Source organism: Callorhinchus milii, unplaced genomic scaffold (genome assembly GCF_018977255.1).
Source record: "Callorhinchus milii isolate IMCB2004 unplaced genomic scaffold, IMCB_Cmil_1.0 Scaffold29, whole genome shotgun sequence".
NCBI lineage: Eukaryota > Metazoa > Chordata > Chondrichthyes > Chimaeriformes > Callorhinchidae > Callorhinchus > Callorhinchus milii.
The window spans coordinates 3,920,279-4,064,457 of record NW_024704770.1 but is presented as its reverse complement, the minus strand read 5'-3'; the positions used below and the strand labels follow the sequence as shown (position 1 = coordinate 4,064,457).

Sequence of the window (144,179 nt, the reverse complement as noted above, 5' to 3'; positions counted from 1 at the left end):
CCCTGAAGCTCTTAGCCCTGAAGCTCTTAGCCCTGAAGCTCTTAGCCCTGAAGCTCTTAGCCCTGAAGCTCTTAGCCCTGAAGCTCTTAGCCCTGAAGCTCTTAGCCCTGAAGCTCTTAGCCCTGAAGCTCTTAGCCCTGAAGCTCTTAGCCCTGAAGCTCTTAGCCCTGAAGCTCTTAGCCCTGAAGCTCTTAGCCCTGAAGCTCTTAGCCCTGAAGCTCTTAGCCCTGAAGCTCTTAGCCCTGAAGCTCTTAGCCCTGAAGCTCTTAGCCCTGAAGCTCTTAGCCCTGAAGCTCTTAGCCCTGAAGCTCTTAGCCCTGAAGCTCTTAGCCCTGAAGCTCTTAGCCCTGAAGCTCTTAGCCCTGAAGCTCTTAGCCCTGAAGCTCTTAGCCCTGAAGCTCTTAGCCCTGAAGCTCTTAGCCCTGAAGCTCTTAGCCCTGAAGCTCTTAGCCCTGAAGCTCTTAGCCCTGAAGCTCTTAGCCCTGAAGCTCTTAGCCCTGAAGCTCTTAGCCCTGAAGCTCTTAGCCCTGAAGCTCTTAGCCCTGAAGCTCTTAGCCCTGAAGCTCTTAGCCCTGAAGCTCCCTGAAGCTCTTAGCCCTGAAGCTCTTAGCCCTGAAGCTCTTAGCCCTGAAGCTCTTAGCCCTGAAGCTCTTAGCCCTGAAGCTCTTAGCCCTGAAGCTCTTAGCCCTGAAGCTCTTAGCCCTGAAGCTCTTAGCCCTGAAGCTCTTAGCCCTGAAGCTCTTAGCCCTGAAGCTCTTAGCCCTGAAGCTCTTAGCCCTGAAGCTCTTAGCCCTGAAGCTCTTAGCCCTGAAGCTCTTAGCCCTGAAGCTCTTAGCCCTGAAGCTCTTAGCCCTGAAGCTCTTAGCCCTGAAGCTCTTAGCCCTGAAGCTCTTAGCCCTGAAGCTCTTAGCCCTGAAGCTCTTAGCCCTGAAGCTCTTAGCCCTGAAGCTCTTAGCCCTGAAGCTCTTAGCCCTGAAGCTCTTAGCCCTGAAGCTCTTAGCCCTGAAGCTCTTAGCCCTGAAGCTCTTAGCCCTGAAGCTCTTAGCCCTGAAGCTCTTAGCCCTGAAGCTCTTAGCCCTGAAGCTCTTAGCCCTGAAGCTCTTAGCCCTGAAGCTCTTAGCCCTGAAGCTCTTAGCCCTGAAGCTCTTAGCCCTGAAGCTCTTAGCCCTGAAGCTCTTAGCCCTGAAGCTCTTAGCCCTGAAGCTCTTAGCCCTGAAGCTCTTAGCCCTGAAGCTCTTAGCCCTGAAGCTCTTAGCCCTGAAGCTCTTAGCCCTGAAGCTCTTAGCCCTGAAGCTCTTAGCCCTGAAGCTCTTAGCCCTGAAGCTCTTAGCCCTGAAGCTCTTAGCCCTGAAGCTCTTAGCCCTGAAGCTCTTAGCCCTGAAGCTCTTAGCCCTGAAGCTCTTAGCCCTGAAGCTCTTAGCCCTGAAGCTCTTAGCCCTGAAGCTCTTAGCCCTGAAGCTCTTAGCCCTGAAGCTCTTAGCCCTGAAGCTCTTAGCCCTGAAGCTCTTAGCCCTGAAGCTCTTAGCCCTGAAGCTCTTAGCCCTGAAGCTCTTAGCCCTGAAGCTCTTAGCCCTGAAGCTCTTAGCCCTGAAGCTCTTAGCCCTGAAGCTCTTAGCCCTGAAGCTCTTAGCCCTGAAGCTCTTAGCCCTGAAGCTCTTAGCCCTGAAGCTCTTAGCCCTGAAGCTCTTAGCCCTGAAGCTCTTAGCCCTGAAGCTCTTAGCCCTGAAGCTCTTAGCCCTGAAGCTCTTAGCCCTGAAGCTCTTAGCCCTGAAGCTCTTAGCCCTGAAGCTCTTAGCCCTGAAGCTCTTAGCCCTGAAGCTCTTAGCCCTGAAGCTCTTAGCCCTGAAGCTCTTAGCCCTGAAGCTCTTAGCCCTGAAGCTCTTAGCCCTGAAGCTCTTAGCCCTGAAGCTCTTAGCCCTGAAGCTCTTAGCCCTGAAGCTCTTAGCCCTGAAGCTCTTAGCCCTGAAGCTCTTAGCCCTGAAGCTCTTAGCCCTGAAGCTCTTAGCCCTGAAGCTCTTAGCCCTGAAGCTCTTAGCCCTGAAGCTCTTAGCCCTGAAGCTCTTAGCCCTGAAGCTCTTAGCCCTGAAGCTCTTAGCCCTGAAGCTCTTAGCCCTGAAGCTCTTAGCCCTGAAGCTCTTAGCCCTGAAGCTCTTAGCCCTGAAGCTCTTAGCCCTGAAGCTCTTAGCCCTGAAGCTCTTAGCCCTGAAGCTCTTAGCCCTGAAGCTCTTAGCCCTGAAGCTCTTAGCCCTGAAGCTCTTAGCCCTGAAGCTCTTAGCCCTGAAGCTCTTAGCCCTGAAGCTCTTAGCCCTGAAGCTCTTAGCCCTGAAGCTCTTAGCCCTGAAGCTCTTAGCCCTGAAGCTCTTAGCCCTGAAGCTCTTAGCCCTGAAGCTCTTAGCCCTGAAGCTCTTAGCCCTGAAGCTCTTAGCCCTGAAGCTCTTAGCCCTGAAGCTCTTAGCCCTGAAGCTCTTAGCCCTGAAGCTCTTAGCCCTGAAGCTCTTAGCCCTGAAGCTCTTAGCCCTGAAGCTCTTAGCCCTGAAGCTCTTAGCCCTGAAGCTCTTAGCCCTGAAGCTCTTAGCCCTGAAGCTCTTAGCCCTGAAGCTCTTAGCCCTGAAGCTCTTAGCCCTGAAGCTCTTAGCCCTGAAGCTCTTAGCCCTGAAGCTCTTAGCCCTGAAGCTCTTAGCCCTGAAGCTCTTAGCCCTGAAGCTCTTAGCCCTGAAGCTCTTAGCCCTGAAGCTCTTAGCCCTGAAGCTCTTAGCCCTGAAGCTCTTAGCCCTGAAGCTCTTAGCCCTGAAGCTCTTAGCCCTGAAGCTCTTAGCCCTGAAGCTCTTAGCCCTGAAGCTCTTAGCCCTGAAGCTCTTAGCCCTGAAGCTCTTAGCCCTGAAGCTCTTAGCCCTGAAGCTCTTAGCCCTGAAGCTCTTAGCCCTGAAGCTCTTAGCCCTGAAGCTCTTAGCCCTGAAGCTCTTAGCCCTGAAGCTCTTAGCCCTGAAGCTCTTAGCCCTGAAGCTCTTAGCCCTGAAGCTCTTAGCCCTGAAGCTCTTAGCCCTGAAGCTCTTAGCCCTGAAGCTCTTAGCCCTGAAGCTCTTAGCCCTGAAGCTCTTAGCCCTGAAGCTCTTAGCCCTGAAGCTCTTAGCCCTGAAGCTCTTAGCCCTGAAGCTCTTAGCCCTGAAGCTCTTAGCCCTGAAGCTCTTAGCCCTGAAGCTCTTAGCCCTGAAGCTCTTAGCCCTGAAGCTCTTAGCCCTGAAGCTCTTAGCCCTGAAGCTCTTAGCCCTGAAGCTCTTAGCCCTGAAGCTCTTAGCCCTGAAGCTCTTAGCCCTGAAGCTCTTAGCCCTGAAGCTCTTAGCCCTGAAGCTCTTAGCCCTGAAGCTCTTAGCCCTGAAGCTCTTAGCCCTGAAGCTCTTAGCCCTGAAGCTCTTAGCCCTGAAGCTCTTAGCCCTGAAGCTCTTAGCCCTGAAGCTCTTAGCCCTGAAGCTCTTAGCCCTGAAGCTCTTAGCCCTGAAGCTCTTAGCCCTGAAGCTCTTAGCCCTGAAGCTCTTAGCCCTGAAGCTCTTAGCCCTGAAGCTCTTAGCCCTGAAGCTCTTAGCCCTGAAGCTCTTAGCCCTGAAGCTCTTAGCCCTGAAGCTCTTAGCCCTGAAGCTCTTAGCCCTGAAGCTCTTAGCCCTGAAGCTCTTAGCCCTGAAGCTCTTAGCCCTGAAGCTCTTAGCCCTGAAGCTCTTAGCCCTGAAGCTCTTAGCCCTGAAGCTCTTAGCCCTGAAGCTCTTAGCCCTGAAGCTCTTAGCCCTGAAGCTCTTAGCCCTGAAGCTCTTAGCCCTGAAGCTCTTAGCCCTGAAGCTCTTAGCCCTGAAGCTCTTAGCCCTGAAGCTCTTAGCCCTGAAGCTCTTAGCCCTGAAGCTCTTAGCCCTGAAGCTCTTAGCCCTGAAGCTCTTAGCCCTGAAGCTCTTAGCCCTGAAGCTCTTAGCCCTGAAGCTCTTAGCCCTGAAGCTCTTAGCCCTGAAGCTCTTAGCCCTGAAGCTCTTAGCCCTGAAGCTCTTAGCCCTGAAGCTCTTAGCCCTGAAGCTCTTAGCCCTGAAGCTCTTAGCCCTGAAGCTCTTAGCCCTGAAGCTCTTAGCCCTGAAGCTCTTAGCCCTGAAGCTCTTAGCCCTGAAGCTCTTAGCCCTGAAGCTCTTAGCCCTGAAGCTCTTAGCCCTGAAGCTCTTAGCCCTGAAGCTCTTAGCCCTGAAGCTCTTAGCCCTGAAGCTCTTAGCCCTGAAGCTCTTAGCCCTGAAGCTCTTAGCCCTGAAGCTCTTAGCCCTGAAGCTCTTAGCCCTGAAGCTCTTAGCCCTGAAGCTCTTAGCCCTGAAGCTCTTAGCCCTGAAGCTCTTAGCCCTGAAGCTCTTAGCCCTGAAGCTCTTAGCCCTGAAGCTCTTAGCCCTGAAGCTCTTAGCCCTGAAGCTCTTAGCCCTGAAGCTCTTAGCCCTGAAGCTCTTAGCCCTGAAGCTCTTAGCCCTGAAGCTCTTAGCCCTGAAGCTCTTAGCCCTGAAGCTCTTAGCCCTGAAGCTCTTAGCCCTGAAGCTCTTAGCCCTGAAGCTCTTAGCCCTGAAGCTCTTAGCCCTGAAGCTCTTAGCCCTGAAGCTCTTAGCCCTGAAGCTCTTAGCCCTGAAGCTCTTAGCCCTGAAGCTCTTAGCCCTGAAGCTCTTAGCCCTGAAGCTCTTAGCCCTGAAGCTCTTAGCCCTGAAGCTCTTAGCCCTGAAGCTCTTAGCCCTGAAGCTCTTAGCCCTGAAGCTCTTAGCCCTGAAGCTCTTAGCCCTGAAGCTCTTAGCCCTGAAGCTCTTAGCCCTGAAGCTCTTAGCCCTGAAGCTCTTAGCCCTGAAGCTCTTAGCCCTGAAGCTCTTAGCCCTGAAGCTCTTAGCCCTGAAGCTCTTAGCCCTGAAGCTCTTAGCCCTGAAGCTCTTAGCCCTGAAGCTCTTAGCCCTGAAGCTCTTAGCCCTGAAGCTCTTAGCCCTGAAGCTCTTAGCCCTGAAGCTCTTAGCCCTGAAGCTCTTAGCCCTGAAGCTCTTAGCCCTGAAGCTCTTAGCCCTGAAGCTCTTAGCCCTGAAGCTCTTAGCCCTGAAGCTCTTAGCCCTGAAGCTCTTAGCCCTGAAGCTCTTAGCCCTGAAGCTCTTAGCCCTGAAGCTCTTAGCCCTGAAGCTCTTAGCCCTGAAGCTCTTAGCCCTGAAGCTCTTAGCCCTGAAGCTCTTAGCCCTGAAGCTCTTAGCCCTGAAGCTCTTAGCCCTGAAGCTCTTAGCCCTGAAGCTCTTAGCCCTGAAGCTCTTAGCCCTGAAGCTCTTAGCCCTGAAGCTCTTAGCCCTGAAGCTCTTAGCCCTGAAGCTCTTAGCCCTGAAGCTCTTAGCCCTGAAGCTCTTAGCCCTGAAGCTCTTAGCCCTGAAGCTCTTAGCCCTGAAGCTCTTAGCCCTGAAGCTCTTAGCCCTGAAGCTCTTAGCCCTGAAGCTCTTAGCCCTGAAGCTCTTAGCCCTGAAGCTCTTAGCCCTGAAGCTCTTAGCCCTGAAGCTCTTAGCCCTGAAGCTCTTAGCCCTGAAGCTCTTAGCCCTGAAGCTCTTAGCCCTGAAGCTCTTAGCCCTGAAGCTCTTAGCCCTGAAGCTCTTAGCCCTGAAGCTCTTAGCCCTGAAGCTCTTAGCCCTGAAGCTCTTAGCCCTGAAGCTCTTAGCCCTGAAGCTCTTAGCCCTGAAGCTCTTAGCCCTGAAGCTCTTAGCCCTGAAGCTCTTAGCCCTGAAGCTCTTAGCCCTGAAGCTCTTAGCCCTGAAGCTCTTAGCCCTGAAGCTCTTAGCCCTGAAGCTCTTAGCCCTGAAGCTCTTAGCCCTGAAGCTCTTAGCCCTGAAGCTCTTAGCCCTGAAGCTCTTAGCCCTGAAGCTCTTAGCCCTGAAGCTCTTAGCCCTGAAGCTCTTAGCCCTGAAGCTCTTAGCCCTGAAGCTCTTAGCCCTGAAGCTCTTAGCCCTGAAGCTCTTAGCCCTGAAGCTCTTAGCCCTGAAGCTCTTAGCCCTGAAGCTCTTAGCCCTGAAGCTCTTAGCCCTGAAGCTCTTAGCCCTGAAGCTCTTAGCCCTGAAGCTCTTAGCCCTGAAGCTCTTAGCCCTGAAGCTCTTAGCCCTGAAGCTCTTAGCCCTGAAGCTCTTAGCCCTGAAGCTCTTAGCCCTGAAGCTCTTAGCCCTGAAGCTCTTAGCCCTGAAGCTCTTAGCCCTGAAGCTCTTAGCCCTGAAGCTCTTAGCCCTGAAGCTCTTAGCCCTGAAGCTCTTAGCCCTGAAGCTCTTAGCCCTGAAGCTCTTAGCCCTGAAGCTCTTAGCCCTGAAGCTCTTAGCCCTGAAGCTCTTAGCCCTGAAGCTCTTAGCCCTGAAGCTCTTAGCCCTGAAGCTCTTAGCCCTGAAGCTCTTAGCCCTGAAGCTCTTAGCCCTGAAGCTCTTAGCCCTGAAGCTCTTAGCCCTGAAGCTCTTAGCCCTGAAGCTCTTAGCCCTGAAGCTCTTAGCCCTGAAGCTCTTAGCCCTGAAGCTCTTAGCCCTGAAGCTCTTAGCCCTGAAGCTCTTAGCCCTGAAGCTCTTAGCCCTGAAGCTCTTAGCCCTGAAGCTCTTAGCCCTGAAGCTCTTAGCCCTGAAGCTCTTAGCCCTGAAGCTCTTAGCCCTGAAGCTCTTAGCCCTGAAGCTCTTAGCCCTGAAGCTCTTAGCCCTGAAGCTCTTAGCCCTGAAGCTCTTAGCCCTGAAGCTCTTAGCCCTGAAGCTCTTAGCCCTGAAGCTCTTAGCCCTGAAGCTCTTAGCCCTGAAGCTCTTAGCCCTGAAGCTCTTAGCCCTGAAGCTCTTAGCCCTGAAGCTCTTAGCCCTGAAGCTCTTAGCCCTGAAGCTCTTAGCCCTGAAGCTCTTAGCCCTGAAGCTCTTAGCCCTGAAGCTCTTAGCCCTGAAGCTCTTAGCCCTGAAGCTCTTAGCCCTGAAGCTCTTAGCCCTGAAGCTCTTAGCCCTGAAGCTCTTAGCCCTGAAGCTCTTAGCCCTGAAGCTCTTAGCCCTGAAGCTCTTAGCCCTGAAGCTCTTAGCCCTGAAGCTCTTAGCCCTGAAGCTCTTAGCCCTGAAGCTCTTAGCCCTGAAGCTCTTAGCCCTGAAGCTCTTAGCCCTGAAGCTCTTAGCCCTGAAGCTCTTAGCCCTGAAGCTCTTAGCCCTGAAGCTCTTAGCCCTGAAGCTCTTAGCCCTGAAGCTCTTAGCCCTGAAGCTCTTAGCCCTGAAGCTCTTAGCCCTGAAGCTCTTAGCCCTGAAGCTCTTAGCCCTGAAGCTCTTAGCCCTGAAGCTCTTAGCCCTGAAGCTCTTAGCCCTGAAGCTCTTAGCCCTGAAGCTCTTAGCCCTGAAGCTCTTAGCCCTGAAGCTCTTAGCCCTGAAGCTCTTAGCCCTGAAGCTCTTAGCCCTGAAGCTCTTAGCCCTGAAGCTCTTAGCCCTGAAGCTCTTAGCCCTGAAGCTCTTAGCCCTGAAGCTCTTAGCCCTGAAGCTCTTAGCCCTGAAGCTCTTAGCCCTGAAGCTCTTAGCCCTGAAGCTCTTAGCCCTGAAGCTCTTAGCCCTGAAGCTCTTAGCCCTGAAGCTCTTAGCCCTGAAGCTCTTAGCCCTGAAGCTCTTAGCCCTGAAGCTCTTAGCCCTGAAGCTCTTAGCCCTGAAGCTCTTAGCCCTGAAGCTCTTAGCCCTGAAGCTCTTAGCCCTGAAGCTCTTAGCCCTGAAGCTCTTAGCCCTGAAGCTCTTAGCCCTGAAGCTCTTAGCCCTGAAGCTCTTAGCCCTGAAGCTCTTAGCCCTGAAGCTCTTAGCCCTGAAGCTCTTAGCCCTGAAGCTCTTAGCCCTGAAGCTCTTAGCCCTGAAGCTCTTAGCCCTGAAGCTCTTAGCCCTGAAGCTCTTAGCCCTGAAGCTCTTAGCCCTGAAGCTCTTAGCCCTGAAGCTCTTAGCCCTGAAGCTCTTAGCCCTGAAGCTCTTAGCCCTGAAGCTCTTAGCCCTGAAGCTCTTAGCCCTGAAGCTCTTAGCCCTGAAGCTCTTAGCCCTGAAGCTCTTAGCCCTGAAGCTCTTAGCCCTGAAGCTCTTAGCCCTGAAGCTCTTAGCCCTGAAGCTCTTAGCCCTGAAGCTCTTAGCCCTGAAGCTCTTAGCCCTGAAGCTCTTAGCCCTGAAGCTCTTAGCCCTGAAGCTCTTAGCCCTGAAGCTCTTAGCCCTGAAGCTCTTAGCCCTGAAGCTCTTAGCCCTGAAGCTCTTAGCCCTGAAGCTCTTAGCCCTGAAGCTCTTAGCCCTGAAGCTCTTAGCCCTGAAGCTCTTAGCCCTGAAGCTCTTAGCCCTGAAGCTCTTAGCCCTGAAGCTCTTAGCCCTGAAGCTCTTAGCCCTGAAGCTCTTAGCCCTGAAGCTCTTAGCCCTGAAGCTCTTAGCCCTGAAGCTCTTAGCCCTGAAGCTCTTAGCCCTGAAGCTCTTAGCCCTGAAGCTCTTAGCCCTGAAGCTCTTAGCCCTGAAGCTCTTAGCCCTGAAGCTCTTAGCCCTGAAGCTCTTAGCCCTGAATCTACTCTACTCACTCTGACACAAACCAAACTCAGCCTCGAATCAACTCAACACAAACTGAACCCTCAAACAACGCTGACAGGAACTGAATCTCAGCAGATACACAAAGCCAGTCGCTAGTAAACGGACTTTGAGACCCCGCTTCAAAGCAGCCCTGACAGAAACCAACTCTGGGCCCTGAATCTACTCTACTCACTCTGACACAAACCAAACTCAGCCTCGAATCAACTCAACACAAACTGAACCCTCAAACAACGCTGACAGGAACTGAATCTCAGCAGATACACAAAGCCAGTCGCTAGTAAACGGACTTTGAGACCCCGCTTCAAAGCAGCCCTGACAGAAACCAACTCTGGGCCCTGAATCTACTCTACTCACTCTGACACAAACCAAACTCAGCCTCGAATCAACTCAACACAAACTGAACCCTCAAACAACGCTGACAGGAACTGAATCTCAGCAGATACACAAAGCCAGTCGCTAGTAAACGGACTTTGAGACCCCGCTTCAAAGCAGCCCTGACAGAAACCAACTCTGGGCCCTGAATCTACTCTACTCACTCTGACACAAACCAAACTCAGCCTCGAATCAACTCAACACAAACTGAACCCTCAAACAACGCTGACAGGAACTGAATCTCAGCAGATACACAAAGCCAGTCGCTAGTAAACGGACTTTGAGACCCCGCTTCAAAGCAGCCCTGACAGAAACCAACTCTGGGCCCTGAATCTACTCTACTCACTCTGACACAAACCAAACTCAGCCTCGAATCAACTCAACACAAACTGAACCCTCAAACAACGCTGACAGGAACTGAATCTCAGCAGATACACAAAGCCAGTCGCTAGTAAACGGACTTTGAGACCCCGCTTCAAAGCAGCCCTGACAGAAACCAACTCTGGGCCCTGAATCTACTCTACTCACTCTGACACAAACCAAACTCAGCCTCGAATCAACTCAACACAAACTGAACCCTCAAACAACGCTGACAGGAACTGAATCTCAGCAGATACACAAAGCCAGTCGCTAGTAAACGGACTTTGAGACCCCGCTTCAAAGCAGCCCTGACAGAAACCAACTCTGGGCCCTGAATCTACTCTACTCACTCTGACACAAACCAAACTCAGCCTCGAATCAACTCAACACAAACTGAACCCTCAAACAACGCTGACAGGAACTGAATCTCAGCAGATACACAAAGCCAGTCGCTAGTAAACGGACTTTGAGACCCCGCTTCAAAGCAGCCCTGACAGAAACCAACTCTGGGCCCTGAATCTACTCAACTAATTAAACCCTCAACCTGCACTGACAGAAACCAACTCTCAAATCTACACTTAAACAAACTTCAAACATCAGCTCTTAACATCACTGTATCACCCACAAGCAAAAATATTTTCTCTAATCAGAAGATAAACTGATAATATCAAATCTGAATATACATCTGATCTTACACCATCTGACCGACAACTTCTCATTTGAACCTACAATGTAAACTAGAGTTATAGCTCATATGTGTTCAGATGTTAGACATCCTGCATGAAGTCCACATAATGTTGCCAAACTTCTAGAGTATAGAAAGGTGTGAGAGAGAAAGAGTGTAATAGCTTTAGTTGCCACCGTAAGGTTTCCACTATTACACTTACCTTATCTTCCACGAATTCCAACTTGCTGGAAAGAAAGAGGATACAAATATACTAAGGTTTCCACAAACGCACACTTACCGTATAGTCCAAAAGCACAACCAGCCCGATCCAAGCTCTGCTGTAAATAAATTGGTTGTGTTCCTACACTGAACCATTCCTGCCACTGACCAACTCGCATCAAATACACTGAACCAATCTCAACATGAACTACATCGATAACTACACAGAGGATTCTCTGACAAACCAACTCAGCAACGCAAAGGCAATTCCATCTCACAACACCTCAACTTCACTAAACCAGCTCTGACACTGACCAACTCCCCTGAGCTTCACTGATCAAATCCACAGAAACCCATTCTCAAGAATTCTACTAATCCAACCTTGGCCCCACTCACTCAACTACACTGCGTAACTGCCCTGAAACAAGCCAACTCTCAATCACCCTCTCAACTAAACCCAACTCTCAACATCTAGACTGACTGGCCCTGACAAACCGAACTGTGAACCAATCTCAGCATAAACTGACTCAACAATTACACTAAACCAGTCTGAACAGAACCTGACTCGTGGCAGCCACACTGACCCAGACCCGGCAGCGACTGACCCTCGGCAGCTACACATTGCCAGTTACTAGCAAACCAGCTGTGCAAACTGCTCCGACCCAGCCCTGGCAGCGACTGACCCGAGGCAACTGCACTGAGCCAGGCCTGAAAGACTCTAACCCTCAACAACTGCCCTCGACCGACCTCAGACAGGCACCGACTCTACACCTGCCCTGAACCAACTCGCACACAAACTGATGCTCGACAACACAAACTGACTCTCAGCCATTCAACCCAACTAACCTCGACAGACACCGGCTCTGGGCAAATAAACCAACCTTCACACAAAGACTCTATATTACGCAACACAAAAAATCCATCTGATCTCAGACCAAACTCTTGTAATAGATGTTATCAAATCAAACCTTACACCATCCAATTACAGTGTCTGACATGAATCGCCACGATTCATACAATCTGTACCAATTAATTCTATCCTCAACCCAAACTATCACCTCACCATATTAACTCAGCAACATCTCCCCATCTTGTCCCTCTCAAACCCCAGTCTTTGCTACTAACAACTTCTAATCTCAACCTCCAGTGTGAACCAGAGTTTGGCTCACAAGTCAAACATCCAACATGATGTCCACATAGTGTTACCAAACCTCTGGAGTGTGGAAAGGTGCAAGAGAGAAAGAGTGTAATAGCTTTAGTTGCCAACAGTTTTCTGCTATTACACTTACCTTATCTACCATGAATTCCAACTTGCTGGAAAGAAAGAGGATACAAATATACTAACGTTTCCACAAAACCACACTTACCGTATAGTCCAAATGCACAACCAGCCCGATCCAAGCTCTGCTGTAAATAAATTGGTTGTGTTCCTACACTGAACTATTCCTGACACTGACCAACTCCTATCAAATTCACTTAACCAATCTCAACATTAACTGCATCAATAACTACAGAAGATTCTCTAACAAACCAACTCAGCAACACAAAGGCAATTCCCTCACAACACCTCAACTTCACTAAACCAGCTCTGACACCTACCAACTCCCCTGAGCTTCACTGATCAAATCTATTCTCAACAACTTCACTGATGCCCTGACTCAGACAGATTCTAGTAACTAACCCTGGCCCCATTCATTGAACTGTAACTGCACTGAACCTGCCCTGACACAAGCCAACTCTCAATCACCCTCTTGACTAAACCCAACTCTCAACAACTAGACTGACTCACCCTGACAAACCGAACTGTGAACCAATCTCAGCATAAACTGACTCAACAATTACACTAAACCAGTCTGAACAGAACCTGACACGTGGCAGCCACACTGACCCAGACCCGGCAGCGACTGACCCTCGGCAGCTACACATTGCCGGTTACTAGCAAACCAGCTGTGCAAACTGCTCCGACCCAGCCCTGGCAGCGACTGACCCGAGGCAACTGCACTGAGCCAGGCCTGAAAGACTCTAACCCTCAACAACTGCCCTCGACCGACCTCAGACAGGCACCGACTCTACACCTGCCCTGAACCAACTCGCACACAAACTGATGCTCGACAACACAAACCGACTCTCAGCCATTCAACCCAACTAACCTCGACAGACACCGGCTCTGGGCAAATAAACCAACCTTCACACAAAGACTCTATATTACGCAACACAAAAATCCATCTGATCTCAGACCAAACTCTTGTAATAGATGTTATCAAATCAAACCTTACACCATCCAATTACAGTGTCTGACATGAATCGCCACGATTCATACAATCTGTACCAATTAATTCTATCCTCAACCCAAACTATCACCTCACCATATTAACTCAGCAACATCTCCCCATCTTGTCCCTCTCAAACCCCAGTCTTTGCTACTAACAACTTCTAATCTCAACCTCCAGTGTGAACCAGAGTTTGGCTCACAAGTCAAACATCCAACATGATGTCCACATAGTGTTACCAAACCTCTGGAGTGTGGAAAGGTGCAAGAGAGAAAGAGTGTAATAGCTTTAGTTGCCAACAGTTTTCTGCTATTACACTTACCTTATCTACCATGAATTCCAACTTGCTGGAAAGAAAGAGGATACAAATATACTAACGTTTCCACAAAACCACACTTACCGTATAGTCCAAATGCACAACCAGCCCGATCCAAGCTCTGCTGTAAATAAATTGGTTGTGTTCCTACACTGAACTATTCCTGACACTGACCAACTCCTATCAAATTCACTTAACCAATCTCAACATTAACTGCATCAATAACTACAGAAGATTCTCTAACAAACCAACTCAGCAACACAAAGGCAATTCCCTCACAACACCTCAACTTCACTAAACCAGCTCTGACACCTACCAACTCCCCTGAGCTTCACTGATCAAATCTATTCTCAACAACTTCACTGATGCCCTGACTCAGACAGATTCTAGTAACTAACCCTGGCCCCATTCATTGAACTGTAACTGCACTGAACCTGCCCTGACACAAGCCAACTCTCAATCACCCTCTTGACTAAACCCAACTCTCAACAACTAGACTGACTCACCCTGACAAACCGAACTGTGAACCAATCTCAGCATAAACTGACTCAACAATTACACTAAACCAGTCTGAACAGAACCTGACTCGTGGCAGCCACACTGACCCAGACCCGGCAGCGACTGACCCTCGGCAGCTACACATTGCCGGTTACTAGCAAACCAGCCGTGCAAACTGCTCCGACCCAGCCCTGGCAGCGACTGACCCGAGGCAACTGCACTGAGCCAGGCCTGAAAGACTCTAACCCTCAACAACTGCCCTCGACCGACCTCAGACAGGCACAGACTCTACACCTGCCCTGAACCAACTTGCACACAAACTGATGCTCCACAACCAGCCCCAATACAAACCAACTCTCAGCCACTCACCCCAACCAACCTCGACAGACACTGGCTCTGGGCAAATAAACCAACCTTCACACAAAGACTCTATATTACCCAACACACAAACTCACTCTGATCAAACTCTTGTACTAGATGTTACCAAATCTAATCTTACATCATCTAACTACAGTGTCTGACTTGAATCTCCACGATTCATACAATCTGTACCAATTAATTCTACCCTCAACCCAAACTATCACCTCACCATATTAACTCAGCAACATCTCCCCATCTTGTCCCTCTCAAACCCCAGTCTTTGCTACTAACGACTTCTAATCTCAACCTCCAGTGTGAACCAGAGTTTGGCTCACATGTGTTCGGATGTCAGACATCCAGCATGATGTCCACATAGTGTTACCAAACCTCTGGAGTGTGGAAAGGTGCAAGAGAGAAAGAGTGTAATAGCTTTAGTTGCCAACATAGTTTTCTGCTATTACACTTACCTACCACGAATTCCAACTTGCTGGAAAGAAAGAGGATACAAATATACTAAGGTTTCCACAAAACCACACTTACCGTATAGTCCAAATGCACAACCAGCCCGATCCAAGCTCTGCTGTAAATAAATTGGTTGTGTTCCTACACTGAACCATTCCTGACACTGACCAACTCCCATCAAATTCACTTAACCAATCTCAACATTAACTACATCAATAACTACAGAGGATTCTCTGACAAACCAACTCAGCAACACAAAGGCAATCCCGTCTCACAACACCTCAACTTCACTAAACACTGACCAACTCCCCTGAGCTTCACTGATCAAATCCACAAAAACTCACTCAACAATTTTACTAATACAACCTTCGCCCCACTCACTCAACTGCACTGTAACTGCACTGAACCTGCCCTGACACAAGCCAACTCTCAAACACCCTCCCAACTAAACCCAACTCAACAACGAGTGACTGACCCTGACAAACCGAACTGTGAAGCAATCTCAGCATAAACTGACTCAACAACTACACTAAACCAGTCTGAACAGAACCTGACTCGTGGCAGCCACACTGACCCAGACCCGGCAGCGACTGACCCTCGGCAGCTACACATTGCCGGTTACTAGCAAACCAGCCGTGCAAACTGCTCCGACCCAGCCCTGGCAGCGACTGACCCGAGGCAACTGCACTGAGCCAGGCCTGAAAGACTCTAACCCTCAACAACTGCCCTCGACCGACCTCAGACAGGCACCGACTCTACACCTGCCCTGAACCAACTCGCACACAAACTGATGTTCTACAACCAGCCCCAACACAAACCGACTCTCAGCCACTCACCCCAACTAACCTCGACAGACACTGGCTCTGGGCAAATAAACCAACCTTCACACAGCGACTATATTACCCAACACACAAACTCACTCTGATCAAACTCTTGTTATCAAATCTAATCTTACACCACGTAACTAGTGTCTGACTTGAATCTCCACGATTCATACAATCTGTACCAATTAATTCTACCCTCAACCCAAACTCTCACCTCACCATATTAACTCAGCAACATCTCCCCATCTTGTCCCTCTCAAACCCCAGTCTTTGCTACTAACAACTTCTAATCTCAACCTCCAGTGTGAACCAGAGTTTGGCTCACATGTGTTCGGATGTCAGACATCCAGCATGATGTCCACATAGTGTTACCAAACCTCTGGAGTGTGGAAAGGTGTAAGAGAGAAAGAGTGTAATAGCTTTAGTTGCCAACATAGTTTTCCGCTGTTACACTTACCTGATCTACAACGAATTCCAACTTGCTGGAAAGAAAGAGGATACAAATGTACAACAACAACAAGATTCCATTTATAAAGCGCCTTTCACGTCAGGAGGACGTCCCAAGGCGCTGCACAGTTGGGTCATGACCCGAGAAGGGGGGAAATGGTCAGGGTGAGGGGAGGGAAGGGAGGGAGCGAGGAGGGGGGAAATGGTCAGGGTGAGGGGAGGGAAGGGAGGGAGCAAGGAGGGGGGAAATGGTCAGGGTGAGGGGAGGGAAGGGAGGGAGCGAGGAGGGGGAAGAGAGTCGAGAGGGGAGCTGAAGGCTCGGTCAAAGAGAAAGGTTTTGAGACCGGCCTTGAAGGAGGAGAGGGAGGAAGCAAGGCGAAGGCACTGGGGGATAGAGTTCCAGAGCCTCGGGGCTGAGAGCCCGACCACCGATGGTAGGGCGATTGGGGCGGGGGACATGGAGCAGACCGGAGCCGGAGGAACGGAGGGTACTGGCAGGTAGATGGGGGATAGTAGGTTGGAGAGGTAGGTAGTACAAATGTACTAAGGTTTCCACAAAACCACACTTACCGTATATTCCAAACGCACAACCAGCCCGATCCAAGCTCTGCTGTAAATAAATTGGTTGTGCTCCTACACTGAACCATTCCTGACACTGACCAACTCCCCTGAGCTTCACTGATCAAAGCCACAGAAATCCATTTTCAACAATTCTACTAATCCAACCTTCGCCCCACTCACTCAACTGCACTGAACCTGCCCTGACACAAGCCAACTCTCAAACACCCTCTCAACTAAACCCAACTCTCAACGACACTAAGTAAACACTGACAGAAGCCAACTCAACAACTTGACCGACTGATCCCGACAAACTGAACTGTGAACCAATCTCAGCATAAACTGACTCAACAATTACACTAAACCAGTCTGAACAGAACCTGACTCATGGCAGCCACACTGACCCAGACCCGGCAGCGACTGACCCTCAGCAGCTACACATTGCCGGTTACTAGCAAACCAGCCGTGCAAACTGCTCCGACCCAGCCCTGGCAGCGACTGACCCGAGGCAACTGCACTGAGCCAGGCCTGAAAGACTCTAACCCTCAACAACTGCCCTCGACCGACCTCAGACAGGCACCCACTCTACACCTGCCCTGAACCAACTCGCACACAAACTGATGCTCCACAACCAGCCCCGACAAACCGACTCTCAGCCACTCAACCCAACTAACCTCGACAGACACTGGCTCTGGGCAAATAAACCAACCTTCACACAAAGACTATATTACACAACACAAAAAATCCATCTGATCTCAGATCAAACTCTTGTAATAAATGTTATCAAATCAAACCTTACATCATCTAACTACAGTGTCTGACTTGAATCTCCGCGATTCATACAATCTGTACCAATTAATTCTACCCTCAACCCAAACTATCACCTCACCATATTAACTCAGCAACATCTCCCCATCTTGTCCCTCTCAAACCCCAGTCTTTGCTACTAACGACTTCTAATCTCAACCTCCAGTGTGAACCAGAGTTTGGCTCACATGTGTACGGATGTCAGACATCCAGCATGATGTCCACATAGTGTTACCAAACCTCTGGAGTGTGGAAAGGTGCAAGAGAGAAAGAGTGTAATAGCTTTAGTTGCCAACATAGTTTTCTGCTATTACACTTACCTTATCTACCATGAATTCCAACTTGCTGGAAAGAGAGGATACAAATATACTAACGTTCCCACAAAACCACACTTACCGTATATTCCAAACGCACAACCAGCCCGATCCAAGCTCTGCTGTAAATAAATTGGTTGTGCTCCTACACTGAACCATTCCTGACACTGACCAACTCCCATCAAATACACTGAACCAATCTGAACATGAACTACATCGATAACTACACAGAGGATTCTCTAACAAACCAACTCAGCAACACAAAGGCAATTCCATCTCACAACACCTCAACTTCACTAAACACTGACCAACTCCCCTGAGCTTCACTGATCAAATCCACAGAAATCCATTCTCAACAATTCTACTAATCCAACCTTCGCCCCACTCACTCAACTGCACTGAACCTGCCCTGACACAAGCCAACTCTCAAACACCCTCTCAACTAAACCCAACTCTCAACTACACTAAGTAAACACTGACAGAAGCCAACTCAACAACTTGACCGACTGATCCCGACAAACCGAACTGTGAACCAATCTCAGCATAAACTGACTCAACAATTACACTAAACCAGTCTGAACAGAACCTGACTCGTGGCAGCCACACTGACCCAGACCCGGCAGCGACTGACCCTCGGCAGCTACACATTGCCGATTACTAGCAAACCAGCCGTGCAAACTGCTCCGACCCAGCCCTGGCAGCGACTGACCCGAGGCAACTGCACTGAGCCAGGCCTGAAAGACTCTAACCCTCAACAACTGCCCTCGACTGACCTCAGACACGCACCTCTACACACCTGCCCTGAACCAACTCGCACACAAACTGATGCTCCACAACCAGCCCCGACACAAACCGACTCTCAGCCACTTAACCCAACCAACCTCGACAGACACTGGCTCTGGGCAAATAAACCAACCTTCACACAGCGACTCTATATTACCCAACACACAAACTCACTCTGATCAAACTCTTGTACTAGATGTTATCAAATCTAATCTTACACCATCTAACTACAGTGCCTGACTTCAATCTCTGCAATTCCTACAATCTGTGCCAATTAATTCTATCCACAATCCAAAATGTCACCTCAACACATTAACCCAGCAACACCTCCCCATCTTGTCCCTCTCAAACCTCAGTCTGTTACTAACAACTTCTAATCTCAACCTCTAGTGTGAACCAGAGTTTGGCTCATATGTGTTCAGATGTCAGACATCCTGCATGAAGTCCACATAGTGTTGCCAAACCTCTAGAGTGTGGAAAGGTGTAAGAGAGAAAGATATACAACCTTTGCCATCATCATTGGGTTGGTTCGCACACATACAGACTTAACTTATCCTCCACGAGTCCCAAGGAGCTAGAGAGAGAGAGAGAAACAGGGCATGAGCTTCAGTCACCCCCCTAAGGTTTCCAGGAATCTTCACTTACCATCTAGTCCAACGTAATGCAACACATCCAAATCAGACACCGCTCTAAACTAATAGGCTGTTTACCTGTATTGAATCAGCCCCAACACAAACCAACTCTACACTGAACCAATCTCAGGATAAAAAGCATCAATAACAGAGGATCCTCTGACATACACTAACTCTCTACAACTGCCCTGAACCAACCTTGACAGACACTTGTCACGTTATCTTATCACTGGCTGAGAATTACATGCTGTTTAAGTGCACTCTTGAAGGAGACATCCCTCTCTTCACAATTTTGCAGGTTGTGAGGCAGTAACCAATAGAGTAACCTTACCCCAGACTTAAATCTCTTACAAGTTCCTGAAATTCAGAGTTTGTATAATTAGTAATGTTAGAGTCAAGTGTCAGTGAAAACTCCAAACCTCAAGAACTCTGGTTCATCTCCACTTCCTCCCTTATATACCTCAAATGTGCCAAAGACACTTTTACCCAATCAATCCTGAGCACCTGGGACCCCTCTCTGTGATCCCAAATATTCACCTTATTTTGATTAGTCCTTTACTACCTCACAACCTGCACTGAACCAACTTGGACACAAACTGATGATCGACAAGTGCTCCAAACCATCTGTCGCATAAACTGACGCTCAACCAGTAAACTGAACCTACCTGGACAGACACTGGGTCTGGGCAAACAAAACCAACCTTCACACAGCTATTCGAGATTACCCAAAACCAAGCAAATTCACTGTCTAATCCAAAGATTATAATAGATACCATCAAATCTGATTTTACACCATCTAACAAAAGTGTGTAACTTCAATCTCTGATATTCCTACAATCTATGTAGATGAATTAAACCCTTGACCCAAACTGTGAGCTCAACACATTAATCCAGCAAGATCTCCTCCATCCTGTCCCTCTCAAACCCCAGTCTCTTTTATTAACGACTTCTAATCTCAACCTCCACTGCGAACCAGAGTTAAGACTCATATGTTTGGATGTCAGACATCCTGCATGAAGTCCACACAGTGTTGCCAAACCTCTGGAGTGTGGAATGGTGCAGGAAAGAACGATATACAACCTTTGCCATCATTACAGGGTTCCCACTAGTACAGACTTAACTTACTTACCCTCCTTGAATCCCAAGGTGCTAGAGAGAGAAACAGGGCATTGGTTTCAGTCGACAGTTTTTGGTTCTCATTAGTACAGACTTGGCTTCCTGTGACAATAATCATAGCCTTGCATTTGATATAGCGCTTATCATGTCTGACGTCTCAAAGCACTTCACAGAATGGACCATAAAGCGAATCGACTATTTATTTGTGGGGAAACGCAGCAGCCAATTGCGCACAGCAGCGTCCCATAAACAGTCGTGGATAGAAAATGACCAATTTATTATTGTTTTGTTTTTTGGAATGATTATTATTAGGCGTGTGGAGTAAGGAAACTTATCCAAGATTTCACCCTGCTTGGAATTGAACCCAGGTGTCTCACTTGCAAGTCGAGCGCTCTAACCACTGAACTACAGGATTCCACCGAGCAACTGAGCTCAGCCCATTAATTACTTACATCTCCCACGGTTTTTAGCTGCATCTCATCTCCAAACAGTTCCTAGTTGGACATCTTTGACCAAAATCTAGATGATGATTTAAACACTAACACTGCAAAATAATAATTCTACATAACGATTCTGTCATCATCATCATCTCTGAGACGAGTTAGACAATAAAAAGAAAAGCCAGACTGTTCAAGAGTTGTTTACAATCTCCATTAATTAGATGGATGGCAACAAGGTCTTTAAAGTTCAAAGGTGAGAAAACAAAAAAGTGATAAATAACTGAGTTTCTCCAGAAAGATAAACAGTTTAAGAAAAAAAAACAAAAAAGCCAACAAAAACACCATTGGGCATATAGGCAAGTGAGGAGAGTTACCCCAATAAGTGTCTGTGATAAATACACATAATATAAAAATAAAACAAGTTAAAAACAAAGTCATCTTAAAGGGTCTAATGTAGTAGTCATTACAGAGACCTGTCTACAAGCCAGAAATTACTGGGAGCTAAATATTCCAGGCTGTGAGATCTTCAGAAAGGATAAGGAAATTGGGAAAGGAGGAAGAGCAATATGGATAATACTCAAGTACACCAGTAGATAGAAAGGACTTTAGTAAAGGTGATCAGGCTGTGGAAACACTATGGGTAGAATTAAGGAACAGCAAAGGAGGGAAGACTCTGGTAGGAGTTGTCTACAGACTAGACAGAAACAAAACTGCAATTGGTTTTGAGATAAATTACACAATAAAAGGAGAAGCCAAACTGGCCAAGAGTTGCTCACAATTGACATGGAGAGCAGGTGGACAGTGGTAATGTCTCTGAAGCTCACAGGACTGACAACACCCAAGGTTTGGACAACTTCCCTTCACAAACATTACTGACAATTTACAGCCCACCAGAAGGATTCTCACAAATACAGACTTACCTGATATAGTCCATAGAGAGACCGGCCTGAGCCAAGCTCCACCACACGCAAACTGACCATGTCACTGTTCTGAACCACAAGCCTCCAACAACTCATCTGCTCTCTCTAAGCTAATAAGGTGACTCCTTCCTCCAATGGTTTGACTGAGCTCAGCCTCTAGGTTAAATACCCAAAGGTTCAGGTTTGACATGTGGCCAATGAGCGAATCACATTCCTCACGAGGTCCAGTTGAAGGGAACGTCCTCCCTTCACAGCTGGAAACAGTCAGTATCATCACATGGGCTGTTGGCTTTTGGATGGTCCAGAGAATTCACAGGGTTTATATTCATTACTTTACAGCATTCACACTTTCCTAGAATTTCCTATTGAATACTTCAATAGGATAATCCTGGAGGCGAAGAACAACCCCAGGCTACTGTTTTCCACCACAACCCGACTCCTCCGTCCCCCCCGCCACCCCGCGCAGGTCATCTCCTCCAATCTTCACTGCGAGGAGATGCTGGATTTCCTTGAATCCAAGATCAAGGGAATCCGCTCCGCGGTCACTTCCCCTCCAACTTCCACCCACCACCCACCCCTTCCCTCCCACACTCCGACTCCTACCCATCCTCCCCTACACACCTTCGTACCCGTTTCCCCACCCTCTGTCACTGAACTCATCCTATCCCTAAAACCAACCACCTGCTCCCTTGACCCCATCCCCACTCCACTCCTTATCTCCCAGCTCCACTTTCTTGTCCCACATATCACTGACATCATCAACCTGTCCCTCTCCTCTGGCTCTGTCCCCATTCCATTAAAAACTGCCATCATCACGCCCACCCTGAAAAAATCCTCCCTTGATGCGTCGCAGCTATCAAGCTACCGGCCCATCTCCAACCTCCCCTTTCTCTCCAAGGTCTTGGAAAGAGTTGTCGCCTCCCAACTGCGCTCTTTCCTTTCCACCCATTCACTTTTCGAACCCCTTCAGTCAGGTTTCCGTGCTGCCCATAGCACAGAAACTGCCCTGGTCAAGGTCACCAATGATATCCTGACCATCTGTGACCAGGGCTCCCTCTGTCTCCTCGTCCTCCTTGACCTATCGGCAGCATTCGATACGGTCGACCACGCTATCCTACTCCACCGCTTGTCCTCCCACCTCAACCTTCAAGGCACTGTCCTTGAATGGTTTAGGTCGTACCTTTCTCACCGTCTTCACTTTGTCTCGACGAATGGCTTCTCCTCCACCCCCCGTACTGTCTCATGTAGTGTCCCTCAGGGCTCTGTCCTTGGTCCCCTCCTCTTCACCCTCTATATGCTCACCCTTGGTGACATCATCCGCAGACATGGAGTTAACTTCCACATGTATGCGGATGACACCCAACTCTACCTTTCCTCCTCTACTCTCAACTCCACGACCACTGATGTCCTGACAGCTGTCTGTCCGACATCGAGTCCTGGACGAGAGACAACTTTCTTCAGCTCAACGTGCGAAAAACCGAGGCCCTCCTGATTGGCTCACGTCAGCGCCTCCGCACCTCAGGCGCTGACACCATCAGCATCCAAGGCTGCACTCTCCACCTCTCAAAGCCAGTCAGGAACCTCGGCGTTTTGTTCGACCCTGAGCTGTCCTTTCTCCCTCACATCCGCACCACAACTGGCACCGCCTTCCATCACCTCCGGAACATCGCCAGACTACGGCACTACCTCACCCCTCACGCGGCTGAAACCCTGGTTCACGCCTTTGTCACCTCAAGGCTGGACTACGGGAACTCTCTCCTCGCCGGCCTTCCCGCCACCTCCCTCCACACTGCAGGTCATTCAGAACTCTGCAGCTCGTGTACTGTCCCGCACCAGGCTTCGGGACCACATCACTCCCACCCTCGCTCGCCTCCACTGGCTCCCCATCCCCCAGAGGATTGATTTCAAGATCCTCATCCTCACCTACAAGGCCATTCACGGCCTTGCTCCCTCCTACCTCTCCAACCTACTATCCCCCTACCTACCTGCCCGTACCCTCCGTTCCTCTGGCTCCGGTCTGCTCCACGTCCCCCGCCCCAACCGCCCTACCATCGGTGGTCGGGCCTTCAGCCTCTCAGCCCCCAGGCTCTGGAACTCCATCCCCCAGTGCCTTCGCCGCTTCCTCCCTTTCCTCCTTCAAGGCCGGTCTCAAAACCTTTCTCTTTGACCGAGCCTTCAGCTCCCCTCTCGACTCTCTTCCCCCTCCTCGCTCCCTCCCTTCCCTCCCCTCACCCTGACCATTTCCCCCCTCCTCGCTCCCTCCCTTCCCTCCCCTCACCCTGACCATTTCCCCGCTGCTCGGGTCATGACCCAACTGTGCAGCGCCTTGGGACGTCCTCCTGACGTGAAAGGCGCTTTATAAATGGAATCTTGTTGTTGTTGTTGTTCAGAGACACCATCAAACACACCATCAAATCAGATCACAAACACTAATAGGTGTGAGAGAGAAGGAGAAAGATTGCAATAGAGAGGTGTGATAGAGAGGAGAAAGTTTGTGATCGAGAGAAGCAATATTCTGATAGAAAGTGTGATAGAGAGGAGAAAGATTGCGATAGAGGAGCCCCCGGAGCTCTTGGAGGGGGCGTCTGTGTGTGTGTGGGGGGGAGGAGGGACTGTGTGTGTGTGTCTGTGTGGGGGGGCTGTGCGTGTGTGTGAGGGGGGTGAGGAGGTCTGTGTGTGTGGGGGGGGGCTGTGCATGTGAGTGGGGCGGTCTACAACCCACATGCCCCATACACCTTCGCTCCTGCCTTTAAGAGGGCGACGACCTCGCTTTACAACAACAACAAGATTCCATTTATAAAGCGCCTTTCACGTCAGGAGGACGTCCCAAGGCGCTGCACAGTTGGGTCATGACCCGAGCAGGGGGGAAATGGTCAGGGTGAGGGGAGGGAAGGGAGGGAGCGAGGAGGGGGGAAATGGTCAGGGTGAGGGGAGGGAAAGGAGGGAGCGAGGAGGGGGGAAATGGTCAGGGTGAGGGGAGGGAAGGGAGGGAGCGAGGAGGGGGGAAATGGTCAGGGTGAGGGGAGGGAAGGGAGGGAGCGAGGAGGGGGGAAATGGTCAGGGTGAGGGGAGGGAAGGGAGGGAGCGAGGAGGAGGAAGAGAGTCGAGAGTGGAGCTGAAGGCTCGGTCAAAGAGAAAGGTTTTGAGACCGGCCTTGAAGGAGGAAAGGGAGGAAGAGGCGAAGACAATGGGGGATGGAGTTCCAGAGCCTCGGGGCTGAGAGGCTGAAGGCCCGACCACCGATGGTAGGGCGATTGGGGCGGGGGACGTGGAGCAGACCGGAGCCAGAGGAACGGAGGGTACGGGCAGGTAGGTAGGGGGATCGTAGGTTGGAGAGGTAGGAGGGAGCAAGGCCGTGAATGGCCTTGTAGGTGAGGATGAGGATCTTGAAATCAATCCTCTGGGGGATGGGGAGCCAGTGGAGGCGAGCGAGGGTGGGAGTGATGTGGTCCCGAAGCCTGGTGCGGGACAGTACATGAGCTGCAGAGTTCTGAATGACCTGCAGCTTGTGGAGGGAGGTGGCGGGAAGGCCGGCGAGGAGAGAGTTCCCATAGTCCAGTTAAAAATCAAAACCCAAAGTTAATGCAAAACTGTATTCATATCATCGATAAAAATGCAAACATTGGAGTTTAATAAATTATTGCACTTTAAACCCCAGGGGATTTAGGGCTTTTAAACCCGTTTCCCGTGTTTTACCCGGAGAGCGGGTTATTAATTAAACACAAAGTCAATGGCAAAGCCGATGGATATGATTGGGATTAATGTAGAATTAGGAACATTTTGCACCGGTTTTCGGGGTCAATTTACGGCCTTTCCTCAATTTTTTTTGACACGTATCAAGATTTCAAAAATGTAATAATTTCACGCTGACGCGAGAGGTGTTTTTTTTTAACCGCAAAAAATAATTTAAACGAAGATGTTTTATTATTGTGTTTTTATTCTTACCGGAGGATGAGGCGTCACCGGGGAAGGCGCGAGGCCTCGAACCCCGGCCCCGAGTCTGGGTGGGGCCGGGTAGGGGGGGGAGCGTCTGCACATGCGCGCCGGGGCGGCTGAGCAACAACTTTATTCCACTCCGATTTATAAACGCCTGAAGCAGTTCAGAAGCCCCGGCCACCCCGAGCCGGCCCCGGCCACCCTGACAACCCCGAGGCAACCCCGACCACCCCGAGCCGGCCCCGGCCACCCCGAGCCGGCCCCGGCCACCCCGAGCCGGCACCGGCCACCCCGAACGCAACTAAAAGCAATTTAGTGTCTTTGGAAAGAGGAAACTGGGTCACAGTGCATGTAATATGGAAACAGGTTCACGATGTTAGAAGCATCCTGTTTGCACTGGTGAGAATTAATGGTGCAGTTTGGGTTCTGTTCCACCTTCTCGCTGACTGGCAGCTGTTCATGATGGATAGTGGAGGAATGTGCTACAGTTAGCAGAATTAAACTGGACAATTAAAGCAGCCTTAGGGAATATGGCAGGGAAGGTTCTGCTTGTTCTGACAGTGATGGTTATGCTTCTTCTGGCAGTGTCGAGCACTGGTCGTTACATTAACCCGTGGATGACTGAGGGGTGTCTAACATGTGGATTAAATTTAGAAATGTGTAATATATTAAGTGGGAGTTGGCCACAATTGTTGACAGTCTCTGCTGACATACAATATACACAGTCAATTCACTATACTGGACATCAACAACAATTACGAAAATCAGTATATCACAAGCAGTCGCAAATTGAGTGACTACATTTTTTTGGGATGGATTTTTGAAAGCGACCAATTGACGGTCCCACAGGCTAAGACGATGTGGAATTTTCGACTCCAGTGTACGGTGAGTTAATTGGCTGGCGTTCGGGAGTTTGGAATTTATATCTTCGGATGCAAATGTGGGTTAGCTGTTGTCTCTTTAATGAAGTCAAGCTGCCAGTTTGTGACTCCCATCTCGTTTCAGGAATTGGATTCTCTGTTAGTCAGTTTGAGAGCAGCAGCCCACATCTGCCTTTTTCTTAGGAAAACTCACACTGCATTGTTGTGGGAATAGGTGATAAATATGGATGAGGCAGGAAATAGCACTGTGTGATATATGAAATGACAGGCTGCCTCTCTCAACTACGTGCACTAACCACTTTGGGTAAAGGTAGGGATGGCTGAAAAGGTGTCAATTTGGTACAGTTTGATTCAGTGATGGTAACATCATGTTACACCCATTGCATTTGCAAATTTAGCTGAATTACAAGACGGTTGTCGAGTCTTTTGCCGCTGAATCTTTCTGTTTTTTTTCTCAACTATTCTCACAGGCTGCCATTAAACAAGAACAAAGCAATTTAAGTTTATACTTTTGGAAGGTTGTGGGTTCAAGCCCCACGTCAGGACTTAGAAACACAAAGTCTAAGATAATCCTCCAGTTCCTCTGACTCTCTTTCTCTCAGTGTCCTGGTTATTCACTCTGTTTGTGGGACATTGCTGTGCGCAAATTGGCTTCAGCGTTCACACACAAAGTATCCAATCACTTTGCAATATATCCTGTGAAGCACTGTGGGACACCTTAACAAGAAAAGTCTTGTCCAGCCTGTGCCTAGCAAGCTGAGGAAGCAGGGCTCATCCCTTAGGATGCGGGAGAGTGCACATTCCATTCCAATACTTGGGCAATTTCCATGTGTAGGTTGGATGCTTTAGTGCCACTTTAGTACCACCTGAATAGGCAGATGGAAGATCAGTTTAGTTTGGATTATTTTTGGTCGGTCAAGCACAGTGATCGCTGACCAAAAATATGATTATGTAGCATTTGTTAAACTCTCATTAAGGCGTAACCCTCAACCTCACCCGCCCTGCCAACCCCCCACCCACACACACTCTCTCTCCATCTGTCTGTAAATCAAACCTATAAAGCCTTCCTGTCATCTCCCTTTACTCTCTCGGCTGCTCAACCCCACCCTGTGAACCTCCGGTGGGTTACCTTATGTGAAGGGATATCTTTAACATCCACTTGAACAGGGCACAGGGTGGGGAGTTCTGCAGGGCCCTGTATCCCTATGCTGTTATTATTCTTTGATAAACTGAGCTCTCTGTCTGTGCCTATTCCTGGAAGCAGAGTTTCTCTCTCCGTGTCCAATCCCCCAGATAAAATTAGTCACTCATTCTATGGCTGTTCATGGCGATGTTGCTGTGTGCAAATTGGTTTCTACATTCACATACAAAACACAGTTGCAGAAACCCTGTGAATTGCTTTCAGTTGTGAAAGGCTCCTCATCAAATGCATGGTTTGTTATTATTTTTATTGTTATTTCACTCACACACGTCAAGCCTTCAGTGAGATCAAATGCCTTGAACGTGGGGCTTTGTGTCGGTCACATCTTTGACAGCGAGTGATCCCGGCAGAGAGGGCCCCACCTGCAGTCTCCGGCTGACAATAGCTCTAGGAAGACGAGAGCCAGGGCAGTGAATGGAGAGGAAGCAAATCGCAGTGACTTGCAGCCCTTTAATATGCTGTGGGTATGTTAGCCAGGTCAGTGCAGTTTATACTGACCCTTGCTCTCTGTGTGGATGTGCTTTTGACTGGCAGCCCTTTAACATTCAGGATTGTTGCCTCTGCCGCCCGTGATTGTTGCCGCGATCGTTGCCTTAGTCAGTGAACTGGTGACCAGCGGATTGCGAGCTTTACCAGGGCCAATAGAAATTGGGGAAATATTTGCCAAAAAAAGTACCTTATCACATCGTTGAGACGTCTCAAAGTGCTTCACAGAATATACTGTAAAGTGTAGTAACTGCGTTTCGTGGGAAAATGTAGCAGCCAATTTTCACGATTGACATCATGGGAAACTCAAGATTGATAACATCAATTTGACACGGTCCCTTCATGTCGTGAGGATGTTTCAAACTGATTCACGGGGTCCTAATGTAAGATCCTAGTGTGGTGACTGTGTGTTTTGTGGGTGGACAAGGGCAGCTAATTTGCGCAAAGTGGCCCACAAACAGTTGTGAATTGAGTGACCAGAATTGAGTGACCAAATTATTATACCATTATCTTATTGTGTCGTCCATTAATATTCAAAAAACACATGAAAACATTTTTCAAAGACTTTTCGATGGGTCTTATTACAAGAGAAGAACAATATTGGAGAGATGTTCATTAATTTCAAGGACACGTTATGTTTGCTGAAAATTAACATAGAAATAGAGACATAAGGATTTTCACACAGGAGGTAATTAAGCCCATCGTGTCTGTGTTGATGTTTCTTTCTTCTGTTTGATATAAAATTAGTTTTTTAAGCTAATCTCCTCTCCTCACACTTTATGCCATCAAGCATTTGACACAGCCACTTTCACATCGGGAGGATGTCTCAAAACATTTCATAGGATCCTACTGTAAAGTGCAGTGACTGTGTGTATTGTGGGCCAATGTTGGCAGCTAATTTGCTCACAGCGACGTACCACAAATAGCCATGAAGTGAGTGACTGATTTTATCTAGGGGATTGTCGGCCAGGGAGAGAAAAACTCACTTCTCTTTTTGAATAGCATTGCGGGATTTTAGCATACATCTGAACAGGGCACAGACGAGGAACTTAGTTTAACATCTCATCCGAAGGACGGCATCTCCAATAATCCAGTGCTCTCTCCCTCCAGCACTACACTGGAGCATCAGCTTAGACTTGTGAGTCCAGAGTCCCTAATGTGGGGTCTTCAACCCACTACTTGTGCACCGACATTATTCCTCAACTAAAACAAGGAACTCTGTAAAGCTACCGCAAATGTTACCCCATCTTTGTAATACAATCAGGATTTAGTTTAAATCAATTTGATGAGCCCTAGTATGACCATTTCAATGGAGTATTTATAGTGCAGAAGTGCCACAGCTAAAATTAACTCTGGGCTACAATGCTGTGGAATTCACCCTGTTTCCACTTTGAGTTGCATTCACATGCAGTTGTTTGAAAGTACCATCTGGGTTTATTCTGACCTCCAGACATTAGCAATCTAGAAGATCAGGAATGTATAACTTGTATTGCTGGTCTGTATGAATAGAATGAACCCTTAGCCCACCCACAGTCTGAGAAATTGGTGCGTGGGGCAACCAGAGTGGTTTTAAAGCACTACCTTTGTGGAGTCCTGTAGCTCAGTGGTTAGAGCACTCGCTTTTGCAAGTGAGAGACCTGAGTTCAATTCCAGGCAGAGGGCGAAACCTTGGGCAAGTTTCCTTACTCCACACAGAGCCTAATAATAATCCCTCCAAAAACCAAAAACAATAATAAATTGGTCATTTTCAATCTACGACTGTTTGTGGGATATTGCTATGCGCAATTGGCTGCCGCGTTCGCCCACAAATATACCGTCAATTCACTTTACAGTGTGTTCTGTGAAGCGCTTTGGGATGTCCTCCCGACGTGAAAAGCGCTATATCAAATGCAAGGATTATTATTATTATTATTACAATCCGCTATCAGGATTATTTACCTCTGCATTCGGGATGTCGTGGGTGTAAGTTTGTCGCTGCATTTGCCTCACTAATCGACCTTGTTTGAAAAGGAATTAGTTTAAATGAAAGGCACCAGATAAACGTAAATTACAATGTCTCTGTTACATATAATCCTTAGTCAGATTCACCTTCAACTGATCATACACACAGTCAACACACCCATAAACACACAGTCAACAAACACACACACAACAAAGCACAACTCACCCATAAACATACATACTGTCAAGACCACACCCAAAAACACATACCCAAACACGCGCACACTCATATACACACACAGTCAACACATAGATACCACATATTCACGCAGAACTCACATGCACAAAACACATACACATGCTCACACACAGAAGCACACAGTTCCCAGAACTCTCTCTGACATACACATTCAGACAATTCCCAGATAATTCAACGGAGGTTTAATTGGCACTATTGCTAACGTGTCTAAGAACAAGAAGAGAGTGTGGGGTGGAAACAGGACGTATCAGGCTGTGAAGCGGAGACCAGCCCGGATGATTGGGACATGAGGGACTCTTGACACGTCTGCGGGTGGATGTGATTTGATGGATCGGATCAATAAGAAGCAGCAATCGCTGTCATTCACTTGCTCTGCACAGAGAGCACAGGGACTCTTTACAGTACATTCCCAGCCACATGTTAGGCCAGAGAATGTGAGAGGCCGTGAAGTCTGAGCTTCCGCTCAGTGCCTTCTCCACTCACACTGCGCACATCACCATCACCCTGAACTCTCAGCAATTCACCCGTCGCTGTTTGGTAAAAAGACCAATTTGTTACATTTTGTGAAAGATCCAAGCAAGAAAAACAATCCTAACTATAACCCCCTCTTCTCTCATCAAAGTGGAACGCCATGTCTACATCGTTTAACATTGTTTTGCTGTTAATGACCTAACACGTTGTTCAAGCCACCCCCACCCTCCAATACCATGTCAGGACTTTGAGCTTACAGTCTAGGCTGACACTCCAGCACAACGCTGGGGGAAGCAACACATTGTCAGAGACGCATTATCTCGTCCTTTGGATGAGACATGAAAACTGAACTCACCATCTGTGCCCTGTTCTGGTGAACTTTAAAGATCCTGCGTTGCTTTGGAAAGCAGCAGAGAATTTCACTCTCTTCCCTGGTGTCCTGCCCAACAATACCGTGGAATAAAATCAGTTGCTCACTTCACAGCTGTTTGTCGGATGATGCTGTGGGCAAATTAGCTGCCACCTTCACTTACAAGACACAGTCACTACACTTTACAGTGAGGTTCAGTGAAGCACTTTGAGACTTCCTCCCAAAGTGAAAGATGCTGTATTAAATACAAGGATTATTATTAAGATTATATTTTCTCTGTCTTTTTCTCTCTCCCCCTATTTCTTTCTCTCACTCTCCTATTTTCTTTCCCTCTCTCGTTCTTTCAAACACAGTGAAAGGGTTAACAGCGCCAGGCTCCTCAGTGAGCAGTCTTCAATCTGTTTATTATGGAATTATTTGCTCAAAATAATCCGGTGACCTGCCAGGTTTTATTTTGCCTTGCAGATTGGGAGGATATAATGAGATTCAATGAGCATAATAAATAAGATTATCTGGGGTTCGATATCAGTGAAAATCTGCCTCGTCTCAAGCTCCTCGGCTGACAGCTCCAGGGCTCCACACGTTATCTCTAACTTCACTACATTCCTTCAGCCCAATACATGAAAGATCTCAAACCGCCAGTGAGTTCCTCTATCCTAACCCACGTTCCCACCATCAGCATGCTGCCTTTAACCGCCAACGCCCTGAACCACTGGAACTTGCTGCCTCTACCCGTCCGCCTCACCCTTATCTATCTCCTCCTCTCCCAGTACATCCTCTTCCTCTCTCGGGGTCTGACCCCCTGCTGTGCTGGCTTCTGAAACGCGATTCTGCGTGATGGGCATTGTGTAAATGTCAGGCTCCTCCATTTACTCCATTGTATCTGAATCATTGACAAATCTACAATGGTGCCAGCGGTGTGTGTGTGTGTAGGTGTGTGCGTATGTCTATGGGTCCCTGCGTGAAATGGTAGATAAGGAGTGAGGTTTAACGTCTCATCCAAAGGATAGCGCCTCTGACAATGCAGCGCTCCCCCAACACTGCATTCGAGCATCAACCTGGGCTGCGAGCTCAAAGCCCTGATATGTGGGATCGAACCCATAGCCTTTCTGACACTGAGCCAAGAGAGAAAGAGAGAGATAAATTAGATGAAAGAGGACTTGTGGAGTCCTGTAGCTCAGTGGTTAGAGCACTCGCTTTGCAAGCGAGAGACCTGAGTTCAATTCCAGGCAGAGGGCGAAACCTTGGGTAAATTTCCTTACTCCACACAGAGCCTAATAATAATCCCTCCAAAACCAAAAACAATAATAAATTGGTCATTTTCAATCCACGACTGTTTGTGGGACATTGCTGTGTGCAATTGGCTGCCGCGTTCGCCCACAAATATACAGTCAATTCACTTTACAGTGTGTTCTGTGAAGCGCTTTGGGACGTCCTCCCGACGTGAAAAGCGCTATATCAAATGCAAGGATTATTATTATTATTATTATAAAGGAAGGGGAGGAGGAATATATCAGGCAGAGGAGAATGGAATGAGCGGTGTTAAGAAACGCAGATAAAAATAAATTAGTGGCTGGGAGCAGAGATTAGAATAATTATAAAATGTTTTACGCTAATATAAGCGTAAGGAACAAGTGTGAACTTTGTGAATGGAATACACAGGTGGATTTAATCAGCTTTATACAGACGAGGTGAAAGCTGGCGCCTGGGATCTGAGTTTGTACGTGGAAGGCTTCAGATGTTAGGAAGCTAGGACAGAGAAATGGGGAAAAGTAGAAACACGCAGTCACTACTCTTCATAGCAATAATCCTGGGAAGTGCTTCACAGGATATATTGTAAAGTGTAATGATTGTGCGTTTTTTGTGGATGAAGCACGACACCTGATTTGCGCACAACGACGTCCCACAAACAGCCATGGAGTGAGTGATCTATTTTATTTAAAGGGATTGTCGGCCAGGACACTGGTTAGAGAGAGAAACTTACTTCTCTTTTCCAACAGTCCCGCGGGTGAAATGGGGAGCTCGGGATTAACGTCTGGAACAAAGCCATTTAGAACACTATAAAATAGGCATCCCCAAGCAGAGTCAATAATCGGTAATCGATATGAAGTTAGAGAGAGGAAAGAATTGAGCCAGGTCTAACACGCACATTTGAGGAGACAGAAAATGACAATTAGCTCAAGTTTAATAACCTTAAAGCTTTTCTGACAGCAGATAAGAAATCCCGTCCGTCTATTGAAAAGCTCTATGTGTCATCTCAAGGAGCCTGGATTTACTCTTCATATCTCGCAGCATACTACTCTATGGATTAAAGCACTCACTCCTGTCAATTGTGTGTCAGCCTGGCTCGGTCGGTAGCGCTCTCATCTCTGAGAAGGAAGGTTGTGGGTTCAACCCTCACATTGGAAGGCTGATGCTCCATTGCTGTGCCGGGGGTCGGGGGGGAACGCTTTGTTGTCAGAAGCCCCGTCCTTTGGATGGGATGTTAAACCGAGGTCCTGACTGCCTGTTCAGGTGGATGTTAAACATCCTGCAACGCTATTGGAAAAGAGGAGAGAGTTTCTCTCTCCCGGTGTCCTGGCCAACAATCCACTAAATAAAATCACCCACTCATTTCATGGCTATTTGCTGGATGTTGCTGTGCACAAATTAGCTGCCAGGTTTGTATTTTGTCTGTGTGTGAGGGCGAAGGCCTCAGGGGTGAGGAGGGAAAAGGAAGAAACCAAACTAAATCTAATGGCTGTAGGATGGTGAATGAGATAATAACCCTTACAAATCCCTCACCATGTTTAAGCGTATCCAAACCAAACTGAGAATTCCTTGCATTCCACCTACACATGGAATTGTTGGAATGGAATGTGCTCTCTCTCTCTCCTTCCCTGGAGGGACGCATCCTGCTTACCTAATTCCAGAAAATATTAGGCTCAGGTTGGCAAGAGCCAAAGCTCGGGGGTTCCAGATTGTGTGTTGGGGTAACTGATGGGAGTCTAACCAGTTAAACTTGCTTAGCTTGCCATTGAGAGTGTTGTCAGGCAAGCTTTCCCGCTGCTTGCCCAGCTAGGACCATCCTACCCGTTAAGACTGGCTTGAAGGGTAAACAGGAAATGTGAGAAAGAGTGCTGGTCTGACCCTGGCTGGTGACACTGCCCACAGCGAGCAGGGTGGGGGGGGGGGTAGGGTGAGAGAGGGTTAAGAGCAGCTCAATTGAAGCAGGTGCCCTCTCGGTCGAGACCCCAGAGCGTGAAGTTGCTGGGATAAAAATATCTTATATTTAATTTTTCATTACAGCAATGCGTAAATGAGTCTTGTAGCCAGTGGGACATGATTTTCTATAAATTTATATAGAGCGATTTTTCCAGTTATTACAAAAATCCTGACAGTCTCCACATTGCCCTGCGGGAGCACCATTAACATCTAAATCAGAAATTCTGTTGAGCTGCAAAAACCTGCTTATAGTGCAGCGAGCTGCAGGGGGTGGTGGGGGGGCGTATCAATGACGTAACACAGTACAAAATTACACTTGTAGAGCGCTTTTTACTTCGGGAGGTGGTGGTGGTGGTGTGTGGGGGGCGGGTTGGGATCAGGAAGGGTGGAGGCCAGAGAGGCTAGAAGGTGGCCAAAGGCCTGGTCGAAGAGGAGGGTCTTGAGGAGTCCCTTGAAGGAGGTAAGGGAGGGAGCAAAGGGAATGTGGGATGGAGGTCCAGAGGGTGGGGGCAGAGAGGCTGAAGGTCCGACTGCCGATGGTGGAGTGGTCCGGGACATTGAGCAGGGCGGCGCCTGCTGAGTGGAGGGAGCTGACAGGCTGTTGGATAGGTAGGAGGGGGGAAGGCCATGGAGGGCCTTAAAGGTGAGGCCAAGGATTTTGAACTCGATCCTCTGAGGGATGGGGAGCCAGTGGAGTCGGGCGAAAGAAGGTGTGATGGTTCACAGAGCCTGGTGCAGGAGAGAACACGAGTTGCAGAGTCTGGATGATCTGCAGCTTGTGGAGAGATGAGAAGGCCGACAAGGAGGGTATTGGCATAGTCGAGCCTGGATGTAATGAAGGCATGTATGAGAGTTTCGGCAGCCTGAGTGTTGAGGCAGTGGCAGAGCTGGGCGATGTTGTGAAGGTGGGGGAAGGCAGGGCAGATTATGGCACGGATACGGGGGAGAAAGGATGGTTGAGGGTCGAACAAAACGCCTAGGTTCCTGACTCGCTTGGTGAGGTAGAGTGCGCATCCATGGATGCTGATGCTGCCAGTGCCTGAGGTGTGAAGACGCTGGCGTGAACCAATCAATCTTGATGACGTTCAACTGTAGAAAACTGGCTCTCATCCAGGACTTGATGTCTGTCGGGACATCAGTGGTCCTGGAGTCGAGGGTGGAGGCAGAGGCACTATACCAAATGCAAATATTATTATTATGATTGTTACTATACACATTAGCCACCAGGTGGCACTATTGCTTCACAGCTCACCAGAATTGGAGACAGAGCGATATAAGATTTCTGATGTGTCCCTCTCCCCTTCCCCCCGCACTATAAGAAGCGGTTCAGTTTGAGGGATGCTGAGACCTGTAATCCTGAAAAATCTGCGGCAAAACAGCCATGAAGTGAATAACCAATTTTACTCTGGGAGTTGTTGGCCAGGCTCATCTCCTATGTTAGTGATTTTGAGCTCAGTCCAGGCTGATGCTCCAATGCAGTGCTGGGGGTTGTCAGAGACGCCGTCCTTTGGACGAAAGGTTTAGCTGAGCTCCCCATCTGTGCCCCGTTCAGGCGTATGTTAAAGACCCTGCGGTGCTAATCAAAAAAGAGAAGGGAGTTTGTCTCTCGTGTCCTGGCCGACAATCTCCCAGATAAAATTGCTCGTTCACTTCACGGCTATTTGTGGGGACGTTGCTGTGTGCAAATCGCCCTGAATGACGTACAAAACACACAGTCACTACACCTTACAGTAAATTCTGTGAAGCGCTTTGAGGCGTCCTCCTGATCTGAAAAGTGAGGTATCAGATGTTGGCGATTGTGATTATTAATAGAGACAGAGAGTGCAAAGGGTTAAAATAATCAGAAATTTCCTCAAGACATAACCCAGTGCGAGGCGAGGGATTCACTGAATGAAAAGTGAGTGGGCGATAATCACAAACTAATCTCTGGCTGCTCTGAGGATCTGTGTGTATCCTGCATCACAGGAGGCTGAGAGCCAGAGGCAGGCAACATGCAACACAATGTTAACAAGGGAGCTGACAGCATTGGCACAGGTTTCATTCTTTCTGAAAATATTCCAGCCCAGGCCCCAGCCCAACCCCGCTGCCGCGTTTTGGCTACAAAATACAGTCACTCCACTTTATAATGTATACTGCAAAGCATTTTGAGACGTCTCAACAATGTAATAAGGTGCTACATCAAATGCAAGGGTTGTTATTATTATATGATGTTGTGCACAAATGTGCCTCCGTGTTTCACCCACAAAAAATAGTCACTAAACTTTGCGCTAATATCTGTGAAGTACTTTGGGACATCTTCCTGATGTGAAAGGTGATGTGTCAAATAAATTAATTATAATTTATTATTGTTAATAAGTGAGTCACTTTGTCCAGGATTTCACTGTGAAGTGTAGTGACTGTGTGCTTTTTGACATCCAAACAGACAGATTACATTTACACAGCGCCTTTCACGTCGGGATTTGGACCCGAGCTGCAGGTCAGTATCAGGAGGGGGTGGAGGGCAGGGAGGGTAGGGGTAGGAGGGTGATCGAAGGCGCGGTGAAAGAGGAGGTTTTGAGACATGCCTTGAAGGAGGCAATGGAGAGGGCGAGGCAACGGGGCTGTGGGATGGAGCTCCAGAGGGTGGGGGCAGAGAGGCTGAAAGCCTGACTACCAGCGGTGGTAGTGGTGGGGGGCAGAGCAGGGAACATGAAGACAACAACTTGCTCAGTTGTTCTCTGTATCCAGTACATAGTTTGGGCTTGACATATGCAAGCGACTGGCAGGATGGTGGAAGGTGAACTGGAATGACCTTCGAGTTCTTTCGTCTAGAAATTCTTGTTCTCTAAATCTCATGTCAAAATTTGCTTTTAAATGCCTACATTCAGCGCCTCTGCCCTACTTCCTCAGCAAATCATTTCTCAGCCTGAAAACCTACCAAAAGAAGACATTCCTCCAAACCTCTTCGGGACAAGTTTCACCTCGGCTCCAGCTGCCGGCTCCGCTCGCGGGGATTAAATCATTTATGGCCGAATGTCAATTGCATTTCTGTTCCCGCAGTGGAAACACACGCTGAGGTTTGTACGTTGGCTGGGCTGTGAGAGAGTGGAGAGAGACAGTGCCTGGTGAGTGGCTCAGTCTCTTGCACTCACTCTCCCCTTGGAGTCAGAAATGCTAAACCTCACTCGCTGTCTGTGCCCTGTTCAGGTGGATGTTAAAGATCCCACGGTGCTGTTGAAAAAGAGAAGTTTCTCATGTTTAGTTTTTATCAATAAAGTGAAAAAAATGTAGGTTGGCTGTAAAATGTACCTCAATAGCACCAATCAACTCCCTGCAATCAGCTGCATAATTTTCAAATTGCCCTGCAAATTTTGGCAAATATTTCCACTTTTCTATCGGCCCAAGTCCTTACACACAGATAACTGTGTCCTGACGGGACAGTAGTTGAATGTCGGTGAGCATTGCAATCACATTAGAGGAGACAGACAGATCCTCATTAACCTTTGTGTCTGAAAGGTCAATGCTGTGTCGTGTGACTAGAAATGGAATAGCCAATAGAAAGTCCAATTCAGACAATTACAATTTCTGTCTTGTTTCGCTCTGACCAGAAATCAAACCCAGGTCCTCTTGTTTGCGAGGCGAGTGCTTTAACCACTACACGACAGGATTCATTGGCTTGCCTCTTGCCTCTCCTCCCCATGAAACCCCCTTAATGCAGTCAAACATGTTCAATCAACCACCTCTATTAAGCAACCCACCTGTTAACAACCGGCCTGGACACATATAGCAAAAATAAACGTGGTCAAAGAGGGGTTGAATTTAAATAGAGAAGGGACGAGACGGAGGGGCATAGAGTCAGGGAATTCCGGGGGTTAGGGGTGAAGTCACTGATTTGTGGCATGGGGCGGGGGAAGGGTATTGGTGCTACACAGCAGGCCTGAGCCAGCAAAGCAAATGGGAGGCAGGGTACAGGAGGGGTGACCACAAGCACGGTCCAAAATAAAGGTTAATGCAGAGAATGCTGGTTCCAATTTTTTTTAATGAAAGTTATACATTGTGATGAGAGGGCTGTCTGTCCTCCAACAGGTCACATTCAGTTACCAGGTTAAAGCTGCAGTTTAACACACCTTGGAGATTGGTAACATAGGGAACAATGAGGTATTCCCAGCGATCTACATAGGGCCAGGGTGAAACTATCTCAGTATCTGCTGTGGTGCCAGGTGCCTCCTTGACAGGACTTCTACATGACTGGGGAGAAATGGGGAAGAGCAAAAAAGGGATATAGGAAGTAGAGGAAGCTCATGATGATTAACAATGATCACACTGCTTGATTTACATTAAAACAGCGAGGGTTTGGGATATGGGGAGCGAGTGAGATGGAAAAGGGGAAGTTAATGGATTACAATGGGGCAAGAATGGTAAAGAGATAGTTACAATGAACTGGAAATGGGAAGAGCAAGTCTCAGGAATCAATGAAACCATCTACAGATTAGAGCCTGAAAATCGGGATGAATTCACCGCTCACATACACAATCTATTCCTGACCCACTGAGGCAATTGGCCAGTTTAGCGATGGGAATCTTTTGTCTCTTCACTGATCGAGTCATGATCAACCATGATATTATTTTTTTACAGTAATCATGGCCATAGAGAGGGAGTGAGTGCTTGCTGGCTTCAAGCTGAATTTTTGCTTCGAGATGGAAACCCTCATGTTGAGATTCAGGAAAACTCACGAACCAGAAACTATCCTCATTGGGGAGAGGTGGTGGGCGAGGGGGGTGGGGGGTAAGCAGGGTCTTCTTGGAGCTGAACCTACCGCAAAGGTGTCATGTCTGGGAACGGAATGTCAGAATTGAGCCAGCCTTCTGTGACAGTCTCTTGTCTTGTTCCTGAGCCAGGTAGGTCCACAGTACTCCAGGACACTGATGATGACAGCACACCGCAGAGTTGGAGGGACTGACCAGCCACTGGGGGCAGGGAATCCTCCCACTCAGCTCCTGTTAACTCTGGAGGCAAAAGCCCTGATGGGTAGCGTTAGCTCAGCTGGACAAGCAGTGGGAAAGCTTGCCGTACACCAAAGCAGATACTAAGCCCTGCTGGGAGAAAACCACTCAGTCTCTTAAACCTAACCGACATCAAACAAAACCTATCTCCAGGGTGTGTTACAGGTTGGCCTGGCTTGGAAACACTTCCATTGTACAGGAGGCACCCACTCTCACCTCAGATAAGAATGCACGGAAAGCAGATTTTNAAAAAAATTGCATCTTATATTCTGATCAAATATGATTAATACCAGACTGTAATCACACGTACACGACAATCAATATTTTCATTTTATATATANTTTTTTGTAGAATAGATAATAAACAGAAAATATTTTAAGCAACCTAACCTCGACTCTGGTTGATTAATCCGAAGATAGTAGCCATTCTATCCAAATCACATTCAATATACATTAAATGTAATATAATATAAAAAAATCGGGTTTTAAGCCAATGTTTAAAATATCACCCTGGCTTTCTGTCACTCTGTCTCCCACTTTTTGTGTTTTTTTCTACTTTTACACTAAGATTTAAAGACAAGAACCCATTTGGAAATCAAATTTGCCACTTTCAGGTTTGTCAAAACCAATGGATTGTTTGCCTATTTTTACCAATTTGAAGATGGAAGATTTCAGCGAATCTTCCATACTTTCCCCCATTTGACTCTTTGACTCGGGATGGATTGCCCAGATGTGGGCTGTGGTGAGATGTGCCTATCTCTGGACTGAGGTTCCTGTTAAGACTGGACCTTCCAATGGATTGGAGATGGACTGAAATGACTCAGAACGGAACGGCTGAGGTGCTCGGTTTATTCCATCTGCATATTATATGTTGTCCCCACCCGCACACACAACTGTGTACGCACCAGCGCCCCCTGGCAGTGTGACTGCCAGTGCTGCCCATGTGTACAGACCAGCATGAGTATAAGGTGGAATGAGTGTGCTCATTTCCACGTGTGAGTGTGCAGGCTGCTTGGGGCAGAAGGTGGGTGACTTGTTCTGGGACCAAAATTAGCTGGGACGACCCAACTGGGAAGCTTTCTCTTTGCAATTTGCTACGTGTCATTCCCCATCCCACTCGTGCCTGTTGTCTGCCCAAACCTCTGCTCTTCAATAACATCTGATACAATTCCCACTGTTCGGTGTCAGATATACAGAGACAAGCTCACTGAGTGAGGATAAGGTCCATTTCCTCCGCTTGATGCGTGAGGGGCAATAGATGGAATTGAGCCAAACCTGCCCCTTCTCATTCACTTTTCCCTTAAATTGTGGGGAGGGATGGGATTTTAATCTCCGTTTATTAATTAACCACTGATGAGCCAGAAGCCCCCCCACCCCCAACACTGAACAAAAGGGAAGATGGTAAACAGAGGCCAGTCTCTTACCTCAGCTTTACCCAGGACAATGAGACACGTGGATGGTTCATGTGGCATTAACATTGAGTTCAGATAATGGGAATCAACCCAATGCCCTCTTTACTCCCATTTAAGGTTCCAAACTGCCCCCCCCCACCATAGTTTAACTTCAAGCTGGTGCTGGGGGTGGGGGGGAGAGTTAGTTGCAACACACGGCTCGCAAAACCCAAACATCCTATCTTCCTAATAATGTGCCATATTTTGCCCATCTGAAATGTTGAACTGTGTGTGTATATGTGTGGGTGTGCATGTGCGGGTGTATGGGTTCATGTGTAATGTGCAGGAAAAAGAGCACTCAAAGGGTTAAACGGGGGATGAATTCTAATCCACATTTACAAGTGAATAGATGGGGTGGGGAGGAAATCAAACCTCAATGTGTGTTTGCAAACCTTTCTTTTCCACCATTTAAAAAATTTACCAGAGAGCAAAAAAATGTTTTGGTTTCAAACACCTACCCTTAGTTCCTGTCTTTCGGCAAAAGATGTCTCAGAATTCTGCACGGAAAGTGCTTCCTGTTCAGAACAGCAAGGTTGAAGGTCACCGATAGTGGGGTAAGGGGGGAGGAATGGGGATCAAAGGTCTTCAAATTTCAGCCTTTCTCGTATATAATACATTTACATGTGCCTAAGAAATGAATAACGTTTGTGCGGCCCCCCTTCTCCCCCATCCCCGCCATGATCATAGGCGAACAGCCAGGGTGGGGAGGTGGGGAGTGGGGGGGGGGAAGCTTTCCTGTCAGTCAGTATCACGGGGGGGAAGGGCAGGAAGAGTAAATGTCTTCCTGACCACAATTAATTTTTATTTACACAAGTCTGATGCCTTGGGGCATGTGATTCAGCCTCCCGGTTCTGTATGCGAATGCTACAGTTTAGGGGGCGAAAGGGGGTAGTGGCTCCACCTGTGGCTGTGTGCTCTGCCCCACCACCCCCTCTCCGGAGGGTAAGAGCCAGGTTGTTGGGCAAGTCTGTCCGTGAGTTGGGTATTGCCCCCCCGCCACCTCGGTTACCGTACAAAGCAGGGTCTTGGGCTAAAAGTTGGCAGTGTGCTCAGTGCGTGCTTGTTACGAGCAGGGGAACCCCCCCCCCCACCAGCTCTCCCCACCACCGCTTCCCATTCACTCCCTTTTACCCTGCCCCCCCACCCCCCTCCCTGCACCTCTCCCGCTCTCCACACTCGGTCACACCACCCAATCCAAACTCCTTGCATTCCACTTTCATCGCAGACAAAATGGAGCAGTTGTGGTGGGAAGACAAGGTGGGTGAGACTTAGCAGCTTGAAGTGTTCTTGTGCATCCTGGCTCCGTAACTCACGTTCTTCGGTGGGGGGGGGGGGGGGGTGAGGTGGGGGAGAGAAAGAGTCCCAACAAGTGGAAAAGGCTTAATGTCTCCGGGCTCCATTAAGGACGCTGCAGGGGGCCACAGACAGTAATAATCAGACAAGGTTCTGAGAGTGTTTCCTATATTGCTGTGTGCCTCCCCCACTCTCAGAGTCTACCGGCCTCCCCCCTTCTCTACCCCCCAATAACGGGGCATGTTGGTGGGCGTGGTCTCGATGGCTTGTTTAGTTATAACAACTTGTTGAGGCTCCTTAGAGGAAGAAAAAAAATTGGAAGCCGACTTATATCTTCAGCAATGTTGTTTGTCTCTGAGGATTTTGTGTTAGCACCAGTCTAATCGCTGAGATATTGAAACGCGCCCCAACCCACCATCTCGCTCTCTCTCCATAACTGAATTTCGGAGCATTTTTCGACCACCTGTTGGGAGCGTGGAGTCCGTCATCATCACAACAACAACTTGCATTTATATAGCGCCCTTCACGCAGGGCAGCGTCCCAGACAGTTGTGGTTGAGGAGAGTGTGCGGGGTTTCGCTCTCGCTCTTTTCCTGTTGCGATTACAAATGATTTTTAGCATATGGGCAGAGCTGGGATGGTGTGGGGAGAGAGCAGGAAAGTTGGGGGAAGGAAGGGGGGAAAAAATCCCAACCAAACAAATAGTGCGGAGGTAGTCATTTAAGCAGCAGACTGCCCAACTTGTCTGCCCTACACACATAAAAATAATAATAATCCTTGCATTTGATATAGCGCCTTATCAAGTCGTCGAGACGTCTCAAAGCGCTTCACAGGAGAGACTGTTTTGTGGGCGAAACGAATATTAATAAGACAAGGAAAAATGGAAAGGAAATAAGAAATTGCAAGCCCCCCCTGCTCAAACAAAACAAAGTGGGTCCTCTGTACAAGCCAGTCACGGCCCCTTGTTTTTCTGGCTTTAAAATCCCGTAAACTGCGGTCCTGGCTTTGTGGCCTCGGCGTCTCTCACAGGCTTGTCACCAACTGCATTTGTCCATCACCCTCGGCTGGTGCTGAGGCCTCACTGACCGACACCACAAAGCCCTGGTGTGTGTCACTGCTGCTGCCCCTGCGTGGGGCCTGGTGGTAATAAGCTTGTAGCTGGTTCCTGAACACGGGCAGGTTGGGCCTGTTGGTGTAGAAGACTTCCGGGTGAGGCTGGGAGTGGGGCAGGTTCTCTCCCACCCCCTCGGGGCTGCTGTCAGGGTAGGACGTGTCTCTGAGGTTGGACATGCTGTTGTACATGGAGTCTCTGTGTGGGGACTGCAGGGGGCGCTCCAGGCTCTCGGCCTCTGCCATGTCCCCTGTGTAGCTGCCGGCCTCCTCCAACTCGGGGTCGCTGTGATACAGCAGTGACTGTGCTCTCTGCAGCAGCAGCGGCTCCTCCAGCGCTTTGTACATCAGCTCCATCTCCATGTTCTCGTCGTGGGAGGGGGCGTCCGTCACAATGGGGTCGTCCTCACTGCTGCCAACGGCTGTGCCCACGCCAGCGCCCCCCCCCGGCTCCACCCCCAGGGCCTTGCCCCCCGAGCGCAGGTTGTTGTGGACCAGCTCAGAGATGATCATCTTCTCGAAGGCGGCGTCGCTCAGGTTCAGGTTCAGGTTTCGCCGGCACTCAGCTAGTGGCGCCCCATCAGCCCCGAACTCCCCGTTGCGGAACGAGTAGCTGTTGTTGAAGTTGCCGTTGAGCGGGAGCGTGTCCATTGGGCACACGTCCCGCCCGCTGCCTGCCAGGTGCTCTGTGGAGAGCGTGAGAGAGAGACAGAGAGAGACTTAGAGTGCAAGAGAGAGTGAGACAGAGAGAGAGAGAGAGCGTGAGACAGAGAGAGAGAGAGAAAACGTGAGAGTTAGAGAGTGAGAGAGTGTTCGAGAGACAGAGTGGGAGTGAATGGATGAGTGTGAGAGCGAGTTATTGAAGGAACGCAAGAGAAAGAGTGCGAGAGAGAGAGCGTGAGAAAGAGCATAAGAGAGCGCGAGCAAAAGAGTGAGAGAAGGAGAGAGAGGCTGAGAGTGAGAGGGATCAGGCAGAGTGAAAAAGCGAGTAAGAACGAGTGAGAAAGACTATGAGAAAGAGTGAGAGAGCCTCCTAAACATTGGATCTCCCTCCCTCTAATCTTTAATAATAATGTTTCCTTTAGATACAGCAGCTTTCCCATAAAGTGTTTCACATAGCAGCAACTGATTTTATCTGAGGATTGTTGGCCAGGACATTGGGAGAGAGAGAAACAGTGCAATCAATGTGAAGTGCTTTGAGACCATGTGAAAGGCGCAGTATCAAATGCAAGTATTATTATTAAAAATGACCCCATATCATCCACACTGTTAAAATATACTCAAAGGTAAGCTAAAATGTGGCTTTCTTACTTGTCTCTCTGTAAGTTCCTACGCCGTAGCATTTAGGGAGGGAGAGGTGGGGAAGAGAGAGAGAGAGAGAGGGTAAAGAGAGGGATAGGGGGGAAAATAAACAGTAGCATAATTAAGATCACAAAGTTCATCTCAGTCACCCTCAATCGAGTTGCGAGTTAAACATACCAAACAGTGCCCCAAAATACAAACATAACACAGTCTACACTGACACCACCCACCAGAGCATGGCTGAGTTTCACATCACACCTGGATACCCGAGTAATGGGGATAGGAGCCGATAAAGGGGGAAGCACAGTCAAAGAGATCCTATAACTGCAGTCTTACAACCCCAGTACTGGAGTTATAGGATCTCATGGTCGAGGCTGGGAAGGTGAGGATGTATAAGGTCAAGGTGTATATGGTCAGAGTGTACAGGGTGAGAGTGTACAAGGTGAGAGTTACAGAGTGAGAGTGCATAAGCTCAGGGGGTATAGGGTTAGGGTATATAGGGTCAGTGTGTATAGGGTCAGGGTGTATAGAGCTGTGTACCTGGGGAGCTGAAGACGGTGGGGGAGGGAGCAGTGAAGCCCACAGACTCTGCAAGCAGCGTGTTGTACGGACTGGCCCCCGAGCGAGGCTGGAGCACCGGATTCGTCAGCAGGTGGTTCCCCATCGTCCCTGGAGAGAAAGCACTGCTCATTATAATATATAACTTGTATTGTATGTCAGCCCGGCTCAGTCGCTGTGTCTGTGTGTCAGCCCGGCTCAGTCGATGTATGTCAGCCTGGCTCAGTGGTAGCACTATTGCCTCTCAGTCAGGAGGTTGTGGGTTCAAGCCACATGTCAAAACTTGGAATCACATAGTCTAAGTTGACGCTTCAATCAGTGCTGGGGGAGTGTTGTATTGTCAGAGACGCCGTCCTTTTGGATGAGACGTTAAACCTAAACTGCCTGTTTAGGTGGACATTAACGATCCCGCGGCGCTAGTCAAAAAGTAAAGGGAGATTTTCCCTTCCGGTGTACTGGTCAACAATTCTCCAAATAAAATTGGTCATTTGCACCATGGCTGTTTGTGGGAAGCTGCTGTGCTGTGCTGGCTGCCGCATTTCACCCAAAAAATACATAGTCACTACACTTGACAGTATACCTATTTATAGTTACAGATAATAATTAAAATAGTATAATTCTAAAATATGATACATTATTTATTATTTAATTATAGGAGTTCCTTATTTAATAATATCTAACTACATATAATTGTAATAATAATCCTTGCATCTGATATAGCGCCTTATTATGTTCTTTGAGACGTCTCAAAGCACTTCACAGAATATACTGTAAAGTGCAGTGACTGTGCTTTGAGGGAGAAACATGGCAGCCAATTGCACACAGCAGTGTCCCACAAACAGCCGTGGAGCGAGTGACCACGTTATTATTATTTTTTAAATATTTTTTGAAAGGATTATTACCAAACAGCACAAATTTTAAATAAACCCAAAAGACAAAAATTAGATTAAAGTTTATTTAGATTAAAGGACAGTTACGCATGCGCCAACAGCACAGTATAAAAGCGGGAAATGCAGCGCTGTTAGTTAATACGTGACTGGTCCTGAGAGAGCGACTCCTCACACTGTACACCGATTCCTCACACTGTAGCTGCTGTGAATAGCTGAAGGTGGAAAACCGGTAAGAGAAGCAGCGCTAAGGCTGACAAGCTCCGCGGGAGCAGCTCCACACAGCGTTACAGTAACAGGACTTCAGGGATTGTGAAGGTAGGCTTCACATTTATAATAAAGAATTAATAAGCTTAAACTGTGGTGTTGGGGACAGTGTAAAGCTGGGGTGAATGGCTCTGACATGGCAGTGTCGAGTGTCAGGCTGGACACTGAGCTGAACACTCCCTAGGCTGGACCCACAACCTCCTGATTGTGGCCGCTCAGACACTGACCTCGGTTCAGGCTCGGGGAGCTGTTCATGTCACCAGCCATGAAAGACGACTCGGATTGTTTCCTCACGGTATCGTTCCACATCCTCCTGATACGACTCTGTCGATGGAGAGAGACTGACGGTGAGGTTAACACAGGGAACAGATCATCCATTCGGTACGTGGGGGGAGGAGCACGGAGATTGGCTGGAGTAGGGGGCATGGCCTGGGATTGGAGTGGTGGGGAGTGGGAGGGCTTGGCTGGGCTAGTGGGAGGGGCTTGTTCAGGTAGTGGGAGGGGCTTGTTAGGGAGTGGGAGGGGCTTGTTCAGGTAGTGGGGGGGCTTGTTAGGGAGTGGGAGGGGCTTGTTCAGGTAGTGGGAGGGGCTTGGCTGGGCTGTGTTCAGGGTGATGAGATATTGGTGTGTAACACACACTTGGTGTCAGAGAACAGCTCTTCCATCGCGTCTCCTCACGGGTCATGTGCGTAAAGCCCCCCCACCACCCGTGGTAACCAAATACTGTGGCCCACCTTATCCCGGACCTTGTGAGCGGATGTGTGAGTGCCTGTGTGTGTGGAGGGTTGTGTGAGGCAGATGAATTGATGTTGTGTCGATATGTGCAGCACATGTGTTGATACAGAGATGAGGCTGAAATGTGGTGTAACAGGCAGGAGGGGGAGGGGAGGCCGAAAGCTCCTCAGTGTTGCGTTGGTGTGAACCAAACCTTCATAAAAGGAAATCAGTAAAAAGACGCAAGAGGCACAGGACTGACACAGTGAAGCGGACACTGGACACGGCACAAGGTCCTCAGAAGAGCGCTCCATATGGCAGAACTTACTGCATGGAAACCAGTTTGTTTTGACCCCTCTATTCCCCTCTCCCTAAAGTAGGGATTGAGTTTCCTTTTAAATTGGGAAGGGTGTAAAGATAACCCAGGTCTGGTTACAGATGGCCATGCAGCGTAAATCATCTAATTCCTCCTTGCCTTTCTCGTTTCTCCTTTCCTCGCCAAACCAGCAATCGTCTGAGGATATGCACACATAAACACATGAACCCACAGGGACCCTGTGTAAAATAACCTTTTCGGACATCCTCCGGCTTGCTGCCGTGCTCTGTACCTGAGTACCAGTGTAGTATCGGCTGCTGTTCCTGATGCTGGATGCTTTCATGGAGCTGTGAGAGACGCCGGTGGCAGGCCGGCTACAGCAGTGTGCATGTCGCAGGCATTTACTGTACTCCTTGTGCACCTAACGGGGCAACACATCGGGTTACAGCATAGACATTAATCATAGTAATAATAATGACAATAATAGTAGTAATAATTATTGATCTGGCCATCCTAAGTGATTAGAGTAAATTAAATAAGGAACTTAAGAAAATCAGGAAATATATTGATCTACAAATTGAAAGCGGACGCATGTGGCAACACAAACATGCAGAGTTCCTATAATCATTGGTGCAACTGGGACAGTTACTAAACTATTTACACATTTGTACAGCCAGCACCTGGAATCTACCTCGATTGGCTTGCAGACAGGCTGCTTAAACTCTGACATCTTTGAAGGGCAGACCAGACACTGGGAGCACTCTTCCCACTCACCTCCTGTTAACCCTGCAAGTCAAAGCCCTGGATGGGTAGGGTGGTCCTAGTTGGACACGCAATAGGAAAGCTTGGCAGGCAGAGCTCTCAATGACAAGCTATGCGGGTTTAGCTGATTAGACTCCAGAAGTTACACCCAAGTGTAACTCTTTTGATGCTTGCACCTAATACTTTCCGACATTAGGTAAGCAGTTTGTGTCCCTCCAGAGAGAGAGAGCGAGAGAAAAAGGAGAGAGAGCGTTCCATTCCAGACACAAGAAATTCCCTATATCGGTGGGATGTATGGAACTCTCAGTCTAGTTTGAATGCTCTTAAGCACAGTGATGTTTCTGCATGTGTCAGACACTTGTCTGACCATAGGGTAAAGTGGAAATTCCTTACTTTTTTTTGGAGAGCACAATGAAAAATAAAGATGAACATTCCCTGGAAAGCATTGAAGGTGGTGAAGAGATAAGCCATGACAATGGATTCCTCAATGATAAACATCAAGCCGAAAGCCCAGGTCAGACCCAGGAGAAAAAGGAGGGTGATGGCACCCAAGGCCCAGGATCTGAAACAAGAAACAGAGATCACAGATTGTAGGATATTACAAATCAATCACAAGATCTTCACATTATCACAAGATCAGTGAAGTGTACAGGCTTCTACTGATTACAACTGAGCCAGGCTGGATAATACGCCATGTATGCAGCATATATAAAACATAAAGACAGGGACACCAAGGATGTGTAGAATAACACAAAGGGGTCAGTGTATAAAAAGTGTATTGAATGGTTACCCATTGTGTGTTGTTTGCTGTACTATTCAGGGTGATGGGCATCGAAGGTGGATTTGAAGACCTTACAGTGTGAGGGCATTGACACTGAATATCTCCTTTTACAGCAGTCTTAGATTGCTCATTCTTCACATCCTAGTGAATAAGCTAAACTACAAGGCTGAACGCATTTATGCTCATCCCCTCTCAAAACTTCTACTTCTCCATTGTCTACACATCACCTTCTCTCCCAAGCACATCATATCCCAAGGCTACAATCATAGGAACATATCCATTAATCCCTTTGGTATCCCCACAAAACATACAGTTGCTACACTTTACAATAAATCCCTCTGAAGTACTTTGAGATGTCCTTCCGGTATGAAACATGCTGAATCAGATGCTAGAATTATTATGACAATGTCAAACTAATGCCTCAAAACCACTGAACATAACAAGGAACCCAACACAAGGACAAGGGTGTACTTGATTCATTGATCGATTATAAAAGTAATAATAATAATAATCCTTGCATTTGATTTGGCATTAATATACTGTAAAGTGAATTGACTGTATATTTTATGGGCGAAAAGCGGAAGCCGATTGTCCGCAACAGTGTACCACAAACAGTCGTAGACTGAGTGATCAAATTATTATTTATTTACTTTTAAAACAAATTTGAAAGGATTATTACTGGTGTCACTGCTGAGCCAGTAAATAATAATAATATTTCCTTTGGTACAGCACCTTTCATGTCCTAAAGTGCTTCACAGGATTTACTGTAAAGCGGTGTGACTGTTTGATTTGTGGTTGAATGCAACCAATTTACACCCAGCAATGTCATGCAAACAGGCATGAAGTGAGTCACCAATTTTATCTGGAGTATTGTTGGCCAGGATACTGGGAGAGAGAAACTTTTCTCTTTTACAATAGCTATTGGATCTTTTAACATCCACCTGAATAGGGCACAGATGGGGAGCTCGGTTTAATGTCTCATCTGAAGGACGGGACCGCCAATAATGCACTGCATCGACTTAGGTATCTCTGAACTTCCAACACTGAGGCCACGCCCCATCCTCAACCAGCCGACCAGAGAATCAGCTGTGGATGCGCATTCCCAAAGCTTTCAAATACTCAAGACTGACAGAAGCAATTCACAAGAGGCACCGAATGACACGGCAAATCGTTCCTATCTCCATTCTCAAAGGTAAACACTCCATCCATTGTCTGATGGAGACCCGATCAGATGATTAGACCAGCTAGTGAGATGGACACAATGGAGAGGCCAGGCTGGGATGGGTTAATTGATCACCAAAGTTTATGCTTTGATTATTAATAATAATAATAGCATTTGATACAGTAACTTATCACATCATCAAGACCTTTCAAAAGTCTCGACAGGATTTACTGGTAAATGTAGACTTTGTAGGCAAATTTACACAAACACAACACCCCACTAACAACCACAAAGTGGATGACCAATTTTATCTGGGGGGAATGTCAGCCAGTTCACCCCTACATTTTTCCAAAGCCGCTGGATCTTTAACATTCACCAGAAGAACAGTCAAATAGGACCTTGGTTTAACACATCTTATCTGATGGGTTCCATTCACTACAGTAATAATCCTCCTATCTTGGTATAGCGCCTTATCACATTGGAAGGACATCCCAAAGTGCTTCTCAGGATTTACTGTGAAGTGGAGTGACTGTGTATTTATAAGCGAATATGGCAGCCAATTGCACACAGTAATGTCTCACAAACTGCTATGGAGTGACTGACCAATTTTATTTGGAGCATTTTTGGCCAGGACACCAGGAGGGGACAGCTGATGTTAACAGTGAACACTTTTATATAGTCTGTATTGACTTTTTTGAGCTGCCCCCATCACCTTTGTTCAACAAACACAGGCCCCCAGCTCTCCACCCTTCTTGCTGCCACCACTCCCCACACAACTGCAGCCACTCTGCTGCTAACTTTGGAAACAACAATAAATTACACTTGTATAGCGCTCTTCACATCGGAAAGACGTCCCACAGTGCAGAAACTGCTTGACTCTCGTCTGATTAAGACTGACACCTCTCAATAATAAAATAATAATAATAAACCTTGTATTTGGTATAGCATCTTAACATGTTGGAAAGATATATCTAAGCGCTTTACAGGAGATACTGTAAAGTGCAGTGACCGTATTTTGTAGGAAAACCATGGCAGCCAATTGTGCCCAGCAAAAGCCCAGAAACAGCAAGTGACCAATGATTTGGGGGATTGTTGGCCAGGACACGGGAGAGAGAACCTCCCTTCTCTTTTCGAATAGCACCGCGGGATCTTTTAATATCTATTTGAACACGCAGACGGGACCCTGATTTAATGTCTTGTCCGAAGGACAGTGTCTCCAACAGTACAACAAACTCCAGCACTGCATTGGAGAGTCAGCTTGGACTATGAGCTTCTTCAGATGAGGCTCCAAAATCAGGCCACAGGAGTAGTGACGCTATCGGAAGAGGGAAGTTTCCTGGCCAACAATCCTCCAGATAAACCAGTCATTTTACTTAACTCGGTTCGTGGGACGTTGCTTCACAGCTCAAAATTGGTTATTGCACTTTCCTACAAAATACACAGTCACTAAAGTTGACAGCCATTCCCAGCGAAGCCCATTGGCATGTTTCAAGGTGATAGGGGCTATATGGAACACGAGGGTTGTTTGTTTGTTTATAATAAATTAATACGTTTTGCATTCAGTGCAGTGGATGGTTGTTTATGAAACATCGCTGTACACAAACTGGCTGCCACGTTCCTCACAAAAAATACAGTCGCTGTCACTTTACAGTCTGTCCTGTGAAGCGCTTTGAGATGTCCTCCTGACGTTAAAAGCCCCGTTTCAAATGTAATAATAATAATAATCCTTGCATTTGATATAGCGCTTTTCACGTCTGGAGGACGTCCCAAAGTGCTTCACAGAACACACTGTAAAGTGAATTGATTGTATATTTGTGGGCGAACGCGGCAGCCAATTGCGCACAGCAATGTCCCACAAACAGTCGTGGATTGAAAATGAACAATTTATTATTGTTTTTGTTTTTTGGAGGTATTATTATTAGGCGTGTGGAGTAAGGAAACTTGCCCAAGGTTTCGCCCTGCCTGGAATTGAACTCGGGTCTCTCACTTGCAAAGCGACTGCTCTTACCACTGTAATGTAAGGAGAATTATTATTATTGTCAACAAAGTAAGCCCAGGATAATGTAACCCAAGTGCTCAGTTTGATATTGTAACACTAGACTCTTACTTGAGAAATGGTTTGTAGTCCTCATATCTACAGAAGCAAAGAAAAGGATTCCATTAGATAAAGCCTCAGTGGGCATAAGCCACAGGGTTCTCAGCAGCTCTGTGTAACTCAAATCCTGTTACATCACGGCAAAAGGCCCTCCCTCCAATTGGAAAGGGCAACAGCGTCAGCCTGGCTCAGCCACTGTGCGTTCACCCAGCTCAGTCGATCGCACTTTCGTCTCTGAGTCAGATGGTCGTGGGTTCTAAACTCCCCACATCAGGATTCCATGTAGTCCAGGCTGACATTCCAATATATTTTAGCGGGGGGGGCGAAAAAGCACTGCATGGTTGGAAGTGTTGTCCTTCAGATGAGATTAACCTGAGCTACTACCTGAGCTAGGTGGACATTAAAGATCCCTACCCAGTGTCCTGGAGTAGGAGAGGTCTTGCCAAGGCACCCAGCAGTGAGATTTAATTGTATGCAATATGAGAGATTAAAGCTGTACATTTAGAGAAGATGAATCGTCCAGACAGGTAGCTGTGCACTGCCATTGCTAACGTCTTTATGCCTCTCGCATGTGGCAAGAGAAGGGAAACATCACCAAGCGGGAGGTTAGTTAACGATGCGCGGAATTGCCAGCTATTAACTCCTCGTCAGAAGCTGCGAGTCCATACTCTGCCCACATCTCCCACAATAGCACAGACGGGAACCTCTAACGTGCGATATAATAATAATAATCCTTGCATTTGATATAGCGCCTTATCATGTCTTCGAGACGTCTCAAAGCACTTTGCAGTATATACTGCAAAGTGAATTGACTATATTTTTGGAGCTGCCCCTACCTACTGGCTTTTGCCTTCTGCTCTGTGCTTTAGGGCTGAGTGATGGCACTAACAAGGCACCAAGCCAACGGGGTGGAGAGTGACAAGCCATTATTTGAAAAAGGTGATGCAGACACAATATTGCCCTGGACAATCACTTAGAAATCATTCCACCTTCAAAGATGTGAGCTGCTTCAATCATCACCCTTTGTTGCAGCTCACAGATGGGCTTCAGAGACTTCAGTTCACAATCCCCGCCTAACAACGCAGCCGCTGTCAGAGAACTGACAGGCACTTTGTGGCTAATGTAAGGTCCAGTGAACATAACTTTACATGGTATGTCTGTCACATTCTTACACACACACAAGGCTTGGCAAATAAAAACTGAATAAAATTGGTCCCTCACTCCATGGCTGTTTGTGGGATATTTCTGTGCGCAAACTGGCTACCATGTTTTGCCCACAAAATTCACAGTGAAAACCATTTTTATAGTAAATACACTAAGGCGCTTTGAAACATTTTGACATTGTGATGCGGAGCTATATCAAATGCAAGGATCATTAATTACTGTAAATACTGTAAGTATTTTGATATGCACTACTGACTTGAAAGGTGCTGTATTTGACCCAAGGATAATTATTGTTTATTTGGGATTATTTATTAAGCTCTTGTATGTGTATTAATGGCACCCACTGTCAGTGTACAGAACCCTCATTCCTCTCACAGTGAATGCAGTTACTTCCTTCTCTCTCTCTGGAATGAACTGTATTACGCACCACTAGGTAATAGCGCTTCCAAATAAATGGTAATGTCTTCCTTTTTACAAGATCACAATACAATTTACATTTATCAAGTTGCTTTTTAAATGAATCCCAGCGTCCTGGTCTCAACTCCACTTCCTGGAATCCTGTTCCAGGTGTTAATTAATGTCTAGGTAAAGAAAAACTTCCTTGTGTCTGGCCTGAAATTACCCCTTTGCAACTCTAAACCTGTGTCCCCTTGTTCTACTGTCTTGGTGCAGCCAAAGGGATTGTTCTGGGATCTTTGTCTTACTGAACCACCTTTCTTTTTAAAATTGCTAAATTTATGATAGTTTAATGTCAGCGCAGTGTGCTATCCTGGTACAGTGTGTGTCAGCCTGATACAGTGGTAGCTCTCTCTCGTCTCTGAGTCAGAAGGTTGTGGGTTGAAGTCCCACATTGGGACTTGGAATCACATAGTCTAAGCTGATGCTCCAATGAAGCGCTGGGGGGGTGTTGCATTGTTGGAGACACCATCCTTCGGACGTGACACTAAACTGAGCTTCCTGTCTGTGTCCTGTTGGGTGGATGTTAAAGATCCTGTGGCGCTATTCAAAAAGAAAAGGGAGTTTCTCTCTTCCAGTGTCCTGGCCAACAATCCCCTAGCTAAAATTGGCCACTCACTCCATGGCTGGCTGTGGGATATTGCTGTGTTCAATTGGGCTGCCATGTTTGCCTACAATTACACAATCACTACACTGCACGGCACATAATAGAGGCTAAGACTAGGTGGAGTTTCAGAATTCTTAAGACTCAATCTGACAATGACAAGTAACTCCCTCAACGCATTCCTTCCAGGAACATTGTCCAACCCATCAACATAACGCTTCAAGCCAATGACAGGTTAGGTCAGTAACAGCCACGAGATGGCATTGCCCTTCAGTAATAACCAATAGATGACATTGCCCATCAGTAACAGGCAATAGATGGCATTGCCCATCAGAAACAAGCAATAGGCCATCCATGGCCTTGCCCCCTCCTACCTCTCTGACCTGACGACTCCCTACCAACCTGCCCGCTCCCTCTGTTCATTAGGCTCCTGCCTGCTTCATGTCTCCCGTCCGACCCGCCCTACCATCAGTGGCCGGGCTTTCAGCCTCTCTGCCCCCACCCTCTGGAACTCCATCCCACAGTCCCTTTGCCTCGCTTCCTCCCTTGCCTCCTTCAAGGCCAGTCTCAAAACCCTTCTCTTCGACCGTGCCTTTGGTCTCCCTACCACCTCTCTGCCTTCCCTCACCCCTACACCACCCTTCCCCCATGCTCGGGCCCCGACATCTGACTGTTCAGCGCTTTGGGACGTCCTCCCGACGTGAAAGGCGCTCTATAAATATAATTTTGTTGTTGTTGTAACAAGCAATAAATGGCATTGCCCATCAGAAACAAGCAATAGATGGCATTGCCCATCAAAAACAAGCAATAGATGGCATTGCCCATCAAAAACAAGCAATAGATGGCATTGCCCATCAGAAACAAGCAATAGATGGCAATGCCCATCAGAAACAAGCAATAGATGCCATTGCCCATCAGAATACCATAGCAATCAGCTCTTGGCAGATCCTAAAGTGAGGAGAAAGCTGAGAGCACTTTCGCAGGCGCACAACTTGTTGCATTTTCTTAATTTACTTCTTCAAAGCTGTGGGAGAGGGTGGGAGAGCCAGATCATCGAGTCACAGTTCTTCAATGCTCCCGACATTGCAGTGACACCCCCTCCCCCACACCCTGCTAGACTCGCATGTAGAACAAAAACAAATTGCATTTACAAAGCCCATTCACTTTGAGAGGACGTCTCAAGGTGCTGGAGATTGAAGGGTTTGTACCCGAGCTGGGGGTTGGGATCAGAGAGGGTGGAGGGGAAGGCGATTGTGTAGGAGGGAAGATGACCGAAGGCGCGGTCGAAGAAAAAAGTCTTGAGGCGAACATTCACTTACTTGATATTTTCCAGGCGGCTGGAATCAGGTTTCAGGGTGTTTGTGTTACGAATCATCCGTTGGAGAGTGATCATCAGGAAAACTAGGTTAATCTGACAGTGAGAGACAAGAATCAATGATTCACAGAGAGTACAGCTCAGAAACAGACCATTCAACCATACAGTCTGGCTGGTGTTTATAATAGTGATAATAATAATCCTTGCATTTACCTTATCATGTTGTTGAGACGCACCTTCACAGGATATATTGTAAAGTGGAGTGACTGTATTTTGTGGGCGAAACACAGTAGCTATTTGCGCATTGACAGTCGTTGAATGAGTGACCAAATTATTATTATTATCTTTTTGAAGGGATTATTAACCCCTGAAAGCGATCCGCCATTCGACTAACAAGCGGGTTCCTACTTACTGCTGGGTAAATAGATGTGTGTGTGTGGAGTAAGGAAACGAGTTAACCGTGCTCGGGAATGGAACCCAGTCCTCTCGCTTGCGTGACGAGCGCGCTTACTACTATGCTACAGGACTCTTATTTAGAGCCACGCGACTGCCCATCCCTAGTTCGATATCCCGGCTTTTGCCCCCCATCCCTCAAGTTGATTCTCTCTTAACCCTGTGTACAGTCTGGTTTTGAACCAGACTCGTGTACTCTCGCCCACCAGGCTCTGTGACCCCATCATTCCCACCCTCGCCTGACTCCACTGGCTCCCCATCCCTCAGAGGATCGAGTTCAAGATCCTCGTCCTCACTTTCAAGGCCATCGATGGCCTTGACCCCTCCTACCTCTCTGACCTACTGACTCCCTACCAACCTGTCCGCTCCCTCTATTCAGTGGGCTCCGGCTGCTCCATGTCTCCTGCCCGACCCGCCCTACCATCGGTCGCCGGGCTTTCAGCCTCTCTGCCCCCATACTCTGGTATTCCATTCAACAGTCCCTTCGCCTCGCTTCCTCCCTTGCCTCCTTCAAGGCTGGTGTCAAAACCCTCCTCTTCGATCGTGCCTTCGGTCGCCCTCCCACCTCTCTGCCTTCCCTCACCCCTCCCCCATGTCCTGACCTCTGACTGTACAGCGTCTTGGGACGTCCTCCCAACATGAAAGGCACTCTATAAATGTAATTTTCTTGTTGTTCTGTTGTTGTTGAATGTGCACCTAACTGCCGCCTCCCACACCCGACAGAGAGAATCCCACATCCCAGCTCGCTCTGTCAATAACATCCTCAGATTTTAAAACTGTGCCTTCACATCTTTCCCTGTGCACCCCAAGTTAGCCTCCAGCATCTAATACACCTCTGTCTTATCCCCTCTCAGCCTCACGAGCTCCATACAAATAAGCCCCAGATCACAAGAGATGTTTGGTTGAAGACTCCCCTGGTCTATTTGATCTCAATCTTCCATTATATTATATTGTGTTATCATTGCGAGGGAGGATTGTTAAGGGCATTGGGGGGATGTCCTTGCACTGCTATATAAATGTAAATTTGCACTGCATATGAACCCTAACATCCTACCATAGAACCCCAGAAATCTAGAAGATCTTTCAAGCCTCTTGTGTCTGTAAATGGCTCTTTAAAATAGCGATCCTTTCATCTTAATTTTCCCGCCCTTTCCCCATTCCACATCCTGTAGTTGATTCCTTTTTGGGTATGTGTCTAGTTCCCTTTTGAAGCCAATATAGATTCTGTCTCAACCACCGCTCTCAGCAGGCGTTCCACTTTCTAACCACTCTGAAAATTTGCTCCATATGTACACACCCATGATCGGGCACACACGCAACCAATCACACGTCAAGTACACATACATGCATATGATACACACCTGCCAAAGCACAAAGGAAACAAAGGAATTTGCATTGCATTGCACCTACCATAATAACAAAGGACACAGGCCCGATGAAACTCCAGATAAAGTAGCTGTCCATCCGTAACCAGCATCTGTGTGTGTGTGTGTAGGGGGGAGGGGGTGGGGGGCAGAAAGATAGAGAGAGAGATAACAGGAGGTGAAAGAATGAAACATTGACTAGAAAGTCAACAGGGAATTGGAAAAATGGGACCGATTTATTGACAAAAAGGGAGCACAGTCAACAGCAACTTGCATTTACACAGCTCCCCTCACGCAGGGTAGCGTCCCAGAGCGCTTGATAGTGGCGGAACACGACACTGAGCTGGGGAGATTAGGGAGGTGACCGCAGGCACAGTCGAAGAGGAAGGTCAGTCACGATCTGAAGATTGGGAAGATGGCGGAGGGATAGATTGAGAGAGTGACAGAGTTTCGGGGCAGATAGCAAAGGGTAGGGTTAGACCTGGTGAGAGGCGGGGCCTGACTCACGCCTTCTCGGTGCCGTAGCTCCTGTAGTCCACGGCGGCCGAGATGCCGACCACGAGAGCCGGGAAGCAGTAGCCACACAGGTAATAGTACTTCTTCCTGGAGAACTCGCTCTCAAACACCTCCACCAGCATTAGGTACAGGTGCACCCCCTCCAGACACATCCAGGAGAAGGCGGCCAGGAAGAAGAAATGTAGGAAGCCAGCGATGATCGGGCAGATAATCTGACAGGAGACGACAGTGTGTGAGTGTAGTCCACAGCCCAATAAAAATCCCGCGGTGCTGTTGTTGGGGGGGGGGGGGGAGGGAATGCGGCCAACAATTCGCCCCCCACCCACCCATGAAAATTGTTCATTAACTTTATGGTTGTTTGCAGGAACTTGCTGTGATCAAATGGATGACATGTTTGTCTACAACCAGTCACTATTGACCTATGAATTAATATTTCTGTGTGATAAGGTGTTATAAACAAGAAAGTTGGTGACCCTTAACCCAAAAATTGAAACCCATTTACTCGCCCTTGACGTCCATCTATTAGCCCTTGACACCGATATATTTAACCCCCAGTTCTCACCCCTCTGACCCGGCCCGGCACACACCTGGTACTGTGTCTTATTGATGCCGATCAAGAAGATGAGTTCTGCGATGAAGAGGTTGATACAGAGGTTCTTGTGAATGGTGTTGCGGTCGGTCTGTAGTCCTCGCAGGAAGCAGAAAGTGGAGATACAGATGGCCAGGCAGACGAGGGAAATCACGATGCCCACCCAGGTGATGACAGACAGCAGCAGGCGGTGCATATGGTCCTTATACTGAAGAGGGAGATATCACAGTGAGGATCCTATAGAGCACTCTCCTCGCACGCGAGAGGACCCGGATTCGATTCATGGGCGGGTCAGGGTAAAACCTTAGACAAGTTTTGTTACTCCACACACACCCTCTGTTAACTATCAGTAAGTAGGAACCTGGATGTTAGTTGTTTGATGGATCGCTTTCCGGGGGTAATAAACCTTACAAAAAAAAATTGGGTTACTCAATCCACAACTGTTTGTGGGGACAATGATGTGAGCAATTGGCTGTTGCATTGGCCTCCAAATACAGTCACCGCACTTTACAGCAAATCCTGTGAAGCATTTTGATATGACACATGCACAGGCGCTGTATCAATTATCTATATTATTGGTTGAACCGACAACCTTCTGAGTCAGAGGCGATAGCGCTATCCATTGAGCCAGGCTGACACAAGGTGGGTTTGGATGAAGAAGACCCTTCGGCCATCTGATCTCATCACCTACAGAACCCCCGCCCAAAGATCCCCCCATCACTGCATTGAGCTGCTTTTTAAATCATGGCTGATCTGTACCTCAACTCAATTTACCTGCCTTTGCCCCGTATCCCTTGATCCCCTGATCTAACAAACATCTATCCACCTCAGTCTTGACAATGTGAATAGATCCAGCAACAATCCACAGCCTTTTGGGATAGAGATCCAGATTTCCGCTAGCCTTTGGGTGAAAACTGCTTTTGATTTCACTCCTAAATGGCCTGGCTCTAATTTTAAGTTGATGCCCCCTTGTTCCGGATTTTCCCACCAGAGGAAACAGTTTCTTTGTAGCTAGACTATCAAATCCCTTTATCATTTTAAACACCTCAATCAGATCACCTTCTAAACTCAAGGGAATACAGACCAAGTTTATTTTACCAATATGTTCTCATCCTTTAACCCTTTAAGCCCTGGTATCATTCTGGTGATCATCCTTCTGAGCTTCAGCAGTAACATAGAAGCAAACACAACACTTAAAAACCCTGGGTCTCTTGCTTCTGTACCCCCACCCAATCTTATTTATCCCATTTATTAATAAATCATGAATTACATTTTATATATTATTTAAACCTTTTGGAACCCAAGTGGAAGGATTAAGCATTGTAATTTATTCCTGGGGTGTGAATTATTCATTATGAATAGATGGCTGACACTAGAATGCAGAACCTCAGAAGATGGTCTCTCACTTCAGGTTTAAAAGGCACATGGAAAGAGACAACCCACCCCCACGGCCAGCGATCCTCTGCTCTACACATCAACAATAAAAATCCTTGCATTTGGTACAGTACCTTATCACGTCTTCTAAATGTCTCAAAGCGGTTCACAGAATATACTGAAGTGAATTGACTATATTTTGCGGCTGAAATGCGTCAGTCAATTGTGCACAGCAGTGTCTACAATCAGTCGTGGATTGGTGGGGGAGGGGTGGGGGGGCAAGACAGGACGGACAGGACGCCTCTCCCCGCCCTGCTAATCCACGACTTTAGGGCACTGCTGCAGGATGGACACCGTGACAGACTTACGGCAATCTCCTTGTGAGCCATGAGAACAGCGAAATTGGTGAGGTGTCTGCAGGAACACTTGGTGTGGGTTTTGTTGGTTTCTATCCGTTTGCAGCCTTGTGTGGACCAAAAGCCCATCATGGAACGTTCCGAATAATTCCAGAAGGAACAGTTAGCGTTGAAATTATTTTCTGGCTGAAAGAGAAACAGATGTTTTTTTGAATGAGTGTATCTACTCCCCTCCCCATTCCCTCCCATTAACCCCAATACATCAACCCCTTCCCAATCACAGTATATTCTGTGAAGTGTTTTGAGACGTCTTAATAACACGATAAGGCGCTATATCAAATGCAAGGATTATTATTACATATTATTATTGTACACAATGAAATTCATCGTACCCCTTCCCATTGTACAGGAACCCAATTGAGTCCTCGCTCCTGGCATAGGCCGGGGTGAGGGGAGACTTACATTGAGGTGCCTGAGAGTGAAGTTGACAGGATCCTGCAGGTACACACGGCTGGACTCCTTGTTGATGGAGGCGGCGATGATCTGGGAGTTGACGATGACCGAGGTGCCCTGGCCAGTGACCGCTCCGCTCATCTTCACTGTGGCATTCTCCGTCGAGAGGAACTGGCCCAGGTTTTTGTATAGGACAAATACCACCTTCACAACTCCTACAAGATAAACACAGCCCGAATTAGGGAGACAGCAAGGACAGTTCATTTCATTGGTGTCAGCTTGGCTCAGTGAGTAGCACTCTCACGTCTGAGTCAGAAGGTTGTTGGTTTCAACCCCATGTCAGAACTTTGACCTCATATAGTCCTGGGCCGGCTGACACTGCAGTGCAGAGCTGAGGGGAGTGCTGCATTGTCAGAGGCACCTCCTTCAGCTGCGACGTAAACCGAGCTCCCGCTTGTTCCCTGTTCAGATGATGTTAAAGATCTTGCGGCGCTTTTGGAAAAGAGAAGGGAGTTTCTCTCTCTCTCCCGGTGTCCTGGCCGACATTCCCCCAGATAAAATTGGACACTCACTCCATGGCTGTTTGTGAGATACTGCTGTGCGCAAATTGGCTGCCTTTTGCCCATAACGCACACAGTCACTGCACTGTACAATATATTCTATGAAGCGCTTTGACATGTCCTCCTGATGTGAAAGGCTCTGTGTCAGATGCAAGGATTTTTATTATTATTATAGTTGTGGTTGCCTGCAGGATGTTTTTACGAGGAGTTGGACTATGAATTATGCAGCATTTTGTTTTTGGGGATTTGCAGAGCCATGTCCTTAAATAAGTAGGCCGTGACTGGTGGAAAGCTATTTCTTGTGGGACTTTGCAGCTGTGTGAACACTGACTACTACATGGTTTGCACTCTAAAAATAACAGTTTGCACAATGAGTGTCTCACTGGTGCTGCCTCTCCTCTCATCTCCACACATTGCCAGTGCTCGCTCAGTCTTGGTAATTTACTGGGAGAATGAGCAAACTGCTGATCTGTTCAGAGCCGCACACTGTACTCACTGCAAATGAATAACTTGCAAAAAGCACTTAAACTACACTGGTCAAACAGGGAACCATCACCCAATCTACAGCCTGACTCAGTCTCTTGCCTCTGGGTCACGAGTTTGTTGGCGATCCCTCCTCCATGCCTGTGACTGACTCACCATTGCGGCTGTTCTGTTTGATGGTGTTGGGTGAAATCTGGATGAAATTCTCTGTCACATAGTTGTGTGGGAATGTCAGCTCGGTCACCTTCCCTTCAGTGCTCAGCACAGACACCTCCAACTCTGAGAGGGAGTGAGAGAGAGGGAATGGGGGGGAGATGGGGAGGGTAGAGAAAGAGAATAAAAGAGAAGTGATTAGCATTTATTTCGTATTTGCTAAGTACAGTGCAGCATATACACACAGCACAGACACACAGCATATATACACACAGCACATATACACACAGCACATACACACACATAGGTCACACACACACCCAGCACATATACACAGCACACACACATAGCACAGACATACACAGATACACCCACACAGCACACAAACACAGGGTACCCGCTGCTGATACTCACCCACATTCTGGGTGCTGGTGTTGACCCGGGCTGGCTCTTTGAGGTTGTCGGCCAGCAGGAACGCCCCCTCCTCCAGGATATCTACCAACATGGTGGCCGTGTGAACCTGCTCCGTCAGATTCATGTCCTGCCACGACTCCAGTGCCTCCGGCCGCAGCAGGTTGTTGACAGTGTGCACAACAGCCTGCGGACACAGGCCAGGGTCAGGGCAGCCCATCACCATCATCAACAATAACTTCACCATCATCAACAACAACAGTAAACCCTTTGAAGCGCTTTGCGATGTCCTCTTGATGTGAAAGGCACTTTGTCAAATATCAGGATTATTATTATGAATTACAGTAAATAGATAAGTCCTATAAATTGGGACCAGACATTTAATATGACTTATGCAAAGTATGAGTTAAGTGAAATCTGCAGAGAATATAAACTCTTGAACAGCACTTGGGCAGATGTACGACTCATCTGCCCAAGACGATTATACGAATTGTACAATCAGACTTATGCAAGTTTTACTGTATTTTTATGACTCTTATTATGATACACAGATCAGAGAATAAGAGGAAAGCCCAATTACCTCAATATACATCCTGCACGTTCTCTCTCTCTTCTGAATCTGGGCGTATTGGTGAGCAGGAAACAGAATAAAAACACCCTTACTTTAGACTCGTCAAATACACATTAGATACAACCAGTAAACAAGCAATGCTTGTTACAGCCACACGATGACGGCAGCAAAATCATTCTCCTGTCTGAGCAGTGAGGGTGCCAATCCTTATTCACTCGGGGGGCGGGGGGGGGGGGGGAGGACAGGGGTGTTAAACTCTGAAACATTGTCCCAGCTGTGGCTGAGTTGGTCACTCTCTCGCCCAGAGTCATAATGTGGTGGGTTCACAAGCTTCCACAGCAAGACCTTGGGAGTTTAGTGTCTGTGTTGGGCCACATGGTGTGTGTTGCTGAAGATGTTGTTGTGTGTTGTGTGTCGCTGTGTTTCACTGTGTGCGACACAGTGTGACTGTGTATCGCTGTGTGAGTGACACTATGACTGTTATGTATCGCTGTGTGTGACACTGTGTGACTGTGTATCGCTGTGTGTGTCGCTGTGTGTGTGACACTGTGACTGTGTGTATTGCTGTGCGTGTGACACTGTGAGTATCGCTGTGTGTGTGACATGTTGACTGTGTGTATCGCTGTGTGTGTGACACGGTGTATCGCTGTGTGTGATACTGTGTGAATCGCTGTGTGTGTGACACTGTGTGAATCGCTGTGTGTGTGACACTGTGTGAATCGCTGTGTATGTGTGCGAAAATGTGTGACTGTGTATTGCTGTGTGTGTGACACTCTGACTGTGTGTCATTGTGTCTTGCTGTGTGAGTTGCAGGGCTTGTTGTGTGTCACTGTGAGCCGCCCCCACCTTGTTATAGCTCCTGCCCGCTGACTCCTTCTCGCTGGGCCTGAGGGCCTGCAGTTGGGCGTCCAGAATGTCCAGCAGCTGCTCCAGCAGTTTGACAGAGGAGCTGACGTCTCCGGCATAGATGGGCCCCCGGGTGTGACGCGAGAGCTCGCTGGCTATATTTGCCGCATTCTCCCCGCTCTTGATCTGCCGGGGGAAGGGTTTACACATTACACGAGGGCCGAGGGCAGGTGACACAGAGAGTGGCCAGATTGGTTTGGATGAAGAAATCTCTTCGGCCCATATGATCTCCTCCCTCCCCTCCCTCCCTCATGTCAATTCTTGCAAGCGTGCCGACATCACTTCCTGCAGCAGCTGACATGTGCTACGTGGCATCACTTTCTGTGGGCTGCGTGTGTGCAAGAAGTGGCACTGACTGTGTACACGTGCAACTCGCAGGAAGCTGACTGGTATCTGCTGGGAACTATAACGCAGTGTGACAGGAGTCCGTGTCATAGCCCGCGGTCGGCCTGGACTCCATTCCCCTCTCTTACCTTCTGTGCCACCTGGTTGACCCAGGGAGAGGTGCAGTTGCTGAGGTCAGGGCCTCTCGTGCTCCATATCCCCAGTGACACCAGGCAGAGATACGAGGCAATCCCTGGGTAGAGAGAGAGAGAGAGAGAACTTCATTGTGATCATGTGTCTCTGACCTGCTCATACCCCACTACTCTACCCGGCCCATTCCCTTGTGCCCTCCACTACACCGTTGGCAGCTGTGCTTTCAGCCACTACATCCTCTGTCACTCTCTGTCTTGACCCCACTGTCCAGCCCACTCTCTGCCTGTCTTCAGATCGCACCTGAGCACTTTCCTCTTCCACTTTGGTCACCTCCTCTCTCCCTGGCTTGGCGTCAGGCTCCGTCACTGTTAAGCGCTCCGATACGCTCCCCCATGTGAGGGGCACTGTGTTAAGTTGTTGTTTGACTTTGTATTTCAGATCTTTGTTTCAAGACTTTATATTTTGATACCTTCTGTTCTTTATGGGCGTAAGGAAGTCACTGAAGGTCTTAATATACCAAACATATTCAGCACGAGGTCAGTGACTAATGTCACTAGGTCAGTTACTGTATCACTCGGTCAGTCAGTTACTGTGTCACTAGGTCAGTCAGTTGCTGTGTCAGTAACTAGGTTAGGGGGTTAAGGTGTCACTGTTAAGCACCCCGGCCACGGTGTAAATACCTCGGGTGCCCTTGGGGCAAGGCCTCTCCACGAGGACGCCCTGCTGTGTAGACGGCCACTTGACACCCCTGGCCTCGGTGGCTCCGCACTGGCGCTGGGAGGGCTGCAGGTTGGAGAGGGGGGGCCGCTTGGTGGTGGGAAGTTTGGGGGTGACCGGATGCAGCTCTGGCACCAGCTGGTTGATGGCTCCCACAGCGACGGTGGTCAAGGGGGGTTTCCTGGTGGTGGGCTTGGTGACAGGGGTGGGCCTCAGGGTGGTGGTGCTGCTCACTGAAGCCACGGTCACTTGTGCTGTAAAATAATAATAATAATCCTTGTGGAGTCCCGTAGCTCAGTGGGTAGAGCGCTCGCCTCGCAAGTGAGAGTACCGGGTTCGATGCCCGGGCGGGTCAGGGAGAAACCTTAGGTAAGTTTCCTTACTCCACACACCTGCCTCTCGTTATCTAACAGGAAGTAGGAACCCGGGGTTGTTAGTTGATTGCCAGATTGCTCTGTGTGGGTAATAATCCCACCCCCCCCATATAAAAATAATAATTTGGTCACTCAATCCACGACTGTCTGTGGGACACCGCTGTGCACAATTGACTGCCGCGGTTCTTCCACAAAATATAGAGTGAATTCACTTTACACTATATTCAGAAACAAGACCTGACAAAACCCTTGTGGAGTGAGGCTGTAGAGAGGGGGAGGGATTTAGAGGGCCGAGAGTGGGGGGAGAGAGAGGGTGTAGAGAGGGGGAGTTAAGCCCTACCTGTGGTGGGGTCGGGCGGCCCGAACTCCAGGGAGTATCTCAGAACAAAGTAATTATTCCACACGTAGAGCTGGTTGTCACGGGGATTGTAATCGATGGAGGAGACGTACTGATACGGGTTGGGGAAGGTGATGGACACGCTCTCCTCTTGCTGTAGGTTGGTGTTGTAGGCGTAGTCAATCTTGTTGCCCACCACCTCGCTGTCATCGTCTTTGTAGACTGATCGCACGGCGTAGAGGACCCCACATACCATGAAGGCGTTGGAGGCCGAGCGCTTGTCGTAGGCTGTATCCCACGTGCCCTCGAAGCGCAGGGTGTAGGGGTTCAGTTGACTGACCACAAGTCGCCCGTTGTTCTGCTCCGTGGCGTAAATGACCCACAGCCCGTTCTCGTCCACCGCGAGGTCAATGTCGGTCTTGCCGCCCCAGCGATAGGGCGATGTATCGTGATAGTTAGCGTTGGCGATGATGGCTTCCCCGCTCTTGATCCGCGTCCTCAGGTCGTACTTGACGATGTTCCTCGTCCGTTCCTTGTTGTAAAACACGGCTCCGTCATACACCACAAAGCCGGTCCCATCCACGCGGTGAGGCAGCCGATAAGAGGTGGTGGGGCGGGCGGTGACATAATCCTCCCAGGAGGCAAACTCGGTCAGTGTGTCTGTCCTGTAAGGAATCCAGGGCATGTAATAGATCCTATCTCCGGCTTGTAACGGGTCCTTGCACCAGGCTCCGGACTCGTGCTCCGATTCAAAAACATTGGTCGGGTCAAAGACTTTCTGCAGCGTCCCGGGACAGACGAAAACTGAGCAGCGATTAGGATAAAAGAGAAGAACAAATTGATAATTTTGTATATAAATGTCTATCTATTTACATGTGTATATTGTAAAGAAACACGCACACACTTATACAGGCCATATCAGCAGAGCCAATCCGAGATCCACTCATGACGATATTCTAACCACGTTTACCCCCCTGATGTTGTGTGATTTGCACACTTGTTGGACTTCTGGCGGGATCTCGAGTGTGAGTTTGGTAATTGTGAGTTCTTGGTGCATGTGCAAGAAGAGGGTCTGAGTGAGGAGTGGGGGTGAGTGACTTGGCCACACACACACACACGTGCACATGCACACAAGAACACGCACGGGAACACACCCACACACAAACACACCCAGGAACAAATACACACAAACACACATGTACATAAAAAACACACACACAAGAACACACAGAGGAACATACACAATAATTACTTCCATTTACATAGAACCCCTCACGCAGGGTAGCTGCCAGAGCGCTTGAAATCCCCCTCCCATACACACACACACACACACATATATATATATCTATATATAAGAACACACACAGACACAAAGCCCCCGACAATGCTGCACTCCCCCTAGCACTGCGCTGAACGGTCAGCTTAGTCTATGTGATTCCAAGTCTTGATGTGGGGGCTAAATGAAGAGAGAAACATCTTACCTTCAATGTGATGGGATAGACATGCACAATCCTTAGGGTTTGTGCGAAAATATAGAAGCGTGAAGCAAGTTTCCTCTCCACAAAACAAAGCGATCAACAAAATTAGACAAGTTTAGTAAATAATAAAATATAATCCTTGCATTTGATACAGGGCGATTCATAATGTGAGGACGAACAAAGCGCTTCGCATGGAATTACTACAAAGTGAAGAAGGTCTCAAGGTATAATTTGTTTTGGTCTACCAGGTGTTTAGCACATGGGGAAACTCATCACTGTGGTTAACCATATCTAAAGTAACTTTTTTTTCACCCAGTGAGTTGTTGGGATCTGGAATGCACTGCCTTTAAAGGCTGGTGGAAGCTGATTCGATAACAACTTTTAAGAGAGAGGTAGATAATTATTTGGGGAGGACAAGTTTGCAGGGCTATGGGGAGACCACAGGGGAGTGAGATTGAATTTGAATTGAATTTTCAAAGAGCCGACACAAACACAATGGGCTGAATGGCCTCCTTCTGTGCTGTATAATTCTACCATTAACCAATCTGAGAATTCCATCCCACTAACATGGAAATCCCAGAGATAGATTGTTGGAATAGACTGCGTTCTCTCAAGGTATAAATGGGAAGGAAGCACAAACACGGACAGAATTCGAAGCAAGAGAATTTGAGGTCTGCAATATAAATGCTGTAAACCAAGGAATGTTCTATAAAGAAGCTAATTTTAATGACGCCAGACAGTTTCCAGTGGACAACAGTTCAGTTAACCACAGCTGGAGCACATCTACTATAGCGGCACACAAGCAAAGGTGATGGGACACGCACACATAATCTCACACACATACTCACACTCAAGTGCACACAAGTACACTCACACAGAGTGGGGACATCGGAAGGTAAATGGTCAAACCAAACCAGTCGCTATCTCAGCTTTCCGGGGTACAGCTTTCAACTAAGGAGCTCACTGGGGGGGGGGCAGTTACAGACCAAAACGACAATGACTTCCTGGAATGTATTCATGAGCGAAAAAACAGAACAACAACGATCACCATCAAAGTCACGTCCGCGCTGTTAAACGGAGAGTGGGGCTGAGCTGAGTTAACCCCTTCAGGACAGGATTCGAAGAGCATCAGAATAACACCCGCACCTCGTGAGGCCGTCTCTCACCTCCATTACCGCACTCACACCCGCTGACCTCGGCATAAATCCAACCGCACTCGCGGCTCAGCGCTCAACGAGCAATAACGGGAGCGAACTTGACAGACACAGGAGCTCGACTTGGAGAAGCGCAGAGGATCCAATGCCTCGAGGATGTGGATCTCGCAGCCAATTACCAGACTCGGGAAAAGTGGTGAGAATATCACATCACAAATGCAACTCCAAATTTTACACTGTTCAAGAACACTTTTTTAACATAGATACGTAACTATATGTATATATATAGATAAAACATACACACGAGTCAGCAGAAATACAGTGTATTTGGACCACGGAGAGCATTAAAGCCTTAAATTACACAAATTCAAATCCAATTCTTTTCCGGCTGCCTCGTTTTTTTTGAACGAAGGAAGGAAATTAAAATAGCCATAAAATCATATCATAACGGAAGTTACAGGCGTGGAAAAAAACGAAGATCGGGAAAAAAAGCAAGAGAGAGAGAGATTGAGAGAGAGAGAGAGAGAGAGAGAGAGGAAGAGAAAAGGTGAGGAATATACCCCCGAGAAAACCCGGTTGCTATGGGGAAACATGGAGAAAGTTTCAGAAAAAATCAAGCAGATGGCATTTACGGACACAGTGGGACATCCAATGGGTGAGGTAATAGCCTTAAGGAGGTAAAAACATAGAGCCCCAATAAATATCGCTATCATCAATGATTGATATCCCTAAGGATCTCCATGTGACACGAGCTAATGACGATTATTAACACGTAGAGTTAGAATTTGAAATCGTGTTCTCGACTTACAGAAGGCCCTGGTTTTTTATACCAGAGAAAAAAATCAAAAAGTCAATAAAAGGGAATAAACAATTCTTATGGATACAAAAAAAACAAAGTTTTGGGGGGATTGGAACTATAGCTTGTTTTTTTACCTTTTTGTTCCACTTCTATTTAAGCATCGGAAGAGAAAGAGTGAAAAAAAGGTGCAAGAAAAAAGAGAAGAAGATTAACACACTTTTGAGCAGAGCAATGTAGGCCGTCAAATTTTACTCTAAACGCTGACGAGTCAACAAACCTGTCACAGAATATAATAAGTTGTTTAATTTTTTTTGATCTCCTTGTTGGCTCTTCACCAATCTTTGCAGATACCAACAGCGCCTGGGGTTCGGGCTAGTAAAGCTAACAGGACTCCTCCCCAGCCCGTGACGTGCGAGAGAAGGGAGGGTTAGTTTAGGTTAGACTCCATCGCAAGCCTCAACACGAGTGGCCTTGGGAAAAATGAGCGCCCCAGTTATTCCATTAAAACCATTCACAAATGGAACCTGCTGAGCTTCAGTCAGCTCTAAACCAAACCTATGTTCGTTGGATGAAAGGAAAGGATGTGTTAATTGAGTGCAGCCCAGCGGTACCAGGTATCTGAAAGCTCACAATCCCATGCCGGTGAAGAGAATCTTGGTTGAAAACTCCCTGCCTCAATCCTTCCACCTCGCTTGCCTCTTTATCTATCCTCAACTCCTAACTCAAGACCTAACTCTTCAAACGTGCCTATGGTCACCTCCCCCTCTCGCCCGCCCACCTGCAGGGCTCCCATACGCTGTCCTAGTGAAGGACACAATGTCAATCTTGTTGTTGTTGTATGGCTGGACTGTAATGTATTAATAATAATAATGTACAATCTCAGGCTCTGAGATCTCAGAGATGTGGACAATTTCTATTTTCCTTTAAACCTACATCCTCATTGGCTGGATATTCACTTTGTGAATGAGGTTCCAACTCATACTTTCATTGGTTGGATTTCAACTATTACTCAACCCCATCCCAGCCCCTCATTGGCCCCATTGTCAGCCCTTACAAAAGCTCCTGTCCTCATTGGGTGGATCTGAACCTTTGCTAATGCTCACGTCCTCATTGGACTCTGCTTCTTATTCCTCGGGTCCTCCAGTCCTGTCTTAACACCAAAGTCTTTCTCCTTCAGTGGCTAAGGGTTGCCAAGCTCTCAGATGGGACTGTGTGTGGAGTCCTCCCCACCCTATCTCCTCACACGGTGAGAAGGGCTTCATTTTATTGGTGTCCAAATTGCCATGTCCACCTTGACGTTCCCCAAGCAACCAAGAGTAGGATGTCTATCTTTCAGTGAGCACTCCCCTCCCACCATTCTCCCCCATTTTATGAATGAATGATGGTATTCTCCACACAACTCTGCCCAGGGACAAGCTGTTTACAATATGCCCTCATGGTTCGAGATGTCTCATCTGTCACCATGACAGCACATAACCAGATCAGGGCACAATGACCAGATATTGATGTTCTCTATAACTTAGTGACACATGTTTTTCCTTTCAGGTGAGTAGTGATGCCTCTCCCCCCATCCCACTGAGCAAAAACGCTAGTGGCTCAAACACAGAAACTCTTTTGCGAACCGTTGACTAACCAATCAGGGAGCCAATGTGCTCAGCTTCCTCCCCCGTCACCATATTATAATAATCCTTACATTTGATGTAGCGCCTGATCACGTCATTGCAACGTCTCAAAGCACTTCACAGAATATACTGTAAAGTGAATTCACCATATATTTTGTGGGAGAAATTTGGCAGCCAATTGCGAATAGCAATGTCCCACAAACAGTCGTGGATTGAGTGAACAAATTATTATTATTATTTTTTTAAGGGATTAGTACACGGAAAGCGATCCACCATTCAACTATCAAGCTGGTTCCTACTTACAGCTGGTAAACAGTGGCGTTCGTGTGTGGAGTAAGGAGACTTGCCTAAGGTTTCGCCCTGACCCGCTCGGGAATCGAACCCGGGTCTCCATGCTTGGGAGGTGATTACTCTAACCACTGAGCTATAGGACTCCATGGATTGTTCAGCTCCCAGATTGTCAGTCACACGGCTGCCTGGGATTCCTCCCGACCTGGGCTCACAGTAAGATGTGTGTAAGGTACAGAGAGGCACAGAGCTGTACAGTGGACATTACACATCAACAGATAACACACTCTCTGTGTGGCTAGGAGGTAGAGCATGATTGGAAAGTTATATCTTGGATTGTATTTGGCGGCGGCACAGTACAGCTATGCTTTTTTGGGATGAAATAATGGTAAAAATGATGATAATAATTATCGCATTGATACAGCGCCTCATCGTATCATCGAGACATCTCAAAGCGCTTCACAGATTTACTGTCAAGAGCAGTGACTCAAGTGCTCGGGGCTGAGCTGGGGGGTGCTGGGAACTGTGCTGGAGGCTGGGATCTGGGGTCTCATTTTGAGCGATGTGATAACTATCATAACACATGCTGCATGTTAACACCCTGGCAATTGTACTGTATCCAACAGCACAGTAATAAACACAGTTATAAAGTGCAGATGTCGAACAATGTATAACAATTCATAACACAGGACATTCAGGAGGTGGGCACATTGATATTTGCCCATTAACTCGCTGCTTGTTCTGACTCTCCCGTCATAAACTCTTCGAAGCCAAACACACACACGAGGGCTGGAACTGGGATAATGAGGAACCTCACACAGTTAGCAGGAAAGAGAAACAGGCACACATATACATACACACACAGACACACAGACAACGAGGAGAGAACACTGCCGGGTTAGGAACACATCTCGTCGCTTCAGCCTCTGATGGTAACAACTGCTCCGAAGTCAGGCCCACAGCAAATTCCCCAGGGTCCTAGCCTTATGTCTTGAATAAAGAAATACAATTTGGGGCAGAGTTTGGGAAGTTACTCAAATCCAACCTTAACTCAGAAGCTGGATTCTTCCAAGTGTTCGTAGGGCCTGGGAGACATTAGAAGGAGATTCTTCTGTTGGGGACTTTGGTCAAACAAGAAGCCAATTTTCTCCCTTTTCCTCGCACCCCTTCCCCTAATAATAATAATCTTCGTATTTGATATAGCCCCTTATCACGTCTTCAAGACGTTTCAAAGCGATTCACTATAAAGTGAATTGACTGTATATTTTATGGGAGAAAAGCAGCAGCCAAATGCGCACAGCAGTGTCCCACAAACAGTCGTGGATTGAGTGACCAAATTATTATTATTGTTACTCTGTTTCTGTGTGGGAACTACATAGCGTTGTCTGCCTGTAGCTTCCTCAGGTCTGCCTGTACCTCTCCCATGTCAGCCTGAACCTCTCACTCAGCTCTGCCTGTAACTCTCAGGTTCGCCTGTAACTGTCCCAGCTCTACTTGTACCTCTCTCAGGTTTGCCTGTACCTCTCTCAGGTCTCTGTTGTCCTGAGATATGTTTGCTACATTACCTTTAGTGACAAACACAGAGAATCGAGAGGGGAAAACACTAGACAGGGAGAGCGACTGCTGCTGATAGTAAGAAAGACAGGTGGACAAGAGGAACCAGGTAGAGAGAGAGAGAGAAAAAACGAACAACAGGCACAGATGGTGGCAGTCAGAGGCACACAGACCTGAGGCAGGCACAGAGGGACCCAAGGGCAGGTATAGGCGTGGGTGGGGGTGGGGGCGTGCGCTGGGGGGAGGCTGATCATGTTGGGAGATGCGTCCCATTTTCTCCAGCAAGCTCCTCCTGAATTCTAGCAAAGATACGGAAACAGATTAGACAGAAGGGGGAAAGAAAGGAACGAGAAAAAAAAAGGAGAAAGAGAGCATTTGCACTTCAATTCAAATCGAAGATAAAGCAAGCAAATCCTTTCAGAAAGACAATAAATTGTTAACATTTATATATATATATATGTGTATTATATATATAAGGACTAACGTTTGTGTTGGTCTCTTAAACTACAGGCTGCACTTGGGGGAACAGCTTTCATCTGAAATAAAGTCACAATTCAGTGCACTAACACACGTTGATATTCCCCAAATATCTGACTAAGGGAAACATTGAACATGCAAGTGACATGAGTGTGAGAGCGATATAGAATAACACAATAATCCTTGCATTTGATACAGTGCCTTATCACATTGTCGAGACGTCTCAAAGTGCTTCACAGGATTTTACTGTAAAGTGTAGTGACTGTGTGTTTTGAAGGGGAATGCGGCAGACAGTTTGCACACAGCGACGTCCCTGCAAACAGTCATGAAGTGAATGACTGATTTTATTTGGGGGAACTGTCGGCCAGGACACTGGGAGAGAGAGAGAAACTCCCTTCTCTTTTCCAATTGGTGGCAGGATTTAACATCCATCTGAATAGGCAGATGGGACCTCGGTTTAATGTCTCACCTGAAGGACGGTGCCACCAAAAAAGCACTTTGAGGTGTCCTCCTATGTGAAAGGCACAAATCAAGGATTATTTTTATTTAGTGTTAGTATTATTATTCATAGGGAAAACGGTATAGAATGTACCATGAAGAGAAAAAGATAGAGATTGAGAGAATGTAAGTGAAATTAAGGGAAAGGAGTGTGTGAGAGAGAGAGAGAGAGAGAGAATGAAAATGTGAGAGAATGAGAGGGAGAACGAGAAAGCATGTAGGAGAAAGTGCAAGAAACGGTGTGAACGCGTGTGCAAGAGAGACAGAGTAGAGATGTAGTGAGCGAGCAAGTGGATAAAAGTGATTTAACCAAAACACCCAAAACAAAATAAATCTTCAAATGAACATTTACCATAAAGCAAAGCCATTAAAGCAAATCACAAATTAAATCCAAATACTGAGTTATACAACGCAGTCTCTGGAATGATAATAAGACATGAGTTATACAGGGGAGAGGGGAGGGGAAGAGGGGAGGGGGGGAGTGGGAGAGAGTCAGGGGACGGGAAGGGAGAGTGGAGACGTGAGGAGGGGGAGATGGGAGTAGGGGGGGAGGGGAGGGGTGAGAGGGGAGCGGGGTGTTATAAGGCTACATTAGTTCCATCCAAGAGAGAGAGAGAGAGAGTTATAAGGAAACACAAGATACAAAGCCAGACAATTTTCAGAGAGCAAAACGCCATTAGTTCCATTAACCATCCTATTGCAGCGTTCAAGCAAAGATAAGAGGTTAGGACATCGCAGGGTTAGAGACACGGCAGAGAGAAAAAAAGAGAAACTCCTTGCATCTTTCTTTTGTGGACGTTTGTGGTTTAATGGCGGCTCACTGTGCAGAGTTCCCCCTAAACTTGCTATACATGCAACATAGGAGGAAGCCATTCAGCCCCTCGAGCCTGTTCCACCATTCTATAAAATCATACATCAGATCTGTAGCTCAAGTCCAATTACCCGCCTTTGTCCCGTATCACTCGATACCCTGACTTAACAAACAGCCGTCTGTCTGTCTGGCGAGATCTTTGCCTAACGTCTAACCCCCCCTCGTGGACACATGTGTTCAGTCAATTGAGATTAACACAATCACTGCGGGGTCTGCTTCTGCTTCTACTTCTAGAAGCTTCTTCTTTAGAACCTCTGGTTCTATCTACTACATAGACTGTCGCTGTCATCATTTCTGGTTGGTTTCTGTCTGCGTCCCTTGTCCTCTCCCTCTCTCTGTTCCCCCCTCTCTTTGGTGCTCCAATTCCATCTTGGCCGTCTGAGCTGTCCATTGGGATAACAGCTTGCGTTAAACTTGCTCTCATATTTGATGTCTCCAGAGCCCCCTTTGCTATCTTCTGTCTTGCCTGGCCTTCCCTATACCTGTCTAGTTGTTCACAGCAATAAGTGGGTGATGGTACAGGAGGTGTGTGTGTGTGTGTGTGTGTGGAGAGGGGTTGGGGGGGGGGGCTGGGGGTCTATCAGGCAATAATAATAATCCTTGCATTTGACACAGTGCCTTATCATGTCGTTGAGACGTCTAAAAGCGCTTCACAGTGTATTCCACATTACAATATATTTATTGTAATGTGGAATACACTGTATTTTGTGGCTGAAACGCAACAGCCAATTAACTAACAAGCGGGTACCTATTTACTGCTAGGTAAACGGAGGCACGTGTGTGGAATCAAACCCGGGACCTCTCGGTTATGAGCTGAGAACGCTAATCACTATACTACAGGACTCCACATCTATACTAATAAAGATAAAATGTATGTCTGTCTGTCTGTCCACCAAAACGCAATAACCAATTGATGTAGAGACATGATTTATACCTTATCGGAAAGGTATTGCTAGGGGAATGTCATGGGCATATTTCTTTTCAGGGAACTCACAAGCTCATCACACAAGGAGTCCTCCCAACAGGTGTCCTCCCACCAAGGGATCCTCCATAGAGGAGTCCTCCCACTGAGGCATCCCACTGAGTCATCCCAACAAAGAGGCCTCTCAACCAGGAGTCCTCCCAACCAGGAGTCCTCCCAATAGCACATTTTCTTAATCTTAAGGAATAAAGATGCCCAAGAAGCGAAAATCAAGCCTTTCAAGGACAAATAAAAATGCAGGCGAAAGAGAGAAGGCCGATTAAATGAAACTGAAGAACAAAAATCAGCACGGTTGGACTTCGACGTAGAAAGGCATGCAAAAACACAGCAAAATGAAGCCCAGCAGCCGAGGTCACTCCATTTAGCTGCGCTCAACTGTGAGCCAGGCACAGACTACAAATTAGATAGCGCGATCATCACTGAAATCTACAGTCCATGTTGGATCCTTTGGTTGCAAATGAAGCTTCAACGGGTACAGCTAGTAGTTTATAAACAGAAGAACGTGCTTTCGTTCCATTCGTATCTGTCCTGATCTCTCTCCTGTATGCATCCCATATATCATTCTACCTGTCCTCTCCCACTGCTATGTCCTTCTAGTTCTCCTCTCAAGCATGAACCTAGCCTCCTCCAGTGCCCTTTTGTCTATTAAATATGCTCTCCTGGGTGGGATCTAGGTCTATTCTGCCCCCTGCCCCTTGCTAACATATTAATAATAACATATTCATAATATTAACATAACACATTCATAAGGCTGAAGACCTTCTTCTTCGACCGTACCTACGGTCACCTCCCCCTTTCCCTCAGCTCGGCATCAGGCTCCGCCACTGTCACGCGCTCTGGGACGCTACCCTGTGTGAGGGGCGCTATATAAATGCAAGTTGTTGTTGTTGCGAACGGCTGACACACTGTGTTGGGGTCTGACAATCACATCACTGCAAAAAACTAAGAGATTAAGAGATTGACATGTTGACACACAATTGAGACTTCACAGCTCAGCCAAAGGGTTGACAACTTTTCTCTCGGACATAGAGGGGTTGAGGCAGGGAGCGTGGGGGTGGGGCGGTAGCAGGAGAGGGGGGTTTCTATCAGGCATTCAACAAACAGAAGAACGTCTTTTCATTATGCTAATGAATTTTGCTATAAAAAAGTTTGTCATTTTCGGTCTTTGTTTTTGTCTATTTACCTTTGGGCCTTAAAATCAAATTCCAGCCCAGTTAATCTCTGACCTGCTATTGAGTCCAAACTACCTAGAACAAGATTTCACCCCAATTCCGGACTTGTGTAGTACCTTTTCTCCCCCTCCAGCTCTACCCCCTTTGTGTCTATGCTGGTGCTCGCTCCCCCACTGGAGCTCTCTACTCTCTAATCCCATTCCCCACTCTCTTCCCACCGTGTCTGTGCTGGGGGAGGCTCCTGTTAAATCTGATACCAGATGAGTGTCTGGTAGGGAGGGAGCTGTGGCCTGACTAAGTGACTGATACAAAGATTAAAATTTCACACTAACTTGGGTTGCTTTGCGGGGGCTTATCTGCATTAAGCCCCATTTATCAGTCATTAACACAGGCTCAGACTTTCCAAATCCCTTTCAATGCTTTCATCCATGCCAGTATCTTGCCATGGGGCGTTATTATTGTTCCCCATCGCCAGCAAGGCTGACGTCCAAGACAGTGCTTTGGGGGGGTGGGTGTGTGTGTGTGTGCAGTGTCGCATTGTCAGAGATGCCGTCCTTTGGATGAGACGTTAAACCTCACTCCCCGTCTGTCTGTTCAGGTGACGTTAAAGATTCCGCGGCGCTGTTGGAAAATAGAAGGGAGTTTCTCTCTCATGGTGTCCTGGCTGACAATCCTCACAGATACAATCAGTCGGTCAGTGTAGGTCTGTGTGAGCTAGTGTAGGTCTGTCTGGGTTAGTGTGGGTTAGTGTAGGCCTGTCTGGGTTAGTGTGGGCCTGTCTGGGTTAGTGTGGGCCTGTCTGCGTTAGTGTGGGCCTGTCTGGGTTAGTGTGGGCCTGTCTGGGTTAGTGTGGGCCTGTCTGGGTTAGTGTGGGCCTGTCTGGGTTAGTGTGGGTTAGCTGGTTACTCAAAGATCCAGCGAGGGAGGAGAGACAAGTTAACCCATCGCCAGGACGTCACACACTGTAAAAGAATAAACCGACAGATGTACATATGGACGGGTGGGCATACGGTGAGAGGAGAGATGCTGATGGGTTTCTCTGTGAAATTAACTCACTGCTGACAGATTAACTTCTTTTTGGAACAATTTGGCAAACGCGTAGTTAAACAACACAAGAGCATGCACCCGCCCACCCCCCACCCCCCCACCCCACATCCTGAACTCCGCAGTGCAAGGTAGACACAGATCCACACAGCACAGGGACTAAAAAACAACCATGTGCAACACCGCTGTGTGACTGTGTACAGATTCCCCTCAGTGTTTAACACAAGAACATTTGCTCAGCCAAAGACCAAGATCCATCCATTTCGCCTTCCACCATCTTGGCAGTCGCTGCACATGTGGTGTCCCCACACTATATACTGTATCCCCAGATCTTATTCCTTAACATTTCCTATCTCATTTGTTCCTGACAGAATAGTGGTTGATTTCAACACAGCAGGTGTGTTGCTAACTTAACTCAAAGAGGAATTTCAAGACATCTCTGCCTTTAAAACCATTCTTGGGCCCTGGATACAATACTCTCTGTATCATATATATTACTGTAGAAGTACTGTGGATAGGGATAGGGCAGGTATACACTCACTCAATACTGTCAGTCAGGAGGGAGTGCTAAATTTAATTCCTGTCAATAGGGCATAAGGGGACTGGTTGTTTGTGTGTCTGTGTGTGTGTTATGTGAGCTTCACGCTATCAGCGTGTATGAGACCCTCAATGTATCAGTGTGTGTGTGAGACCCTCACTCCCCGATCCCCGTGATAATAATAATAATAATAATCCTTGCATTTGATATAGCGCTTTTCACGTCGGGAGGACGTCCCAAAGCGCTTCACAGAATACACTGTAAAGTGAATTGACTGTATATTTGTGGGGGAACGCGGCAGCCAATTGCGCACAGCAATGTCCCACAAACAGTCGTAGATTGAAAATGACCAATTTATTATTGTTTTTGGTTTTGGAGGGATTATTATTAGGCTCTGTGTGGAGTAAGGAAACTTGCCCAAGGTTTCGCCCTGACCTGCCTGGAATTGAACTCAGGTCTCTCGCTTGCAAAGCGAGTGCTCTAACCACTGAGCTACAGGACTCCGATGTGACTTGTGCTTGCGAGCTGAACGCTAGGTGATATTCTGGAACATTAAGAGCAGCTTTGGAGAGTGGAGATTCCTCTGGTCGTTGGCTAGAGGAGAAAACAGGAAGAAGAGAAAACTCGACTTTCCTTCAAAAGAAAGTACGCGGAGAAACAAGATTAGCCGTGATGAGATCAGCAGTTTTGCCACAGTTTAGTGGAGTGTTGGCGATTGCACTGCTCCCTGAGAGGCTGGTAGATTGGGGGACATCTCGCTTGGCTTCCAACATGCGAGCCATCTCCAAGGGATTAGCCCATGGGGAGGAGGGGGGGTGGGGGAGGCTGTCTTATGTTATGGCGAGACACGATTAACACAGAGAGTGATTATCTTACAGAACGGGGCGGGGGCTTGTTTTGGCCAGGCCCCCCCACCCCCACCTCACTATTTACAGGACAGGGTTTGATGAGAATTGTGTTCTTACAAGGGAAGCGGGTACTTACTGTATGGGACGCATTCATACTGAATCTCCAGGTACTTGTAGGTGCCCGGGCAGGGGTCTGGGAACACATCCGAGCCAGCAACCACTACACATTGTGTGCGGTTATTACATCTGTCCAGAGAGAGAGAGAGAGACTTTAGCCTTCATCATAATAATGATTATTATAATAATAATTCTTGTCATAGAAACAGAGGTGGCTGGGAACACTCAGCAGGTCAGGCAGCATCTGTGGAGAGGAAAGTGAGTTAACGTTTCAGGTTGTGAGTTAACACGAAGGTTAAAGTTCATTGACCTAAAATCTTAACTCACTTTCCTCTCTCCTCATGGCTTTCTGTGGGGACGTCGCTATGTGCACAATTAGCTACCACGTTTGACCACAAAAAAACAGTCACTATACTTGACAGTAAATCCTGGGAAGCGCTTTGAGACATCCTCCAGAGGTGAAAGGAAAGGTGAAAGGAAACTCTGCAGCTCGTGAGCTCTCACGCACCAGGCTCCGTGACCCCATCACTCCCACCCTCGCCGACTCCACTGGCTCCCTATCCCCCAGAGGATTGAGTTCAAGATCCACGTCCTCACCTTTAAGGCCATGTTTGCCCCCTCCTACCTCTCTGACCTGCTGACTCCCTACCAACCTGCCCGCTCCCTCTGTTCATCGGGCTCCGGCCTGCTCCATGTCTCCCGCCCGACCTGCCCTACCATCGGTGGCCAAGCTTTCAGCCTCTCTGCCCCCACACTCTGGAACTCCATCCCATGGTCCCTTGGCCTCGCTTCCTCACTTGCCTCCTTCAAGCCGATCTCAAGACCCTTCTCTTCGACCGTGCCTTTAGTCTCCCTCCCACCTCTCTGCCTTCCCTCACCCCTTCACCACCCCTCCCCCATGCTCGAGCCCCGACACCTGACTGTTCAGTGCTTTGGGACGTCCTCTCGACGTGAAAGGCGCTCTATACATGTCATTTTGTTGTTGTTGTTGTTGTTATTATTGCGACTTTAGGTAAATCAGCCAAAAGGAAAACGACCGCAAGTCTTTGCCAAGACATTTCCCTAAGGATTCGAGACGTCGAGCTCCTGCATTTAGCTTCATCACGAATCTGGAATAATGTCCGTCGCTGAGATACTGACTCACGCTTATTACGTTATAATCTCTTTATAATCATTCCATTACGTGCTAATCCTATTTATATCCTAATCCCCTTGTCACAACACTCTGAATTATTGAATGGCATTATCTGTATTTCTGTATGATTTATGCAAACACAGATTGAAACATGTTCTGCTAACGGGGCAACCAAGCAACATCCCACATGGATTGGCAAGTTTAACAGAAGTTCTTCACTCTTCTGTCGGCCTGTAAGAAGGTGAGTAGTAGTGAATCAGTCCCTTCACAAGGGGAATGAGTTCCTAATAATTATCCTTAATCATCCTTATATTTGACACTGTGCTTTGCATGTCTCGAAACGTCTCACAGGATTTTACCATACGTGAAGTGACTGTCTGTTTTCTGAGCAGCCAATTTGCGCACAGCAATATTCCCAGAGAGCGAGACTGACCAACCCAGCCTGACACCTGGTAAAGTGGAAAGTCTGATGTTCATCGCAACTTTCAAACAAAGCGATAACATACAATACAAAATGACAGTTACACAGCGCCTTTCATGTTGGGAGGACGTCCCAGAATCTAGACAGTTAGGGATTTGGACCCGAGCTGGGGGTCGGGATTGGGAAGAGCAGGGAGAGTAGGAGGATTGCCGAAAGCTCGGTCGAAGAGGAGGGTTTTGACATCACATATTACACCACATCCCATAATAATCACCATTGGTCCACATCTCAGATCCCTCGACCGGCAGCATAATATTAAAGGATTCAATTCACTTTAAGTATATCCCGTGAAGCACTTTGAGACGTCTCAAAGACGTGATAAGGCACTTTATCAAATGCCAGGATTATTATAATAATTATTATGGTGTATCAGTGCCTCAGGCAAAGCTGTAGAACAGTGTGAGACATTGCAGCTCGTTACAATGGCTGACAGCAGTCGCTGTGTGTAATTTCAGGCCCTTTGTGAACTCCAGGTCCATACACTGCTGTTGTGTGAGAACATAAGCAGCATTAGCAAAGCAGAGATTGCACAGTAATGCGAAGGTGGTGGGACTGGGAGTAAAGTAGTAAAGTCACCCTTACACAGACATCAGCACAATCTTCCTCCTGCCTTCCCTCTGTGAAAGGGAGCCACTACTTCGTTCCTCACGCTGCTCAGCCTTAAGTAATAATAATAATAATCCTTGCATTTGATAAAGCGCCTTATCATGTATTTGAGACGTCCCAAAGCTCGTCACAGAATATACAAAGTGAATTGACTGCATATCTTTGTGCGTGAAACGCGGCAGCCAATTGCAAACAGCAGCGTCCCACAAAGAGTCGTGGATTGAGTGACCACATTATTATTATTGGAAACGAGAAGGGAGTTTCTCTCTCCCGGTTCCTGGCTGACAAGCCCCTCAAATAATAATAATAATTCTTGAATTTGATATTGCGCCTCATTACGTCATTAAAACATCTCAAAGCGCTTCACAAGATGTACTGTAAAGTGTAGTGACTGTATTTTGTGGTCAAAACTAGCTGCTGCATTTCTCCCACAAAATACACAGTCACTTTACAGCATAACTTGTGAAGCATTTTCATCATTTTGTGCAGTAAATTCCTTTTTCTTTCCTCCCATCAATGTCACTGTGTTCTCTCTGACTCTCCTTCTCCGTCTCTGTGTCCCTTTGAATCTATCTCTGTTTCGTGTCCTACCCTGTCCTATTCACACACCTCTCTCTGTGTTGGGGACACTGGAAGCTCTCCAAACAGCTTTCAGCGGCAAATTAAAGAAATCAATTAATTTGTAAATTAATGTATCCATTTGCCAACAAATCCATAAATCAGCCGTTAATATATTCGTCGTTTTATATGTTTGCAAATTAATTCAGAGGTTGTGGGTTCGTTTCCAAATTAACTTCCAGATGTGTAAATTAATTCAGATGTGCATTAATTGATAATTAAATACATATATTTGCAAATTAATTTACGAGTTAAAAATTAACTTAATGAATGCGTTTATGAGTTGACGCGTGAATTACATTGAAGACAAGTGCGAGAGTTTGACTTCCTCACAGACTGAGTGTCCTTTAGTAAGAGTCTCTGCGTTCGTTGCTGCGCTTGATCACGTTTGGCAAAATCTCTCTGTCAAGTGTTGTGTTTTGCGAGCGAACGCGGCAGCCAATTTACGCACAGCGACGTTCCCGCAAACAGCCATGAAGTAAATAGCCCATTTTATCTCAATGTTTGATGGCCAAATCAGTTACTTTGAACTCAGAGTCCAGGCTGATGCTCCAGCCCAATGCTAGGGAAGCGCCACAGTATCAGAGACACTGTCCTTTGGATGAGATGTTAAATCGAGCTCCCATTCTGTGCCTTGTTCAAGATCCCGCGGCACTGTTGGAAAAGAGGAGGGAGTTTCTCTCTCTCTCCTGGTGTCCTGGCCGACAATCCCCCAAATACAATTGGTCATTTACTTTGTGGCCGTTTGAGGGGACGTCGCTGTTCTGCGTTTGCCTACAAAACACACAGTCAATTTACATCATATCCTGTGAAGCGCTTTGAGATGTAATAAGGCGAAAGGATGATCCCAAGTTTTGGAAACCAAGCTATTCTGGAAATCGCTGAGTTTTCCCGGTTGGAAGGAAACTCAAGCAGTCTTGGAAAGGGACGGATGGGGAGAGCGGAGGTAGAGAGCAGTGTTTGTGGGTTGCACGGAGCCTGGGTACACAAGGCTGTTACAGAGGGTTGGCGGATATCAAAGCTAGCGGTGAGTGACTGAGTGTTTGAGGCTGATAGCAGATTACACAGCACCGCTGGCCTGCTCTCTGCTTTACACCCACACCTGAGCCAGAGCTGTGAGTAAATGCCATGTACAGCACTCACTGCCATCCATCACTGTGCACCTCTCGCCTGCTCCCGTTCCAGCTGACTGACTCACAGAGGCTGGTACTCACAGCAGAGCAGCGAGCGAAAGAAAGAGAGGGAGATAGGAAGAGAGGCTTTCATTTGCCAAATGCACCACAGACCTGCAAACATCACCAGGTATTTTATAGAGATTACTGTCAAGGGTAGTGACTGCTTGGATTATCCTTTGTGATCCAGAAGGTTGTAGGTATGTTGGGGACTTTGAGCTCACAGTCCAGGCTGACTTGTGGGAGTGCTGCGCTGGGGAGCACACAGCAACGCCTCACAAATGAGCTATTTTATCCATTGTTGGCCAGGAAACTGAGAGAGAAACTCCCTTCTCTTTTCCAACAGTGCCGCAGGATCTTTAACGTCCACCTGAACAGGGCACAGACGGGGAGTGCGGTTTAACGACTCAGCCGAAGGACAGCGCCTCCTCCCAGCATTGTGCTGGAACATCAGCCTAGACTCTGTGTGTGTGTATGCATGTGGTTTGTACGTGTGGGCATGTGTATGCAGGTGTGTGTGTCTGTTTGTCTGTGTATAACCGGGTGTGTGTAGGTGTCCGTGAGTGAGTGTGTCTGTGTATGTGTGAGAGTGAGTGTGTGTGTGTGTCTGTAGGTGTGTGTATGTGTAAGCTCAAGGTCTCCAATTGAGGGAATTGAGCCTGTGACCTGCTGGCTCTGAGCTGAGAGAACTAGTGACTGAGCCAGGCTGACACTGGCAGCACTGAGTGTGTGAGATTAATGATGGGCTTTGATTTTCCCTCAGATTTGTAACTAGAGTTGAGCCGCCTCTGGGCACATTCCATGATACGTGGGTTTGATCTCCAGGGTGTTACCCTTTCACAGAAGCGAAGGCACAATACATTTTTAATGTCCTCTAATAATATTAAATATACACCGAAAAGCCTAGCAGAAATCCATCACCATGCTGAAGATCTCCAAACCAGACTGAAAATTCCCTACATCCCACCTACACATGGAAATCCCAGAGATAGATTGTTGGAATGGAACATCTCTCTCTCTCTCTACCTGGAGGGACGCATCCTGCTTACCTACTTCCAGAGAGAATTGGACGCAGGTTGGCAAGAGCCAAGGCTTGGGGACCCCAGAGCTTGGGTTGGGGCAACTGCTGGGGTCTAACCAGCCCAAACCACCTTAACCCTAACCCAAAACCATATTGACATCGCTGTCTGGCAAGCTTTCTCGCTGCTTGTTCAGCTAGGACCAGCCTACCCATTAGGACTGTGGCTTGCAGGGTTAACAGGAGCTGAGTGGAATGACTCCCTGACCCCAATGACTGATCTACCCTTCCAGGTCCTGCCAATGAGCCAGGCTGGGCTGTACTGTTATCTGCATTGAGTTCCCTGGAATACTGTGAACCTGTCTGGCTCAGAGACCGGACTAGCATAGATGCCTGGCTCGATTCAGATATTCTGTTCCTAATCATGTCACCTTGAAGGCAGTTCCGCACTGACACCCCTGCACCTCCCCTTCCCTCCCCCAAGAGAGAATAGTGATGACCTGGCCAACAATCCCACCGATAAAATCGTGCTGTATCAAGGATTATTATTTTGATGAACTCTCAGTAGGGTTTCTAAACACAGCAATGGGTTTCCACATGTGACAGACATCGGCTGTAGCATCTTCTCCCCCACCCCTATGTGACGGGAATTCATGTGCAAGAGGTGAACATGCAGCGAGGTTGCTAAAGTCGATCTGAGGCGTCTGGTTAAATCACTTTAGCTGTGGGGAGAGCAGTCTCAGATCAATGGGATCAATAGCTGCATCGCTCTCTCACCAGCTGTATTGACCAGGTGCTGTTAATATTTCCTTCAGTGGTGCGTGGGGGCAGGGGAGCGACTCAAAGTGAATTTTGTGCAGAGTCAATACTGATCTGTTTGTCTCTCATGTTCTCTGCTCCACCATTGGCAGCCGTGCATTCAACCACTACACCTAGAAACTCAATCCTTCGCCTCCGCCTCTCCCCTCTTTGCCCGTCTTCAGATCGCACCTGAACCCCTTCCTCTTCAACCTCAGTCACCTCCCCTCTCTTGCTTTTGAACAGCACCGCACGATCCTTCACATCCATCTGAACAGACAGATGGGGAGCTCGGTTTAATGTCTCCTCCTGCACGGCACCTCCTACAATGCAAAACCCCTTCAGTGCTGCAATGGAGCCTCATCTTAGACTGTAGAAGTAACAGGTCTCATTGTGGGGCTCAAACCCACAACCTTCTCACTCAGAGGCGAGTGCAGCTGACACATACTAACTCAGGTGCCAAGTCAAATAAATACCCGTGCTCCCCAGTGAAGGCACTGGATGCAATGTAAGGATTATTATTATTATTATTGTTTGTAATTCCTGGCATAGACAGAGAGAGTTGTACTGATTGTTTCTGCGTTGGTGCAAGACGTGAGCTGTGCTGGGGCGGTGCAGCTATGTATGGGTATCACATTTATAAGGTCTGTATCGCTGAGACGCTGAGACACAGCGTGAGTGTATGCGTGTATGAGTATGTGTGTGTAGTGTGTGTGTGCGTATGTGTAAATGTGTGTGTCTGTCTGTATGTATATGTGTGTGTGCAAGTGTGTGTAGTGTGTATGTGTGTGAGTGTGTGGATAGTGTGTGTGTGTATATGTGTGTGAGTGTGTATGTGTGTGAGTGTGCGCGAGTGTGTGTGTGCGATCTGATAGCAACTGGCTGCTCTAACTGCTTGTGTAACGAACATCTGCTGATCAGGAGCAGGGATTTACACAGTAAGAGGCTTAAGGGGAGCAGAGAGACTGGCTCAGCGACTGGGATTAGTCAGACCAGATTGGGACCAATTTCCATTGGAAGCGAGGATTGACTCCTGTTAACCCGGCCCAACTCAGCCTCCTCTGGGAGCAACAGGACAACAGGAATAATATTTATCATCCTTACATTTGATACAATGCCTTTCACGCTAAGACGTCTCAAAGTGCTTTACATCATAAACATACACTCAATTCACTTTACAATATATTCTGTGAAGCGCTTTGAGACATCTAGAAGATTTGAAAAGCGCTATATCAAATGCAAGGATTATTATTATTATCATACACTGTAAAGTGACTGTGTTATTTGTGGTTGAATGCAGCAGCCAATTTGCACACAGCGACATCCCACAAACAGCCATGAACCGAATGATTCATTTTATTTGGGGGATTCTCGAACAGGACACCGGGAGAGAGAGTGAAACTCCCTTCTCTTTTCGAACAGTGATACCTCTATATAGTCTGATATGTGACATTAAACCAAGCTCCCTGTCTGTGCCCTGTTTAAGTAGATGTTAAAGATCTGCGTTGCTGTTGTTAAAAAGAAGGTAGTTTCTCTCTCTCTCTTGATGTCCTGACCTGATGTGAAAGTTGCTGTATGAAATGGTCCATAGAATGAATCAAGAAAACTATTGCCCTTGGTGGGGAGGGAGTGGATCGCTCAGTATTTCCACTCCCTGTGTGTTTCCCACACGCTGACTGGGAATGGCATCTATTTTTGGAGCTAAAATTCCCTTTGGTTTCCCATGTCATGCTCGGTGTCAGGCTCTGCACTGTTAAGCACTCTGAGATGCTGCCTGTGTAAAGGGCTCTGGGTAAATACAAGTTGTTGTTGATGATGATGACTTTTGCACCAACCCCTCAGTCCTTCAATCTGACATAGATTTCCCTGATTCCTGGTGGGATTGGTTAACCTTAATGAGGAATCCCGTTAGAAGGAATCCCATTGGAAATCTGCCATTTGATGCCTTTCTGTTTCTTACTTAAGAAAAGGCGCAAATTAGAGACTTGTGCGAAATGGGTCTCCTCACTTGCTAAGTACATGTTAGAGTGCCCGCCGGTGGCCACCACTAGGTACTGCAGGATCACGATTGTCTCAGGTATTCAAATCACACTTTACATCCTGTGCTTTGAGATTCCCTGTGTATTATTATATATTATTGGCTCATAGAACCCTAGAGATTATAGACAGACAGAAGGCCATTCGGCCCATCGTCTCTGTGCTGCCTCTTAATGAGCAATCCTTTCAGTTCTACTTATTAATAATAACCATTGCATTTGATATAAAAATCACTCTTGCATTTGATATAGCCGCCTTATCACATCGTCGAGACATCTCAAAGCGCTTCACAGAATATACTGCAAGCGACTGACTGTATATTTTGTGGGTGAAATATGGTAGCCAATTGCTCACAGCAGTGTCCAGTCATGGATTGAGTGACCAAATTATTATTATTTATTTATTTTTCAAAGTATTACCACCAGAAAAGCGCTTCACAGGATACACTATGAAGTCCAATGACTGTGTATTCGGTAGGCGAAACAGTCAGTTTTTGCATAGCAGTGCCCCACAAACAGCCATGGAGTGAGTGTCCGATTTTATCTGGGGGATTGTTGGCCAGGACACTGGGAGAAAGAGAGAAGCTCCTTTTGTTTTTCAAAAAGCACCGCGGGATCTTTAACCTAACATGAACAGGGCACAGACGGGGAGTGAGGTTTAACGTTTCATCCAAAGTACGGCATCTCCAACAATGTAGCGCTCCTCCGAGTACTGCGCTGGAGAGTCAGCATAGACTGTGTAATTCCAAGTCCTGACGTGGGGGTTTGAACCGATAACCAACCTTCTGACTGAGCCGGGCTGACACACACACAGTGACTGAGCCGGGCTGACACACAGTGACTGAGCCGGGCTGACACACACACAGTGACTGAGCCGGGCTGACACACAGTGACTGAGCCGGGCTGACACACAGTGACTGAGCCGGGCTGACACACACACAGTGACTGAGCCAGGCTGACACACAGTGACTGAGCCGGGCTGACACACAGTGACTGAGCCGGGCTGACACACACACAGTGACTGAGCCAGGCTGACACACAGTGACTGAGCCGGGCTGACACACAGTGACTGAGCCGGGCTGACACACAGTGACTGAGCCGGGCTGACACACACACAGTGACTGAGCCGGGCTGACACACACACAGTGACAGCCGGGCTGACACACACACCTGCAGAAAGACAAGGAATGTGCTAGAGACCAGGAGAGGAGCTCGCAGCTCTCTCTCTCTCTCTCACTCCCGGGACAGGAGGCCACTCTGTAAATGGAGACAGAGCACGGACACAATATTTGATGTACAGTGTGCGGCACTCAGTGGTAATACACAGCCTGGGATCGATATGTTGTCTGCAAAAGCCTCGTCTCCAATCAACACAGCAAAGTATATGCCAGTAGCTGCCACATCAGTCTGTTGAGGAGCTTCATTAAATATCGGCGCCAGCGCAGAGACTTGGGAGCACAGACTGATACGCCCCGATCAATAACATTACTATCAGGACCTTCAACCTTCCCCTTCCTGTAAGCAGCTCTTAAAAGCTAATTGAAGCCTCCCCTGAGCTGAATTCAGCTTCTCGCTCAGCCCAGACCCCCTCCACCCAGTCCCACTCTGCCCGGCTCAACTACTGACTTCCCAATACATAATACTCCTCGCATTAGGTACCCAGTCTATCATGTTATGAGGACGTCTCAAACCGCTTCACAGGAATCTCTGTAAAGTGTAGTGTTTTGTGGAGCACTTTGAGACGTCTCAACGACTTGATAAGGCGCTTTATCAAGTGCAAGGTGTTTATTATTATTTATTATTGATGATAAATAATTACCGGCCGCAGCCTCCTCTTACCTCTGTGACATGATCTTGAAGGCATCCGGCAGGTAACAGTCCACGTTCTCCATCTGGAAAGGGTCTGCGTCGCAGATCTTGTCGTCTGTTCTCCCATAATTAGCGCTCTCAATCATGATGACATCACTTCCTGGACAGCGCAGCTCGATCGGGTAGCCCTCGCAGGCGAGCTCCCTCCTCATCAGCCCGAACGGCAAGGCCGCCCGGCTCAGCCCTGGGAGGAGAGAGAGGTGTTAATGAAGTCACCTCAGGGGGAGGGAGGGTCTCAGGCTTGGGGTGTGAGCAAGGGCAATGGTTAGTTGGGCAGAGAGGGGGGGGAGGGCTTCCTGCGGTGAGAAGGGTCTGCGGGAGAAAGGAAAGTGTCCATGGAGGGGGTTAAGCTGCATTTAGGCAAGTTTATTTACTCCACACACATATCTCGGTTTACCTAGCAGTAAGTAGGAACCCAGTTATTAGTCGATTGGGAGATTGCTTTCCTGGAATAATAATCCCTCCAAAAAAAATTATAATAATTTGGTCACTCAGTCCACAACTGGCTGCCGCGTTTCGCCCAGGAATGCAAGGATTATTCTTATTCTTATTGTTAAGAGAGGTAAAAGAGAGGGAGGGGGAGAGAGAGAAGTGAGGAAAAGAGAGAGAGGAGAGGAAGGAGAGAGAGAGAGAGAGAGGGGGGGAACAAGAGAGGAAAGGAGAGAAAAAAGAATGAAAGAGAGTGAGCGAGTGTGGAGAGAAGGGAGAGGAAAATGAGAGAAAGCGAGCGAGAGAGAAAGTGCTTTCGCTTAAAACATTGACTTTAAAAATAATGTATTCAAAAACACTACCATTTTGTTGCCCCTGAAAAACGCTGACATCTCCCGGGGCTTCATGTTACAAATAGGTTGGCTGAGTTTGCACTATGTAGTTGAGTCATTTTGCAAAAAATGGGGCGCCATTGGCTTGCCTGTGTACAGCGTGCCTCCACAAGATCAAGAGGTGCGTTTGGATGAAAGAGAGAGAGAGAGAAAGCCACTCACTTCTCTTTTTGAATAGCAACGCAGGATCTTTAACGGCCACAGCTGAACAGGACACAGACCTGGTAAAGTTTAACGTCTTATCGAAAGGACTGTGCTTCCAACAATGCAGCGCTCCCCTCAACACTGCAAAAACAACAGCAACAACTTGGATTTATACAGCCCCCTCCACGCCGGACAGAGTCTCAGAGCGCTTTACAGTAACGGATCCCAGAGCCTCGGGGCGCACTGGCTGAAGGCACGGGCTCCGAGGGTGGAGCGGAGGACTCGGGGGACGAGGAGGAGGCCAGACCCGGCGGAACGAAGGCAACGGGTACTGTTGTGAGGAGAGAGGAGGTCAGAGAGGTCGGGGGCTGCAGAGGAGTGCAGGGATTTGAATACAAGGGTGAGGATCTTGAAATCGATCCTCTCTGGGCAGGAGGCAGTGCAGTCTGGCCAGGACTGGGGTGATCGGAGAGCAGAGTTTCGTGCAGGTGAGAACGTGGGCGGCAGAGTTTTGAATGATTTGGATTTTATGGATGGTAGTGGAGGGGAGACCGGTGAGGAGGGATTTGGGTAATCCAGCCGAGAGGTGACAAAGGCATGGACCAGAGTTTCAGTGGCTTTTGGGGAGACGTATTGGCGGAGATGGGCAATGCGTCGGAGGTGGAAGAAGACGGTGCTGGTGAGGGACCGGATGTGGGGGAGGAAAGATAATTGGGGGTCGAACCTGACGCCTAGGTTGCGTACGGGTTCGGAGAGTTTTAGTGGGAGGTCGGGTAGTTGGAGGAGGTGAGAGCCAAGAGATTTTAGACTTTGACGAGAGCCAAACAGTATGGCTTCCGTCTTATCAACGTTCAGCTGAAGAAAGTTTGCGCTCATCCAGCCCCTGAGATCTGACAGGCAGCTGACAGAACATCAGGGGACTGGGGGTCGCAAAGAGAGGTGGAAAAATAGAGTTGGGTGTCGTCTGCATATGCGTGGAAGTGTATCCCATGTCTGCGGATGACATCCCCAAGAGGGAGCGTGTAGATCAGAAAGAGGAGGGGCCCAAGAATGGATCCTTGGGGTATCCCGCAGGTAACCGGATGAGAGTGGGAGGAGAAGCCGTTTGTGCAGATGTACTGCTGGCGGTTTGTGAGGTAGGACTCGAACCGGCGAGTGCGGTCCCACTGAGGTGGATGACGGAGGAAAGACGGTGGAGGAGGATGGCGTGATCGACTGTGTCGAACGCGGCGGAGAGGTCCAGGAGTACAAGGAGGCAGAGGGAGCCCTGGTCACAGATAGAGAGGATGTCGTTTGTGACTTTCACAAGCGCAGTCTGTACTGTGGGCGGAAACCGGACTGGAGGGGTTCGAAGAGGGAGTGGGAGGAGAGGTGTGCGCGGAGTTGGTTTGCAACAACGCGTTCTAGAACTTTTGAGAGGAAGGGCAGGTTAGAAATAGGGCGGCAGTGGCTGGGGTTTGAAGGATCTAGGGAGGGTTTTTTCAGGAGGGGGGTGATGGCAGCAGTTTTGAGGGGGGCAGAAACTGATCCGGAGGAGAGGGACTGGTTGATGATGTCAGCCAGTAGGGTCAGAGGAGGGGGAGCTGGGTGACCAGCAAGTTAGTGGGGAGCGGGTCGAGGCAGCAGGTGGTGGGTTTCATGGATGTGATGGTGGGTGAAAGGGAGGAGGGAGAGATGGGGAGGAAGGTATGCACTGGAGCGTCAGCCTGGACTGTGTGATTCCAAGTCCTGACGTGGGGACTTGAACTCACAACCTTCTGACTGAGAGGCGAGAGCCTGTAGCTCAGTGGTTAGAGCACTCGCTTTGCAAGTGAGAGACCTGAGTTCAATCCCAGGCAGGTCAGGGCAAAACCTTGGGCAAGTTTCCTTACTCCACACAGAGCCTCCAAAAACAAAACAATAATAAATTGGTCATTTTCAATCTACGACTGTTTGTGGGACATTGCTGTGCGCAATTGGCTGCCGCGTTCGCCCACAAATATACAGTCAATTCACTTTACAGTGTGTTCTGTGAAGCGCTTTGGGACGTCCTCCCTACGTGAAAAGCGCTATATCAAATGCCAGGATTATTATTATTACAGACTGAGCCGGGCTGTCACACACACTCGCTATGACCTCTCTATCTGGCTCAGTGTTGCTCTCTGTCTGGCTCACAAACTAACCCACAGCTGTGGTGATGGTTTGCTCCTGAGTTGCGACGACCGATCACTAGTATACAATTATCTGCTAAGTGCCCAGAACCAGGCAGCGAGCAATTAAAATCCAGTTGATGATAAAGCGAACTGGATTTTCACTTCTTTTTGCGTGATTAAGCGTTCTCGGTGCGATTAATTTCCCTAGGAGCAGATTGCAGTTTAATGCTGCCATTATTCCCATAAATCACTGCCTGTCTTCCTGCCTCCATTTGTCATGGCTAGTGTGTGTGTGTATGTACGTATGGGGGAGAGGGCGATGGGGGGAGGGGGGAGGAGAGGGCGATGGGGGGAGGGGGAGGAGAGGGCGATGGGGGGAGGGGGGAGGAGAGGGCGATGGGGGGAGGGGGAGGAGAGGGCGATGGGGGGAGGGGGGAGGAGAGGGCGATGGGGGGAGGGGGGAGGAGAGGGCGATGGGGGGAGGGGGAGGAGAGGGCGATGGGGGGAGGGGGGGGAGAGGGCGATGGGGGGGGGGGGAGAGGGCGATGGGGGGGGGGGGGAGAGGGCGATGGGGGGGGGGGGGAGAGGGCGATGGGGGGGGAGAGGGCGATGGGGGGGAGAGGGCGATGGGGGGGAGAGGGCGATGGGGGGGGAGAGGGCGATGGGGGGGGAGAGGGCGATGGGGGGGGAGAGGGCGATGGGGGGGGAGAGGGCGATGGGGGGGAGAGGGCGATGGGGGGGGAGAGGGCGATGGGGGGGGAGAGCGCGATGGGGGGGAGAGAGCGATGGGGGGGGAGAGGGCGATGGGGGGGAGAGGGCGATGGGGGGAGGGGGGGCGAGAGGGGGAGAAGTGTTGGGGAGGGGAGGAGAGGGAGATGGGGGGAGAAAAAGAGGGGGGAAGAAAGTGGGAGAGAAGAGGGGGGGCTTCACTGATTGTTTTTTGCAACTGAAAGTCACCTCCGGGTTTCTGGATCAAACAGGCCCCACCAGAGCCAGTGCAGCTGCATGAGTCTGACTGCATAAATGGTCTGGCTCAGCACCAATGCATTTGTGCCCAACAACATGGCACGCCAGGTAGTCAAGCCGGGCCAGGCCAGGTAAGGGTCTGAGTGAGGCCGTGAATGTGCAGAGAACAACAACATCAATAATAATCCGTGTGTTTGACACAGCACCTGAACTGATAACCATGACATTAGCAATTACTGTGGACATGTCTCTATACACAGAGCTAGAGACATCAACAACACCTTACACAGCGCCCCTCACATAGGGTAGCATCCCAGAGCGCTCGACAGTGGCGGAGGACTCTGCCGAGCCAGAGGGAGGGGAGAGGGAGGTGACCCTAGGCATGATCGAAGAGGAAGATCTTGAGATGCGACCTCAAAATGGGGAAGGAGGGGGCAAGGCAGAGGGACAGAGGGAGAGTGACAGAGTTTTGGGGCGTTGTGGCTGAAAGCCAATAAACACAATAACAGATGAGCTCTCCTTAAACCCGGACATAACAAAACAACAGTAACTCCTGAAGTGACAGCCCATTTCACCAATATCTCAATATCCCGCTACCCCAAAAGTCCTCGCTTGCTGAATTAGCATGTTTATAATGGAATATTTACATTACATGAATTATTCATCGCGCAGATTAGGGAACAGCAGAAATGGAGCTCGTATTACTGAACCCCAGCAAATTGGCATCGCCCTCCCTGCCTGGCTAAGTGTGTGATACTGTGTGTGACAACACATCGAGGATTCAGCCATCACCTGAGCTCTCACATCTCGGACACTGGCATTCCCCACAATATAACTCCACTCTGTCAATTAGGCCGCGGATAATGAAGCACAACTTATATAAATAAGCTCCTCCGTTACCATAAGCCGATGGTTACAACCCAGGAAATTTATCAATGCTTCTTCCATTAGGTGTATGCAGTGAAGAGGCTCTTCATTCTCACCCCACAGAGACTCCATCAAACTTCGCAATTAAACAGGCCCAACAATACCTCTCGTTGCTCATTGTCTAACACATTGACAATACGAACATAGACACAGAGCAACAGGAGGAAGCCATTCAGCCCTTCAAGCCTGTTCCACCATTCTATTAGATCATTCAATAAATAAATCAATTACAAAAATAAAATACTAACTTGATCACTCGATCCACGACTGTTTGTGGGACACTGGCTGTGTGCAAATGGCTGCCGCGTTTCTCCAACAAAATACAGTCACTACACATTACAGTATATCCTGTGAAGTGCTTTGAGGCTTCTTGGTGATGTGATAAGGCGCTGTATCAAATGCAAGGATTATTGGTATATTGTTGTACTGCTGTTGTCCCATTTCCCAGGAACACCTGGGAGTCAGAATTTGAAAGGGAAAACAATGTCTCTCCACAGACACTGAGCAGGAAGTCTGTCAATGACAGAGATCAAACACGTTGCCAATACTATCGGTGTTGCCTTGTGTTTGTAGACTGACAAGACCTCAGTGTCCTGTCAAACAGGTCAGGTGTCTGACACACACCGGAACCAATCACTGTGCTTAAGAATCTTCAGACCAAGCTGAGAATTCCAGGAATCCCACCTACACCTGGAAATCCCAGCGATAGATTGTTGGAATGGAATGCGCTCGCTCTCTATCTCTATCCCTGGAGGGACGCATCCTGCTTACCTAATTCCCGAGAGTATTAGGCACAGGTTAGCAAGAGCCAAGGCTTGAAGGGAAGCCCAGACTGTGTGTATTGGAATGGAAAGTACACTCTCTCTCTCACCCCAGAAAGCAACAACAAATGACATTTACACAGCACCTTTCACGTCAAGAAAACATCCCAAGACGATGGACAGTCCGAGATTTGGACCCAAGCTGGGGGTTGGGATCAGGAGGAGTTGGAGTGCAAGGAGGGTGGGTATAGGAGGGTGGCTGAAGTTGCGGTCGAAGAGGAAGATCTTGAGTCGACCCTTGAATGAGGCAAAGGAAGGAGTGGTGGAGGGGATCCGGGATGGAGTGCCAGAGAGTGAGGACAGAGAGGCTGAAGGCCAGACTGCTGAGCGCTGTTTGATACCTGGGTTTAATACTCACTCACAGAACCTGTATCTACTTGAAACATGGTACAGACGAGAGTTCGGTTTAACATCTCATCAGAAGGACGGCACCTCCGACAATGTGGCACTGTGTGCCCCCTCTCCCCATTGACAACAGCCATGACACAGCGAGTGGGATAGTGGCCGATCAACACAAAAGAGAGGTGATGAGAGATGACTGGCACTCAGGGGGTTAACACACACGGAGGATAAAGGGAATTCATTAACCTTTACCGAGGTCCCTGGTTACTCTTTTATGATGTGTCCCTCCGTTTCCCTCAGCTACCTTTGATGATTCCTCTATAATTAGATAGCAATCGCTCTCTCCCCTCTCACCTCCCTCCACACACACACACAATACGCACGCATACACACACACAAACATATGCATTTGTCTCTTAAGTGAAGCATCAGCTGCCTATCCACTGATCACCCACTCCATCAAACACTCACTGAGCAGCACAACATTATCAATAATAACAATCCTCGAATCTGAGGGCACAGAAGGGGAGCTCAGTTTAACGCCTCATCCGAAGTACAGCATTTCTGGCAATGCAGCGCTGCCCCAGCACTTAAATTCCAAGTCCTGACGTGGGGCTTGAATGCAAAACCTTCGAAAGCCATGTGAAACTTGATGATTATTTTTCTATTCTGGGGAATAGATTGTGCTGGGTACAAAATGGCTGTTACATTTGACGACCAGAATAACACAGAGCTGTGTTTGTAAGACATCTCAAAGAGCCATAAAAACATGAAGTTCATTCATTCACACACCTCACTGGGACCTGTGGGGGGGAAATTTGCGGTATTCCTTCAAGGCATTCCTCATGTTAATTATCACGAGGAGCAGCCTTGTCGCTGTTTCTTAATTAGCAACACCCTAATTAAGATCCATTTCTCCGCTGCCTTTCTCTCTGCTATTTTGCCGGCTTCATCTTCCCCTAGTCAGCTGCTGCCTGTCCGGAAAGGAATATCACCTTCTACGGTCAGTTTCCTGGCTCAAGACAGATTCATCGTCACGGAAAAAAGATACATGGAATTTTAACAAAGAAATCCTGTCAAGAAATTGACAACACCATTCAGCATATCACGTCTGTGCTGTCTCGTTTACTCGGCCCTCTCCTCTCCCCTCCCCCTCAGAGCCTGATGGGTACCGTTCTTAATGAACAAGGGAGGGGCACATTAACAAAACATAACACATCTTCGATCGTTCCTTAAGGCATTTCTCATGTATGGATACAAACGATATTGTGTGTCAGCCTGGCTCAGTGGTAGCGCTCTCTTACCTCTGAGTCAGGTTCTGGGTTCAAACCCCCATGTCAGGGCTTAGAATCAAACAATCTAAGCTGATGCTCCAATACAGTGCTGGGGGAGTGCCATCCTTGAATAGAGCTCCGTCTATGCCCTGTTCAGGTGGATGTTAAAGATCCCGCAGCGTAATTGGAAAACAGAAGAGAGTTTCTCTCTCCCGGTGTGCTGCCCAACAATCCCCCAGATAAAATTGGTCATTCACTCCATGGCTGTTTGTGGGACATTGCTGTGCGCAAACGTTTGTCGTGTTTCGCCCACAAAACACAGTCATTACACTCTGGAGTATATACCGTGAAGCACTTTGAGACATCTCAACAATGTGATAAGGCGCTATATCAAATGCAAGGATTGTTGTTATTATTATAAATCACTTCACACCGCAGCACCTCTCCAACCTGCTCACTCCCCACTCCACCATCCATCCCCTCCGCTCGGCTAGCTCCGGCCTCCTGCTTGTCCCTCGTCCTCTCCGCTCCACCATTGGCAGCTGTGCTTTCAGCCACTATGCCCATTCCTCTGGAACTCCCTACCTCAATCCCTCCACCTCACCCCCCTCTTTGCTCATCTTCTGAAGACCTTCCTCTTCGACCATGCCTATGGTCACCTCCCCTCCCTCCCTGGCTCTGCCACTGTTTCACGCTCCGAGACACTACCTTGTGTGAAGGGAGCTGTGTAAACGTCCTGTTGTTGTAGAAAAAGAAAGAGCAAGGAGGCGCGAGGTAAAGGGGAGAGGCAGAGAATTCCACATGGAGATACCAAGGATTAATTGTATTTATAAATGAGCAATGATTAGGAACCTGAGTCAGTAGGAAACACAGATGAGCAGGACAGAGAAACAGAAATTGACTCTCAATGAAAACACCGCTTGGTTTTGTGACCCAAGGGAGAGGGACTCGGGCAGTTTCATTTCTGAGCTTGTCACTACAGTAAAAGCTGTTTAGCCTTTCAGTTAGACAGCTACATGTACACACTCATCTGTCAGCTCCACCTTACATGTGAACTATATATATTTTTGGGTCAGCCGGGTGTCTGACACATGCGCACACCAGTCACCATTGGCTAAGAGTCTCCAAACCAGACTGAGAATTCCCTGCATCCCACCTCCACATGGAAATTTCTGTGTGTGGAATGGAACGCGCACTCCCACTCTCTCTGGAGGGATGCATTCTGCTTACCTAATCCTAGAGAGTATTAGGCACAGGTTGGCAAGAGCCAAGGCGTGGGGAGGAGCCAGAGAAAGGAATTCCTCGACCCATTGGGGCCTAATTTGCGATATTTCTGAACAAGATTCACTAATACACTTAATTTGCCCAACCGGGTGGGTGTCTGACACACGCGGAAACTCATCACGGTTGCTTAAGAGTCACCAAACCAAACTGAGAATTCCATGCATCCCACCTACACATGGAGATTCCCGTGTCTGGAATGGAATGCATTTCCAGAGGGATGCATCCTGCTTATCTAAATCCAGAGGTTATCTGGCCCAGGCTGGCGAGAGCCAAGGCTTTGGGACCCCGGAAGGTGTGTTGGGGTATTTGCTGCTAATAATAATAATCCTCACTTTTGATACAGGGCCTTACCACATCTTCGAGGCCTCTCAAAGCGCTTCACAGGATACACTGTAAAGTGTAGTGACTGTATTTTGTGGGTGAAACTCGGCAACCAATTGTGCACAGCAGCGTCCCCAAACAACCACGGATTGAGAGACCAAATTATTATTATTAAGACAAAGATGGCTCGCAGATTAAGTGGAATTCTGTGCCCCTGGCTGTGTTATCACAAACCTCTCACACAGCTAATGCCCTGATTATCTAATTTGAGGCCCAGATTAGCTCCCCCCCCACCATTATAATTCAGCACATGGGGGCTTCGCTACCTAATTATTGCCATGTAAAAGGACTTGATTCAGAATGAACTCTGCACGTTAATTAACCAATTAATTTGTGGTAAATTTCAGACAGAGGACAGGGATATTGTTCAGCCGCTCAGCTCAGCCTGGCACTGAATGAGGTGACTGACAGTAATGAGAGGGCTTTATTAGGCTCCGCTAGTAAAACAAACCCTTCCTGTCTGGCATTAGGACATCCCACTGAGCTGTCATTTACTCAGAGAGACTCTGTCATTCGCCTCCGTATCTGTCAGTCCCCCACCCCCCACCCCACTCCTCAGTGATCTGCATTGTGCCACCACAATAACACAAAGTCACTGCATTTAACACTAATCCTGCGAAGCGCTTTGAGACGTCCCTCCTGACATAAAAGGAAGTTGTTCACCAGGACACTCTCTTCTGCAATATGTTCAATGAACATAAGATAATAATAATAATCTTTGCATTTGATATAGCACCTTATCAGGTCGTCGAGATGTCTTTCAGTATTTCACAGAATATACTGTAAAGTGTAGTGACTGTGTATTTTGTGGGTAAAACCCGGCAGTGAATTTGTGCAAATCAGTGACCCACAAGCACAAACACCGACCAATAGCATCACGGGATCTTTAACGTCACCTGAACAGGGCACAGACTGGAACTCGTCCAGAGGACGGTGTCTCCGACAATACAACATACTCCCACTGCTGTATTGGAGCCTCAATTTAGGCTATGTGATTCCAAGTCCCTGAAGTGGGGGCTTGAACCCACATCCTTCTGACTCGGAGGGGAGAGTAGTATCACTGAGCCGGGCTGACACACACTGAGCTGGGCTGACACACACACGTACACACACACACACTGACCTGGGCTAACACACACTGAGCCATCCTTACACAAACACACACTGAGGTGGGTTGACACACACCAAGCGATGATGTGAATGTTTGTCGAGCGGTGATCAGATGAGGGGCGTTGTTTGTCTTTGATGAAAAAAAACATAAAAAAGAGTGTTTGGGGGCGGGCAGGGAAACAAATAGCAGCGCTGCAATGAGACAGCGTGACCCCCCGCACACTTAATAACCGGCCAAAGCTCAGAGTCACGCACAGAAATTGGTTTCCTCCACCTTCCCTGAATCGTAATTACTTTGACTTTATCCTGAAAATCTCAGCTTTCCCGACTGTCCACAGAGACACGTGTCTCCGCACAGCCATTGGCTGAGCAGCCACAACACACAGCCTGACAGCAGATTTAATGCCTTAGCTATTGCCTCAGCCCAGAGCACAGCCACCAGCCCAGCCCCCAATCCCCAACCCGCTGTGTACATACTGGCTGTGTGAGGGTGTGCATGAGTGAGGGTGTATGTGTGTGTGAGGATGTGTGGGTGAAGGTGTGTGCATGTGCATGAGGGTGTTTGTATGAGTGTGTGTGTAAGTGCAAGGTGCGAGTGTATACATGTGTGTGATGTGTGCATTGTGCAAGAGTGGGCAGAGCGGGGGACGTGGAGCAGGCCAGAGCCTGCTGAGCGGAGGGAATGGACAGGTTAGTATGGAGTTAGCAAGTCACAGAGCTAGGGAGGAGCAAGGCTGAGGAGGGCTTTGAAAGTGAGAACGAGGATTTTGAACTCAATCCATTGGGATATCTATTCACAAACATTATATAACAACTTGTAACAACACAGTGCCCCTCATCCAGGGCAGCGTCTTGGAGAACTTAACAGTGACGGAGTATGATTCCGGGGAGGGGGGGAAGGTGACCATAGGCATTGTCGAAGAGGAAAGTCTTCAGGTGCGATCAGAAGATGGGGAAGGAAGGAGGGGACAAGGCGGAGGGATAGGGATAGATGGAGAGAGTTCCAGAGTTTCCGTGTGTAGTGGCTGAAAGCATGGCCACTAATGGTGGAGCGGAGGGGACGAGGGACAAGCAAGGAGGCCACAGCCAGCCGAGTGGAGGCAGCGGGTTGTGGGGCAAGCAGGTCAGTATATTTCCCTCCCCCACTCCCCGCACGGCGCTGTCTCAGGCTCCTACCTTCTGTGGCTGGTGTTGAACTGAGACACAGGAGGCAGCAAACCCACAGTGGCCACCACACGGAGCTCATCGTATTCCCGCAGCCTTGACCTCGCTCCTCACTTCTTGCTCTCAGGTGAAGTCTGTCACAATCTGGGTGCAGTGTGGAGTCTGGGTCTGAGTGTCTTTACTCCTGGAACAGGAGACAGAGCGAAGGTCAAAAGATCTCTCATCAACAACAATATCTTGCATTTATAATAATATTAATAACCCTCACATTTGATATTGCCCCTCATCACATTTTTGAGACGTCTCAAAGCGCTTCACAGAATATACTATAAAGTGAATTGACTGTATATTTTGTGGGCGAAACACAGGAGGTCACAGAGATAGGGCAGTGGGAGTGTGGGACAAGGCAGAGGGACTGGGGGGGGGAAGAGGACTTATATTGTATTCAATCTGAACGGGGGTGCGGATGTAATGGGATACAGTATATAGTTTGGGACACGACATGTCATGTGACTGCCAGGATGGTGTAAGGCGAACTGGATGGACTTTGGTCTTCTTTCATCAGCAAGTTCCTATATTCTCTTGACGGTGGAGGGTAGGGCTGGAGGGGTTAAGCTGCTCTGGGCCGGGCTGAACACTGACCAGGCGAGAGGATCCTATTGATTTTTGTTTATTCCGTTGGCCCCAGAAAGTCGGCCGCTAAATGTCAAGGGAGCCTCGCAGTGAGGGGAACGGGAAACAGGATGGTCAGAGCAGCATTGATTTATAGATCTGTGTGGGTGAGAGGCTGGGAACTAGGTGCTGGCGAGCTCTGTAGAACATTACTGTGTGAACATAGGAACAGGTGGAGGCCATTCAGCCCCTCTGACCTGTTCTGCCATTCTATTAGATCCGTATCTCAACTACATTTACCCGTCTTTGCTCCATAAACCTGAACATCCATAATCAGGAGTCCTGTAGCATAGCGGTTAGAGTACAAAGCTACAGGAATCCGACAATCTACTAACAAGCGGGTTCTACTTACTGCCAGGTAAACGAAGGCGCGTGTGTGGAGTAAGGAAACTTGCCTAATCATAGATCATAGAATTACACAGCACAGAAGGAGGCCATTCGGCCCATCATGTCTGTACCACTCTTTGAAAAGAGCTTCCAATTCAATCCCACTCCCCCGCTCTCTTCCCATAGCCCTGAAAACTTGTGCTCCCCAAATAATCATCCAAGATTTCACCCCGTCCGGGAATCGAACCCAGGTCCTCTTGCTTTCAAGGCGAGTGCTCTAACTACTGAGCCAAAGTAAACAGACTCCGTAGAAAGTGGAGACTGTGTATTTTGTGGGACAAACGTCAAATAAAGGCACATCTCCTTCATTCTTAACTCAGCATTTCTTAATATTCTGTGGACATTGTCGTAGCTACGTCCTACCCACTGCAGACTTGTGCCTCACATAAACTGTTGATGACAAGGCAGCCTCGGGGCAGACGGTGATTTTGTGACATGATCTCGGCTATCAGCCCCGCTCGGTATCTCACAGGGCAGTGCCAGGCTCCAACCCCAAAACTACTGCCTGTCATTGATACCGGTCACTGACCAGCTCACTGACAACCAAAATATCTTCCCAACCCCACCTCCGCAGAATAATAATAATAATGTGAAAAATAAGGAAGTAGCGAAAATAAGGAAATATATTGATCTATAAATTGAAGGCGGACACATGAGACAACACAAAATAATCAGAGCTCCTATAATCATCCAGTGCAACTGGAATCGTGAATAAACTATTCAGAAACGGCTGACAACATACCCGGTGAACAAAATGACAACCTCCTGCACAAAGCAGCTAATTTAAGATGCTCAAATATACTGAGAAAAGTAACATCCATTCTTATGTAATGTGGCAGTGTTATTGGTCTGGCTGTCCATCACTGAAACCACTTAGACATCACCTTTATACTGTGATTTACACAGTAATTACAATAATAATAAAGCGCTTCACAGGTTTTACTGTTTAGTATAGTGACTATGTGTTTTGTAGGCAAACCTGGCAGCTAATTTGCACACAGCGAAGACCCCACAAACAGCTGTGAAATGCGCGTTTATTTAGGGATTATTGGCCAGGACATTGGGATAGAGAAACTCCCTTCTCTATTCAAATAGGAGCGTCAGCCTAGACTGTGAGCTCAAAGTGCCCGACGTGGGGGCTTGAACCCACAACCTTCTGACCCACAGCGACTGAGCCAGTCTGACCCACAGCGACTGAGCCAGTCTGACCCACAGCGACTGAGCCAGGTTAACCCACAGCAACTGAGCCAGGCTAACCCACAGAGACTGAGCCAGACTGACACACACTATATCCTCCCCTCCAGCACAGCCCATAGTGAAACTCGGTCAGGCTTTAGATTCTGTCTGCAGTTGATGTAGTGTTTGGACACAGCTATTGATCTGCACCATCACAGCCAACCGTCAATTACATTACTTTGCACCTCACGACCCTGAATCTTAAATGAGACAATTACAGCGTACAAGATAATAGCCACACGGCACTGCTCAGTGTCAGCGCCTGCTGTGCGGCTGTGCTCGCTGTGCGACTGTGCCCACATCGCTTCTCTACCAGGTGGACTTAACCCTTCCTCTAACCTCACCCATCTCCCTGGCTCCACCATCTGTCACCTCACCACAAAATGTACAGTCAATTCACTTACAGTATATCCTATGAAGCACTTTGAGACGTCTAGAAGACGTGATAAGGCACTATATCAAATTCAAGGAATATTATTATTAATCCCCCCCCTCCCTCAGCACCAGCTGCTGTGTGAGTGGGTTTGAGGCAGATTGATGAAGGTTAGACTTCGCTCTGTGTAATTAACGTTCAGAGATCTTCATCATCTGTGAGTCTGCCTAAAGATCCCATTGGCAGAGTTAGAGACGGTATTTACACTCACACCAGCCACGTGACCTCGAGGTTGCATGGGGAAGGGCCCAGAGTATTTCTCACCAACTCTATAATGTTTCAGCCTGGCTCAGTCCACAGCCCAGTGTTAATCATTGTTACATTAAGAGCTGAGCCAGGCTGAAAGCGTCACTTCAATTGACACACGGCCTGAGCTCAGGACAGAAGAGAAATCATCCTTAAATAAACGTCTTGAACAACATATCACAATGGCCTGCGGTGACCTCTGCTGTCACCTCCTCAGTATTACTGATTAAGCAATGACAAGCCGCTGGGAAAAGGAGGAGAGACGTACATAGTGACACTCACTGGGGGCAGGGAATCCTCCCACCCTATTCCTGTTAACCCTGCAAGCCAAACCCAGAACAGATAGGGTGGTCCTAGCTGGACAAGCAGCGAGAAAGCTTACCAGACAGTGATATCAATGGCAAGTTACGTAGTTTTAGCTGATTAGACTCCAGCAGTTACCTGGGGTGCTCCCAAGCCTTGGCTCTTGCCAATCTGCGTCTAAAACTCTCCAGAATTAGGTAAGCAGAATGTGTTCCTCCAGGGAGAGAGAGTGCACATTCCCATTCCAATAGTCTATCTCTGAGATTTTCATGTGCAGTTGGGATGCATGGAATTCTCAGCTCGATTCGGACACTCTTATGCAATGGTGATGGATTTCTGTGTGTGTCAAGACACCTGTCTGACCCCTTCAATAAATTAATAAAGAGGAGAGGAGAGAGGGAGAGGGCAAGAGGAGGGGAGAGGAGAGGGATAGGAGCTGAGCGGGAAAGAAGACTGAAAATGAGGTTTGGGGAATACACAGCTATATGCAGTGAAAGTGCTAGTGAGGAGCAGGGTATCTGTCAAACCGTTTAGAGCAGAAGTTGTAGAAAAGAATATTAATGGTGTATTTAATGATGATGAGGGATGGAAAAGGTTATAAATAGAGACGCTGTCCTGCTACAGGCTCACATCCAGTACAGTGCTCGGCTACAACAATATTTAACAGATTCCCTGTGACAGACATCATTATTTATATTATACACACAGCGATGTCTTATATAACTAGGGACACAGTGTGTGTGTGTCTGTGTGTGTGACACTAAACTTGCATTGGCTCCAGTGACTTTCATGTCAGGAGGACATCCCAAAGGATACAGGATACAGGACAACAGCAAAACAGTTCCAAGGCACTGGATAGTTAGTGTGATTTACACAAGATTTACTGTACAGTGTAGTAACTGTATTTTGTGGGCAAAACTCAGCAGCCAATTTGTGCACAGCAACGTACCACAAATAGCCATGGAGTAAGCGAGCAATTTAATTTGGGGGATTGTCGGCCAGGACACTGGGAGAAATAAATCATAGAAATGTATAGCGCAGAAGGAGGCCATTTGATCCATCAGTCTACATCGGCTCATAGAGGTGTCAGCCTCGTAGAGTCGTAGTGCTCTCACCACTGAGTCAGAATGTGGTGGCTTCAAGCCCCATATTGGGACTTGGAGCTCACATAATAGAATGGGGCTGATTGGCTTTCTCCTGTTCCTCCGTTGTGCAGGCAGCAGAGCAATGGGGGCTGGCAGTGCGGACAGCCAGTAGCTGAGGGGACAAGGACAGGGAATGCGAGAGGGTGGCTTATGTCATGGGTTTAATCTCGGTTTTTAATGTTTTAATGACTGAAAGCAAATCTGTCATCACACGAGCAAGAGGACTGTCATAAAGCAAGCCCAGCGGCCAGAGAGTGTGTGGGGGGGGGGGGGGGGATGCGGTGGAGGGAGACAGACAGTAATAGATGGATTAGGAGACGGAGCCTGACAGGGACTGGGGCCAGCGAGCAGCACAATCTGCTGATCGCTGACTGTCCAGAGAGGAGCTTCACAACCCTGGTTCCGTGCAGCTTTAGCTGGCAATAGGAATATCCTATATTGTGGAGTCCTGTAGCTCAGTGGTTAGAACAATCGCCTCACAAGTGAGAGGACCTGGGTTTGATTCCTGGGCGGGTCTAGGCAAAATATTAGGCTAGTTTCCTTACTCCACATACACGCGTCTGCTTACCTAGCAGCAGCAACAACAACAACAACAATAAGATTCCATTTATAAAGCGCCTTTCACGCCAGGAGGACGTCCCAAGGCGCTGCACAGTTGGGTCAGGACCCGAGCAGGGGGAAATGGTCAGGGTGAGGGGAGGGAAGGGAGGGAGCGAGGAGGGGGGAAATGGTCAGGGTGAGGGGAGGGAAGGGAGGGAGCGAGGAGGGGGAAGACAGTCGAGAGGGGAGCTGAAGGCTCGGTCAAAGAGAAGCAAGTAGGAACCCGCTTGTTAGTCGATAGTCGGATTGCTTTTCCAGGGGGGGCATTTTTAAATTTGATCCTCAATCTACGACTATTTGTAGGACACTGCTGTGTGCAATTGGCTGCCGCTTTTCGCCCACAAAATATACAGTACATCCTGTGAAGCGCTTTGAGACATCTCAACGATGCAAGGAACAAATGCAAGGATTATTTTTATTATCAACCTTAAGAATCTCCAAACCAGATTGACAGCTCCACTCACACATGGAAATCTCTGCTAATGAGTGATGTGTATTCTCTCTCCCCAAAGGCAGGCACACTCTCCCCTCAGCCCCACAACAACACAGCAACAATAATAATCCCTACATTTACACAGCACCTTTCACTTTGGTCAGGGATTTAGACCTGACCCGGGAGTTGAGATCAGGAGGGGTTGGAGGGCAGGGTGAATGGGGGTAGGAGGGTAACCGAAACAGCGTTAGAAGAGGAGGGTCTTGAGACCGGCCTTGAAGGAGGCAAGGGAGGGAGCGAGGCGAAAGGAATGTGGGGTGAGGCAGAGAGAAGCCAGTGGAGCGAGGCGAGGGTGGGGTCACGGAGTCTGGTGTGGTAGAGGACATGAGCTGCAGAGTTCTAGATGAGCTGGAAAGGACGACAATCAGTGAGTTGGCGTAATCTCAAAGTATCTAACCCGGAGAAATCAGGGCTTTTTAAAGTGTTTCACAGGATTTATTGTAAGTATAGTGACTGTGTGTTTGGCAATGTGCGCACAGCGACGTCCCCGCAAACAGCCATGAAGTGAGTGAACGATTATATCGCGGGGGGTGGGATGGGGAGGAAGGATTGTTAGGCGGGACAAGTCAGTGCGGTGTATACACTAGGAGCAGCTGGACACAGAGCTGTGTAACAAAGGCAGAGGCTGTAAATGAACAGATGAAAGGGAGAGAAGGTAAGACCACGACAGAGAGATAAGTAGGTAGCGGAAACATCAAATAAAATCAAGGCTCGGGGAAGCGGATGGTAAATGGGAACATCATTGCCGGGAAGCTGGTTAATGAACGCTTCTGCAAGAGGACAAAGGATTTTTTCACAGTGAGGCGGGGAGGGTTGGGGGGAGGGAGTTGGGGGAGCAGCATGTGGGTTGGGGTAGACGAACGAGTGTTTTCTCTCAGCAACAAAGCTGAACTTTCGACTGAGATCAGCCTCATAGCTCTCATCAATAATACAGCATTTCACATGCACAAACCCAAGCTCAGATTGCTGTGTGTGTTAGTGTGTGTGGGGGCTGTGTGTGCGGGGGAATCTGTATGTGTTAATGTGGGGGAGGGGGCTTATAATTTTAAAAATTTTAAATTTGGTCCCTCACTCTCCTGACCGTTTGTGTTGACTGTTTACTGCTGTGCGTCATTGGCTGCCGCATTTCGTCCACAAAACATACAGTCACTACAACTTAACAGTATATCCTGTGCAGCACTTTGAGGCATCTCAACCACGTGATGAGAACTATATCAAATGTAAAGATTATTATTAATAACTCATAGTCCAAGCATCCAGCACATGAAAGCACTTTACACAAGGAGTTGAACCCACGACCTTCTGACCCAGAGAGGAGAGAGCGAGCAACTGATCCAAGCTGACTGCAAGGACCCAGCTGTGCTGCATGGAGATATAGACTGATTCTTAGCTCTCCATCCTCTCTGTTCTTTCAGCTCACAATCCGTGAGAGCGTTTAATTGGAAGCCACGTTTCTCAGAGGTATGAAATCTGTCTGTTTCTGACCTGTGTCCTCCTCTCACATACTCCCTCATTCTCTGAAACTCAGTCACTGCTCTCACCCCATCATGTCTGTGCTGGTGCTCACTCCCCCACTGCAGCTCTGCTTAGACTATGTGATTCTAAGTCCTGACGTAGGGGACTTGAACCCACAACCTTCTGCCTCAGAGGCAAGAGTGCCACCAATTTGAGTCGGGCTGACACACACTGACACACACACAAACACTGAGCCGGGCTGTCAGTGAGAAGCCTTTTAGACACGGGTCTCTCTCTCTCTCTACTTGCTCCAGAAATGCATCTCTCCAGCTCCCAAACCTGTTTATTCCATCCATCAAAGCTTCTCTGGTTACTTAATTCACAATTATCCGACCACCTTGCTTCCTCCTCCACCGTGTAATTTCCTCAGTTTCTGCTCGTGTTCCTGTATCTGACCCTGTTACTAAAGTGATTTATTTCCCCAAAATGCCTTTCCTTTCCCTGAACCACCATCTTCTCTTAACTGATAGCCCCAACACTCAACACGTCAAGGAACATCCCGTGAGTGACAGTATTAGCTCAGTTGGTTGCCATCAGCACCCCCTCCCGTCCTCAGCCCCCAAAACCCCACTCACCTCAGCCCGACTTGGGAGTTGAGCGAGAAACCAACTGAGCCCAGGCTGGCCGGAGACACATTCCCTGCAGACAAGAATCACGTTGGATCGGTTTGGAAATCACAAAGTATTCCTCAATGCTTCACCCAGGCTTGAAGGACGCTGAGGCTCTCAGCCACGTGCTTTTACTGCTCCATTGACCAGACAACACTGATCCTGCCTCTTGTCAAATTCACACGACCATCAGTGTAATTGCTGCTCAGTGTTGACACCGAGATATATGTCTCCGGCAAATGGAAGGCACGATAATGGAATCTAAAAGCCTTATGAACGGGAGGTGAATCAATAGTGATCTACGGCAGGTGAACAGCCCGAAACCAGCTCTGTCCTCAGCCTCCAACACCCTCCCTCCCTCTCCCCCCTCCCTCACAAGCCAATACAAGTCACATTCTCAAAACCTGTAGTGTGTAGTGGTTAGTGCGCTCGCCTCGCAAGTGAGAGGACGCAGGCTCGACTCCGGGCCAGGGCAAACCTTAGGCAAGTTTCCTTACTCTATACCACGCCAACAGCCATGAAGTGAATGACCAATTTACCTCCGACAATGCAGTGCTCCCCCAGCACTAGGCTGGAGTGTCAGCCTGGAGCTCAAAGCCCTTATTATTTATTCAGAGCTATTTCAATTTGCCAAAGTGTTAAATTAACCAAGGATTCATGGGAGTATTTATTTAGAGAAAAGTATTTGTGTTTAATACTCCGCTCAGCAATAATCTCCTTCCTTTGAACTTTGCAGATCAGAGACTTTAATAGACGATTACATCAAAGTGCAAATCTATAAACTTTTATATCATAAATGTTTTATGAATTTATTTATTTATTTGTTTATTTACTTAGGGAAAGTCCGATGAGCTGCCCAGATTAACTTAAATACATTAAAGAAAAGGGAGTTTCCTCTCTCTCTCTCCCGGTGTTCTGGCCGACAGTCCCCCAGATAAAATCACTCACTTTCGCCAACAAAACACTCAGTCACTACACTTTGCAGTATATTCTATGAAACGTTTTGAGATGTTTGAACGACATGAAAGGCACTATATCAAATAATAATAATACTCCTTGCATTTGATATGATTTATCACGTCTTCGAGGTGTCTCCAAGCACTTCACAGGATATACTGCAAAGTGAACTGATATCAGGATTATTATTATTATTCACTACAATTTGAGATGTGCTCCCCATGTGAAAGGCACTGCATCAAATCCAAGGATTATTATTAATATTATTATATTATGGCTGCCGAGTCTGCCTGCAAATACATGCTCGCTGCGCTTAAGAACATAAGAAGATAAGAATTTGCTAGGCCAAAGAAGACCAAGCTCCATCCAGTTTGCCTTCCACCATCCTGGCAGTCGCTTGACATGTCGTGTCCCAAACTGCGGTATATAAGGTATCCCCGATATTATTTTCTGGCAGAAATCGATCTCATTTGCTCATGATAGTAAAGAATAGATGGCAGAGAGGAGAGTGCAGCGTTGTTCACCCCAGAGAGAGAGAGAGACAGCGATGGGGTGAGAGAGAGAGAGGCTAAAGCTCCCTTTGTGAGTGTGTGTGTGGCTTTGGTGCAGGGAACAACACAACACAGCAAGTACAGCCTGTTGTTTATCACCCCTTTGTCTGCCCAGAGCCTTTGTTTTCCACCTTTCCCTTTTTTTTCCATTAGCGTGTGATTTCATCTCTGCCTGACTGCTGACTGCAGCTCAAAGCAAACCCCCGAATGGAATTAATTTTTACCCCCAGCGAATTAAAGCACGTACCTCATCCCCCGCCCTCCCCACTGTGAACAATCCCAGCCTTGCTGTGGGTTGGCACTGCCAAGCACAGCTCCTTCACCACCCACTGCCTCAACCCCTCCGTCTCCGCAAATCCCCTCTTTGACCTCGGTCACCACCCTTCTCTCCCCTGGCTCAGCGGCACGCTCCACTATTGCTTAGAGCTCCGAGATGCTGTGTGCATGTGAAGGTTTCACTATAACAACAACAACTTGCATTTCTGTAGTGCTCCTCACACGGGGCAGCGTCTTGGGGCGCTTTAAATGCAAGTTATCGTTGTTCACTGTTCCCAAGACCTGGCTTCCCTCCTGTTCAGGTGGATGTTAAAGATCCCGCTATTCGAAAAGAGAAGGTGCCCTGGCCAACACAGCAGTCTGGGCACTGCCCTGCGTGAGGGGCACTATATCAATACGACGTTGTTGTTGGTGATAAACATTTCCCCCCAGTTAAAAATCAGTCATTCATCTCACAGCTGTTTATGTGAGTTTGGTGTGTGCTGGATGGCAGCCGTGTTTTCCCAAAAAACAGTCACTACACTCGACAATCAATCTTCTGAAGCACTTTGAGACGTCCTCCTGACGTGAAAAGTTCTCAAATGCTAGAGTTAATAGTATTATCATTATTAATATTAGGATTATTACCTCAAATAATCGCACCTTTCACATCAGGAGGACGTCCCAAGTTATTTTGTTGTTGTTCCAAAGAGAGTGTATGTTTTGTGGGCAAATGCAGCAGCCAGTTCACGCACAGCGACGTCTCACAAAACAGCCACCAAGCGAACGACCAATTTTTATCTGGGAGACGGTTGGACAGGACATTGGGAGAAACTGCCGTCACACAACAAAATAATCCCTTAAGAAAAGGTTTGTGATAAACCAGGGAGCACGGAATTCCAACTAGATTTAGCCTGTGAGCCCTCTTTGCTTTAATAATAATGTGGTCGCTCAATCCACGACTGTTTGTGCGACGCTGCTGTATGTAATTGCGTTTCGCCCACAAAATATAGTCAATTCACTTTACAGTGTATCCTGTGAAGCGCTTTGAGACGTCTCGAAGACATGATAAGACGCTGTATCAAATGCCAGGATTATTATTAACAAAGTGCTTTTCACGTCAGGTGGGACGTCTCACAGGGACGGTTGTTATCAAGACTATAAAGCCCCAACTTGTACATCATCACCCACAACGTCTGAGGCTGGTTCTGAGTCAGTGACAGGTTCAAGAAATTGGAGCTGAACCTTTGTACATCAGGCCTGTGAAGCATCTCTTCCCCTCAGGGAGTCCAGCACAGAAGGTCAATGCACAGTCAAGTCCTGCGCTAATACACAATCAGCAATGGAGAAACTACTGCAGATAACTCTGAGCTCACACAGTCCGTGCTGACGCTGCAGTGTAGTGCTGGGGGAGCGCTGCATTGTCTAGATTCCGTCCTTCAGATGAGACGTTAAACCTCACTCCCCATCTCCCCAGGGAGTTTCTCTCTCCCGGTGTCCTGGCTGACAATCCCCCAGATAAAATTGGTCACTCACTGCATGGCTGTTTAAGAGATGTCACTGTGTGCAAAATGGCTGCCGTATTCGCCAACAAAATACACAGTCACTACACTTTACAGTAAAATCCTGTGAAGCGCTTTGAGATGTCCTTTGTGTCAAATACAGGGATTATTACTGAGATCATGATGTGCCCTGTTCAGGTGGATGTTAAGCATCCAACAACGTAATTGGAAAAGAAAAGTTTCTCTTCCTCTCTCTCCTGGTGTCCTGGCCAACAATGCCCCAGATAAATTCGGTCACTCATTTTACTGCTGGGCGTCCAGATGTATAAATGAAGGAATTTGGGTCTTTGGGATTCTATACAATGGGAGTTAAATAGCAGGAAGTGGACTTGGGAGAGAAAAGGGCGTGAGACGCAGAGTGGAGATGTATAGAGAGTTGCACGTGTGTGAATGGATTTACTACTTTACTGAGAGGATCCTGAGCTAAGATGAGACATCTGTTTGGAGAGGGGAGGGGGAGGGAGGGGAGGGAGATTGGCTTATATCCATCAGGCTTTCCCACTGCACAGTTACGAACAGCGGGGAAGAAGGAGAACAGCCGCCGGAAAAGGAGAAGTGAGATCGGGGAACACAAAATAATCCTTACATCTGGTCCAGCGCCTTTCACATTAGGAGGACGTCCCAAAGTGCACACAGGGTACTATAGTAATAAATTGGTCATTTTCTATCCATGACTGTTTGTGGGACATTGCTGTGCGCAATTGACTGCCGCGTTCGCCCACAAATATACAGTCAATTCACTTTACAGTATATTCTATGAAGCGCTTTGGGACGTCTAGAAGACGTGAAAAGCGCTATATCAAATGCAAGGATTATTATTATTATTATTACAGCAAAGTGTAGTGGCTGTATGTTTTGTGTGCAAATGCGGCAGGCAATTTGGGCACAGCGAAGTCCCCACAAACAGCCATGAAGCAAATGAACTGTTTGTATCTGGGGGGGGATTGTCAGCCAGGACATAGAGAGAGAGAGAACGGGGATGGGGTCGGGAGGAGAGCTTGGTTTAACGTCTCCAGGTACCAGCAGAAACTATCAAACACACGGCTGTGTCTTGGTGTGAAATGCAGAGTGTTAATCCCGGCTATACTTATGCGTCTGACAGGCTGTGAAGGTAACTATCCAACCATCTCGTCAACATCATGCAGGTTAGTTGGAGCTTCCCCTGATGTCAGCGCTGTGATTGATGGCCTGCTGGGAGCCCAGCCCAGCTACACCACAAATCACTGCACAGAGGCACCAGGCCGTGGGGAGAGGAGCAACCAACGTCCAGCTGGTCAGTAATAATAATAATCCTTGTATTTGATACAGCGTCTTATCACATCTTCGAGGCATCTCAAAGTGCTTCACAGCATATATTGTAAAGTGTAGTGACTGTATATTTGTGGGCGAAACGTGGCAGCACAGCAGTGAACTCTAAACAGTCGTGGATTGAGTGTCATTTTTTTTTAGAGGGATTTTCATCCCTGGAAAGCGATCCCCCAATCGACTAACAAGCGGATTATTACTTACTGTTAGGTAAACAGAGGCGTGTGTGTGTGTGGAGTAAGGATCTTGCCTAAGATTTTGGCCTGGGAATCCAAACCAGATCCTCTCGCTTGCCAGATTACGCTCTCCGCTAACTCGGACTATCTCACAGCAATGTTTTCGTAATAATAATAATAATTTTGGGGCAGGTCGGACACATGCAGAAACCCATGTGTGTGTCAGCTTGGCTCAGTAACAGCACTCTCGTCTCTGAGTCAAAAGGTTGTGGGTTCAAGTCCCCATGTCAGGACTTGGAATCACATATTCTAAGTTGACACATATCATATATCTCACACACACACATATATATATTTATCAACAATAACAACTTGCATTTATATAGCTCCCTTCATGTGGGGTAGTGTCCTGGAGCGCTTCACAGTGGTGGAGTATCACACACATAACACAACGACAAAATTACATTTATAGAGCGCCTTTCACATCGGGAGGACATCCCAACACACATGTATATCACACACACATAACACACACACACACACGGCCTGACACTAAGCCATGCCTCAAGGACACATTCCCTCACACCCTCAGGAGCTTTGCACGAGGTGAAGTCAGATGTAAAATCTCTCCAAACCCATTTCCTCTCGGCCTCCATTGTGTCGTTTCCTGTGATGGCAAACGTTTCCTCTCTTTATCCCTTGACAATCGTGGCCTGTATTCTGTGTGCCCAGCCTTACCATCCACAGTACCAGGGCCAAAGGCACCACATGAAAGACACCATACAATGTCCTGCTGATGTTATGGCGATTATTGTCCCTTACAGTTCCTTACATTGGATACAACGCCTTTCATGTCAGGAGGAATGTCCCAAAACAATTCATAGGAAACACTGACTGTAAAGTGCAGCCATTGTGTGCTTTGTGAGTGAAACACGGCAGCCAATTTGCACACAGCCATGTGCCCACTGACAGCCATGGAGTGAGTGACCCATTTTATTTGGGGGGATTGTTGGCCAGGACACAATGAGAGAGAGCGAATGCAGCGCTCTCCCAGCACTGCGCTGAGCGTTAGCTTAGACTATGTGATTCCAAGTCCTGGCGTGGGGGCTTGAACTGACAACCTCCTGACTCAGAGGCGAGAGTGGTACTACTGAGCCTGGCTGACACTTGATACCGTGATATTTTAAACCCTCATTACCTGCACTGTCATGTTTCCTATCAAAATTACACTTGCTCTTCCAACTCTGGTCTGAAGAATAATTATTCAGTTTGATATATCGCCTTTCACGGAGTGAAAGTGCCAGAGTCACTTCTCAAAGCGCTTCAAGGGGTTTTATTGTGGAGAGGAGTGACTGTGTGTTTTGTATACACACAGCTCCTTGGGACGTCCTCCCGATGTGAAAGGCGCTATACAAATGTAATCTTGTTGTTGTTGTTGTACGCCAACGCGGCAGCCAAAACCTGGGTCCTCTCCCTTGTTAGGCGAGTGCTCATGTGCAATGTGCTTCATGACTTCACAAGCACTTACACAAACAGACTGTTTGCTGGCGATGTGTTGTGTCTCAGTCAATGGGACAACACATTCAGCAAATGCATTTGTCCCAGTGCAACAAATTGGATATTGAGGTTCGATCACCAGGGGACTAAGGCAAGTGGCCAAATCCCAGGGAGATTGCGGTTGACACTTGTCAGTCACAGGAGCACAGCAGTGGGTTTTAGATGTGAAACGGCTTCAGATTGTGCCATTTGAATTCAACAACAACGTGTAATTAGACAGCATTCGGAACGCTTAACAGTGGCGGAGCCTGACACCGAACCGGGGAGAGGGGGGAAGAAGTGACCAAGGGCATAGTTGAAGAGAAAGGTCTTAAGGTGTGATCTGAAGATGGCAAAGATGCGTAGGGGTTGAGGCAGAATGGATGCAAAGGGGAACGTTCCACAGATTTCGCAAGCTGTCACAGTGAATTTGTGGGCATTTCTCCTCAAGGGAACAACCATAATAATAATAATAACTCTTCAGGAGGCCATTTCATAGTGCTTTACAGGATATACTGTGACGTGTGGTGCCTGTATATTGTAGGCAGCTATTGTACTTTTACAAAAAAAATTATTTCATTGTATTTCACTGGCTCCCTATCCCCCAGAGTTCAGATCCATGTCCAAGCCTTCAAAGCCTCCATGTTCTTGCCCTTCTACCTCTGTGACTTGCTGAACCTTCCCCAACCTGTCCGCTCCCCCGCTATCCCCTCTCTGATCCAAACTCTCAGATACCTCATTATCCAGTGCCTTGGGACGTCCTCCCGATTGAAAGGCGCTGTGTAAATGCAATGTGTCGCTGTTTTGTTGACACAACTGGATAGGAACAGGGTTGGCAGGAAGGGGGGGTGGATTTGAGGGCAGGACACTGGGACTTGTGTAAAAAGCAGCTGATGCTGTGATGGGGGGGCTGGTTGGGCGGGGGTCCTGGAAGTGATGAGATCAGATGAGCTGAAGGGTCTTCTTCATCCAAACCCCATCTCGTGATCTTGTGACAAAAAATAGGCCAAATGGTCTCCTGCTGTTTCTTTGCTGTAACATCAACACACACAGGCTATTGGTCCTGAGAGAAGCTCTGTGACGTGAAGCTGCCAATAGATGTTATACAGCACTTTGCCAGGATTGAGAGAGGATGGAACCCGGCTTCAGTTTGCCCCTCGGCAAAGCTTTCCTGTGGAGACGTGCTGAGTTGCTATGTAAATACTCCCTCACTCCCCTTCCTGGGGTTTCCACACACAGATTCCATTCCTTTGTCTGTTTAGGTCTGTCTCTCCACATCCCTGCTCCTCCCTCCCTCGCTCTCTTCCTCCCTCTCTCTCTCTCCCTCGCTCTCTCTCTCTCCCTCACTCTCTTCCTCCCTCCCTCTCTCTCTTCCTCCCTCCCTTCCACTCTCCCTTTCTCACTCCTTCCCTCCCCTGCTCAATCCCAATGCACTGAGGGATGGGGATCTGCACATTGAGTTCAAGATCCTGGTCCTCACCTTTGCAACCCTCCACAGTCTCTGTCTCTGAGGCATCCCCTCCCACCCCCGTCCGGCTCTCTGGGAGCTTAGAGCTACACAGGAATGGAGTTGGGATGAACCTGCAGGGAGCAAGCCGCAGGTCGGCTGAAAGCTTTTATCTATTCAGTCAGTGTTTTGGAGGCAGCTTCAGTAATGGAAGAGATGAAGCCTCGAGATCAAAGGAGGTAGAAAGGTGGGAATGTCAATCAGAGGCCAGAGGTGCGAGCGGCTGTTAAACCTCGCGAGAGGCATTGAGGAGACTTTGAAGCAGTGAAAGGAGAGAACCTCACTGGGCCATCAAACAGCCGGGAGGAGTTCAAAGCCCAGCCCAGAGACAGGAATGGGAGACATGGAGACGAGGGATGGTCAGTCTGAAGGACACGGATCAATGGAGAGTTAAATCTACAGAGAAACAATTTCCTCTGGTGGAGAATCCAGAACAAGGGGGCAATGTCTCAAAATTAGAGCCATTTAGGGGTGAAATCAGGGGCAGTTTTTCACCCAAAGCCTAGCGAAAATCTGGAACTTTCTCCCAAAAGGCTGTGGATTATGGCTGGATCCATTTGCATTGTCCAGACTGAGGTGGACAGATGTTGTTAAGTCAGGGGATCAAGGGATACGGGACAGGGGGGGGAATTGCAGTTCAGGTACAGATCAGCTGTGATCTAATAGAATGGCGGAACAGGCTCGAGGCGCTGAATGGCCTCCTCCTGTTTGTATGTTCCTATAAATGACCAGTATAGTAGTGCAGGGGACTGGGTGATGAGTGGGGAAGATCATTTTTGTGGAAAATTGATACAAAACAGAGCCCTGGAGACCCCTCAGGTTGATAGGAAGGAGTCAAGGATCAACTGTCAACAATGGGACAGACAGACAGACAGACAGACAGACAGACACAGAGACAGACAGACACAGAGACAGACAGACACAGAGACAGACAGACAGACAGACAGATGGTGACAGAGAGGAGAGCACAGCTTTGACGAGAAGCAGTAGAGGGTTTAGATGTACACATTGCCTGACATTGACAAAGGGACTGGAGATGCCAAAGGTGCTAAAATGAGTGATTGAAGACAAACCTTTCCTCAGGAACATTCCCCACTCTACTGTATCCCCCCAGATAAACATTAGTCACTCGCTTCACGGCTGTTTGCAGGGCTGTTGCTGTGCGTAAATTGGCTGTTGCCGTCTGTAAAATACACCCTGACTGTACTTTGCAATAAAATCTTGTGAAGTGCTTTGAGATATCCTCCAGATGTGATCCTCCAGGCGCTGTACGTATGGCCTGCAATGTAATAATAGCCAGGAATCAGGAGTCAGTGAAGGTCAGGCTAAGCTCAAGAGGAACCTCTCCTGTGGACACAAAAGATAGAAGAACATGCATATTTGATGGCATTTTGCACATGAAAGCCACTGACTGTATCAGAGAAGCTAGACATCACAATATCTCAATTCACTTCATCAGAATTGTCAAGTTGACAATTGCTTTTAAAGTAAAGTAAATAAACATGCCCGCCATTTTGGACACAAACAGCCACGTCAAAAAGCAAATGGCCAACCTTATCCAGGGATTGTCAGCCGAGACACTGAGAGAGGAACTCCCTTCTCTACCCGAGAGGGAGGCAGGACTTTAGCTCAACATCTCATCCAAAGCACGGCATGTCACAGGCTTCCCAATAACACTCCCAATTCCCAGATGCTACTTCCAAGTTACCAATTCCCAGATCCAGATTCCCAGATTTCAATTCAATTTCAAGGTTCCAGATCCCGGTTTCCAGTTCCCAATTCAATAACAACAACAACTCGCATTTATACAGCGCCCCTCACGCGGAGTAGCATCTCAGAATGCTTAAATTCAATTCCCAGATCCTCATTCCCAGTTTCAGATTTCCAGTTTCCAATTCAGTGCCATTTCCAGCCTTCTCTCCTTTGCACTGAGATGAAACCCTGATTACCTGTCCAGTTTACCCATTGGTCTCAGTGACACAACAACAACTACTTGCATTTTATATCACCCTTCACGCGGGGCAGCATCTCGGAGTGCTTAAATAGTAACCTTAAATGATACGTTTTGCCCACAAAATATCCAGTCAATTCACTTTACAGTATGTCCTGTGAAGCAATTTGAGACGTCTCGAAGATATAAGGCTCTGCAAATATTATTATTATTAATAATAAGTGACCAATGCAATGAACATCCCAACAACTGACACGTTTCCTTCAACCCACAACGTTGTGACTAGGGTTGAAGGTGGACAGGCAGACAGGTTAACGTCACCTCCAACAATGTACTGTAATGGAGCGTCAGACTAGACGGTGAAGTGGGATTTGAACCCACAGCCTTCTGCCTCAGAGGGTAGAGTGCTGGCAATGGGTTAGGTAGAAGCTAGGACCTCGTAGGAGTCTAGGAGCCTGGAATTCAGCAGATATATGTTAGAAATAATAGACGTGACAGCGCAGCAGGATAGGGCGATCTCAGAGGCTTTACAATAAGATCATGGAGATTAGAGTTACAGGAGAGAGGCGAGCTAAAGGGATCAACTTTCTCTTTGGTGGAAGTAGAGACTGAGCAGCCAGATAGAAACAGCGGCAAAGGAAAGTGGGATTAAGGCAGCTTTGATTCACGCTGAACGGCTGCTGAGACTGAAAGGATCGCTCTGAACAGAGACATGATGGTCTCAAAGGCCTTGCTCTATGCTGTGGTTCCAAGACAGGAATCCACATTTCATTTCAATAATGTTATAACCCGGATCTGGGAATCAGGAAGCTGTAGCTCAGTGGTTAGATCGCTCACCTCGCAAGTGAGAGGATGCGGGTTCGATAGGGAGAAACCTTAGGCAAGTTTGCTTACTCCACTCACACGCCTCTGTTTACCTAGCAGTCAGTAGGAACCCCACTTTTTAGTCGATTGGTGGATTGCTTTCCGGGGTAATAATCCTTTCAAAAAAATAATAATAATAATTTGGTCACTCAATTCACGACTGTTTGTGGGACTCTGCTGTGCGCAATTGGCTGCCTCCTTTCACCCACAAAATATACACTCGATTCACTTTGCAGTATATCCTGTGAAGCGCTGTGTCAAATGCAAGGATTATTATTTCCTGTCCTGTTAAAGAGGGAGGAATTATCTCACTTGTACAGCACAGCTGGTGTCAGGAAGTACAGCTGCCAAGACAGTAAATGGCTGCATTTTGTTGTAATATCTGTGTGTCTTTCAAACAAATACACAGACAAACCACTTTACAGTAAATCCTGTGAAGCGCTTTGAGACGATTTGACGACATAAATGGCGCTGTATCAGACACAAAATACAAAGGCAAGAATTATTATTTATTTGATACAATGAGTAATATCACAGGCACAGTGAAAAACCAGGAGTAAATATACTGAATAATACCATACACACAATGAGTAACAGGAAGCAGATATACCGAGTGGGTAACTGACACACTCAGGAATATCACAATGACACATTGGCCCTGGCCAACACAGCAGTCTGGGCACTGCTCTGCGTGAGGGGCACTATATCAATACGACGTTGTTGTTGGTGATAAACATTTCCCTCCAGTTAAAATCAGTCATTCATCTCACAGCTGTTTATGTGAGTTTGGTGTGTGCTGGATGGCAGCCGTGTTTTCCCAAAAAACAGTCACTACACTCGACAATCAATCTTCTGAAGCACTTTGAGACGTCCTCCTGACGTGAAAAGTTCTCAAATGCTAGAGTTAATAGTATTATCATTATTAATATTAGGATTATTACCTCAAATAATCGCACCTTTCACATCAGGAGGACGTCCCAAGTTATTTTGTTGTTGTTCCAAAGAGAGTGTATGTTTTGTGGGCAAATGCAGCAGCCAGTTCACGCACAGCGACGTCTCACAAAACAGCCACCAAGCGAACGACCAATTTTTATCTGGGAGACGGTTGGACAGGACATTGGGAGAAACTGCCGTCACACAACAAAATAATCCCTTAAGAAAAGGTTTGTGATAAACCAGGGAGCACGGAATTCCAACTAGATTTAGCCTGTGAGCCCTCTTTGCTTTAATAATAATGTGGTCGCTCAATCCACGACTGTTTGTGCGACGCTGCTGTATGTAATTGGCTGCTGCGTTTCGCCCACAAAATATAGTCAATTCACTTTACAGTGTATCCTGTGAAGCGCTTTGAGACGTCTCAAAGACGTGATAAGACGCTGTATCAAATGCCAGGATTATTATTAACAAAGTGCTTTTCACGTCAGGTGGGACGTCTCACAGGGACGGTTGTTATCAAGACTATAAAGCCCCAACTTGTACATCATCACCCACAACGTCTGAGGCTGGTTCTGAGTCAGTGACAGGTTCAAGAAATTGGAGCTGAACCTTTGTACATCAGGCCTGTGAAGCATCTCTTCCCCTCAGGGAGTCCAGCACAGAAGGTCAATGCACAGTCAAGTCCTGCGCTAATACACAATCAGCAATGGAGAAACTACTGCAGATAACTCTGAGCTCACACAGTCCGTGCTGACGCTGCAGTGTAGTGCTGGGGGAGCGCTGCATTGTCTAGATTCCGTCTTCAGATGAGACGCAGAGTGGAGATGTATAGAGAGTTGCACGTGTGTGAATGGATTTACTACTTTACTGAGAGGATCCTGAGCTAAGATGAGACATCTGTTTGGAGAGGGGAGGGGGAGGGAGGGGAGGGAGATTGGCTTATATCCATCAGGCTTTCCCACTGCACAGTTACGAACAGCGGGGAAGGAGGAGAACAGCCGCCGGAAAAGGAGAAGTGAGATCGGGGAACACAGAATAATCCTTACATCTGGTCCAGCGCCTTTCACATTAGGAGGACGTCCAAAGCGCACACAGGGTACTGCAGCAAAGTGTAGTGACTGTATATTTGTGGGCGAAACGTGGCAGCACAGCAGTGAACTCCAAACAGTCGTGGATTGAGTGTCATTTTTTTTTGAGGGATTTTCATCCCTGGAAAGCGATCCCCCAATCGACTAACAAGCGGATTATTACTTACTGTTAGGTAAACAGAGGCGTGTGTGTGTGTGGAGTAAGGATCTTGCCTAAGATTTTGGCCTGCCTGGGAATCCAAACCAGATCCTCTCGCTTGCCAGATTACACTCTCCGCTAACTCGGACTATCTCACAGCAATGTTTTCGTAATAATAATAATAATTTTGGGGCAGGTCGGACACATGCAGAAACCCATGTGTGTGTCAGCTTGGCTCAGTAACAGCACTCTCGTCTCTGAGTCAAAAGGTTGTGGGTTCAAGTCCCCATGTCAGGACTTGGAATCACATATTCTAAGTTGACACATATCATATATCTCACACACACACATATATATATTTATCAACAATAACAACTTGCATTTATATAGCTCCCTTCATGTGGGGTAGTGTCCTGGAGCGCTTCACAGTGGTGGAGTATCACACACATAACACAACGACAAAATTACATTTATAGAGCGCCTTTCACATCGGGAGGACATCCCAACACACATGTATATCACACACACATAACACACACACACACACGGCCTCACCCTGACACTAAGCCATGCCTCAAGGACACATTCCCTCACACCCTCAGGAGCTTTGCACGAGGTGAAGTCAGATGTAAAATCTCTCCAAACCCATTTCCTCTCGGCCTCCATTGTGTCGTTTCCTGTGATGGCAAACGTTTCCTCTCTTTATCCCTTGACAATCGTGGCCTGTATTCTGTGTGCCCAGCCTTACCATCCACAGTACCAGGGCCAAAGGCACCACATGAAAACACCATACAATGTCCTGCTGATGTTATGGCGATTATTGTCCCTTACAGTTCCTTACATTGGATACAACGCCTTTCATGTCAGGAGGAATGTCCCAAAACAATTCATAGGAAACACTGACTGTAAAGTGCAGCCATTGTGTGCTTTGTGAGTGAAACACGGCAGCCAATTTGCACACAGCCATGTGCCCGCTGACAGCCATGGAGTGAGTGACCCATTTTATTTGGGGGGATTGTTGGCCAGGACACAATGAGAGAGAGCGAATGCAGCGCTCTCCCAGCACTGCGCTGAGCGTTAGCTTAGACTATGTGATTCCAAGTCCTGGCGTGGGGGCTTGAACTGACAACCTCCTGACTCAGAGGCGAGAGTGGTACTACTGAGCCTGGCTGACACTTGATACCGTGATATTTTAAACCCTCATTACCTGCACTGTCATGTTTCCTATCAAAATTACACTTGCTCTTCCAACTCTGGTCTGAAGAATAATTATTCAGTTTGATATATCGCCTTTCACGGAGTGAAAGTGCCAGAGTCACTTCTCAAAGCGCTTCAAGGGGTTTTATTGTGGAGAGGAGTGACTGTGTGTTTTGTATACACACAGCTCCTTGGGACGTCCTCCCGATGTGAAAGGCGCTATACAAATGTAATCTTGTTGTTGTTGTTGTACGCCAACGCGGCAGCCAAAACCTGGGTCCTCTCCCTTGTTAGGCGAGTGCTCATGTGCAATGTGCTTCATGACTTCACAAGCACTTACACAAACAGACTGTTTGCTGGCGATGTGTTGTGTCTCAGTCAATGGGACAACACATTCAGCAAATGCATTTGTCCCAGTGCAACAAATTGGATATTGAGGTTCGATCACCAGGGGACTAAGGCAAGTGGCCAAATCCCAGGGAGATTGCGGTTGACACTTGTCAGTCACAGGAGCACAGCAGTGGGTTTTAGATGTGAAACGGCTTCAGATTGTGCCATTTGAATTCAACAACAACGTGTAATTAGACAGCATTCGGAACGCTTAACAGTGGCGGAGCCTGACACCGAACCGGGGAGAGGGGGGAAGAAGTGACCAAGGGCATAGTTGAAGAGAAAGGTCTTAAGGTGTGATCTGAAGATGGCAAAGATGCGTAGGGGTTGAGGCAGAATGGATGCAAAGGGGAACGTTCCACAGATTTCGCAAGCTGTCACAGTGAATTTGTCGGCATTTCTCCTCAAGGGAACAACCATAATAATAATAATAACTCTTCAGGAGGCCATTTCATAGTGCTTTACAGGATATACTGTGACGTGTGGTGCCTGTATATTGTAGGCAGCTATTGTACTTTTACAAAAAAAATTATTTCATTGTATTTCACTGGCTCCCCATCCCCCAGAGTTCAGATCCATGTCCAAGCCTTCAAAGCCCCCATGTTCTTGCCCTTCTACCTCTGTGACTTGCTGAACCTTCCCCAACCTGTCCGCTCCCCCGCTATCCCCTCTCTGATCCAAACTCTCAGATACCTCATTATCCAGCGCCTTGGGACGTCCTCCCGATTGACAAATGCTTCGAAACACTGCGAGAAGCCAGCCGTGCAATGCAGAAGAGTCTACATGATTGAAATCTCTACGAAGCCAGTCTAGATACTGAAAGATTTCTACAGCTTCGTATTTTAGAGGCATGACGCAGACAGTGCGTAAATTAGATCAGGAAAGCAACGGCTTTTGTGGTGAGGAGGGTGCGATATTTATGCAGAGTGAGCTATTGAAATGTAAAGCACTCTGAATTACTTGGGGGGGTGGGGGGGGGGGGGGCGCGTGTAGGGGGTGTTTCAAGCGCTGCATTAAATCCACATTTGATTTCCTTCTCTCCATCTCTCTCTCTCTGCATCTCCAAATCTGTTTCTCTGCCTCTGGCTCCTTGGCCCACCAAAGACTGTCAATTCACTTTACAGTGATTAATTAATTAAATAATCACTGAATCTAAGGCTGTTTGTGGGACGCTGCTGTGCCCAACTGGCTGCCGCATTTCGCCCACAAAAATACAGTCAATTCATTGTACAGTATATTCTGTGAAGCGCTTTGAGACGTCTCGACCACGTGATAAGGCACAGTATCAAATGCAAGGATTATTATTATTACCCTGCGGCGCACCCCCTACTAAAACATTTTAATAAAATAAAGAAATACGCAGCACAAACACCCACATTGCGTCACTGCTCTCTCTATCGCCTTTGCCTATCTGACATTTTGGAGAACGAGAAAAAACGGGGGAGGAGGTGAAAAAAATCTTTCAGAGCAGATTTTGACATGTGGCCCGGAGTTTGGGCACATTGTTACTGACAGAAAGAGAGCGAGAGAGAGAGCGAACGGTATAGGTAGAGAACAGAGAGAATAGGAGACGCTAAGACATGGACAGAGAGATGGGCAGAGAGAAGGTAAAATTAATGCAGGAAGATTAATATTTTCAACCCGTGGCGCTACTCAAAAAGAGAAGGGAGTTTCTCTCTCCCAGTATCCTGGCCCACCCTCCCCAATAAAAAGCACGACTCCTTGGTGCAAATTGGCCTAGAAAAATACACAGCCACTACAAGAAAATCCTGTGAAGCGCTTTCAGACAATCTTCCACCGTGAAAAGCACTACATCAAATGAAAGGATTATTGTTATTGCCCGTTGCTACCTTCAGTCATAATTACTTTGTCTCTTAAATCAGATTGAGGTCCCTGCGCAGAGAGGTGCAGCTCTCTGTACGACTGCCTGTTCATGATCTTGAGAAGCTATGATGAGCATAATAATAATAAAAATATTAGCCAGCCTTTGACATTTCACCTGAGGAGGACTTCTCAAGGCCCTTCACAGGGTACAGATGCGGAGCTCATAGCAATAAGTTCTCCCCAATACTGCAATACAGCATTAGCCTTGACTACATGGTTCCTCCTTATCTGGGGCATTATTGGCTAGGACACTAGGAAAAAGTGTGCAGCCTTGTTTTCACAATGGCAAATTTTCTCTCCACCCCCCCCCCACCGCCCACACACACAACACTCTTGCTCCTGCCATTGCGTACACTCACTCATTTTTGCAACGGTGAACAGGAATCAGATTGGCAGAGAGGTGGATTGCACAAAACAATGCAAATACAGGGAGAACAAAGAGGGATGATGGATGCAGCTCAAATATCGGCTTGGCTCAGTCGGTAGCGCTCTCGCCTTGAAGTCAGAAGATTGTGCGTTCAAACCCCCCACATCAGGATAATAATAATAATCCAGTGCCTTATTGTATCATTGAAACGTCTCAAAGAGCTTCACAGGACATACTGTAAATTGAATTGATTGTGTGTTTTGTGGACGAAAATTTATATTATTTTGTCCTGAGAGTTTATTGCACTTCCATCAAAAGGTGTAAAAAAAATCCCCTTTTCATTGGAAGATAGTTGTAGGATAGGAAAGTCTAGTATGCTAAATTTCTGAGCTAGATTCCTGAGCCAGTTAGGTCCGCAGTATTCCAGGGCACTCACTGCTGATGACAGCGTAGCCCATCGTGACTTATGGACAGGACCTGGACGGGAAGACCAGTCACTAGGCCCAGGGAGTCATCCCACTCAGGTTCTGTTAACTCAGCTCTTAACGGAAGGTCCTAACTTGACAAGCAGCGAGAAGACTGCCAGATTGCACTCTCAATGGGAAAACTATAGGTTTTAGCTGGTCAAACTCTAGCAGTTACCTCCTACCCAATTCTCCAAGTCATGACTCTTGACAACATATGCCTAATACTCATACAATAATTCTTACATTTGATATAGCGCCTTTCATGTCGGGAGGATATCTCAAAACGCTTCACAGGATAATAATAATAATAATCCTTGCATTTGATATAGCGCTTTTCACGTCTTCTAGACGTCTCAAAGCATTTCACAGAATAGACTGTAAAGTGAATTGACTGTACATTTGTGGGCGAACGCGGCAGCCAATTGCGCACAGTCCCACAACCAGTCGTGGATTGAAATGACCAATTCATTATTGTTTTGTTTTGGAGGGATGATTATTAGGCTCTGTGTGGAGTAAGGAAATTTGCCCAAGGTTTCACCCTGACCTGCCGGGAATCGAACTCGGGTCTCTCACTTCCAAAGCGAGTGCTCTAACCACTGAGCTACAGGACTCAACATATACTGTAAAATGCAGCATCTGTGTGTTTTGTGGGTGAAACTCGGCAACCAATTTGCGCGTGAAAACTTGATAAGCAGCATTGCTTTTTGGAGAGAGTACACATTCCATTCCAACACACAGAATGTCCATTTGTAGGTGGGATGTGGGGAACGCTCAGTCTGGGTTTGGAGACTCTTTAGCAATAGTGATGGGTTTCCATGGGTGTCAGATACCCGGCTGACCAACAAAACTAGTATTTACATCGCTGTCCAAGGAGCTGAAAAGGGAGGCAGAGTCCATTTCTGGCATTACAATGATACTAATCCTTACATTGGTTACAGCTCCTTATCACTCAAAGCGCTTCACAGGGTATACTCTAACGTGTAGTGACTGTATTTTGCAGGAGACCGAGGCAATGCCACAACATTCCCACAAACAGCTATGAAGTGAGCAACCGATTTTATCTGAGTGATTGTCGGCCAGGACACCAGGAGAGAGACAGAGAGAAACTACCTTTACTTGACTTTTCCACTAGCGTGATGGAATCTAGAACATCCACCCGAACAGGGCGCAGATGAGGACTGAGGTTTAAAGTCTCATCCAAAGGACAGGCACCTTTGACAATGCCGTGCTCCCCCCAACACACACATATATATACAATACTCACAAATGCACAAGCGTGCATAAAAGCACAAATGCATGCACACCCACAAACACACACACACGTACAAACCCACACACATGCACAATCACACACAAACACATTCAAGGTCACACCCAATTGATTGACGTGGCCTAAGTCTCCCTACTAAATTCTCTTTATTTAGACAATGTAGGGGTTTGAACCCACAACCTTCTGACTCAAGAGGCGAGATGCTACCCACTGAGCCAGTGACACAAAATGCAGTTACTAGTGATTTAGCCACATCAATTGCTCAGGCCATGGAGTGAAACATCACCCCCAACTCTGGGTGTGGTGACTGTAGGGGAGTATTTGGGGGGAGGTGGTTGATGGAGAGATTATGCCAGCGGGGGGAGGGGGGGGAGGAATTGAGGTGGTCAGTTTGGAATTAGCTAAAGCATTGGCTACCATTGGCTGAAGCAGAGGAAGAGAGCGAGAGAGCAAGAGAAGGAAGGAATCACACCCCAATTCCTCGGAAGGAGTGAGGGGAATTTTAGTGTATGTGTGTAAACAGGAATACAAAGAAACATCGCAGTCCCCCCCTCGCCCCAGCCTGACACAAAGGGTACACCCTGGATTGGATCTGCATTCCTTAATATTGCATAAAGACATGGAGGAAAATGGACTGAACATGCAATTGTACATAAACATACATTTACACACATAGAGACTCACAAATACATACACACACACACATAAAATACCCTCACACACAACCATACACACAAATTGTACACACTCAGAAAATACTCGCACAGAAAATACACACATAGAAAATATAATCTCGCTCTCACACACACATACAGAGAAAAAATATACTCAACACACAGAAACTACACACACGCAGAAAATATACTCACACAAAAAATATATACACCCAGAAAAAACACAAAAAATTCACACACAATATTCACACACTCACAAAAATATACCCACACAGCCACACACATACAACAAACAGAGAGAAACACACACACACAGAATGAACACCCACACAAACACAGAAAATATATACCCAGAAAATACACACACATACAGAATGCAGCATTGCACACAGTGCACCAATGACAAATGCAGTTTTTTTTTTAAAAAATCATATAAACCTAGAAGGAATAAAGGACACAGCGAGGAGGAGGAGGAAATGGGAAAATGGCCATGGTGTGATGTGCTGGCGTCTGTCTGCAGAGGCGAACCGCAAAGCAACGATCACAGTGTAACTACGCATATCTACAGCTTATATAAAGTGTGTGCGTGAGTGTGTGTGAGTATCAGTCAATTAAAAGGACGCATTATCAACGTTAACAAAAATGCTACTTTGCTTTTGCTGCATGAGCAGCTCTGTGTATGTGTTAGTTTGTGTGTTATCACTTACACTAATGCACACACACTAACATACACATAAAAGATGTAATCGATTGAAAATATGACGCCTCTAACCTTGCGAACGATGCACTTTTTCCTGTTGTTGTCCACCTGTGTTTTTTCCTTTCTGCAAGGAATTTTGACTATATATATATATATAGCTGCAGTCTCCCATTTCCTGCTCATTTTATGTCTGTCTGCACACAGTATTCTCAGACATGATGTACTAGGGTTTTATAGTGCTGCCATAGGCATCATCACTGAGAATACTGTGTGTGTGCCTCACTCAGTCTCTCGTTCGCTAGCTAGTGTATAATAATAATATTAATCCTTGCATTTGATATAGCGCCTTATCACGTCTTTGAGATGATGTCTCAAAGCGCTTCACAGAATATACTGTAAAGTGAATTGAACAAAGTGAATTGACTGTATAATTTGTGGACGAAACACAGCAGCCAATTCCGCACAGCAGTGTCCCACAAACAGCAGTGGATTGAGTGACCAAATTATTATTATTATTTAGCGCTCTCATTAACATCCATGTGCGCATTGAATGCACTGTCGAATTTTAACTTCAAGTCTTTATGGGGTCAGATATTAGGCAAATGGTTATTTTCCCACATTTCCCCCACACACACCCTATTCGCAATCTTTCACTCACGTGAAATGCACAGATTTGCAATGTGCTAAAAGCTGCAATAATATACTGTGCTTTAGAGAGAGGGGGAGAGAGGGTGAGAGGGGATAGTTTTCAGGAATAATCACAAAAAACCTTGCACCCCCCATCCCAAAAACACACAACCTTTCTCCCCCCTCCCTCATACACACACACGCGCACACACACACACATATATATATTGCAACAACCGCAGGTCATAGCTTTGATATGATTTGTTGCATTTGCACAAAATATGTGTTGCAAGGTATTTGTTATTGGCTACAGCAATGGGGGAGAGACTGAGGGAGAGAAACAGAAGGAGGGATGGAGGGAGAGAGATAGGAGAGATGAAGGCGATGGAGGGAAAGAGATGATGCAGATAGATGGGGAGAGAGATGGAGGAGAGAGGTAGAGGGAGAAAGGTGGAGGGGAAAAAAGAGAGAGGGGGAGGAGGAGAGAAGGAGAGGAATGGTGGGAGAAAGGGGATGCTTGGATGGTGGATGGATGGACCGACGGACCCTCAACAATAATGGGGGTGTGGATGGGAGAGGTGAGAGAGGGGGGGAGAGAGGGAGAGAGAAGGATGGGAGACAGAGAGAGAGAGAGAAGAAAAGGAGCGAATGAGAAATCAGGGTTTGAAATCCCTCAATTCTTGTGTTCCACCATCTCCCCAGGTTACAATTCACTCTGAATTGCATTTCTCTCTTTGTCTCTCTCTCTCTCCCCCTGACTCTCTTGCTCTCTCTCTTGCTGACTCTGTTTCTCTCCATGTCGCTCTCTCTGTCTGTCTGTTTCTCTTGCAGAACCATTCTCAAGAGCAACCTCTCATTTTATGAATTGGATATTGCAATATTCACCTGTCGTGAAATGAATAATAATAATCCTAGCATTTGACACAGCGCCTTATCACATCTTCAAGATGTCTCAAAGCGCTTCACAAGATATACTATAAATGGTATTGACTGTATATTTTGTTGGTGAAATTCATATTGGAGATTGGATTCAAAATCGCAAAAGCAGCCAGAAATAATGTGAAGATTTATTTATTGTGTGTGTCTGTCTGTCTGTGCGGGGGTGGAGGTGGGGGGGGTGGGGTGGATTGACCATAGGAAGGGAGAGAACCTCAAATTGGAGACTATCCTTCTCCCCACCCCCATTCTATCCCTCCATCCTTCATCCCCCCCAGTCCCTGGGTACCCGTTCCCCATTTGCGGGATGGGATTTTTTGCGGGGGGAGGAGAGAGCTGATCATGTCTGTGTGTGTGATTGGGGGGAGGGCGGAATATGTCTTTTTTGCGTTCAGGGAATTTCGAGGAGGAGAGAGTGATGGGGAGAAAGAGAGAGAAAGGAGAGAGGAGAGAGGGGTGGGAAGAGAAAGATAGAGGCGACAGATAGAGGAGGAAGGAGATGGGGAGAAAGAGAGACAGGGAGAAAGAGGGAGGGGGGAGGAGAGTAAGGGGGAGAGGGGGGGAGAGGGATGGAGAGAGAAAGAGATAGAGGGGAGAGAGAGCAGGGGTTTAATTGCATGAAAGATGAAATCGGCCAGAATTGTGCGGTGCAGAAATGTGCGCGGGTCCGTCCCAGTGAGCAGTTTGCGTGGGTGACAGAATGGGTGGGGGGGGGGGACAGAGGAAGGGGGAGAGGAAGGAGAGGAGAGGTGAGAGGAGGAAGGAGTGAGAGAGGGACGAAGAGAAAGGAGAGCGAGATGGAGGGGAGTCAGGCTTTGCGGGAGAATTGGGGCTATGGTATTTGCGGTATTTTGCGCACCTTGGACAGATCTCTCTCTCTCTCTCTCTCTCACACACCACACACACAGAGAAGGAATGAAGACGCTGGTGACTTACTTACCTGGGTGTTTGAGGTCTGTCCAGGCTGTGAGCCGCCTCACCATCACCTCTTTGGGGGGTAAAAACACAGCAATTTCCCTCTGTGAAGCCGCTCGAATCCCTTTCAAACCATCTGCAATGATGTCAAGCCAATAGGTACAGCAATATTCAATCCAAGGTCGCTTTTCTTTTCCTTCCAAATCAGATCTCGATGGCTTCTCTCTCTGTCTGTCTGTTTCTCTTTTATCTCACTCTTCCCTCTCTGCCTCTGCAAAAACAAAATAACCATATATATATGTATATATCTATACATAAAAAAAGTCCTCAGATCAGTCTCCCAATCTGATCTCAATTTTCCAGGCGATTCGACACACAAATCCCCCCACAAAAAAAACATAGATGCTGTGGTTATTTTGTTCCTTGTTCAATCCCTGATGTCAAGGTTGCATCCTTTCCTGGAGCCGTGAGCTTTAATCCACGGGGTTTTTGTGAATAACACAAGCGTTTGCCTCGACGTGTCGCTTTGCAGGAGAGAGAATGAATGTGTGTGAGAGAGAGAGAGAGAGAGAGAGAAGGAAGAGAGAGAGAGAGAGAGGAAGGAAGGGAGGAAGGAAGGGGGGGAGAGAGAGAGAGGGGGAGGGAGGGAGGGAGGAGGGGAAGGAAAGGGAGAGGAGAGAAAAGGATGGAAATGGAGACAGAGGGAGATCTCAGCCTCTCAGCACTCCCTCCCGGTCAGTCCCCGTCCCTCTCGCGGTGGGAAGCGGCTGTGGCCGAGTGCGGATACACGGGGTTTGCCGGCACACGCTGGGGAGACACAAAGCCCGGGGTGGACTTTCCTGGCAGGAATGCTGTCCCCTCAGCACTGAGAGATTCACTCAGCGTCGGCTGTTTGTGGGGCGTCGCTGTGTCAAATTGACTGCCACCTTTCGCACCCTCACAAAACACACAGTCATTACACTTCAACAACAACTTGCATTTATATAGCGCTCCTCATGCAGGATAGCGTCCCAGAGCGCTTAGACGTGACAGTATATCCCTTCGCGTCCTATAGCATAGTGCTGAGAGCTCTTGTCTCACAAACGAGAGAACCTCGGTTCGATTCCCGGACGGGACAAAACTTTAGGTTAGTTTCCTTATTCCACGCACACGAGCAGTAAGTAGGAACCTGATTGTTAGTCGATTGGCGGTTCGCTTTCAAGGGATAATAATCACTCCAAAAAAATACTAAAAATGTGGTCACTTAATCCACGACTGTTTTGGGACACTGCTGTGCACAATTGGTTGCCACGTTTCACCCATAGAATACAGTCAATCCACTTTACTATATTCTGTAAAGAGCTTTGAGATATCTCAATGTGATAAGGTTCTATATCAGATGCAAGGATTATCATAATTGTTATTATAATTTGCATGGCAAGATACAAATCAAGGTGGTGTTAAGTTGCAAGCAGTTTATTAGCAATGCTATGGAGGGGGAGATATTGTATGAATACAGTGGAATATTGTATGATTAAAAGAATCAGGTGGTTATAGGTGAGAAAGGGAGAGAGAGAAATGTAGGAGAAACATTGGCAAAGAGAGAGAAAGAGGGGGAAAGAGAGAGGGAGAAGAAAATTATAGATTGAGAACAAAAGCCACTGCGAATGTAATCAGTACAAACAGCAATTAGTGAATTAAGGCAACAGCAGTAAATCAAGTGGTGAGTACAGAAGTGCGAAGAAAATAGCCTCAAAATTATTTGCACTATAGATTGTCAGTGAGACCCCAGATGGACACTATCTGATTTAATAAGAGATTCTGTAATTACATCTACTCATTTTGGTAGATTTTTATAACTTGACTTTGTTGGGATTCAGCCAGGTGGGTGTCTGATGCGTACGGAAACCCATCACCGTTGCTTAAGAGTCTCCAAACCAAACTGAGAATTCCACATGTGTATGTGCATGTCCATCTAAGTTTGGAGATTTCCCTGTCTATAATTTAATAATAATAATTCTTGCATTTGATAAAGCATCTTAATGCGGTTTCGAGACGTCTCAGCAGTGTCCCACAAACAGCCATGGACACTTTATTTTGTTTGTTTGTTTGGAAGGGATTATTTCCCCTGGAAAGCAATCTAACAACTAACGACCTGGTTACTACTTACTTACTTACTGCTTAGTAAACAGAGGCGTGTGGAATAAGGAAACTTGCCTAAGGTTTTGCCCTGACCAGGACTTGAACCCGAGTCCAGTCGCTTGTGAGGTGAGTCCTCTAATGCTATGGGACTCTACCCATATCTAGAATGGAATGTAAGGATGCACTCTGCTGAGCTAAATCCAGTGAATGCCAGGGGCAGGTTGGCGAGAGGCAAGGCTTAAGGGTCCTACTGGAGTCTAACCAACTAAAAGCACACAGCTTGCCATTGGTATCACTGTCAGGCAAGCTTTCCCGCTGCTTGTCCAGCTAGGCCCACCCTACCCATTAAGGCTTTGGCTTGGAGGGTTAACAGGAGCTGAGTGGGATAATTCCCTGCCCCCGGTGACTGGTCTGCCCTTCCAGGACCAATGCCATGACTCGCATTGATGTGTTTTGCCCACAAAATATAGTCAATTCACTTTGCAGTATATCACGTGAAGCGCTTTTAGACATTTGGAAGATGTGATTAGGTGCTATATCAAATGCAAGGATTAATATTATTATAAATAACGTCACAGGATCTTTAACGTCCATCTGATGGGCACCGATGGGCAAAGCTCATTTTCCCCATTTCACGCTCCACCCCCCACCCAAAGCACTGTGTTGGAATGTCATCTTGAGTTTCAAATCCTGATGTGGGGGCTTGAACCCACAACCTTCTGACTCGGAGGGGAGAGTGCTGGCGACTGAGCTAAGGCTGACACACAGTGTTATGAGGGTTTTGAGAAATAATATTTCTGCTGTGAAATGCCAAGCACGTCTGGTCTACCATGACTTGCATTGATGCATGAGTCTCATTATAGTCTCACTCAGAGCCTGCGACTTGCTCCTTCCTCACTGTGGGGCTGGGAGCCACAACTCAGCCCACATTCCCTCTCTCACCTCCTGCCCAGGGCTCCTGGCCCAATACATATATCACTGCCTCTCATGGCATTTCATACAACAACAACAGCAGCAGCAACATATTACATTTACACAGAGCCTTTCATGTCGGGAGGACATCACAACAACAACTTGCATTTATATGACGCCCTTCACGTGGAGTAGCATCTTGGAACGCTTGACTGTGGCAGAGTCTGACCCAAGAATCTGGACTATAACCCTAACCCTAACCCCAAGTTTGCACCCAAGCTAGTGGTTGGGATCAGAGGGGGTGGAGGGCAGGGAAGGTGGGAGGATGACTGAAGACTCATCAAAGCGGAGGGGCTTTAGACCGGCCTTAAAGGAGGTAACGGAGGGAGCGGGTGGAGGGGATTAGGAGGGTGGTTCCAGAGGGTGGGGGCAGAAAAGCTGAAGACCCGACTGCTGATAGTGGAGCGGGCTGGGCGGGGGACATGGGGCAGACACCCATCTGACCACAAATAATCCCTTTGGAATCCTGCCTCCACCCCTTTTCATGTATCTTTAAATCCCCGTCTTAAATCCTACCTCTTCAACTGCATCTATATTCCTGCCCCTCTCCCTTAGCTTAGTGTCCAGCCTCAGCAATGTTAACCGCTCTGAGATGCTAGCCTGGATGAAAAGAAGCTGCAAGTTATAATAATAATAATCCTTGCATCTCAAGACGTCTCAAAGCGCTTCACAGAATATACTGTAAATAATAATAATAATAACAATCCTTGCATTTGATATAGCGCTTTTCACGTCTTCGAGACGTCCCAAAGCGCTTCACAGAATATACTGTAAAGTGAATTGACTGTATATTTATGGGCGAACACGGCAGCCAATTGCGCACAGCAATGTCCCACAAACAGTCGTGGATTGAAGTGACCAATTTATTATTTTTTTAAGGGATTTTGTTTTGTCATATAAATCTGTCTGGAGTCTTAGCAGCTTGTATGAGATCTCAGACCACCATTCCTGTCCAAACCCACGGCCAGATATTTTCCCCCTCACATTAACTCGATAGTGGGGATAGATTTCCTGATTTGATCTCCCCCACCCCATCCATCAAAGCACCTCTCCATGCCAGGCTAACTCTACCTAACATCCTATTTTCCCTGATAAAACAGAACCACTCGCCTATTGCCAGAGTGTAAGTGTTTAGATGGGATATGGCAATGTGGAGCCCTGGCCTGATCTGCTGAGTCTCAGCCTGGATGGAGTCTGGATCCTTTGACTGATAAATAGGACAGCAGATTGAGGTCACAGCTTGAGGCTTGAGCCCCATCCAATTGGCAGCGTCCAAGGCGACAAGCTATTCCATTCACCAAAGCCAGCGTTACATGGACAGCTTTACACGGAGGCTAAACGGTGGTCAGACAAAGCAGCCTTTTGTTGTCTTGAATGTTTGTAGCCAATATTGCCAACGTTTGGCTACAGTTAGCATCGCTTCTAGAGTCAGAAACCAACGTGCAGAGTTGCAGCTTATATTGAATGCTAACTCCACACCACCCCCCCCCCCCCACCCCCGTTGGCGATCTCTACTCTAACCCCATTCCCTGCTCTCCCCCCATTGTGTTGGTGCTGGTACTCGCTCCCCCACTGCAGCCAACAATTCCCCAAATAAAATTGGTCGCTCTCTTCATGGCTGTTTGCAGGACATTCTGTGTGCAATTGGCTTATGTGTTTCACAGATAAATACGCAGTCACTACACTTTACAGTAAATCCTGTGAAGTGGTTGGGGTTGATATAAATGGCACTTTACCGAATGTAAGGATTATCATTAAATCTTACTTAACCTCAGTAAAACGTATGAGAAATGGTTATTAATGCGACATTGTTACAGCCATTTTCAGGTCCTGTGGTTTAATTTTGCTCATTATTCCTCAGATTTTAAGCATGTTCCTTACACAAAGCACAAGGCAGGGCTCATTGACAAGCTAATGGCGCCTAGCCTTGATACTACAGATTATTTACTACCAAATAGAAATAAAAAAGATAGTGGTTTTTTTCCTGACTGGTCACATTCTCTACACTGTTTTACTCCTGTCCGGGCATCTTATTTATATGATCACCTTTGAACCGAGGTGAAATGGTGAGCAACTATTTCAGTCCACGGTTGATTTGAGGACAGACGGGCATGAATTTAACATTATAACAGGAGTGAAGAGAAGTTAAAAATAATCCTTGCATTTGATATAGCGCTTATCAGGTCGCTGAGACTTCTCAAAGCGCTTCACACCATATCCCGTAAGGTGAATTGAATTGACTGTATATTTTGTGGGCGAAACGTGGCAGCCAATTGCGCACAGCAATGTCCCACAAACAGTCATGGATTGAGTGACTCCTTTTTTTTTTAAAAGGGATTATTAGCCCCGGAAAGCTATCCGCCAGTCGACTAACAACCAGGTTCCTATTTACCTGCTGGGTAAACAGAGGCATGCGCATAGAGAAAGGAAACTTGCCTAAGGTTTTGCCCTGCTGGGAATCAAACCCGGGTCTGCTTTCTTGGGATGCAAGAGTACTAACCACTAAGCTGCAGAACTCTACAAGTTAGAAAGAAGTTTCCCCTCTCTCTCTCCCTCCCAGAGGTTTGTCAGAAGAACGACTGATTTGCCAGGAGTGATTGCTGAGTAGAGTGGAGTCGTTGGGGATTTGGAAAGGGAATTAGTTAAACACATGTGGAGGAAGAAAATCAGAGGAGAGAGAGAAAGAGCAGGGAATTAGGATTACTATAGACATCTTCATTGAAGGGGTAACACCTGACAGCAAATACAATGGGCGAATGGTCTCCTGCAGTGGCTACCTCCCAACAGTTTTCTAATCCATTTAGTGCTTTAAGAACCCTTGAATGATCAGCCTGTGATGATGATAATAATAATAATAATAATCCTTGCGTTTCATATAGTAATTTAACACTTTGCTGAGACTTCTGAAAGTGCTTCACAGGATATACCGGTAAAGAGAAACTCCTGGGGAGGGCTAAACCTTAGTCAAGTTTCCTTACTGCTCACACATGCCTCTGTTTATCTATCAGTAAGTAGGAACCCGGCTGTTAATCAATTGGTGGATAGCTAATAATAAATGATAAATTTAGTCACTCAATCCCCGACTGTTTGTGGGACACTGCTGTGCACAAATGGCTGCCGCGTTTTGCCCACAAAATATTTACTTTACAGTATACCCTGTGAAGCGCTTCGAGATGTCTCAACAACGTGATAAGATGACCATAAACCAACCTCCACCCCCACCCACAATCTCCAGCCGCCCCCTGTCCCACCCTGTCATTTTACTCTCGTTGCCTATGACATGATCAGCCCGGGGGGATAAAAGAATTAACATTGATCTGAGAAGCAGAGCCAAACTCCAGAAACCTCCATCATTTCATGGAGGGTTTTGTCAGCTCAGTGACACTGGCGCAGCCTGCGGTCGGCACATGTCAGCTTGTCTGTGTGAGAGGATTTCAGGGTTCAATCCCACGTCTATCTCCAGTGATTAGTGGTTTGAGGAGGTTGATGGTAACAGTGTAATCGGTTTGTTTGCCTGTATTTGTGCCTCATCCGCTGGTCTGCAGGTTTTGTCTAGACACGAGCACAACAATATAATATACACTCACACAGCGCCTTTGGCCACAGGAGAATGTCGCCGTTTATCAAGTCATTGAGACGTCTCAAAGCACACTTTACATGATACATTATAATAATAAAAAATAATAATAATCCTTGCATTTGATATAGCGCTTTTCACGTCTTCTAGACGACTCAAAGCGCTTCACAGAATAGACTGTAAAGTGAATTGAACTGTATATTTGTGGGGGAAACGCAACAGCCGATTGCGCACAGCAAACAGTTGTGGATTGAAGTGACCAAATTATTAATGTTTTTTTCTTGAGGGATTATTATCAGGCGTGTGGAATAAGGAAACTTGCAAAGGTTTTGCCCTGCTGGGATTCAAACCTAGGTCTCTCACTTGCGAGGCGTGTGCTCTAACCACTGAGCTACAGGACTCCACAAATAATAATGATCCTTGCAATTAATATAGAGCCTTATCACATTGTTGAGTTATCTGAAACAGCTTCTCAGAATATATATTGTAAAGTGTGTATTTACTGTATATTTTGTGGGCGAAACCCGGCAGCCAATTGCCCACAGCGACGCCCCACAAACAGCCATGGAGTGAGTGACCACATTTATTTGGAGAATTGTCGGCCAGGACACCGGGAGAGAGAGAGAAACTCCCTTCTCTTTTCGAATAGGGCTGAATGGCCTCCTCCTGTTCTATATGTGAGGACGGGGATGTTGAACTCGCTGCGTGTGTGGGGGTGGGTGGGGCGAGAGAGGGGTGGGGGTGTAGGGGAATGTAAGGACAGGGATGTTGTACTCGCTGCGTGTGTCTGTGGGGGTGGGGTGGCAGAGAGGGGTGGGGGGTTTAGGGGAATGTAAGGTGGTGGGGGGGAAACGTCAGTGAAGCCGGGCAAAGAGCTTCGCTAAAAGGCGGATTCCATTTCTTCACTAATGGACGGAGAATCTTTCAATCCCTCCCACTTCCTCCACCTTCCATACAGAGAAATCAATTGTCTTTCAACTATACAACGGTCTCCTCTGTGGTCTATAAAAGCATACGGAACCATTAAACAGCCCAGTATGTCACTGCAATACAGCGCTGGGTGGGGTGAGCGAGCACTGCACTGTCAGAGACACCATCCTTCAGATGAGACGTTAAACCTCCGTCTGGGCCCAGTTCAGGTGGATGTTAAAGATTCCGCGGCACTGTTATAAAAGAGGAGGGAGTTTCTCTCTCTTTTCCCCCTCTCCCCGTCATGTCCTGCCGATAATGAGGATGTAACGGGGCTCTGTGTCAAATGCAAGGATTAAGAAGGACAATGATAAACACAGGACAGGGACCCCCTCTCCCCGGCTCGAAGTCAGGCTCCGCCATTGTTAAACTCTCTGAGACACTACGCTCCGTGGAGGGCACTATCTAAGTGCAAGTTGTTGATGATTAGTTAATCATCTTAGATCAGACTTGAAACAAAGGGAACCAGGAGGTTCCTGGAGACATTGATTGTACAAGAACCAGGATGATGCTATTAATGCTGTGACAATGGGAAAAAAGTTTAAGTGTTTAAATAAAGGTTTGAGAAACCCAACAGTAAATTGAGTTGGATTATAGGCTGACAAGAACATTCAGTGTATCCCGGACAGCTCCCAGGACAGGCAAGCATTATAATAATAGTAATCCTTGCATTTGATATAGCGCCTTATCATGTCTTCTAGACGTCTCAAAGTGCTTGATGAAATATTCTGTAAAGTGAATTGACTGTGTATTTTGTGGGCGAAACAGTTATTTATTATATTTGTGTTGTCCTGCATTTCTAAATATACTGTAACAACTGCATTAAGTTTTCTCCTGCGTATATTCGTATCAGGTTGAAATAAAATCCCTATGGATGGGACATAGTCTGGTCTCCATTACAGAGAACCCCAAAATTCCAGTTGGAATTCTCACACACACACACCTCCCCCCATACACCCCGCGCCCATCCCCCCCCCCCCACACACACCCTCACATGCCCATCCCCCCCCACACACACACACCCTCACATGCCCATCCCCCCCCACACACACACACACCCTCACATGCCCATCCCCCCCCACACACACACACCCTCACATGCCCATCCCCCCCACACACACACACACTCACATGCCCATCCCCCCCCACACACACACACCTCACATGCCCATCCCCCCCCCACACACACACCCTCACATGCCCATCCCCCCACCACACACACCTCACACCACCCACACACACACACCCCACATCCACCCCCCCCACACACACACACCCTCACATGCCCATCCCCACACCCTCACACACACACCCACACAAAGCCCACACACACACACACACACCTCCAACCCCCCCCCCCCCCCCACACACACACACACACATCACTGAATGTCTTTCTTCCTCAGGTGTTTATTCCGTTTACCCTGGCCAACATCTCATTGATCCTCAGAATAGCCAGGTCGCTGAAGTTTTGCCCCCTGCCCTTTGCCCCCTCCCCCCGTCCCTGTTTCTTGCTCCAATAGGGACATGTAACATAATCCCCGGCTCCAACACCCTGATTATCGCTGCCTTTGACTTTGAGAAAATATTAGAAATCATTTTATGTAAATAGAAGCGTTTACCAATGTTAATATCCTGGGCCTGAGATTTCAATGTGATTTTACACTGATACCAAGGTCAGACACAACAAGCAAGAATGCCTACGTTTACCTCATGTTACAGTTTCACACAATGACACAGCACAGAAATAGGCCTTTCTGCTGGTGTTTACACTCCACATGAGCTCCCTATTATTCCTCTCTATTCCCCTCTCCTGCACCCCTTTATTCCTCTCTCCTACACCTCTATTCCTCTCGCCTACACTCCTGTATTCCCCTCTCCCGCACCCCTCTATTCTCCTCTCCCACACCTCTGTTCCTCTCTCCTACACCCCTCTATTCCCCTCTTCCACATTCCTCCATTGCCCTCTCCTACACCCCTCTATTGCGGGGGTATGGGAGGAGGAATTAAGATGAATCTACACACAATGTCCGTTCACAGAAAGTTCCACCAGAGGTCACTGGATAGCAAACTGTTGTGGAAGTTTCTTCACTTAAGACCGAGATAAAGAGATCTTTGCCCAGCACTGCCTCAGGCTGAGACCAGACAACAACAGCTGCAACTTGTGTTTACACAGCATCCTTCATGTAGGGTAGGGTCTTGGAGCGCTGGGCAATGCAGGGGTCGGATCCCAGAAAGGGAGAAGGGTGGGAGGGGAGACCATGGACCGTGGAGTCCTGTAGCTCAGTGGTTAGAGCACTCGCCTTGCAAGCGAGACACCTGGGTTCAATTCCCGGCAGGTCAGGGCGAAACCTTGGGCAAGTTTCCTTACTCCACACAGAGCCTAATAATAATCCCTCCAAAAAAAAATTGGTCATTTTCAATCCACGACTGTTTGTGGTACACTGCTGCGCGATTGGCTGCCGCATTTCACCCACAAATATACAGTCAATTCACTTTACAGCATATTCTGTGAAGTGCTTTGAGATGTCGAGAAGATGTGATAAGCACTATATCAAATGCCAGGATTATTATTATAAGGATTATTATATGGACACAGTTGAAGATTTGAGGCATTTTTGACCCACTCCCTGATACAATAGCCCACGGGACACACTCACTAAATCGCTGATTGCTGCAGCGCGGATCCATGTTGTGAGAGCAGGGAGGGCTCCTTACATCAATAACCCCAAAGAATTCCCATAAACCCTTGTGGAGTCCTGTAGTGTAGTGGTTAGCTCACCTCGCAAGCAAGAGAACCCGTGTTAGAGTCACGGGCAGGCAAGGCGAAACCTTACGCAAGATTCTTTACTCCACACACACGCCTACAGCAGTAAGTAGAAACCGGGTTGTTAGTCAATTAGTGGAACACTTTCCAGGGATAATAATCCCTTAAAAAAAACTGCTGTGTAGAACTGGCTGCTGCATTTCACCCACAAAATACACAATCACTACATTTTACAGTATGTCCTGTGAAGTGATTTGAGACATCTTGATGATATAATAAAGAATATCAAATGCAAGGATTATTGTTATGTGAGTTGAAATCCTGGACATGGAGCTTGAACTCACAACTATCTGTCTGTGTGAGGGTGTGTGAGTGTGTGTACCTGTGAGTGTGTGAGTGAGTGTGAATGTGCATGTGTGTGTTTACGTGTGTGTGTATGAGCATGCCAGCTGACTGTGGATTGAGTCAGATGCTATCACTGGGAAATGATTCCTTGTCAGGCTGAATAAACAGCTTGTACAGAACAGTGAATTAGCATGTAAGCATCAATGCCACCTCCCAGCCTCACCCTCAATGCTAATGCCATTCAGTCCACGAGTTACTGTTCAATTTACTTCACTTTTTCGAAAACTCTTTGATCTTGAATCACAGACACAGAAAGCCACCTGACCGGTTGATTGGCCATATCTATATCCCAGCTCATCTCACCAGCCTCACATTTTAGCAGCGTCGTGGTGAGAGGAGAGCATCCATCAATTATAATCCTTACATTCGATTCATCGCTTTATCACGTCTTCGAGGTGTCTCAAAGCGCTTCACAGAATATACCGTAAAGTGAATTGACTGTATTTTGTGGGTGAACCGCAGTAGTCAATTTTGCAAAGCCTATCCCACCAACAGTCGTGGATTAAGTGACCAAATTTATTTTTTCTGTGGAAAGCGATCCCCAAAGTGATTAACAACCAGGTTCCTACTCACTGCTGCAGGGTAAACAGAGACCTGTGATACCCACTCCGCTCTCCCCCAATAGGCTGTGGATTATGGCTGGATCCATTCACGTTGTCCAGACTGAGGTGGATAGATATTTGTTAGGACAGGGGATCAAGGGATATGGGGTAAAGTCAGGTAATTGGAATTGAGGGACAGATCAGCCATGATCTTATAGAATGGCCTCCTCCTGTTCTTATTTTTTTGAGAATCAGGACTGAATGGGGGTGAGCTCTGTTGTTGAGCCGGCACAGGCCCGATGGGCTGACTGGTCTCAGTCTGGGCTATAAATTCCAGTGGTTCTAATTGCTTTATTGAGGAGAAGGCGCCTAGCAGTTTGTTTGAAAGTCACACAGAGATATTACAGCAAAATGCAGCCATTTACTGTCTTGGCAGCTGTACTTCCTGACACCAGCTGTGCTATACAAGTGAAATAATTCCTCCCTCTTTAACAGGACAGGAAATAATAATCCTCGCATTTGACACAGCGCTTTATCAGGTCCTCGAGATGTTTCAAAGTGCTTCACGGAATACAGTATAAAAATGTAGTAACTGTGTATTTTGTGAGCGCAATGCGGCAGCCAGTTTGTGGCCAGTAACATCCCACAAACAGCCAGGGAGTGAGTGACCAATTTTATTTGGGGGATTGTCGGCCATGACACCGTGAGAGAGAGAAACTCCTTTCTCTTTTATGATAGACTGCAGGATCTTTAACATCCACCTGAACAGGCACAGACGTGGAGCTCAGTTTACAACAACAACAAAATTATATTTGTATAGCGTCTCATCCGAAGGACGGCATCTCTGACAATGCCAAGGAAGTGTCTCTCTCTCTCCCAATGTTGTGGCCCCAGTTGAAATCGATCGCTCGCTTCATGGCTGTTTGTGTGCAATTGGCTGCCAGTTTGCCCACTAAACACACAGTCACTACACTTTGCAGTGAAGGGATTTGAGCCGTGAGCAGCCTGAATCTCTGCTGCTCTGCAGACCTGCCGTCTCACACACACACACACACATACATACGCTGATGTATTAACTTATTCTTTTGTTAATGAATCAGTTTGTGGCTCAGCGGCTCGACTAATTGAATAGTCAGGTGTCTCGCTCCGAATAACCCAGCAACCGAGAGGAGGGTAAACACGGGGGGAGAGAGGGGGGGGGCAGAGAGAGGGGGGGGGGGGGCAGAGAGTGGGGGGGCAGAGAGAGGGGGGGGGCAGAGAGTGGGGGGGGCAGAGAGAGGGGGCGCAGAGAGAGAGGGGGGCAGAGAGAGGGGGAGAAGGGAGTAGAGAGAGGTGGGGAAAGGAGGGGTGAGAGGGGGTAGAGAGACAGGGAGAGAATGGGGGGGAGGGTGAGGAGTTGGGGAATAAAACTACCCAAACCTGTTCTCTTTTCTGTTAGAGTCGCAGGATCTTTAACGTCCATCTGAACAGATCACAGACGAGCTCAGTTTAACGTCTCATCCAAAGGACAGCCCCTCCCCCGCGCTACCCCCAGCGGAGGGTCAGCGTGGACTGTGAGCTCAATGTCCTTACGTGGGGGCTCAATCCCACAATGTTTTATCTCGGAGGTGAGAGAGCTAATGACTGAGCCAGGCTGACACCGTATGCCAATCGATAACAACAACTTGCATTTCTATAGCGACCTTCACGTGGACTAGTGTTTCAGGGAGAGCACGGGGAGTGTTGGTGGAGGTGACCAGGCACACGGGGACATACCGTCCTTTGGGTGAGACGTTAAACCTCACTCCCCGTCTGTGCTCGTTCAGGTGGACTTTAAAGATCCCGCGGCGCTATTGGAAAGAGAAGAATTTCTCTCTCTCCCGGAGTCCTGGACAACTATTCCCCCCAAATAAAATCAGTCGCTCATTTCATGGCTGTTTGTGGGGATATCGCTATGTGCAAATTGGCTGCCACATTCTCCCACAAAACACACAGTCACTACCCTTTACAGGAATAAGGTGGTGGGAGATGAATAAAGGGAGTGAAGGAAAGCCAGAAGGGAGGGAGGAAATAACAACTTGAACTTAAATCCTTGCATTTGACATAGCGCTTTATCACATCTTCAAAACGTCTCACAGCGCTTCACAGAATATACTGTAAAGTGAATTCACTGTATATTTTGTGGGTGAAACGGTAAGCGCTATATCAAATGCAAAGATTGTTAATATCATTATTATAATAATCTATGTAGCACCATTCACGCAGTATGCTTGAGAAGGGGGAAAGCGAGGGGAATGAGGGTGGAGGGAGATCGAAAAATGCAATCAATTCAAATTATTTATCTGAAGGGCACTTTCCACCATATCAAATGTTTTAAGGGAAAAAAAGTAAAAGGAAATTGATCTGTACTTCATTCTCCTCCAGTGCCTCCTTCACAATGAGTCATTCTGTGAAGTGAGCTGCAATTCAAATCATAAAGCACAAAAAGCGCGGCCCACACCTGTTCTGTTGCTTCCTGTTATAACCAAAGCGTATTTTTGGGGGTGGAATTCACCAGGGAATTGAATAAGTCACCCGACAACATGGCTTTGGTTACGTCCACCACAAGACAATAATCCGTGCATTTGATTCAGTTCATGTCTCCGCCTCTCTGCCCTACTCACCACCCCCTCACCCCACAGCTCCCACCATCCCCTCAGCTAAACCATAATAATTAGTTATTATGGAATTGCACCTTATCACAACTTCGAGTGCTTCACAGAATATACTGTAAAGTATAGTGACTGTATATTTTGTGGGTTACCCAAAATTGCGTACAGCAGAGTCCCATAAACAGTCGTAAATTCATTGACCAAATAATATTTTTTTTTTTTTGAGTGATTATTACCCCCAGAAAGAGATACGCCTAACGACGGATTCCTATTTACTGCTAGGTGTGTGTGAAGTAAGGAAACTTGTCTAAGCTTTCCCCCTGTCCTGGAATCGAACCCGGATCCTCTCACTTACGAAGCGAGCGCACTAACCACTACGCTACAGGACTGCTTGCTCAGTCAGGGAGAGGCAAGTCTGTAAGGACAGATAGGGATGGGGTTTGCCAAGCGGGACAGCAAAAATAATTAATTTCTGTTGTGTAACGACTCTCTGGGGGTTGGAGGGAGGGAGGGGGCTGGGAGGGAAAGTGAGGGGAAGGGGCGATAAATCCCATTTAATTACTTTAAAGTCACTGTTACCAAACAAGTGATTAACCATAAAAGAGGGTTGAATTTATTCGTGTGTAAAAAAAACGGACGTTTAGATTAGCGCTAATTGATCTGTCTTATTGCCCTCACCTGCGCTGCTGGTGCTAATCACATGGAGGTGAACTTGAAGGTTCCTTAATGGGCTGATTTCATTGATTTCCCATAAGACGCTTCCAGAAGGGAATTTCTGCACAAAAAAAAGTC

At 47.5% G+C, this 144,179-nt stretch overlaps 2 protein-coding genes and 1 non-coding gene across 3 annotated transcripts in view; 1 reads left to right on the top strand and 2 right to left on the bottom strand.

Annotated features, from left to right (window-relative positions):
* LOC103191148 (lysosomal alpha-mannosidase) overlaps window positions 1-18,273 on the top strand; it is a 52,008-nt gene extending 33,735 nt beyond the window's left edge. Inside the window, exon 6 of the mRNA XM_042344638.1 lies at window positions 18,226-18,273. Within this exon, the coding sequence (XP_042200572.1) occupies window positions 18,226-18,273 (48 nt within the window). The remainder of the gene's footprint in view (window positions 1-18,225) is intronic.
* Window positions 18,274-42,229: 23,956 nt separating this feature from the next.
* LOC103189094 (adhesion G protein-coupled receptor L1) lies at window positions 42,230-129,604 on the bottom strand. Its single transcript, XM_042344686.1, has 25 exons — window positions 129,430-129,604; window positions 99,525-99,696; window positions 88,117-88,330; window positions 78,433-78,542; window positions 68,537-68,548; window positions 64,975-65,775; window positions 64,224-64,514; window positions 63,540-63,643; window positions 63,007-63,192; window positions 62,170-62,208; window positions 61,593-61,776; window positions 61,182-61,304; window positions 59,992-60,197; window positions 59,542-59,715; window positions 57,798-58,007; window positions 57,202-57,422; window positions 56,741-56,807; window positions 54,882-54,973; window positions 51,351-51,377; window positions 47,694-47,862; window positions 46,831-46,959; window positions 45,736-45,832; window positions 44,337-44,465; window positions 43,806-43,823; window positions 42,230-43,180 (listed from the first exon to the last, which is right to left on the bottom strand). Exons 2-25 carry the CDS (start codon window positions 99,592-99,594, stop codon window positions 42,408-42,410), a joined length of 4,446 nt encoding a protein of 1,481 aa, XP_042200620.1. The 5' UTR covers window positions 99,595-99,696; window positions 129,430-129,604; the 3' UTR covers window positions 42,230-42,407.
* Window positions 124,822-124,895, bottom strand: trnap-ugg. Its single transcript has one exon. It is a non-coding gene; the product is annotated as a tRNA-Pro (tRNA).
* Window positions 129,605-144,179: the final 14,575 nt, after the last annotated feature.

What these genes read in the sequence shown, in the direction of transcription:
- LOC103189094 (XM_042344686.1), bottom strand. Translation starts at nt 99,594, where the DNA reads ATGAGCTCCGTGTGGTGGCCACTGTGGGTTTGCTGCCTCCTGTGTCTC. An exon ending in TCAACCAGGTGGCACAGAAG is followed by an intron (nt 63,193 to 63,539) that starts GTAAGAGAGGGG and finishes TTCCCCCGGCAG; the next exon opens with ATCAAGAGCGGGGAGAATGC. An exon ending in CTGTGTCCTTTGTTATTATG is followed by an intron (nt 54,974 to 56,740) that starts GTAGGTGCAATG and finishes TCTCACTGTCAG; the next exon opens with ATTAACCTAGTTTTCCTGAT.